The sequence below is a fragment of the Macrosteles quadrilineatus genome, unplaced genomic scaffold (assembly GCF_028750875.1).
Source record: "Macrosteles quadrilineatus isolate MER2022 unplaced genomic scaffold, UCM_ALF_1.0 Scaffold_5__1_contigs__length_97177068, whole genome shotgun sequence".
Lineage (NCBI taxonomy): Eukaryota > Metazoa > Arthropoda > Insecta > Hemiptera > Cicadellidae > Macrosteles > Macrosteles quadrilineatus.
In genome coordinates, this window is record NW_026542598.1 from 73,804,082 (window position 1) to 73,948,260 (window position 144,179).

The window sequence follows — 144,179 nt, forward strand, 5'->3', positions numbered from 1 at the left end:
TTTTGGGAAGAATTTTTCAATAAGTTTAGGTTAGAAGAATACTTGCAATAAAAGGCTGTTTATTATTCGCAGAAATTTAACATTTTTACAATTTTACTCATCATACAAACTTTAGCAAAACCAAGGCCACACAAAAAAAACAGGCTTTAATGCTCATCAAGCATGACGTCACGATAGAAGACGGCAATGACGTAATGTTTGCCGTTTGTGATCAGCTGCTTGTGTTAATCTTTCCTTGGAAAATAAATAAATAAATACCTAAATCATTGCCGTCTTCTATCGTGACTTCTTTGGGCTGAATGGGGTCGCCACCAGATGATTTAAACAAAAATCTACTCATTGATTTGGCTTCTTTTTTGTATCTTCCTCTTCCAAATTCGCCTTACGCTTTCTATAATAAGTGCCAGACGGTTTCTTTTTTTCTGCCATTGTTTTCTTAGTATCGGCTCGCAAGATGTTTTACTCATTCATTCAGTTTATACTTTCTTCTTATTTAATGCGCTAATTATAAATTAAACTTAAACCACTCGTAATCATATACTTATCAACAATCATGAATCATCAAAACAATGCCAATACGATACCGATACGGTATACGTATATAACTTTAAAAGAGTGCAATACTAACGTAATGCTCTGCTCTAGGATCAGAGCCAGAGGCAGAAGGGAGGGAAGGGAAGTTTCATGTTGTGTCAAGTGGCGGTGGGGCACACGGGAGGGACGATGGCTTAACATAGTGTCAGCCAGCGTTCGCCGCTAGAACCGCTAAGTCGAAAAATTTAAATTAATTTTATAATTTTTAGTAATAAAATTAACTTTTTAATTATAAAATTAAACTGTCAGAACCTAACCTAACCAACCAAACTTGCTGATAATATAAAAAAGATATAAGATAAAAATCAAATAAAGTAAAATCTTTGAAAAAAAGTCAGCCTCTCGACGGGTCTTGAAACTCGAGACCTCCTGATCACTAGTCCGATGCGCTATCAATTATGCCACGAACGCCACTGGAATCACATTGTCCCGTTACGGTATTCATGTCGCCTCAAGAGAAGACATTATAGCCACTAGAGATATGACGTCACCACACCTTTAGCCATCGACCCTCCCGTATGCCGTCACGTGTTTATATCCGTGACAAGTGGCGCTGCGCGCTTGCTTATCTCGAGCATGAGCGAGTCGTGAAATGAAACCCACTGGCGCCGCGCTGTACGCTGCTGACTGCCGAGCGTCAGCTCACTACAAATCGAAACTGCAAATGGCATTGAGTCATTCAGTTGTAGTGCTGTACAAATATACACATTTTTCAAGTGCTGTTGGTACAAACAGAATAAATGTCTTTATTGTGGTGCTTTGAATACTTGAACTCTGAGCAAAAATAAACAAAATTACGTTGTTCACGTAAAAAAAATTGTTCCGTTGGCGCCACGGCGCCACTTTTTCGTGGCGCCATATGCGGCCGCGTAGTTTGCGTATGGGTTAAACCGGCCCTGCCAAAAAAGCTCTTCAACCTCTCTGGTAATTATTCCGTATGTCTACAAACGTCACACGACTACATTGGGATAGGATGAAAAAGAAAACACTGCAAGTAAACATATAAAATTGACAACCTAATCCCAATGTAGCGACATACTGAATAATTACTACGTTGTTGTATTAATAGTCAAAGTTACTACTCTAAACAATAAAAAATAATATGTTAGTTGATATTTTAAGCTGGTATAATTTAGAAAAAATGGTGATAATGACGAAAAGAATTCATGGATAAAATATATAAAAATAGTATATTTTATTATACTAGATGTATAATAAAATGTGCAATACATAATCAATGACCTATTACTCATTAATTAAAATATAAAAGAACTTTTGACAAAGTGTAATTATTACTATGAATATTTCTAAATTATACAAGCTTAAAATATCAACTTGGGTATTAAAGCTCACGCAGCAAGAGACGGACAAATCAAAACTTTTGTATCGACTACAAAAGGGAGGGCATGCGCAGAATCGCTCCAGCGCTCTCCTGCGACAAATAACGGAAGCATCTATCCCAGAGTTCACTGCGAGTTCGAGAAGCAAGCGTTCGGTTCCGTCACTCTCTCTCTTCTGCAAATGGCGGCTAGGCTTGCGTCTAACGGTAATCAGTCTGGTTTAGAAAACAATAGTGATCAAGGTAAATTGGAAGATATCCAAATGAAGAGTGAACCGGTCGACATGGAAACGAATCAAGCTGATAGCGTAAAAGCGGGCGAATATGTGCGCGAACTACTTAAAGAAAAAATGGCTTTGGATCCGGCGCAGTACCCCAATGCAATGCGGCTTGTTGACCAAGGTAAGCTTAGTCACACCGGTCTTGCTATATTTTTGAATTTTACCTTCATTATTTGATAACATTAGTCATTAGTACTTGAGTATACACTATGGATGTAAGACCCTTAATTTGAGCATTACATAGGCCTATGCCTAGTGGTTGTAACATTTTTATATAATAAGTTAGTCAACGTGGTTTGACTTCGTTTTCATTTGACAATTCAAGGTTATAATATCTTCTTCTCCTTTGTTCGGGATGTAGATCTATAATGCTTTGCTGTTTTATAAGCAACGCCCATTAACTTAAGTGCGTCGATTAATCAACTCGCCTACCTTTAACTTAAGTTAGGTAACTTACATAATTCAGAAGTTAACTTACTTCTTAACTTGTTAAGCCTAAACTTACTTGCGATTATTTAGGCTAGCCTAGGCTATTTTAACTTTCAATGTTGTGGCATAATAACCGGTCAAAATAGGCTACGTACGTGTCCAAGTTTTTCTTTTTCCAATTAGCCTAAGTTACATACTAGGTAGGCCTACACTTCTAACTTAGGCTATACTAAACTTTTAACTTATTTTTACGCAGAGGATTAGTTTCGCGCTCGGTAAGTTAACTGGACGTGGATTAACTTAGGCGTCCGATAGTTACTGTCATAACCTAACCTAACCAACCAAACTTGCTTAGTGAAAAAATTGAATGAAGGATAAATTCTGTTCTTAAAATATGAAATTATAAATGACAACAATTCTAACAAGAGATGTAAAATAAGTTTTAACTTAAAGAAGAAATTGCATTCAAAGCAAAATCTTTGACAAAAAGTTACAGTTATCGATGGGATATGAACCAGGGACCTCTTGCATATCAGCCGAGCACTCTATCCACTACACCACAAACACCGATGTCTGAACATCGTATCGTTGGATAATGGCGTTCCGGGCCCCCACAACCCGGTGACGCCACTGCTGGACGCCTAAACCGGACGCGTATCCTATGTGTTATTTTTAACTTATCGAAACCTTTTGTAACAAATAATGAAAAATACAGTAAGTTAGGTAGCTGGGTACAGTTTCTTAACTGGGCTAAATATGCTAAATAGGCCTATCGATTGAAACTATCGAATTGAAAATATTGATAAGACTATTAATCGATAGTTAGCCTAAACTAACCAAACTTGCTTGCTGATAGCTTAACCCTCCGAGTGTCCCTTGTTTTGGCCTTAATGTCTGCCTATTTTTTGCTCATTTGCAAGGTTTTAATTATTAAAACGGATCTGAGAAGCTTGAAAACAATGTTAATTATAGGCTACTGTTCTATGTACCATTTTGTTTGAAAAATCATGGGCTTCAATATTATACATAAAACATAAGGAACATTTGTTTCAAAAAAAATTTTTTGGTAAAAAAAAATATTTTGGAAAATTTTCAAAAAAAAAAGTTTGCGCTCAATGAAATTGTATAAATTATAGGCCTATAAATATTTGAAAATAGCCACTTTGTTCTAAATTTTATGAGGATTACAAATATATAATAATAAGGAAGTAGATTTGCAAATAAATAAGTTATGGGCAAAAAACAGATTTCAGTACATAGCGTTTAGCTAAGAATGCATAGCCTAACCATAGCTAGGAATCTGGCTGATAATTTACATCAATAAGTTATCACTACCTACTTCTTCAGGATCATCAACCAGCCCTTCAAAATCACTTAAATCTTCTTATAATGCACCACGTGTATCACTACTTTTGATTTTTAACACTAAAACAATGATAAACGTGATAAAACACATCAGTCATCGGTGCGAGGTTAACCAAGCTGTTTACAAATTCGCACATCAGCTGTCTGCTACAATATTTTTGGAACTAAAATGAAAAGCGCTTAGAGACAGACCTGTGGAGAAAGCTTCTGAATCTGACAAATAGGGTAAAACGATACCTAACTCGATCTATTTCAATCCGATTTTGTCAGTCATATAGAGCCTTCGCCGTAAACAGTGTTTGTGAGTCGATGCAGCGACACAAAACACTACACAAAATGTGTCGCTGCAGCGACAAATAACACTCGGAGGGTTAAGTTAAAGAAAAAATCAATTCACACGTTTTTGATCACACGCTAAGCTCAAGTTAAGTTACCCGAAATTGGAGAAAGCATACAAAATAACTTAGTCACGTGCTTACTGTCTCACCTAATATTGCTGGGATCTTGGGTTCCATCTTGCCTCTTTGTTTAGGTCCTATACAGTAGGTCTGGAATGAAAATAGGGGTATGGTACAAAGAGTAAAAATGTCAAAGGGAAATTAGAATTTTTATAGAATTTCACTCGAAGTTAAAAATTAATTTGTCATTTGCTTTGTATCCTTCTTATGGGCTTATAAATTAACTTATATTACTTAATATTTTTAATGGTAGGTATAGCGTTTACTAGCCTATACACAGAATTCGGTGTACTGGTATATTATTCGTTGTATAGTCAATGGCTATAGTAAGTTGTGTTATATGATGTTTTTTCTATTATAACATATGTCTTAGTAGCTTGAGAACTCCAGACTAGTCCAAGTGTTGCCTGGCTAATATTTGCATGATTTGTTAGAGGAAATATGCTCTCTAATTTCCCCATGGGAAAAATATTAAGCTTTAAGTAATTTAAATAAGTATTTTGATAAAATTACTTTAATCACCATACCACTACAAAATTACAAAAACCTAGGCACCACTTTAACGTTGTACGGTAAAACTTTTATGGCGTTAGGTAGGCTACAGTACGGTAACTTAGTTTTTGTTTTTTCAAAAGAACATACAGTTGAATCACAGAGTGTGCTGCTGTCAAAATTCAACTCGTTTATTTTTAGTTAAGTATCTACCTATATTTTAAATGTTACCCAGTTTTCTATTAGTTATCTTTTCAATTTGGCTTTGTAGGCCTACCAGCCAGAAATTAGTAGACCTAATTGATATCCAGTGTATCAATGACTAATTTTGTTGCATGTCTAAATTTGACGCAGGGTGTCCACATTCTGGAAAGTCAGGGATAGTCATGGAAAGTCATGGAAAAAAATTATAGTCATTGAAAGTCGTGGAAATCCCCAATGATGGATGGATTTCAGGGGACCTTTCAATGCTCTAGTCGGCCGTAACCGCGACTATTTTAGCATTTTCTCGAATTTTTCACAAATGTACGACAATTTCAATTTATACAGTTGTCTTAGTTTATGGGTTTTGAGTTTGTATTAGTTCATTGTACCTATTGTACTCCATTGTTGTCTGTTAATACATATTTCAATATTTTCTGTGAAATAACTTGTCTAGGCAGTATTATTCGGGTGTGTACGGTATATTATAATTTTTGAGTTAAGTTCGTGAGTCATGGAAATCAATGGTTAATGGTCATGGATAGTCATGGAAAGTCAGGGAAATTGATGACAAAATTTCTGTGGACACCCTGTGACGTCAAATTTTATTTTGGAAACCTACAAACAAACTAGCTGCAACATGCTAATTATGCGCTCTTTACTCGATAGTTGAAGCTGATTAGGATATTTAACAAGTTGTAATAACTGTAACTTAACATCCGTGAAACTAAATGGAATTTTCACAAACCCTTGCAGTGAGTAATACACAAATGCTCTAAGAGCACTGATGAGCATCGTTTGATAATGACACCAGGGATGATGCAGCTTGTCACGTAGACGTGACCTGGTCCTGCATGTTGATTAAGCTGCTTTCATGTCCATGATCATTTTCTCAACCTTAGCCTACCGCTAACCGTCTAAAGACCTTTAGATTCTGATTAAAAGCCGTAATAGACATATTTTATAGGCTGCAGGATGGAGGAAATTAAACATTTTAGCCCCACAATGTGCCAAGATATGAATCAATTATGGATTTTCAGCTACATGATGCTCATATTAAGTAAGATTGTCTGTTAAAAGTTTGTCTCAGGCAAAGTATATAAACAGCCATTCTACAGAATGACTCTAAGGCATCCTATAAATGACCTAAAATGAACCGGCAAATAATGAAATGGAGCTTATAAAAATGATGATATACTTTGCGCAGTCATTCTAAACAATGCCCTTTGGCACTGCAGGCTAAGTAAAAATATGCTGATGTAGGACTTTTTAGACTTTTGTAACCTTGTTTAGCATTAATTTTGGCTGGAGTCTAAAATATAATAACCAACCTAACCTAACTATATAGAAAAGTATTTTATTATTTTAAAATATTAGGCCTATATACTTTTGATTCTTTTTTTGGCTCTACCCAATCTAACCTTAATCAACCAACCTAGCAAGCATAGACAAAACACAATAAATTACTGTTAAGTGAATGGGTTTTTAAACAAATATCATTAATTTTTACTTTGTCTGACACGTCCATGGGCATTTAATACAATTAATGCCTATTCAATGTGTACAAAATGTTTTTACGGAAAGTAAATAAAAGAAACGTCTTATAACACTTAAAACATATATTTACGCTTATACTGTTACTCACAAGACGGTAAATATACAAAAAAGGTGGTAAGTGGTGATCGATTTCGAGAATGACAAAATGTTTTTGCGCCATTTCCTACTTTGCTGGTAACATGTAGGCTATGTTCATAATTGCCTAAATTGGAAGCAGCATCTAAATATGTATCTAATGCAGACCTAGACATAGGACCCTTTGGCCCAGCAAAAACAGCATTAATTCAGTAGGCCTATTAGTATTGATAGAATTATTTTACTAGTTCGCTAATGATCAGGCTGGCAGTGATATTGTATCGTCAATAGGATTAACTTACCACATTATGTTTACAAAACAAGAAGTAAAATTAGTTTGCAATTTGTTCAACATTGTTTGGAAAGTTAATTTAATTAGCTTTTGTGGGTAGTCGTTGATGGTCGAACAAGTTTTTACACTGAGAAATAAAATGGCTAATGTTAGGCAACTACATGCATTTAAAATATGTTGCTCGTTTGTTTTTGACTTTGCACTTAAAATGTCAAAATTACATTACCATCTAAATTGCATGTTGGTAGATATGATGGTTTGATACTTAGATTGGTACATCATGGGACAGGTTTAAATATCAAAGTTGAAAACAAATCAACTTGACAAAAGAGAACGGTTAAGGATAAAGAGAGATAGCATTCGGAAAAGAGTTGAGTCAGAAATTCATTGTTTTGCCCGTGTGTGCTGCTTTGGACAGTTGCCCGGTTGAAACTTGTAGCTGTCAGTGGCAGGGTGTCGAGTCTCGGCTGTGTTTGTTATCCAGCATTTACCACCTCTGTGCCCAAGATAGCGTTCAGCCAATGTAGTGGCTTTGGTTCTTGTTTATTAGATATAGGTATAGGTAAAGTGTTGTAAAAAATGTCTATGTCGATTCTTTAGGATCATCCGTAAATGAGAATAATCAGGTTAAACATACATCACATAATGCATTTAATTGGTCATCAATATGAAAAAGTAAACGATTACAAAGTACTCTGATTATCTCCGTGTCACACTAGATGAGCTCTTAACATAATGTAGGTGTAAACAACTTTCCTCGACTGATGATTTGGTCAAAATTTATCCGATTAAATTGTGTGGCTGTATGTTAGTTGTACGGACATTACCAAATTGTTCATTGTGAAATTTCAAGAAATTGTTCTGCATGTGTTTCTGTTTCCCCCGATTAAAACCCCTTTAAGCCCTTGGGCTTTTAAAGCTACCATATTTAACAAGTGAGAACTATTTTACTGATTGGGGTTTCCATTGCAATAACAAGAGTAGGCTATCTAACTAGGCAAAACTATTTAAAATGACAAATTTCTACTAAACTCCATAGTTGATCAAAGCAAACCAAATACATTGGTTGTATTTTATTCCAGTTTACAGTGATGTAATGCCGTTGATTAGGAAAAAAGCTATGTCCTAACAAGTCTCATTGTTGATAGGTAAAACCATTGACTATATACATACACCTTTAGGTACCTATATACCTGTAGGTATATAGTCAATGGTAAAACTCTGAATTACCCAGTGGCAAAGATATGCCTACACGGTACTACTCTTGTGAAATTGTAAAATACATTACATTTTGGTAAAATCTCACAATTACGACAACTTACAAACAACTATTAAACTAGCCAAGTCTTTATTTAAATCATCTTTACGAGGAAAATGCTTAATATTGATTCAAATCAATAGTCAGCAAGACAAACTTCTCTACCTACCAAAAGAGACCACCTTCCTTTTATGTTCTGAACTTTTTTTTGCTGATCATCTAAATGAGCATAGTTCCATGAAAGCTTAAACTTTGGCATACGCTTCGGTTATTTTCAGACAGCTAGAGGCTCTAGCTACTAATTAATGTTACTCATGAATATAAAGGGAATTTTGGGATGTGGTTAATTAATAGCCTCCATTAAATATGTTAAGGTTGGTCTGTGTTTTGGCAATGAGAGGTGACTTATTTTGAGATTTCTTGTGATACCGTAGTAATAATGCAGTCACAGTGGTTTTATGTTTGAATTCAATCCAAGACTTAGTAAAAGATAATGGTAATTTTTATTAGGTACACTTCGAGGAATCCTAAGTTTGAAATGTTCAGTGGTACAAGTTAAACAACACATTAATTTTCCTTAATGATTTATGTAGTACCGTAGCCTACTTTTTGATACTTTTTGATGGCGCCCAGTGTCCTCCATAATAATGCTTTCAAAAAAATATCCTAAAAGATTTCAGTTTTCTGAGTCTGTAAAAAAGTGTTAAGTAATTAATTATAAAATGATCTATTATATTCCAATTATTGTACTAAACAGAATAAACAAACCCCCTTTTAGACCTAATTGCCTACCTATGGCTCAGCTGAAAACTATTAAAAAAAACATTGTAGGGCTATAAACAGGTGTTTTGAGGTTTACCAAAATGTATTGTTACTTCACCTTAAAAACTATTTTAACAAAATATAACAATCCATAAGTATTTATTTAGTGTTATAACCATAGAGGTATAGCACACAATGTTACATTTACCCGAAACATTTAGTAGTCAATCTCAGCTCACTCAATGGTAACTCCGATGTAGAATGTCAAAACAGGGTTTCGAGTTTGCATTAGACACAAAAAGTCTACAAGTGATACCCAAAGTCAACGATATTCAAGCTACAAACAGCACTGTTGCCTACTTGCTTCACTAAGTTACACACAAAATGTTGAGGGCCAGTGGCCTGTTCCTTGTCTCGTCTTGTTTATTGCTGCAAGCGAACGCTATTCCGAGAACAAGTCTCTTGTCTTGTGCATTGTCTGAGCTTTTGTGTTTTCTTCCTAAATAATAACTGTTCTGTTCTCTTGAACAATTTAATCCTGTCCAAACTGCTTCACTGTTGTGTGAAATATTTAAACTAGGCCTTCATTGTATTACTCAGTAAACGTAAGTGGACAAACTTTGTAAATTTAGTAGCTAGGCTATACAAGTAAAACTAGAATTTTACAATAATTTTCACATTTCATGAAATTTTTTTTGGAGGTGTAGCTATTTTAATTTGCCCATGAATCTTTAACCCTAGGAGAGCTAAGCTTAGTTTTCTTCATGTTTTCTTAAGGTTTAGACTTCAAACTTAGCACTAAATGAGCGCTGCCAATTTTACTACACTATTATGTCGTTACACTCTATTGCAATTATCACATGAAAGTTATATAAGTAAAGATCGTACACAACCATTTCAACCGGTCACACCAGTTTTCTTCCGGTTACATTTTAACACCAGTGCATGTTTTTATAGAAGTTGTCAAGTAATTTTAAATGATGGCTGCGTTAAAAAGGAGGAGGATTCTAATACTATGCAAATGTAATAAGCAGCTCGACTAGTTTGCCAACTTTACTTGATTGCAGAAGTATTATCAAAGACACAACACAAGATATCCATCTAATATGTAGTTGAAGCTCTATGCTCTTATTTCTAAACTACATTTTTGATTTGCAGCTTTTAATTGTATTGTCAAATTATGTAGGCTATTTAGTTTCATTTTAAATATATAGACAATATTGTTATAAAATTAAACTTCTAGCCATATCACAAAACTTTTTGTTTAAACGTTGTTGTCTGAAGAGAGAGTAAAAAAAATATGCGTTTAATGCTTCTATAAATTAGGAAACATCTGAATTATTCCACTCCAACATAAATATAGTAGGTGTAGGCCTACCCATGTTAAAGATTTTTGATTTTTCACACAAGTCTTTTAGTTCTTTGTTGACTTTGAATCTGATTGGATTGAGTTTTATGAATATCACTCTAAATTACCTAAATTACCTGTCGTCTTCTTAGCCTGAGACCAGTAACACACTGGATAAGCTGCGTCCAAAAGTGTTAATGTTATAGTTAATGATAAGCTGTGTCTCTGTTAATGTTACCAGCTTGCATGCATCAAATTGTTATTCTACTGTAACACAAAATCGGCAACCCTGATTTCATGTTGAAAATATGTAGGCCCTAATGAAAAATAAGTAAACCTCTTTCAGTATCTTACTATTGTAGTTTTACCAAAGTTAAAATAAATAGTTTTAGGTATCAATCTGTCATCAACCGCAATGTAATTCGACCATTGCAGCTCTAGCGCTGATTAAGGGACATTCAATATTCACTTGTCATTGGACCCGTCAAAGCTTCGTTGACAAATGGCTGTTGTGGACAAGCTGGAAAGCTCGGTTCTCTGCAATAGTCATTAGTTGGATTTAGATCCACAAGCAAGTTACGCCCTGCACCACAACAAATCATCCAACTTTCCCGTTGTAATAGTCATGGGCCACAGTTATCAGGTTTATATTAGTGGTTTGGTCTTCGGTCAGTTTCTAATGTATTCTTCAGTTTTTTTTAACCTTCAGTTATGAACCACAGTTTATAAGGTATATGTTTAGTCTATTCATTGTGGTTGGATTTTAACCTGTAACTGAACTTTTCCTTTTTAATAGTCAGGGAATTTATCAGTGTCAGCCAGTCTCAAGTTAGCAATCTATTGAATAAGTATGTTTTGGACCACACTTTTATCAGCTTTCTTGTTGGCCCTCAGCCTGTTATTAACATTTATTTTTATTTAACAAACTTTCCTGCCTCAAGCATCATGAATCACAGGTCATCAGATTTGTTTACGTTAAGTGGTTTAAAAACAGTCTGCTAAATATCCAGGTTCCTGTTTGACCAATTTTAGAAATCGATTGACTACAGTTTATCTGGTTTGTGCATCTGTTAGTTTAGGTTGATTTCTAATTTTTGTGTGCAATTTTGAGTGAAAATTGTTGAGTTGCCCTTGTTCAGAATTGTATAGTTAGGAACCTAGCAATATTATGTAGATTCAAATACTGGTAGTGAGTGTGTAACTGAATTTAATTACTGTTAATTAAATATGAATGTTGGTTTAACTGAATTTTTATTTTACAGGTGAGTTCTCTTTTCCCTGATGTACTGTCTTCTTAGTAAGTAGGTACACTTGTTTTCCATTAGCTCTATACAGTACTGTAATCATTAGCCTATGATACAATATTTTTAACCGTGAATTAATTATGTAAACAATAATAATATATTTTATATATAAAATCTTAAGCATTCTATTAAAACTAAAGGAAGATAATTAGATGTTAAGAGTACAAGTTTGAAGGGAATGTGAATGAATATCAAGTGAAAAAATATATCTAGTGCATTTTGTAGACTCGTTTCTTAGTTGTGTGCCGTTGAGAAACAGAATGGTAAAGCAATGTGGTGTAAATTTAATAATCTCAAGCTAACTTAATATTTCAAATTATTTAGGACGTATTGTAATGTGAGTTTATAACCCTACTTTGTCAAATATATTGACTGCCCAGGTGATACTAGCAGTTAAAAGTAACAAATAGTAGCCTAAGTTGTTAAATTATCGCTGCTAAAATTTATTAACGCCAAAAATGTTGAGACCATGATTTTGAAGTTTTGATACTCAACGTTATTCTGTAATCTCAATTGAGTTATTTCTCTCATCTTTCATTTATTTGATATAAAGGGGAACTTTTGTTCATAGTAGGCTCTATTGACAATATTCTCATTGTAAATGTTGGATGAAGCTAGTATTGTCTAGTTTGAACAATCATGGGCAAGTACACAGATACCTAGAATGATGTGTACATTAGGATAGTGCTGTACAGAATAAAACAACAGCTGGGTAACAACACTGGTAGTGATGTATGGAGCCATTTATCAGCAGATTCATTAGTGTTTTGATGGATCGGAGCTGTTGTTATCCTTTGTGACCCTCCGTACATCAATTATGCTCACTGCTTTTAATCCTTCCCCATTATCTCAGTCTGATACGTTCTATTGTCAAGTTTACTCAATTAGGACGATACATTGCGATGCGCTTTGGCGAATTTGAGAGGCTCGAAATCTAAAGCGGAAATGAATGTGACGATAAATTTTGGGTTGATTGTAAGATTGATGGTGTATTGAAATTACTTTTACCCTATCTGTTGGCAGCTTTGTTTACAAAGTTTCCCTTTGTAAGACTTTTTTTTATTAATTCTGGAACAATTCCCAAAATAAGCCTACGGTGAGACAATGGTTAGGATCTGTTACGCTTTGTCCATAAATAAATCATCATGACCCTGTGTAATTTGAAAGATGAACCTGGACTGGGTCCAAATCATGACACAGAGTAATTAAGAAGTGTTCTTGCCAAAAAACATTTATCCGTGTCTGAAAGATTTCTTTTAACGTGGCTGCACATGGGGGAAGTCAGTGTAAGCCTAGTGGAATAATTTAATTTAAAGCTTCCTTTTGGTTTGTTCATTAAATTTACAGCCCAACTCAAATCTCTAAATAATTGTGGGTTGAATAAATACAAGATTTATTTAATTGATTGCAATAGGCCTAACATCAAACACTTGCTTATCAAAGGCGTACTTGCAAAACAAAAGCTAGCTAGGCCTATAGGATTAGGATATGAAATACAAATGATATGAAATAAACCTTCTGGATTCTAATGGCTAAGATTTGAATCTACTGCAATTTTATCATAAACAATTATTATATATTCATAAATATGACGAATTGGAAAAAAATGTATCAATCATGCAAATGGATCTATGATCGTTACCATCAAATCATTAACTTCTCACTTAATTTGTAATAAAATCAGCCCTTTTTGTTCCAAAGCTAGATGATTGTAGAACATAAAGCATCAGCGATTTAATCAGTCCCCCACTAATGAGGGGCTGGTCGGGGATTGAGCAATTATAGACAAGTAGATCCTCCATCAAGTAGAACCAGCGAGTTGTGGCAGTTGGATTGATTGTTGTCTTATTGCTTTGGATCGGCCTTCCATGCCAATCTATCACCCATCACTCTCTGAACAATAGTTAATCCATTAACTATTACTTCAGATATTGGTGCGTAATTTGAAGGACTGGGAGATAGTTTGAACTTTTTAAAATTCATTTCTGAGATATAGACTATTGTACCTATATAATTTTCTCCTCAAAAGTTTTAGATTTTTTTGCAATAGCCTATAAAAAGCTTCTTTCGTCACTAAGTAAAGTGCTTACTCACTAAATTTCAAATGCCTCTCCTGGTTTGTCTAGTTCCTCTATGGCCCTTCTCCCCTTCACTTTATTTTCAACAAACTCTTCTACAGAGAAGTAATGAAACTTGCTTATGGGACCACCGTGCGCTTTCAGCTCTGTTATGCTGTGCCATAAGCTACTTGTGACAAGCAAGGAAGAGCCCAAACAGTGTGCACTGAGCACAAGTTCCTATAGCACTGGCCACAGGGTCTTCCTTCACCATGAGTTGTTGGAGAGGGGTGTGGTAATGGACCTTGCCCTAGACACTAGCACTAGTGCTAGACACCACTTGTGGACCATGGACTCTTCTAGATCATTTTTCCTTAAGCATTCCGAGGTCGTACAACTCTCTCTAACTAGCTGAGATTGATTCCAGGACTTCTTTTGAAAAACGTTTGCATTATTCTTTTTTTTTTAAGTGAGTCCCATCCATTGTCATTTATTTTTTATTTGAACCTCTGTTGATTCAGAGCTTTGAAGCTTCCTCCCAGTTTTATCAAAGGACTGTTAAAATTTATTGTTGTGATTTTAAAACCTTTATAAATAACTGTTGAACACTTGTCATGTTAAAAGAAGCGTGCAAAATTCACTGCAATGATCTGGTCTCACCTGGGTTCATCAAATATTGAATGCTTTGAAACATTCAGGGTCAGTATTCAGCCAGCCTGTTGAGATCTGGAGGGGGAGGAATGTAATAAAAAAGGATTTATCTGGAAAGAAGACGGGTCGTTTTATGATCTCACATCTGATCCACCATCAAGTGCCACGGGTTTCTTTTACGCAAGTCTCTCTCTTCCTCACCCTCTCGTCTATCTATTTGTGGCTTTTTACCCTTTGCAGTAAAAGGAAATGTCTCCTCTCAGTATTGATATTTGCCATAGGCTTAAGTGAAATACAACAAAGCTGTTGTACAGTGGTTATGCATAAATGTAGGCTAAATCACGTAAAAAAAGGGTAGGGTATGGTTTGATTTGATTATATTTAAGTTAGTTCACTTTTAAAGAATATTCATATTGTAATATTCTTATCTTAAAGAATATTTTATTGTAGTTTAATTTGTCTAGGTACCATTTTGGTACAGGGGCTAAATATTTAAAATTTTACTCTTAAAGCCATATTTATCAACCCTTCTCATAGGTCTATATGTAGACCTATATTGAGCCATACAAGTTTGTTCACAAAATCCTTCTTGGCACCTTTGGTATTTTTAAACAATAGTATAATATCCCATAATATCTTTAACTATGTTGAAATGTTAGTTGAAGGAATTCAACAGGGATATTAAAAGAATTTGAATTTTTAACTTTTAATAGGAAGCCTACCTTAGCTAAAAAGCAAATAAGTTACCTCTCTAAGATTAGTCTACCATGTAATAAATAAGTTTCTCTTTCTTACACAAATTTGGTTTTCGCAAATACACACACACAGTTAGTTAGGCCTAGCACAATTGGATCTAAGGTAACATCGGCATCCATGCAGAATTTTACTTAATTTCTCTTTTGTTGTGGACAGAAAAATACAATGAACTGATGCTTTAGTGCTAGAACCATAAGGTTTTACATTTTTTCACCCTGTGCCATTTAAAATGTGAAATAATTTTAAAATCTGTCATTTTAAATTAATTGCCATATCTATTTTGAATTTGATGCGTGTTTCACATTCATGCTAGGTACAGTTTCAGAATTATAACCTTAGCTAGTCTTTACTTGTCCCGCGTTAGTAAGTGTCGCCAGCTGTAACCGAAGCTGAAAAGTTGAGACAGCTGGGAGTGGCTTTATGGGAGCTATTTTTAACCTTGTTTGCATTAGGCCTACCGAGTGATTTGTACCCTCTCAGGTTCTGACATTCAACACCACACTCAAATTTATTCCAACTATCTGTCATTGGTGGTTTGTGATGTTTCGTTTATAATGAGGACGTTGCACCGCAGGCCTCGGTCGCATGATTTGACCACTGCAGTGTGTACATTAGCAGTGCGGCTGATTAAGGCACATCAATATTCTCTCATCAGTGGACCGTTGAGTCCGCAGCAGTCCGAGTGACAAATGTGCGTTGTGGGTCACATTTAACGTTTATATACGAGCTCAACCTCCCACAACTCTCGTTGTTTTGAAGCTCGGAGGTTTTGCATCCCAACCCGGCCTGGGAATCTCGGTGACAAATTATCCAGCCTTCAACTCTTGAGGATGGATGGAAACAAGCTTGTCTGGGGATTGGATTTATTTAAGCCATGCGATTCTACAGCGGGAATAACACAAGGGCGGCTTTTTTATTTATTTCCCTAGAGGTGCAGGCCATCGGTTTGATCTTAAAAGTAGTCGTGCACAAAAAATCTATTGTTAGCAATAATAATATACTAAAAGAAGATTGGGTCCCTGCATTTTTAGTATATAGCCTACATTTAAAGGCAATTTAATTACAGTAGAACCTCTTTAATCCGAACCCCCGTAATCCGAACGTCCACTAATCCGAATGCCTCATTGCTGTACTCTATACACAGAACAGTAGTTATTCATTGGATACTGTATTTATTGGTATACGCACCATAATTGTTTCTGTTGTAATGTACCGTAATGTTTATTCCCTATGTCTACTACTGTATTAAATAAACACTGTATTTTACTTTAAAAAGCAATTTTCTCTTTTCCCTAGCAATTGTTATGTAAAAACAACAATATGTTCTGTAATCCGAACTATTCAATAGTCCGAACTACTCCCGGTCCCAATTAGTTCGGATTAAAGAGGTTCTACTGTATATAAAAAATTCCAAACTTGGTATACTGTATCAATTACTTGATACAACCAAAAAGCATTATGAAATAATGTTTATAAAGTGATATGATAAATTGATAAAAAAAAATACTTGTGCTGTAGTTATATGAATTGTCTGTACCCTACCTGATGTATAGCCATGTTGTATTGCTGTGTGCGTTGGTTTGGGTCCCACCTAAATTTTAGTTTCTACTGTCAAGAAAGAAATAATTGATTTCTTAGTCGAGAACTTCCTCCTTCTAAGAGAACTCACTGATTGCATAACATATTATGTTGTTTTTGCGTAAATCCTTAACTAAGACAATATTAGATTGAATTATCTTGCGTAATATATTACAATTTATGATCTTTGTTTAAGAAACTCTGAACAATACCTCAGATTAATACTAGACATCTGTTTCACTTGGGAGATTTATTTTGTGACCCGAAAATTAGCATTGCGTTGACTTTTATGTTGCATGGGTATTTAACTTCGCAATAGGCCTACTGTGTATTGGTTAAACTTTATATCTCATCAAATTATAGAGTTCAGCATATGGATAGAACAAATTTTCTCGAGAAAGTTTTCATGTGATTTAGGCTACTTATTGTAAATTGTGATAAACAAGCGCTGTGTTGGACATAATCTTAGTTAACTTTTATTTACCATCTAGAGAGCAACTAAAGGCATTCAGGTGTAGGAAACAATTTTCTCAAGAATCCTCTCATATGAGATGATGAAAGGAACGGCGTGGGGAGATTTGTCCCGGATGAAAGTGAGAAGGGCTAAGCGACTTTGCGCCAAGCTGTCTCAGTCTCACCTTTCATCTTGTAAGCTTATTTCTTAGCGTGTAGCAATTTACCTTGGCTCGCTTCTTATTTACTTTTTCATCTCTTAAAGAATTCTGTAGCATAATAATTCTTGCCCCAGTTTTGAATTAAAACCGGTATACAATTGAAGAAATTCACCCTTGCGGTGGGAGGTTGCAGTCTAATTAGTTTATTTTTCCACTTTATTTTACTGAGAGAATGAAAAGTGGAATGAAAACTTGTCTGATCTTAGTTTTATATTTGTTTGTTTAAATTTGCATTAGGCCTATATTGTTTTCATGTTGTTTAGAACGATAGCCTGGTAATTTGAATCAGCCCTAGCATGTGTTAATTTTTTTTATTATCGAAACTCTATCATTAAGAGAGGAATTTTTATCGAATTTGTCATTGAGGATGATATGTATTATTACCAGGTAATATTATTTATGGATATTACTGTCAATTGCAGGCTGTTTGAGCATTGTTGTCATATTAATTCCTCTTTTTTTACGGTAGTTAATTATGCTTCACTTTTTAAAACACTGGTGTACATGGAAAATATTTTAAATTTTAATGAGTTATAAAAAAAAAAACTATCAATTCAAAATCTAGTGTTGACACAAGTTTGTTGTTATAATTGATTTGACTCATTTTATGGAAATGTTTTAATATCCAAGCTAGTTTTTTCATACTTCATGAAACTTGTTTTACATTACAGCTAGAAGATAATTCCCATTTGAAAACTTTTCAATGAGTTTAGGGATTACACAGGGATGAATTAGGGATCAATGACAAATCATTAAATTAATTAACATTAAATTTTTTTTACAAATGAGCTTGACCAACATTAGTTTTCAAACTCTATTTTGTGAAGTTGTATAATATAGTAAAAATGTAATTTATATTGAAATAGGAAAGAAGCAACTAGGCCTATACGTAAAATATATTCAGGCAGAAATCTCGAAAAGGAGACATTTGGTGTGGTATAATTTTACGAGGAATATTCCCGGAGTGTGGTTTCACCCTCCGCTCGTTAGTTGCTTCGATCTCAGAGGGGAGGTTTTATAGCAGCCGCCCTCGTCCATTAATCATCGGTCTAGCTGTGTTGAAATATGTGGCCTTTTTAATAACAATTTCACCCTCGGTTGGATTGCTTTCTTGCTTAAACGTTAAAATGTGTAAACAGAAACTGAATGGCTATTGATAAAAAAACATTTGAGTTCCCGGAAAGGTTGTCGAAGTGTGAAAGTTTGTCAGAACACAAAACCTTTCAGAGACTAACTATTATTAAATTTTAATTTTTTTGGACACTTTAGAAATTTATGGGTTGTGGTGATTGGATTGGGTTATGGTGATTGGATTGATAGAGTAGAGTTAGTAGATATTAACTTGCCTACTATTAAATACTAATATGCCGGTCAATGATAAACTAGCATTTTTTTGTTAAAAGTAAGTGTATAAATTCATTTTGTGTGGTCTTGTTGTTTTACACTAAGAATATTGAGGTTTGCATATATATTTGATAGGCCCTATTCAAATTTTTATGGATAATTATTTCAATTGTACATTTAATCTTTTTTTTTCGATGTTTAGTATTTTATGTTGCCCAATATAATTTAGTCATGAACTCAGTGTTAAGTCTGGAGAAAATATTTGATAAGTGAGATCAGATAACTTTTGTAACCCAAGTAGTATCACAATATTTTTTTAAAACCCACACGTTATATCATTGACCTAAGAACTCAAGGTAAGGTGCTTTCATTAGGCCTACTGAAAACACCGATAAATCGACTTCAAAATAAGATTTAGGGCCTAGTTTAAATTACAAAATCTTCCAAACCTAACCTAACATAGAGGTTTTATTTGACCAATTACAAAAGTAACCAAGGTTCTAATTATGTAATTGATTTTAGTTATATATTTTTTAACATCCAGTTAGGCCTACATAAAAAATTTGCTGTGTCAGTCCCACATAAAAGAGGAAAATTGGACTAAACAATAAAAGAAGAGATGAGTTTTTAGAATCCTTTTGTTGAACAACAGAACATTTGTTCTTTTACTGTTGAGGATTCGGGAATGGGGCTATTATTGCGATCTTTTATTTCCTCTGTCGAGTCCAGTTCTTGTATCATTTTAGTTCAGAGACTCATTTTGTAGGGGATCAACATTTGACAACCTTCATTACAGTTTGTAGTTTTTGTGCCTTACAGTTTGATCAGTAGAGTAAAAACTGTTGAAATGGATTAATCACAATTAAATAGTTTTCCAAATATTTGTAATTTCAACCGAGGATTAAAAGGACTTTTCATAAAAAAGTGACATGATGAAAAAAAAACAAGTTTAAAATTTTACACCTAGTAGTATTGTGATAGGCTGTCTAATTTAGTCTAGTATGGATGGCCCATAAGGGTAGCTCAGGCCTGGTGCTTGGAGGTCTTGGTTCAAATCTCGCCAAGCCCTCAACTTGATGGTTTTGTGTTTATCTTAAACTGTATGACTACCTGAATACCGGTCTAGAAAAAAAAGGATGGGCCTTTTAAGGGAGGAAATTTTCCTCTGTCATGAACACACGTTTAAAAAAAATCATTTAGTCTTCAAATTTACAGTCTCGATAATCAAGATTTATATTTGTGGTTTTTACTCTGTCAGAAAGGATCATCTTTAAAAATCCACATTTACCGATAAACAAATACCTTGATTTTAACTTTACCAATAAATTGAGGTAAAGTTCAGGACTTTTGGTGAACTTGATTAAAGGAATGGGAGAAACTTGAAACCAAAGTTCAATATTGGAAATCTGAAGATAATTTAATCTTGTTTGTTCTTGCCATTGCTTTGGCGAAGAACCTTCATTAAATACCTGGTAAATTTATGGAATTAGTTTTCCAAGTAACCTTAATCATGCCATTTACATCTGCGTGGCTTCTAGGTATTACAATAGACCACTGTGAAATGCTGTACATTTTTAATGTTTTGTAACTTGGCAGTAAAATGTTGATCATAGTTAGCTTTTAATGGTAAGAAACCATAGAAAACCCAAGAAACATATCAGGCGTAATTTTACCTTGTTAGTTTGTATATTTTAAGTTTGTTCTCAACATATAACTGACTAGCTGTACCCGCGGGCTTTGCCCCGTTTAACTTCTTAATTTTCAAGATGAGCTCGTTCGCATGGCTCAATCACTCTTTCTAAAACTCATTTCCAAGTTTTCAGGTTTGAACAAACTAGATTTCTCAATATGCACTAATTCATTACTAATTGGCAGTAAATAATTAAATTTATATTGAAGATTTAATTTTGAATTTCAGTCAGATTTTTTTGGATGCCTGGAATCACACGCATCCTACAATTAACTACTTGTGCTTTTTCTGCAATAACGTCATCTAGGTCTAATAGTATACAAAAACATGCATTTAGTTGTTGAGGAAACATTTTGTTTAAATATTTTTGCGGACTAACATAGAAACCAAAAAGTGTGGGAAAATAATTTTTCATGCTAATTAAAATTAAGGTTTAAAAAGGTCAAAAAAGGGTTTAAGGGGTTAAAGGGTTTAATTAAGGTCATTAGGTTTAAAATTATAGTCTTGATTTCTTCATAATTTTCAACTATTAAAATTCAATTAAATAATTCACATTTCATCTACACTGTGTTTTACTTTAATTTGCCAACAGTATCTGCGAGGTAATGTCCAGAACACAATAGAAGTTGGCAGTGTAAAGAACTGAAAGATCTTTGGGCCTATTGTGGCGGAGGCTGGGTCCCTACAATTGATTGATTACTCTTTTCTACCCCTCTGCCAACCCTTCCCCTCTCCTGTGCTCTCCTAAAACGCTCTCTAACTAAATTAAGTGGCTTCAATGCATTTGTGGACTCAGTCTCAATTGAATGGCTGAGCAATTGATTCTGCCATTTTCTTTCTGCTGGAAATTAGTGGCCGTCGTTCCTGATTGGGCGTTCTATTAATGAAAAGCTCCCGTACTAATCCATCTTGTGAAAGGCTGTGTTTTAAGGGAGGATCAATTGTTTATTTTTATATAATTGTAGAGGTTTATCATAGCCTAATTATTCTGTATAAAGTTATTAGGTACTTTTCAATAAAAAATTTTTGAGCATAACTCAATATTAGTTTTATCAAATTAAATTGTTATTTGCCTTAAAAAAATATGAAAATAGTTGAAACAACATGTTAATTGTTGATTTTTAATAAAATTCATAGTCAATTACATTTTTGTTACATTTTGTACATATAGGCCTACAATTGTACAAATTAGCACCACATTGGTCTGTGTAATTGAGAAGTTATTTTCATTTCTTACATAATAAAAATGGCTTAATGGTCAAAGTGCAACCCACTGTAAGCTATGTGTTTCTTTAGCATTCATCACATGGTAAAATAATACTACGGTAACTAATAAATGATTAACAAACCAAATTGGTTCGAGTGAGTACAATACCAAAAGAGTGAGCTTAAGTTACTTTTAACCTCCCTAGGCTACACAAATTGAAAAATGTCAACAAAAATTGAGAACTTGAATTGTATAGGTAATCAATAACTAAAACCTAGAGATAATCCTAGGCCTAAGAGTTACCTAGAGTTAGGCCTAATTAATATTATATTAATTAGGCCTAACACATTCGTACAAAAATGCACCTTTAACAACACTTAAAAACCTAATAAATTAATCAAAAAGTGAAAATCTTAGATGTGTAAAAACATGAAACAAACAACAACCAAGCTTTCGACTCAAATTAAAAGATTAATTCTCAGTTTTTACGTGAAATATGTGTATTAGCCTACTTGGCAAAGCAGCGTTAAGAACTGAAATAAATCCTAAGGTTTTCTCCTCCGAAATGTTTTGTCGCTCGTGATTAAGATATGTTACCGGTACAGTTATTGTCAGTTGGGAAATCAAGTAACTGGAAACGGCATTGTTGTGTCGTAGACTACATTAAGTATTGATCAAGTCAGACGTGCAAGCATGTTTGTCATTAGAGTTTGACAGAGAAGGGCGTTAACGTAGAACTTGTCTTGACGAAGTTTGATGTGGGTTCACAAGTTTAATATATAGTTAGTTTCATCTCACTAATTAGGGACCTAGCGTTGTGTGTTTGTTCTGTTATTAGTTTAGGATTTACAGAACTTGAACATATTGTAAATTTAATTACATTAAATGTGATGTAAGTCTACTATTTAATTTCCGTTTGAACAATAGTTACTTAGGTTTTTTTTTTGTTTTTTAGTCATGTCTTTTTTATCTTATTCTGTTGAACTTTTACAATCTTACTTTCTAGGCCAACATGAGAAATCATGACGAATTGCTAAGAAAAAAAGTCTCCTTGCAGTGAAATTTGATTGTATCCAAAGCAGAAGTGTTCTACAACACGACTTAATGAAAGTTGCAATTTACAGTTAGCATAACTTGGGTGAAAATGCTTAGGCGACAAGTTACTAATAATAGTTTTTGATATCTACTGAGCAAAAGATTCCGAGGTATTGTAAGTGTAACTGTGAGCTTATACTACTATTTGTTTTTGTTTTTTTAACCTTCACATTTTAGAACCTTAGGTTCTATCCAGGAACTGTTTTACACATTACTTCAGATTAGTCCCAGACAATTGCGGCATTATCACACATAAATAAAATATGATACATACAAACAAAGATAAACCTGTGATTGATGGGATTCAAACCCGTGACTTGGGCTACGATGCCCCAAACTCTACCAATAGACCACTTAGATCCTAAAATAAAATATGTAATATTTAGTGTAGCCAATATTAATTTGTTAAAACATAAAGACATGAGATGTAAATCCCTCACTTATTCCTTAAAATATAGTCAGTATTTTACCTCAGCACAAACATACGAGTAAAGGAGTTTAATTACTAAAGCAAAGTGTTTTAACCCCAGTAAAACATAATCATTGAAGACGTAAACAGCCGTGTTTGCTGCAGTAAAGGAAGGTGGGGTTGAAAGTTTGCAGCCTCATATGGCAAGGGTGGGATCATAATGAACGTGAGCTTAGCAGTAATGCTTTTAATGGAACAACGTGGCCCGCTTTCTTTTACTGTTAACGATACTGTTACAGTAATGAACTGAGAACGGGACATGCTGTGATACACAAACTGTTGCTTTGTCTCTTCACCTTATACTTGACGTTTTTGTTCCCGTTCCGTTTATGTTTGACATTAACTTACCTTATACTTTACGTTTCTATTCAGTACACTTCTGACATTCCACCGAGGTGCGTATTTTAAACCCAAATATGAGTGAAGGATGATCGAAGAATGTTGCGAGGTTATCTGTGTAGCTTTGTTACTGACTAATATTGAAGTGTCCATTCAAATCAACGATAAATTAAATTATTGTTGCTAAGTTTTTATTGGGAGCCAATGTCTCTCTAATAAGAACTAGACATGTGCTGTGATACATTCACACATTTTGTGAACATGAGTTCTCCACATAATCATTTAATCGTGTTTTTATCTGAGGTAATGTACATGGTTATTTTAATTCTGCCAAACTATTTGTATACAAAACTTGGTAACTGGTGTAAAAGGCTGTCTAAGCTTAGTAGCGGAGTTAATAAAATAGTGATCAACACAGCCAGACACTCACGGGTTCAATCCTGAGAAATGTTTTTTTTTTCTTTATCATTAGTATGTGACATGACTAATTTGCTAAGCCCTAAGTCGTTGTGATATGTATTAATAACAGTTTATTTCTATAGTTCTGACATAGCTGGGTAGTTCAGTGGTTTTAGTGCTCGCCTAGCAATCAAAAGGTCGCCGGTTCGATCCTGAAAAAATTTTATAGCTTTTCGATGGCTCGAAACTGAACCCAGCTGTCCTTGATAATGAAATAGTCAGTAACAAAGCTACACAAGGCATCCCACTCCATTCAACACTCGTCCTTCACACATATTTGGGTTAAAATACACACAAAGGTGGCGTCCCCATCTCAAATTGATTTTTTGGTCCTAGGACGCTAGGCACAAGCCTGAGATTGTTCACATTACTTCACGCTAAACCTAGGGGTTGCGACATTATCGCTTAGTCAAAATCCATTGGTGATTTGGGGGATATGAACTCGGGACCGAAGTCCCGCGCTCTTAACCTCTAGCTTGCTCCCCCGCCATCTCAAATGGTAATAGTAATCTAGGCTAACTTACCCTTTTCTTATAAGCAAACGTTTTGTTTTTTAATGTCCTTTTAACAGAGTACCACCATAAAAGCCATTTATACACGTCGAACCAAGCTTAAATCCTTATTTAAACAATGACAATGTCCATGACTGATTAGCTCGTTGCACAGGTAGATTGAATGCAACTCATGCCATAACAATCTGTTTGATTGGTCGCATGTTTGAATAGTGGACTAATAACGCATAACAAAGCTTGTATAATGCCCCGCTGCAGTCGGACTTGTTAGATGGTATTGTCCCTGTGATGGCTACGCCAGGTGCTCACGAACAATGGTGCTGGCTGTGGTTAAATCGTTCCGAGCTGTCTTGACTCAATAATCAAGAATATTTTATGTCCAGTGACATAGGTGCGATTGTTTAACCTTAGGGATTTATTGGTATGGATCGGTTGATTGAATGTTGAAATTTGAGTATGATTGGTTTTTATGGTATGTAGTTTTAATATTTGATTTGATCCTATTGAATTAATGTGTAGTGTCAAACATATGTTTCTATTACCACTAGGGACAGTTTTCGTATGCATAGATAGTTGGGTAAACCTTGTTATTGAACAACTTCTTGATTTAGTATATTACGTGTTGGTGAAATTGCCTTTTGGTGAAACACCTTCTCATACTTCTTGAAACCGCCTCAGATTAAATGTATTAATTGATAGCACTGTGTTGGACATACAAAAAATTCTCAGTATGATGTCTACATATCAACTCATGTAACTATGTAAGTATGGGATTCTCTGTGGCTAACCTCTTCAAGTTTAACAGATAAGGTATCTTATCTCTCAGACAAATTTGATTGCTTTCTTAACTTGTAAACATGCTAGAGGCTAGTTGAAAATAACTGTCAATAATACCAACATTAGTCATCCTAATAATTTGTTTAAACAGTATACCAAAATCAGAAATTGTACTAGTAAATTAGGCCTGTTATATATTTTTACCACATGAATTCCACGAGCATTTGAATTTTGCCTGGACTTAAAAAACCTTTACTGATAAACATTTTCTAGCGTAAATATTTTGTGGCTTTCAGAAATGTTTCATTAATCATTTTAGCCCTAACGTTCTACAGTGTAAATGAAAGAAATACATGCCTCATTCTTCAGTTAACTCCCAATTTACTTGTTTCAATGTGAATAATTTAGATGCAGAGATACAACAAAGTGGATGTTGTTACTGGCTTGTTTGTTGAAGTGGTACAGTCGAGTTGTTGTCTCTAGTGGATTGTTTTACATCTTGTTCTGCAATAGCAACTTGCATGCAATTTGAGATGCCACTAATGCTTACTCAAACTGTCATATCGATAATTACAGCAGAGATAATATTGACCTAGCAGCTGATATGATATTTCCTCATTGATGTTTGTAGATGCAACTATCCAATGTCCTATTTCCCCGTATGGTTTATTGCTCAGTAATTGCATTTGGTTTTCCGTGTTTTCATTATGTGTCTACTTATGTGTTGGAAAGTGAAGTGATTTTAAATAACCTTGTCTATTTTTTTTGTTTACTGTTTTTGTAGTCATGTTCAACTTGCTCTTTATTACACAGTTTATGATATGCATTTTGTAAATATCGATGCAATTATGATTCGATTTTGGCATCACTTCAATGTACTGTACTCGTATGAGAAAATAAATTCCTTTCATACATTTAGGCTTACGTCTACCTTTCACACTAGGTTCAGTTCTGGACTAGAACCTAGCGTCCTAGGATGTGAAGGTGGAAAAAAGTCCCACCCTAGACAGATATGCCTAGTCTGCTGCAATATCAAATAACAACACTGGTTAACCATGTCTTGGTCTAGTTATAAACTTGACTCCCACATTTCAGCTTGTGTCAGCCTCATTTTGGCAGTTTTCTTTTAGCTAATCGTACACAGTTGTAGGTAGAAGTTTGATTATGCTACTCTTTTAGTAGTAGTAGTAGTAGTAATAATAAAACTTGGTTTTCCATGTGTCAAGATATCTCATCAACAATGTTTTAAGACAGAGTAGGCTACAACTGCCAGGTCACACACAGGTCCGATGTATTAGCATTTGGCGTTTGAAGGGTAAAATGTGTGATTAAAAATAAGCATTACTCAAAGCACAATTGATTAAGAGACAAACACAATTTCATATAATAGTGGAACTGCATTGAAACATGTTCATTTAGAAACACGAAGGTACTGGTAACAGTAAGTTGACATAATATTACTGCTTATAGTCCCCATCTACCCAGTTTCTAACTGGTGTATACATATTGCAAGGTAAATGGGCACCAGGTACTCAGCTGTGTATATATTGTTCCCCCCCCCCTCCCCCGCTTCCTTCCCTCGTCTGCTATTAGCTGTATTTAGCGTCGATTAGTTGCTGTTTCAACGTTGTGGGTTGAATTTACCAACTAATTAACTACCGTACACTAAGGAGACATCATTTGTACACCAACGGTTCTTGTGGTTAAAGAGGTTGTCAATTTAGTTTTGGGGAATGTTTGTGCGGTTGTGAGATAAGTGTAAAAAAAGAATATAATGTTCTTAGGTGACAACTGAAGCAAATGACCTTCCCGGTATTAATTTGTTTAAAAAATGAAATTGTACTTACAGTGGTCAAATTTCTAAACGTTCTACATTTTGGCTTATTCTTGAGTATCTAACTTGCACTGTATTTTTAGTAAAACAAGTTTAACTTACATGTACTTGAATTTATCCCAATGACTCTAGTCTGTTGGCCCTCTGGATCTTTTCCGAGGTTTTGACTTTTTCTTCTTATTTCTTTTAGCACAAACAAACCAACAAAACCTTATCCATATGTGTACCTATCTGAGTTTATCCATTCTGCTTCCACCAGGGTTCCACTCCATTGCCTCCTTGCCACATATTCATATCCCTTCCGCAAAGTCTGCCCTATCCATCTCCATTTTTTTTCACAAGGTATCGTGCCTTATAAATCCATCTTCATTTTTCTTCCTCTAGGTGTGCCCTACCCATCCCCATTTCCCTTCCGCAAGTAGTGCTCCATCTCCATTTTCTTATATTCATCTGCACTTCAATCAACTCCTGATTGAAGTGCTACACTTCTTCATTTGACATTGTTTCAGGCCATCTAATCCAAAGAAAATGGGTTTAGATTACTAGAAAAATATTAATTCACTATATTGCACTTATTTAAAAAAAGAATACCTGCTCTTGTTTTGGCATATTAACTCATATAAATCAATGGAGTACAAGGGAATTTTAAAGAATCAATGTATGCTACTAAAGTTTAAAATCATATTTTATAGGCTCAAGTATTGCCTCATTCAATTAAATTTATTCCTATGGATTGAATTAAAACAATTAATGCCCCAATGCAATCCCATCATGGAAATAGAGATTCTCTGACCATTGCCAATTTTGATTGTGCTATGTTCCTAGTCCAAGCTGTAGCGTAATGTTTCGTCCCTCACCATGCATTAGGGTATAACGTTGATTGGCCATTGGTGCTAGATCGGATTAGGTGGCCATAAACGATCAGGTCAATACAATAGGACGCAAGTTTATAGCATAGCCAATCAACTCTTGCAGCAGGTCTTGCCTGTAAAAGGTTTAATCTCCCTTCATCACCTAACTCTCTAAATGACAACACGCCTCAACATATTAGCTGTTTATTTTGATAATAAAATATAGCAAGATGAGTGATTAAAGCTTGGAAAATTAAGTTTTATTCCAAATACAAGTATGCCTATTCTGCATTATAACACACCACTTGATTCAATTGACAATATCTTAAGTTTAATAATTTATTAAGTTCAGTACTGTAAAATCTATCTCTGAAGAACTTTTTACTATTTGGATTTTAGCAAATTTCCCTATAGGGAAGTAGCTATTACCGTAGGTCTCATGGTAAGACCTAAGCCCGGGACCGATTTACTTTTTCATTTTGATGTCCCCAGAGGCCAAAAACACCATTCGTTCAAAATTTTATATATCTATATATAGATATATATATATATATATATATGTGTCCATCCGCACGATAACTTGAGTAATTTTTGTCCGATTTTGATAAAATTTGGTTTGAAGGTGTAAGGCGGGATAAACTTGAATGAGTTCGCGAACCAGCATGATCGGACTATGGGAACGGGGGTTTATGGGGGGTTTTATGGGGTAAAAATAGGTTTTTCCCATTTTTGCCCCTAAAAACACAAAATTTCACAATTTCTTTTTAAACCATTTTGTAGAGCTTAAAAAAACAAATAATTTAGTATATTGAAGCGTTATTATGCGCCTAATTGTTACGGAGAAAATTAAAAAAAATTGTAGGCCTAATTTTAAAATTCCCATGTTATTCTTATGGAGAATAAGTCGACTGTTGCAGTTTGCTTGTTTATGAACATATTTTGATCGATTTTGGAAAATACTTTTATTTCTTACTAAACTATTATCATTTTATAAAAAAATCTTTTTTACCCTCCCTGTTGCAGCAAACCTAAGGTACTTGTAAAACTAATTCTATTTAAATAGGAAATAAATGTGCTATTTTTATGGAGGCATTTTAGTGTAAATCCAATCAGGTCAATGGAAATTCGCTTAGTCTGCAGGTTTGCTGCGGCGGGGGTATTTTTTTTAAAGGTCTCGTCTGTTTGATCCCCCCAATGTCCCAATCCAAAATCAACCCAATTCCTATTGCACCAACATTTATGATTAATCACTAGCCTACATAATTAACTGTTAGCCTAATTAAAGTAGAGAAGAAGTTTTAACCAAAATGTTGAGGTTACGGTACTCTGTAGGCCTATAGTGTGTAGAACAAAATCCATCTTACTTACCGCTTCTTACTACAGGGCGTACTATAATGAACCCAAAATGTCAGTACCTACTACTGTAAAAAAGATTTTTTTGTGATGAAAAACGATTCACTTGATAGACATGTTTATCACATATTATAAGATCACTCGTGTATAAAAATTGTAAATCACCCAATTAAAAAAACCTTAGAACTAGCTTGACATTTCCTTAACAAATGCCTTACCCTTTTTACAAGAAAATTAAACCATAAAAAAATTCAAATAATTCATCCAATGTTATTTAAATAAAGTGATTTGAAACGTGACTTAAATGGAATCGTTTGGTAAAAGTAAGAATAAGGTGAGAAAAGTGGTGTGGAGCAGCAGTAAGGGGGTGCTGATAAAGGCTGCAAATCAGCGATTCACGACCAGCCCCGGCAATTACGGACCCCGGGGGGGACTTACTTTATTGTTGCAGCGTTTGCTGACCATTCTCTTGCTCTAGCCCTCGTGGAAATTTGATAAGATCTGGGCACCAGGTTATGTCCACACCAAGTATAAAAGTTTAATTCTTTTTGGATGTGTGTGAGGTGGTTTTAAACTGAATGTAATGTTATGTATGTTACTGAAAGTGTAGAATTAGGATTCCTATTTAAAGCCTAAAATGGTCCAGGCAAAGTGTGTGTGAATGCCCCTTGGCACTACAAGTACAACACTTCATCAGAGAAAAAACTTGCACTAAAGGTCTTATGTATGTATAAATGTAGTCTGAATTAAAATTGCTCTGCTTACCTCAGCTTTTCTTAATTTAATCACAATTTATACTTACCCTAATCATTGCATTTGTAAACTTCTATGGAACCAGGAAGTTCCAGAAAATTTCTAAAACAGAAAATTGCTATTTCAGAAAATTCAATGAACATTAGAATATCTATATATTAATATGCAAACATGTTTCTTGAAAACCTTTTTTTCTCAGCTCTTCTGCATTGTAGGAAAATTCTTAGCATATTGTTAGAAAGATATTTGCCTGTAGATGTGCATAATGAATTCAATTTACAATAGGCTAAAAAATAAGCACAACAAATTAATTTAAAATAAAAAAAATCTGGTTTGCCCCATGCTGGTTGGTGACGAAATAACAACAAAATGTAAACATAAAATATAGAAGTTTACACAATTCATATTTTTGGTCGTGTTTTCGACCACGAGGCGACCACCTACTACCTAAATAACTAGTATACCGAAATAAATTGATATAACCATTTATCATTATCGAACTTAATAGCAATTACAATAATAATATATATATATACATATATAAACAATTCACCATATTGAAATAAAGTACCTCCTATTTTATATAAAGTTATCCAACCGAAACTCAGAGGTAATTTTTATTTTAACATTGAAATTCAATGAATAACCAAATGTTGAGGCGTAGCTGCAGAAGTGGCTGAGGGTATGCTAACAGTATCCATGAGGCCTGTTTATCTGGTGTTAATGAAAGAGTTGAGAGAGCTCAAGTGGTTTCACTGCCGCTACAGATTCTTCCTTTTTCATTTCCTCTCCAAATATGTTAAAAATGTTAACAATTTTTTATTCTTTTTTGGTGATGTTCAATGATTTTTTTGCAGTTCTGATAATGTTGTTGTCAATCAAGCAATTGTATAAATTATTTAAGATGGGGACACCACTATGTGCATATTTTAACCCAAATATGAGTGAAGGATGAGTGTAGGATGACTGGCACGATCTTGTAGTCTTGTTAGTGATTAAGGTCGACATATATTCCTTAGACGCAGCTAATGGCAACTAAGGGACCTACAGTTTATAGTGGAATCAGAACCACATTCTTGCCTTGGTACTAACAAATTGGTCTAATTATCAGTACAGTACTGCGGATAGTCTAGTACTCACTAGTGCAGACGTTAATCCACACCAGGGAGTATCGCATCCGCAGTGCATCCTCTATAAATATCCACAATTTGTGACCTCCTAGTAGCTGGATTACAGGACGTGGTCTAGGTCTTAAAAATCATAAATTAGTTTTGTTAAAACTGTTACTTTATTTTAGAAAACTATTGTACTTGAACTAATAGGCTATAGGCCTAGTTATTCATTGTATAATACAATTTCCAACAATATAATGTAATTTGTTTAGTATGTCCAATAAAACCTAGTTGATAAAAATATTTTTGTGCCCCTACCGAAAAATCATCATTTTTAAAATATGAAATATAAACTCAGTTAACATTAGCTGGCATAAAAACAATATTTCAATCCATTGCCCAACAACTTGTTGAATATGCAACAATCTTTTGTTTAAGAAAAAGAAACATTTTACAACAGGAAGGCAAAACATTTTTCATATAAAAATTAGACTTTGATGAACTCTGTACAAGTGTAAATTATGCCTTAGCAGGAAAGAAAATAATATATTTTTAATTCACAATTCTAAAAGTCTTAGTAAAGTTTTACATTTTCCACACATAAAAGTCAGCTCTTGATTCTGTAAAAATTCACTTTTTCTCCCTGTCACTTCTATTCTAAATTCCAAATTGACTTAAAACAAACTTTATAATATTATAATTTTAGGTACTTGAACTCAGCGCTGTGTAAATAAAATGACTGCTTTATAAGAAAGACATTTTTGTATCTTACAAAAAGTTGCAAAAGTTGTAAAAAGCAAATTAAGTCCTGTTGGTTTTGTGGAAATGTTTGTAAAGACATTCATGGAGCGAAAGTAGATGTGAAGTAAAGTAGGCAAAATGTTGAACAGCAGTAATTTGGTGCGTTGCCTTGTTAAACTCGGACAGTCCGGTGAAAAAGGGTCTGACCGCATTAAAGGAGTTTGTTCAGCTTTTTGCCGACGTAACTTACCTCTGTATTTATTTAACAACAAGATCTAAAGAAGTGGTCTTCACAAATGAGGACGTTTTGACATAGGCCCTAATTAGCTCTTTGGGTGTTTATAAATTTATGTTTCTTTGCAGGAGTTGAATCTTGTTCAAATACCTTTAAATTTAGTTTTTATTTAAATATAGGGATTGTAAAATATAAACTGATTAATGTGTTTATTCTTTTTAAATTCTTTGATGAAGATGAGGTACAGCGACCACTCAGATTTTTTAAATCATACAATTTATAGATTTCAACATAAACATTTAAAACTTGGTAGACCCCCAGGCCCCAAGTTAAGGTCAATTTTTTTGTTTTAATTCCATATATGTTTGTCTTGTAATTTATATTTATTTAACCTTATTATTGTGGAAATTTCTGCATGTAAATTAAGATAGCTATTTGCTTATGATCAATTGTGACGTTAAAAACTTAATTTGTTTATTTGGGCCAAAAATTTTAATTTAATCTTTGATTATTTTAAAATTATTCAAAAAGCAAACTTGGGTTTTAGTAAATATTTTAAAAAGCAAACATTGCCCCAAGTTGCTAGTGGGGATAAATCAACCCTCACATTTCAAAGCCAATTTGCTAAGTGGGTTATTTATGCAGAAAGTTCACCACCTGAGCCTTGATCAGGGATCAGAGGTTGACTTGGATTACTTGTGAATGAGACAAGACCAGGATTATCTTGACTGACACACCCCAGTTGAAAGATTCATCCCCCTAGACTGACATGTAATGAAGTTTGCATCTAGGCTAGAATACACCCTTGTAGGCATATGTTTATTTTATACAATCTTGGTGGAATTTCTTGTGAACACTGGCAAAAAAATAAAAATGAAATAGGCCTAAGCTGCACATGGTTTATTTTAACCCGTTTCGTATCTAGATTAAATTTGTTTATCAATTCTATCAGTACACAAATTCAGTACCTAATCTAACAAAAAAATAGTAATACATACGTTTTAAATCCTAGTATAAATTAGGCTATCTCAAATGTAATTAAAAAGCCAATTGATTTATTCTAGCAGGAGTTTTGACCTTTAAAATAAAAAAAGAAATATTTTAAATAGCGCATACATTATTTTTATTCACTTTTTAAAACCCCACAATTTCTTACATAGGCTATATGCAATACTTTACTTTAACTTATGTTACTGGATAAAAAGCTTGCTAGACTCACTTTAAAGTGCTTTTCTTTCTACAAAGTCCACATATGGTTTAAAGGTATAACAATATGACTCAGACTTTCATGAAAGATGTGATTGTAGGGAAAGAGTTTAGGCTTGGCTTGGTCCCAGAAATGTAGACTGGGTGGCTAGAAACTAGTACAATCCCAGATTCTGAAACAGCCAGGAAATGGTATATTATAGTTGAAGATAACAAGATATTTATTTTGAATTTTGTAGTTTGTATGAATATATCAAGAGTATTTAACTTTGGTACTAAAATGTATCTTTGTTCACAGGTTGGTGCCCGTTCTTAATGAGATTGAAGTAGCGTAGATCTATCTGTAAGTATTTAGAATGGTTTTAACCCTGTTGAACTATTGCAACTATTATAAGATTGCTTCGGCAATGGAAATGGTTTTAAATTTTTTTTTTCTAGGTAGGCTTTAAACATGGTTATTCATGCTGGAATTATCATACAAATGCTATTAAATATATAGCCTCTATATACACTTACACCTTCAACATTTAGCAAATCAAAATTCCTCTAACATTCTTAACAAAAACTTCCACTGAATCTCCTAACACGGTAAAATCAATCAATGAAGTCCTAATCTTTTGCTACAGTATCACAATAATATGACGTTTTGTGGTGGGATGGTTAAAGTAAATTAAATGCTCCTATAAATGTAAATAGTTTCTACATTAAAATCTGTTGTGTAAAAAAAAAACTATTATTCAAGAAGAGTAAATTTTGTTGGTCTTAATATTGCTCTCAAAAGATTTGGTTGTGCAGTAGTACTCTCTTTTCACGTTAAAAAGTGGTATCGTATTGCAATAAATTATGAGTTTTGAGATTTCAAAATTTAAAAAAATTAATGCTGGTTAAAGCTAAATCCATCTTAAATTAAAAAAAAAAACCATTAACTTGTGATTACTAATTATATAATAAAAGAGACAAGTAGTGATTAAGTCTTTATTTTGCTCTTAACAAATTCGGTTAAAGAAAAACAAACGGCAGGATGAGTTGTCGACTGCCTCATTAAACTTTCCCCAGACATCTGACGTTAGAGGGCTGAATCACATCAGAGTTCAGCTTTCATCTCATCTCTTAATCTTCTCCTGTATGTGTGTGTTTTGTTTCTAAATTTCAAGCCAACTTCCCTAATTGAACGTTGTCTTCAGAGACAAACTTTGCTGTCATCTAACTTAACCTGACGTTTTGTTATTGTTTTTTTTATATTTTTTACCTCGTTTCTCAGGGTTTAAATAATATAATTAGTATACTTAGGTTTTATTTTAAAATTATTTTTAAATTGATAAAAGAGTAATGTTTTAATTAGGGTGGATACTTTTTTAAATTACAGTAGATTTTTAATAACATCAAGTAGGTATTTTTTTTATGCTAAATGCATGATACCGATCATTTACGATCTTCATCCGTGGGTGCATTTATAAGGCACACTAGATTTTCTATCATGGAATTTTATCACAAGTCATCTATTGGATTCGTCAGAAACTCTGAACAGGGAATATTCCTGAGCTGTCAAAGACTTAAGAATTTGGCGGAAGAGAATATGTGATGGTCTATCCAGGTTTTAGTTTAGGACATTTAATTACAATGAATCATTATTGTAATAGGTAAGTTATTACTCTATGGAAAGCGTACATGGGTCAATGTCACATAATGGGTGATTTTGAAGTCCTCTGGGCACAAATGCAAAATAAAAATACTATTTTAAGTAATAATGTGTTGTTATTATTATCCAACCCCTTACCTTTCCAGCAAACATAGTTTTAGATCCTAATAATAATTTATTCAACAAGAAAAGCAGGACTGTTTATCATAATTTGCCAGTCGTTCACTGTCCCCAGCCTAATGCCGTAATGTTCACTCAAAAAATAAATACTTCATAACCTCACAATTTTGCAATATAATGGAACTATAAACATCGGGAGATCGTCTGCTCTCAATAACAAGCAGTAATAAAATGCTAAATACTATGGGGACCTTTTTTTTTAATTGTCTAAAGGCAGTCCCCAAGGTACAGCATGTCAAAGACGTTTCGACGAAATGGGTTCTAGACGAAACGGGGCGATGCGTAATTTGGCGGCAAAACACATTTTAGTGCTTGTGATGAGTTTGCGCAGTAGCCACATCTGAACAATTTTGTGAATTTTAAGAAGATTTTTGGAAATGAACTGATAAACAGGTAAGAAATGCAGCAGTACCTTAATTAAGATTCAAGTCGTTCACTTTAATAACTCACAAACTTTGCAACTTACAATAAAAAGGATTGCATATTCTGACAATGTTTCTAGGCCTAGAACCTAACCTCAAATTGGATGCCAACGCAGTAAATGTAGCTTTTCATAGACTAGATTTTAGATCAGATTTGCCAGTCGTTCACGCTCCAGTCGTTCACGTGAACGATGTTGAATATCGTGAACGATTGGCGCAATACTGGCTGTACTTTAAATGTCGTTGCTCTTTTACAACTATAAGGTTTAGGGTATAATATTTTATTGCTAATTTATGTTGTATTCTTTAATTTTCATGGTAAATTAATTATTTTGGTGATTTTACTCTAACTTTGTATTAATAAATATATGCCGCCTGGTAGCAATTCCAACGTATTGGCTTTGATTTTACCGTTTATATATCAAGTAATCGTGCTTTTTTTATTGTTTTAGTTCTTGTGAGTATGTGTTTATTAAAACCCATCTTAATTAATATAATTTAAGGGTAAATAAGGATTTTTTTTCCAGTTAGTTCCTTTGAAGATGGTTCGGCAAAAGAATCTTTCGGAAAAACAGAAATATGAACGGCAAAAGGAGCTGGCCAGAAACCGCAAAAAGAGACAGTTGGAGAGGATGACAGATGAGCAGAAAGAAGCCAAGAAAAAATACGATAGGGAAAGGATGGCCAAATTAAGAGAAGAGAAAAAGGTGAAGAGAATAGGTGACATGACTCCTAGAGAACAACGAAAGATGCGAAAGTATTGGAGAGAAAGGCACCGTGTACAAAAAATAAAGAAACAATCTCTAGAAAATATGCTTGAGGATACTCCACCAAATTCTCCTGAGACCAGAGTTGAAAATGAATCTGCACAGAGGAAAAGGGGCAGAAAACAAGTTAGAAAAGATAAAGCCAAAGTATATCGAACCGTAAAAAAACAGAATGAGCGCATACATGAATTGGAGAAAAAAATTGAGAAGTATAAGAAGAGATTACATAGAGAGAAGAAAAAGGTAAAAGTCATGTCTACCCCATCCCCGAGAAGACAGGTTAAAGAAATAGTAGGAAAAGAAAAAATATCTCCTAACATAAAGAAACAATTATTTCTAGGACTGACGTTAAAAAAACAACTTGAAACACAGTTTAAAAAAGTGTCCAAATCCAAGAAAAATAAACAAATCATACGTAAAGTTGTTGGAAAAGACGTTTTTCAAAAGTACAGAGTTCAGAAATATTTCAAGAACTTGATTCCTACCAAAAAGAATCTTGCTTCGAATGAGGCCTCTTTTGACTACTCTAGAAACAAGAGAAAATGTATCCAACACAAACTATCTGCCGAGCTAGTCAAGTTTTTTGAGGATGACAGAGTGAGTAGGATGTGTCCTGGCAAGAAGGATTTCGTCAAGAAGGGTAACACAAAAAAACAACGTAGAGTGCTGCTAGACACAATTGAAAATCTGCACAAGAAGTTTTTAGCAGAAAATACTGATTCAAAAATATCACGCTCTACGTTTTTCCGAGCACGGCCCTTTTGGGTCACGTTTCCGAAAATGTCGGATAGAGAGACCTGTGCATGTATTAAGCACTCCAACATGCAGTTATTAGTGAGTGCTTTGAAGAACACAAATGTTATTCAAGAACGCAATCCCAATGAATTAATTAAATCTGTCGTGTGCTCAACAGAAAATGAAAGGTGCATGTTGGGACAGTGCAAAGATTGTAAAAACAAAACAATTGAGCTAAAATCCCATGACGACTTCACGGTCAAATTTTTTAAATGGGTAACTGTTGAAGAAAAGAGAAAAATAAAAGACAAAGTAAGATTAATCAAAAAAACAATAAAATCTACAGAGAGAAAGAGAATTACACAAATGAAATCTTACCTGAAAAAGGAACTTGACGCTTTTAAAAAACATACTTATTATGATAAACACCAATCCTCAACACTAAGAACAGTTATTGACTCCATTAAAACCGGAACACTCGTATTTAGGATTGATTTTTCCGAAAATTATGTGGCAAAGTTTGCGTCTGAGGTACAATCTGTACATTTTGGAGCTTCCAAAAAACAGATATCTCTTCATACTGGCGTCCGATATGCATCAGTTGACAACAGCAAGGTTGATCCACTTTGTTTTGCTACAGCTTCAGACAATCTGGACCACCAGGCCCACGCAGTATGGGCTCACATGAGACCAGTATTGGAAAGATCGGCCAATGAATTCCCAAACACACACACTGTCCACATATTTTCGGACAGCCCGTCGAGCCAATACCGAAACAGGAACAATATGTATTTAATGAATAACATGATGCCTGAGTTTTTCCCCAAATTAAAAGTTCTTACATGGAATTTCAGTGAGGCCGGACACGGCAAGGGTCCCATGGATGGAGTGGGCGGGACCCTTAAAAGAGGTGCAGACCAAAAAGTGCTTTGTGGCAATGACATAACATGTGCTGCAGAATTTTTGATAGCTCTAAAAGACTTTAATATTCTCATGTTTGAAATTCCTGTTGCAGACATAGAACGACTGAAAACCGTGTTGACTGATGTAAAAGTTCCCCCCATTAAAGGTGTGATGCAGGTCCACCAAGTGACATGGTATGGTGGTTCTATGTACACCCGCACCTTGTCTTGCTTCGACTGCCCCGCTAGCGAAAAATGTGACCACTATCACTTTAGCAAAATTAATCTTGTTGTTGACGTGGTGTCTAGCAAAATTCAAGGAGATATCCACCCCCCTCCTAAAACTAAACTGTCAGTGGAAGATGTTTATAGTTCTTCTGATGAGGATGATGATGTACGATCTCAAGCTTCACCTGATTTAACTTCAGGCCCTCAAGACCTTGTTAGTATGTATGCTGGAAACGTCTGTGGTCCCATACTTAAAAACGAACTGGTTTCGGATGTTCATGTTATTGTGGAGTACCCAGTCAAGAAAGGGAAGAAGTTTGAGAATAAACAATACCTTGGGATCTGTCAAGGCGGGGTAATAAACAATGAAGTGGAAGTTTTATTCCTGAAAAACTGCGAAAAAGAAAACACTTTGTTTTTTGCTAACGACAAAGATCAACCGTCTGTGCCGGTATCACAAATAAAAGCAATTGTTCCCACACCAACCATGATCCTTAAGGGAGACAGAGTTTTTTATAAATTTAAAAAAGTTGTTTAGAACACCAACAAAGTAACATTGAAGACAAGGGACTTATTGTTAGCTTAAAAAAAATGTTATTTTTACCTTATTGATTAGTAGGCCTAGTTAAGTTTTTATTTTCTCAATGGTAGATGTTCCTTCTATATATATTAGGCCTACAATGTTTACCTGCTATGTTATTGCTATGTTGTTGCTGTTATGTTATTGTTATGCGTTACCTGTAAAAAACTACCCTACTAAATTACGTTTTGTGATAGTAACAAATGTATAAAATGGAACTGACGAAGACTATCCAAAATTATGTTGATGGCAAGGGACTTCTTTTGTTTGCTTTAAAACATGTTATTTTTACCTTATAGATTAGTAGTTAAGTTTTGTTTTCTCAATGGTAGTTGTTCCTTCATTATATATTACAAAGTTTAAATGTGTTACCTGTAAGAAACTACCAAAAATTAGGTTTTGTGATAGTAACAACAAATGTGTATAATGGAACTGACGAAGACTATCCAACATTTTGTTGATGAGAGGGGACTTCTGTTTGCTAAAAAAAAATGTTTTTTTACCTTAAAAAGATTTAGATTAGTTGTTAAAAAGTTGTTAAATATTCTCAATGGTAGTTGTTCTTTCATTATAACATCAAATTCGAAACAAAATGAATCTTTCACAAACGACCAAAGAATGTTAGGCTATGTTTGTAATTTCATAAAAAAAAGATTTCATTAAAATATTGTTGAAACATTACATTTTGGGTTTACATTTCTTAAAATTATATCCATTACTCTGTGTGTTTTTCAGTAACTTACTCCAGTTATACGTTGTTCAATGCCATCAATGCCAGTAGTTCACGGTCAGCGCCAGTAGTTCACGGTCAACGCCAGTAGTTCACGCTTACCAAAACAAATATATTTCACTAACTGCTTATCCTATATTATGATGTTTATGTGTTTTCTGATACATGCCATACTGGCAATCATATTTCAGTACAAACAACAATTTACTGTTGAAATATTTGTCATTCATACTAAAGTTTCGTCTGCAAAGTAGAGCCAATTCATTTTAGGTTAGCTAAAATTGTCAAAATTTCCACAAATTGAAGGAAATTAAATATTTTGGTTTCGTTTATTTGAATTTTGAAGGGTATAAGTAACATTTATGATGAAATTTTTAATTTAATATCATTTTTACTATTTTATTTTTGCCAATTCATCAGCGTGACCGACTGGCATTTTTTGTGTGACCTTCAAGATAAAAATAGAGTTATAAATTAAGGTAAGTAAAATTCAGCTCTGCTGATTAGTATACATTATTCCTTGGTAAATACTGATTGTAATAGGCTAGTAGTATATCGATTTTAAAAGTAAAAAATAATTTTTTTTACTTTCCTGAAAATTCATCATTATGTGACATTGACCCACATAGTAAAGAATAGCTGAAAGTAAAAGACAATTATATAGTATTCTCTATTATAAGCAACTCATAATGTTGTTTAAACCAGTTTATGATTTCTGATTTGGTTCATAATGCCATTTAGGATAGGCTACTGAAGTAAACATCCCCTCAATATGGACCAGCTGTGTCCAATTTTGTCTAAAAAAAAAACATACAATAGTTGAGTTAGCCAGTCACAGATTGTGCTGGTGTCCAAAATTCAATTTTCTACCTTACTTATGTTACATACTGAGATATTTGATGTGACATAATATATGCTAAAGCTTTTAAATAAGTCGTTCTATCAGTTGGACTTGGTTAAAGTCCTTATGTTTGACAGAAAACAGTAATTTACGTCAGACCAATCTGTCAGTGGATCACTTCTACTACATCCACTTTGATAAAAAATTAGTGACAACTTTAAAATAGTGTTCGAACGTCAGTTCTATAAATATTCAAAGTTAATGCATCCAATTAAACTAGTATTGAGGCACCAGTTATTTTTGACAAGGAGCGGTTTTCATCTGAAGACTTTTTAACGATGCTAAAACTGTTTGAGATGGTAATCAAGCAGACCAAATGTATTCAGTGAGGGTAGCGCAGACAATGGTACAAATTCCTTCTTGTTATTCCCTTTGTAGGAGACTTGTGTTGTTTATGCAAGCTGTATTGCCCATGTTAAAAATTTATTCACATCCCCCATCGTGTCTTCGTGTTTGCAATCTTGTTATAATAATTAGCTTTTTTATGGTTTCTGTTTCTCTATTATCTACCCAAATGAGTTTTTGAAACCTTTTGCAAAAATTTCTTCAGCCTTGAGAAGCTTAGCTAAGATGTAGTTTAGTCTTTATTAAAATATTTGCTATTTTCCTTACTTGTGGGATGGCTTGTAACCATACTGGCGCATTACCATAAAAGTACGAGAATTTGAATTTTGTATGTGTATTTTTAGAATCTTGGAGACTCGAGAGTTTATTATAATAATTGTATCAATACATTGAGGCAGGAATAGTGGTGCTTATTTTAACTTAATCAAGCAAATGAATGTAGATTAGAATGAGATTTTGTTTAAAGCCTTGACATTAGCTGAAACCGAATATTTATTTTAGCCAGGAAAATTCATTTATTAAAATTACAGTACATTGATTAACCTAAGTACAGGAGTACAGTTCTGAACCTCAAAATAGTTCCTGACTAAGATTAAACGTCACACCTTATCACCTGACGAGCACCATAACCAATCAGCTACCCATTATTATTTTCTATATAGGCCTACCTTAATGCTCACTGTTAACATATTTCTCTTTGTACATTAAACATTTCATATTAGCGAATTTCCCTATTGGGAAGTAGCTATTACCGTAGGTCTCATGGTAAGACTTAGGCCCGGGGCCGATTTACTTTTTCATTTTGATGTCCCCAGAGGCCAAAAACACCATTCGTTCAAATTTTTATATATGTATATATATATAGATATAGATTTGTGTCCGTGAACACGATAATTTGAGTAATTTTTATCCGATTTTGATGAAATTTGGTTAGAAGGTGTAAGGCGGGATAAACTTAAAGAGTTCGCGATCCAGCATGATCGGACCATGGGAACAGGGTTTTATGGGGTAAAAATTGGTTTTTCTCACTTTTGACCCTCAAAACACAAAATTTCCCAATTTTTCTCTAAATCTTAAAGAGCTTAAAAAACAAACAATTCAGTATATCAAAGTCTTTTTGTATGGTTATTGGTTACCGTACGGAGAAAACTAAAAAAATGGTAAATTTAAAATTCCTATGTTATTCTTATGGAGAATATTGTAAAATGTTGTAGTTTGCTTGTTTATGGATATATTTTGATCAAACATGGCAAATTTATTTATTTTATAGTAAGCTATCAATATTTTACTAAAAACACACTACTTTATTAGTTTCCTTGTAGCAGCAAACCTAGTTACTCGTTAAACCTAATGTTATTTAAATAGATCAATTGAAAATCAATTCAGCCAAATGGAAATTCGCTTAGACGGCAGGTTTGCTGCGGTGGGGGTATTTATATTATTCCTTTACACACTTTAAATTAGACCAATAAGCAAAAAATATAAGGATGTTGTCTTTTATTAATTAATCTGTTTAAATTTTAAAACAGTTTCTTGATTTGTTCAATATACAAGCAGGTATACAACAATATGAAGGTTAACAGTAAAATTGGTTAAAACAAACAAAAAAATATCAGAAAAAGTCGGAACATTTAGGTATGTTTGACCTTTTTAGTAAAAGATGTAAGCAGAGGCCAGCTGTTACTAAAAGCCTCTATCACTCAGTGAGATTTTGTTTTAACCACACTTTGCTGAGAAAATTGCCACCTTTGTTTGAAGCTTGAGTATGTAATGACAGCACTTACCCTTCACGTTTCCTTCCCTCATGCCACTTTACTTTCCCACTGTTGGTGTTTTACCTGAAATAAATGCCTAATAGGTGTGGGCCCGTCGTACGTGTGGGATAAAGTAGTAAAAAATGTTTTAAATTCAGATCAGACAGTTTGCAAGTAAGCATTTCTCAAGATGTGCATCTAAAACATCATCATATACAAAGTAACCTCCTTACTGGATAATTCTGACGGTTTTAATATAAAAATACTCCCGCCGCAGAAGACCTGCAGACTAAGCAAATTTAGATTGCATTATTGCATTTTCACACAAATATTTCCTTAAGAGTTATTGTGCTAACGTATGAGTTTCAACGTTGTGTTTGGGCTTAGGGGACTGTGGTAATAACTTATTTCTTGAATGGGAATTTTGCTAATAAAAACACTCTGTTAAAAAATTTCACATGGATATTTTTTATCTGATATATGCATTTAAAATCATGATTTTGATAATGAGAAGTTATCTTAACTCCTCATGGATATGATGGGTATTCAAACCAACTAACTAATCAGCTGATAATAAATGAGGTCATCATCAGTTGGTGAGGTACACAAAGAAATTGCTATCAACAATACATGTTGGTCTATTCATTTACGAGTGTTTTCGTTAGATAAATTATTAAAGTAAAAATATGTTTTAGAATATTTATAAAAAAAAATTTGCTAAATTATCTGATAGAATTTTTGCAGCTGTAAACAAAGTGGGCCTGATATTTGATTTGATAATAATAACACCTATTTTAAATTCAAATTAATTGTCATATCAGTTTAGTTACTCCCAACAAGTATATCATATTTATTGTACAAAGTTTGAAGTGAGAAGTGTCAAAAGTATAACAAATTACCAATATAACTTGATAGGATTGAACCCCTGACAAGTAGTGACAATACTACAGTTATGAGATGGAATTCCGGACGTGATTTTGATCATCCACCAGTGAGTGTCGTCCTTTGATATTGAATTTCAATAAAATGGTTAAATTCCCTCTCTCACAGCCCTCCCCGTGCTCACCCCTCGCAATTTCTATGTGTGTTGATTAAACTTTCTTATTAGGTTTACTGAATTACAAATCATTATAATTACAACATCCAGGATTAGACAACTTTTGTATTGGAAATATAATGTTATCAACAATTTGTTTTTAAAATTGCAATGATAGTTAAAAGCACGATCCATCAGAATTAACCATACTTTTAGCATTGGTCTTGTTATTTAATCTGGTGATTTCTACATGTTCAGTTGTTCACTTCTACATTTTTTCATCAACTGAGATAATAAGTTTTTACTGAACTCACATTTTCACAAACATTGTAAAGAACGTTTGAAGAATATATTTCCAAAAAAATTTCAAACCTTAAATGATATAGTTTTCTAGGGATATAGGTCCGAAACCATCTGAATCGCTACACTGCATTTCGCTTCATATTAATTTGCCTTTTGAAAAAAAAAACCTTAATTAATTGTTGCCTTATATTTAACCATCGCCCAAAGTTTTACATCGTATAACACCTACAATATGACGAGTAACTTAAAAAAAACTAAACAAACCATTAAAAATCTGATCATTCAATTGAAATTGTTTAGCACAATTTTACCTTCTTTATTGTCTTGCATTCCCGTTCTAAAATTTTAACTTTTTATATTTTTATATCAAGCCTAAAATATTTCAAATTAATCACAATTTACTGAATCGAGCGGACGTAACCAAACACCACATATTTACCTCGTAGAACACTTTATTGAAGTTTGCCAAACAGAAGTGTTTAATACAATGTAGAGGGGTAGGAGGGTTGCCTCAGGTCGTATATCCTAGTATCGCAGTAACCAAGTGACACATACATTTGTTGGGCATTCCCAGGGGAATAGAGATGTTAAAGCGAGGCCGACTGTGGCAAACGCCACTTCAAACTTGTAAAACAAGATGTGATAGTCTACACAAGTGGTCCGAACCTCTCTACCACTACAACTCAACAATCTGACTTCTGGTTTTAGCTTTGTATTTCCATTTGTTGTATATTTGATAGATACTGGTGAGTTTCCTTTTTTAGGTCTTAGAATTTTTAGATCAAATAATTGTTTTTGGTTTGTGTTCTATGAATATAATTTAAATAAGTCTTCAAAAAATTGTTATCTTCCCTTACACTATAAAAATGTGTTCAAAATGAAAAATATTTTAAAAAATGTCCCTTTACTTTTGATTTTGGGCAGTTACACCTGTCATAAGTTGTGATCGGAAACTTTTTGTGTGGGTTTGCAGTACAATTTTATATACACTGAAACTTGTCCGACCAGACATATTTTGTTATATGTTAACGTTAAAACTTAAACTGTCAATCAAGAATATGTAGGCTATTTTATGTTTTGTGATGATTGGACTGGTTAAGTTTACCAACTTAGGCTATGATAAACATCCCCTTTAAAATATGCTTCCTTAAAAAATGTGTCAATTAAAAATAGCAGTTAAATAAAATTTCTTGTTGTATTACATTTGATCTTTTTCTGATTATTTTCTAAGCTAAACAAATTGAATGGTGCAGGATGTTGACGATAATTCTAGTGGTGACAATTTGCTCTTGATTGATTGACTTGTTTGTTTACCTACAGCTGACAAACAAAACAGTTTTGCAAAGTCAGACTAAATTTATATTAGAGATAGAAAATTGGGATTTAGCATAGTGAAGGGTATTGATTCTTTTAGCATTGTATACAATTAACGTAAATTAATATGTGTTAACTACTCAGTGAGAATTATAAACGTTTGTTAAACAGCAGTGTTTGATTTTAAATAAACCATTCAACTAAAAACAGTTCATGATTTATTTAACCGACCAAGAGTATAACATTGTGTGTATATCATGGATTGGTTACATTGTAATTACAATTTGTCTTGATAAAAGTTAATTTAGTTGCATAACACATCCATCACTGACTAGTTTTACTATCAGTTGTTACTGTTATCTGGCACTTGAGCTGCTGGCTGCTAGTGATATCAGAGTGACTCATTGCTTAGTGTTGTTGGTATCAATGCCTTATATTGTTTGTGAAATGAGCAACCTCCTTTCAGGAAATTTCCCTATCATACAAAACTTTCGTTACTCTGATCATGGTCAAGCCTAATTTGAATTTGGTTTGGGAAAGATTCTAACTGTTATCTTTTAAATTAAATTACAAAAAAATCTTGAAATGTAGGCCTACTTAAAAAATTGGTTTTTAACTTGTCTACTTTGAAAAAACTGTTAGAAGAGTAATTATACTATCATACAATTTGTCTTAGCCCCGTATGATTATTATCTTGGAAATACCATTATTTTGACTCACACAAATGCGCACATCAAAAGTAATTTCACTAATAGTTATCATTTACTTTGAAAGTTAATGTATAATTCTATTATGCGCATAAATGTTTTTGGTCATGTAGGCCTACTATGGATGTTCATGCAAAATACAATTATTCATTTAGTTCCATAAAATGTCCCTTGAGAACAAAATTACAGTAAATATGAACAATTTAGCTAAAAGGGCTGTAATGTAATATTAGTAAATTGTATTTCAATTACGTGTCAGAATGTCACTCAATGTAGGGGCTGAACAGTAACATGTGCCAGGAGATTACACTAGGGGATGATCCCAAGGGTAATTGGTTTACAATGCAAGGGCTTTATTTCAAAATCGGGTTTTGATGATATTTAGAAATCAAATAAAATAGCTCGCATACAATAAATGTTTGAAAAAAAGTGTTAAATATGTTTTGATTGATTGAATTAATGTCTAACAAAAAATAGCCTAGTATATAAGTTTCCAAAATTTACTGATCTCTTAAATAGAAAATATAATTATAAAAAAAAATGTTTGTCCGTCTCTTAAATAAAATATTTGTTCTAAATTCAGATAAGTTTGAGGTGTGTCACTAAATCTAGCATATTTTCCTAGAGTCCTAGCCCTAGAGATTGTGTTGCATTTCAGAATGTATCAATAAAGTTGTAATCTCTCAGGGAAGTTCATATCAGGTGCATAGGTTTAAACATACCTACCATACATGCTTATTTAAGCATGTTTTGTCATCTTCACTAGTAGCAATTTTATAGTGTAGTTACAAATCTAGAGCATAACAATAACAGAAATCATTTTCACTTTAAATATAGATTAGCCTACCTGAGGACTGATATGCCACGAGTGTGTGTTCACAAGTGTTAAGTTACACTATGTATTAGGCTAATCTCAAGAGTAATTGGTTAGTGATGTGAGGATGTTATGTCAAAAGGTATAGAGTTGTTGTATCCTTGTATGTCCTTGTATCAGTTGTGTTGTAGTCAGTTGTTGTAAGGATAATCTCAAGAGTGATTGGTTTGTGTTGGGAGGGTGTTATGTCAGAAGGAGTTATGTAAGTCCTTGTATCAGTTGTACAGTATAGTAATCAGTTGGTGTAAGGATAATCTCAAGAGTGATTAGTTTGTGTTGCCAGGATTGTTATGTCAGAAGGTATTATGTAAGTCCTTGCACCAGTTGTATAGTAATCAGTTGGTATAAGGATAATATCAAGAGTGATTAGTTTGTATCGCCAGGATTGTTATGTCAGAAGGTATTATGTGAGCTCTTGTATCAATTGTATAGTAATCAGTTAGTGTAAGGATAATGTCAAGAGTAATTAGTTGTGTTGTGAGTGTTGTTATGTCAGAATGTAAGTCCTTGTATCAGTTGTGTAGTAGGTTATCAGTTGGTGTAAGGATAATCTCAACAGTAATTAGTTTATGTTGCCAGGTTGTTATGTCAGAAGGTATTATGTAAGTCCTTGTATCAGTTGTATAGTAATCAGTTGGTGTAAGGATAATCTCAAAAGTGATTAGTTTGTGTTGCCAGGATTGTTATGTCAGAAGGAGTTATGTAAGTCCTTGCACCAGTTGTATAGTAATCAGTTGGTGTAAGGATAATATCAAGAGTGATTAGTTTGTATCGCAAGGATTGTTATGTCAGAAGGTATTATGTCAGTCCTTGTATTAGTTGTATAGTAATCAGTTGGTGTAAGGATAATATCAAGAGTGATTAGTTTGTATCGCAAGGATTGTTATGTCAGAAGGTATTATGTCAGTCCTTGTATTAGTTGTATAGTAATCAGTTGGTATAAGGATAATATCAAGAGTGATTAGTTTGTATCGCAAGGATTGTTATGTCAGAAGGTATTATGTCAGTCCTTGTATTAGTTGTATAGTAATCAGTTGGTGTAAGGATAATATCAAGAGTGATTAGTTTGTATCGCAAGGATTGTTATGTCAGAAGGTATTATGTCAGTCCTTGTATTAGTTGTATAGTAATCAGTTGGTGTCAGTTGTATAGTAATCAGTTGGTGTAAGGATAATCTCAACAGTAATTAGTTTATGTTGCCAGGTTGTTATGTCAGAAGGTATTATGTAAGTCCTTGTATCAGTTGTATAGTAATCAGTTGGTGTCAGTTGTATAGTAATCAGTTGGTGTAAGGATAATCTCAAAAGTGATTAGTTTGTGTTGCCAGGATTGTTATGTCAGAAGGAGTTATGTAAGTCCTTGCACCAGTTGTATAGTAATCAGTTGGTGTAAGGATAATATCAAGAGTGATTAGTTTGTATCGCAAGGATTGTTATGTCAGAAGGTATTATGTGAGCTCTTGTATCAATTGTATAGTAATCAGTTAGTGTAAGGATAATGTCAAGAGTAATTAGTTGTGTTGTGAGTGTTGTTATGTCAGAATGTAAGTCCTTGTATCAGTTGTGTAGTAGGTTATCAGTTGGTGTAAGGATAATCTCAACAGTAATTAGTTTATGTTGCCAGGTTGTTATGTCAGAAGGTATTATGTAAGTCCTTGTATCAGTTGTATAGTAATCAGTTGGTGTAAGGATAATCTCAAAAGTGATTAGTTTGTGTTGCCAGGATTGTTATGTCAGAAGGAGTTATGTAAGTCCTTGCACCAGTTGTATAGTAATCAGTTGGTGTAAGGATAATATCAAGAGTGATTAGTTTGTATCGCAAGGATTGTTATGTCAGAAGGTATTATGTCAGTCCTTGTATTAGTTGTATAGTAATCAGTTGGTGTAAGGATAATATCAAGAGTGATTAGTTTGTATCGCAAGGATTGTTATGTCAGAAGGTATTATGTCAGTCCTTGTATTAGTTGTATAGTAATCAGTTGGTATAAGGATAATATCAAGAGTGATTAGTTTGTATCGCAAGGATTGTTATGTCAGAAGGTATTATGTCAGTCCTTGTATTAGTTGTATAGTAATCAGTTGGTGTAAGGATAATATCAAGAGTGATTAGTTTGTATCGCAAGGATTGTTATGTCAGAAGGTATTATGTCAGTCCTTGTATTAGTTGTATAGTAATCAGTTGGTATAAGGATAATCTCAAGAGTGATTGGTTTATGTTAAGAGGGTGTTATGTCAGAAGGTATTATGTTAGTCCTTGTATCAGTTGTATAGTAATCAGTTGGTATAAATGATAATCTCAAGAGTGATAGGTTTGTGTTGCCAGGATTGTTATGTCAGAAGGTATTATGTTAGTCCTTGTATCAGTTGTATAGTAATCAGTTGGTATAAGGATAATCTCAAGAGTGATAGGTTTGTGTTGAGAGGGGATGTTATGTCAGAAGGTATTATGTTAGTCCTTGTATCAGTTGTATAGTAATCAGTTGGTGTAAGGATAATCTCAAGAGTGATTAGTTTGTATTGCCAGGATTGTTATGTCAGAAGGTGTTATGTAAGTCCTTGTATCAGTTGTATAGTAATCAGTTGGTGTAAGGATAATCTCAAGAGTGATAGGTTTGTGTTGAGGGGATGTTATGTCAGAAGGTATTATGTCTGTCCTTGTATCAGTTGTATAGTAATCAGTTGGTGTAAGGATAATCTCAAGAGTGATAGGTTTGTGTTGAGGGGATGTTATGTCAGAAGGTATTATGTCTGTCCTTGTATCAGTTGTATAGTAATCAATTGGCGTAAAGAATAATCTTTGGAGTGATTAGGCCTAGTTTGTGTTGAGGGGATGTTATTTCAGAGGATGTTACGTTACGGGAGTTTTGTTTTGTGAGTCTTCATAGTAATTAATTGGCGTAAGGATAATCTAAAGAGTGATATGTTTTTATGTGAGGATGTTAACTGAGAGGGATTTATGTCAATAAATGACACAGTCACACACTTCTACGTAGCTTAAATCATATCATCGATACGATAATTACAACAGTATTAAGTATCTGTTACTGGACAATGTTAACCAGGTCATGAGCCAGGATTATTTGATCGTAATTTATAATGCCTCGGTTGACAATAACATGTACCTTTTTGCAAGGACTTAGTATATTCACTGCGCTTAAATATTTTTGTCTATGGTGATTTAAGCTTGTATGACATTTTCTTGTAAGTGTCTTGTAATTACTGCAATTCAGTGTCAATATCAATAGAAGGGAAAGTCTAGTACATTGGAACGATTGTTTGTCATGGTTACTGTACTGTGCTGTCATCTTTAAGCCTAACATTTTTTTGAACCATTGTACTCCTGGTGCACCACACATCGTTTAACTGGGGTTTCGGATCCAATTTTTTTATCCATGGGCAAATTTATGTTCCCATTTGTAATCAAATAATTATCTTATGTATTCTTTATTTCAATAATCCTAAAGAGAACAGATGGCTCAGAAGTCACTAAGGCATAATGATGATTTTAACTTTGTGAAATCTAAATAGGGGATTTTCTAAAATCCTGTGACCTCAATATACAGGTAGGGAATATCCAATAAAGTTCGCCTGCATTATATATGAACATATAAAAACTGGACATGAGCAGTGCTGATGGCAGTTGTCTGACAGTTTTATCAAGTCCCAGTTGACGGCCCTACAGCCTCCGGCAGCCTTTGATAATGGCACAGCCGTGTTCATGCATGGAGATTTCATATCTCTGGTCCGCTTGGTTTTTGTCAACCATTTGAAAAATATGTCCTCCGGGGACAGGATAGATTTGTGACTGTCTGCGTTAATATTGCAGTTTTAGCAACATGCTCAGGGAAAACTGTCAATGTTATATTATGAACTATAACATTGTGTAATGATGCATGATTTGTATTTTTTACAACCATTGTTAGTTTACACATGTGTATATAATACTTGGTAAAATGTTTTGGATTTTTACAATTAGTATCTTGGACAATTAGGTATCGCAATACAGTAGCACCTCGATTGCAAGTCATGGGGATGTTCAAATTATACTCATCAATGTAGAATTCTTATTGAGGTTTTCAATGACATGTGGTTATTAGTAATGCAAAATTAAGGGCTTTTGAAAACTACAATGTTACAAGGGTGACTTGCTTGAGGCTCTTCTTATTAGGGTTCCACTTTTTATGGCCAACGATATGACTGATAAAAGAGGTAGGTTACCCTTGGTGGTTATCCTAGCTTACAAGCATAGCATTTAGTTCAATAACCAAATAAAAAATGGAATTGCTATATATTAACATTGGGTTGATTCTGAAGGGTTTCTTTAAACTGGCTTGGACGCAAACTGTTGAATATAAAATTTTTGAATGTATTGATCTCTAAACTACTCCTACTCCAGCACTTAAACTAATTCTTTATTATGTTGAACCTTGGAGATTAGGCTTTTTCATAATCCAATAACATATATTATATAATCATAAAAATTAATTATGATAGAGTGTTGTTTACATTTTTATGATAAGTAACTAGACCACTTATTAGGCCTACTAAATATCTCAAACGCCTAATTCTAGAAGTGAATCCTCATTTTTTCAAGCACTTATGAGTGGGACACTTAAAAAAATCACTGTATTGAAGATAACTGTTAAGATTGTTCAAATGCAGTTGAAATGTAAAGTGGAAGCAGTGTATTTGTAATGTCACCTTATAAGAGAGCATTAGTTTCTCAACACGGTTCATTGTTTACCTCATCAGTGTTTCATGTTACGACCAACGACACTTGGGATTTAAATGTTAAATGCTGTTTGAGCAAAGTGACAATCAGACTGATTCCTTTACTACATCTTCCAGATTGAGTTCAATTTTCTCTCTATTGTTGGCCAAAACCTTTTTAAAATTAAATTTATCTGCTGCAGATTGGACATAGTATATTATTTACCCTATGATAAAAAATTTTTATAAAATTAAAGCATCTATATAAATAAAACCAGTGTTTTTCGCCTTCGTTTAAAATTATCTACTATTACCCTTATGTACAGACAATCAATTTGAACTGTAATCATACTTATGAAACACAATTGATTTAAATATTAAGATAACCCACACTCTTCATGGAAAAGAAATGTGTATAATTTAGTGCAGAAGTGTTGTGGTAGGCCTAAATTTTTAATCCATTAATGAAGGCACAAAATGAAAGGAAAGCAAACAAAAGAACTAGAATTATTTTGCTAAAGGAAACTATAATTTTGAGTGGAGGTAAAGAAGAGCAATACAACAAAAGATGAGTGCAATAATTTATGGGAGAGGTGAGAGTGGATGGGGTGAGTTGGAGGGTGGCATCGTGTGTGATGTTAAAGTAATGGTGGCGGGGTGGTGATGATGTGCCACCTGTGCCCGGTATATCTCTCCTCTCGTATTGTATCTCACTCAACTGTGGCATCGTGTTAAAATAACAAGGCTGTGTCCAGTGATGGTGTGCCACCTGTGCCCGGTATATCTCTCCTCTCGTATTGTATCTCACTCAACTGTGGCATCGTGTTAAAATAACAAGGCTGTGTCCAGTGATGGTGTGCCACCTGTGCCCGGTATATCTCTCCTCTCGTATTGTATCTCACTCAACTGTGCCATCATGTTAAAATAACAAGGCTGGGTCCAGTGATGATATGCCACCTGTGCCCGGTATATCTCCTCTCGTATTGTATCTTACTCAACTGTGGCATTGTGTTAAAATAACTAGGCTGGGTCCAGTGATGATATGCCACCTGTGCCCGGTATATCTCTCCTCTCGTATTGTATCCCACTCAACTGTGCCATCATGTTAAAATAACAAGGCTGGGTCCAGTGATGATATGCCACCTGTGCCCGGTATATCTCTCCTCTCGTATTGTATCCCACTCAACTGTGCCATCATGTTAAAATAACAAGGCTGGGTCCAGTGATGATATGCCACCTGTGCCCGGTATATCTCTCCTCTCGTATTGTATCTCACTAAACTGTGGCATCGTGTTAAAATAACGAGGCTGGGTCCAGCGATGGTGCGCCACCTGTGCCCTGTATATCTCACCTCTCGTATTGTATCTCACTAAACTGTGGCATCGTGTTAAAATAACGAGGCTGGGTCCAGCGATGGTGCGCCACCTGTGCCCGGTATATCTCACCTCTCGTATTGTATCCCACTCAACTGTGCCATCATGTTAAAATAACAAGGCTGGGTCCAGTGATGTTGCGCCAACTGTGCCCGGTATATCACACCTCTCGTATTGTATCTCACTCAACTGTGGGATCGTGTTAAAATAACAAGGCTGGGTCCAGTGATGATATGCCAACTGTGCCCGGTATATCACACCTCTCGTATTGTATCTCACTCAACTGTGGGATCGTGTTAAAATAACAAGGCTGGGTCTAGCGATGGTGCGCCAACTGTGCCCGGTATATCACACCTCTCGTATTGTATCTCACTCAACTGTGGGATCGTGTTAAAATAACAAGGCTGGGTCCAGTGATGGTGTGCCACCTGTGATATATGATGTTAAACGAACAATGCTGGGTGGTGATGATGTGCCACCTGTGCCCGTTATATCTCACCCTTTGTATTTCATTTAACTATTAAGTGAACATCATGTGTGTTAGAACTTTGCCAGTAATTTTTAACCAACCATTAGTAATTAATTGGAATGGCCAAGTTATCGTGATGATAAACACATTTTTTACTGCTTGTATCTATAAATGTGCAATGTGAAAAAACCCTGTTAAAAAGCATGCCCAAAACAAGTTGCCATATAAATGGAGCAGCAGCAATGCCAGCAAAAGGTTCAGAAATGCAAAGTCGTCGTTTCGTCAGGTAACGTTAGCGTTGCCGAGCCACAAGTCCAGATATGCTGTTAACATACGGCCCACGTCCGCCTGCCGGTCTCTTTTGTGAAAAGGACTCGATAATTCTGTTTAACCTTCTGTTTCTCTCCAGCCACCAAGTCGTAACTGAGTTTTTAACTTCAGAAGCATTTTAAAGAACTTTTTATTTTATATAAACTTAGTTAATTTATTTTAAAAGGCAATTGTTTCTAAACAAAGCATATGTGTGGTAATTTTTTAATTCTGAGAAAATGTTTGCAGGTTTGTAATTTGTTTGTGTTTTATTAGTTATTTTGATGACATCCTTAGCAAATGATCTTATCTTGGTGATAAGTATGGCAAAAAATATTATATAAAAGTTATGGCAGTAATTACAAAACTATAAATCATTGTTATTTATTTGTTTAGTTAAGTTTGACATTATCAGGTATTTCCAATAGTTTTTCCACATCTATGAATTCTTGTCATCCAGTATTTACCAGTTTTACTATTTTTATTGTTTACACACTAGTAATAATAAAGGAAAATACTGTATTCCAGGTCGAACATTATGACCTAAGACTACTTTTTTACGAGCTAATTAACAATCTCCAAAAGTTTTTGTGTCCTCAGATTTAACTTTTTTTTTATTTGTACAAATTTTAAATGTACTAGTCCTGGGCTCTCTTTAAATTATAATACTTTAACATATATAAAATTGTGTACAACAAAAAAGTATTTAACTAGGCCTTCTTTGCCTCAATACTCGTTAGAAACTTTAAACCAATCTAACTGCGAAAGGGTAGTGTGCGACAGCGGTGGGTTGTGTGTATTCACGTTTATTCAGAGTTTGCAATTTAAATCGACAAAGAAAACTGAGGGGAAGGGTTGGAGGGATTAATGCTGGGGCAAACATCGACGGACCTAACGGCGCGAGGTTATAACGAATGGACTGGGGTGAAATAAATCAATACCTCTCCTCGTCACAACAACACACAGTTAAGGGTTACCGAGACTACCCTCGCTCTGAGTGTATCGTAAAACAATATTCACACCCTGAGCGGAAGAATTATTAATTTGAATTTAAAAAAATTTTAAATGCATAGAGTTCATGTTCATGTTCAGTAAACTGTGGATTATAACATTTCATTTACACAAGTTGTGGGCTAGAGAAAAATAATTACTGGAGTGAATGACAAACTAAGGTTCTCGTTGATTTTGAAAAAAAAATTGTCTCGATTATTAATAGTTAGTTATATAATTTTGTTAGTAATTGGTGTGTTTATCATAGTGTTAAGTTTTTCATATCATCACAATATACTAATTTGCATGGTTTATTAAATTAAGGGATTTTTTTGTGCTTAAGTGGTTACATTTATTTTAGCGTAGTAACCCTAATTAATCAACTAACAAAGTAACCTGCTTGTATTTAGCAAACCTTAAGGGAAACTGGAGATCATATCAAAGAGCCACTTTTCAAGCTTTAGTGAAATAAACTATTTAATTAAAGTGAAATAAAAGTACTTTTTCGACTTGTGGGACATAATTTAATAAGTGAAGAAACATTAACAACCACTCAGTCATGTTCATTTAAACAGATTATGTAGGCCTAGATGTTCGAACAAAACATCTTACTTGTTTTTGTGTGCTAAATTTTAAGTATTGTACACATATTGGACAAATCAAAATTGGTTATTGGTTATTATTATTATTTTTTTATTTGTATATTTTTTTGCTGCGTGTTAGTTTATTGTCATTAATTTATAATGGTTTTAATCGATTTTTGTAATAATTGTGAACAACAAACGTGCTGCAATGAATTAGTTTCTTTCTCGTCAAAACATGTTCACATTTGTTACATCAAATACTATATTAACTAGACAAAAAAAATAAATTTTCCATTTCACGTTATTGTTTTTGTACCTTGACGGGCCATATTTTTTAGCAGTACAGTAGAGTCCCGCAAACTCGGTACTCGATAACCTGGCAGTCTGGATAACTCGGTTATCACCTGGCTCACAAAATTAGTGATTTTTGAGTACGAGTTAAACATGGGCTCAAGTCAAATCATTCGCAACTCGTACCAAGGATTTATTGTACTATATCTGATGACTTAATACTGACTTGTAATATAAATATAAATAAATAAGACAGCTAAAAGGATTAAAAATTGTATTGTTATTTTTAACCCTAGTTCCCAATAACCCGACATTTCACAAACTCACAAACATTACGCCGAGTTTTTGGGACTACTGTATTTTCATATTTTTATGTTCGTAATAAATAGATCTAATAAGTAAGATCTCTAAATTATTTATGTGTACATATGTTTTATGTTTTTTTTTTTACCTCTCGGACAGATTGATCGCCTACGAGGACGGTGAACCGTTAGCACTACTTCCATTATAATAAAACAAATTAAAACTTTTGGAAATCTGAAGTTTAAGTTTGATAACTTTCTCAATAACGAGGCATTGAGTTAATATGATTTCTGAGATTTTTATCAATGTTTTAAGAATGCGTCTTTTCTTGCGACATTTATAAGTTTGATTGAGTACTACTGAAAGTTAAATTCTATTTATTTTATCTGTCGATCTTATTTAAAAAAATATATATTGAATATGTTACTTTGTCTGACCGGCAGTAATCTTTTGTACATTTATTTTTATTTGAGAGAGTTTCTCACAATAATAGTCCACGCTCGTCGGTCCCTTTATTGTTCTTTTCCAACAACAGCGAGTCAGCAGAATGCACGTCGCATGCTTAGAGCCGATATTGCTGCAGAACATTTCAATATGTCGCACGAAACGTGTCATAACAGTCTTTTGCATGCGACCTAGGCTGCATGTCTCGCCTGTTTATTATATTACATTTATAGCGCTCCTTTTGTTTACTTGTTGTTTGTCTACGTCAAATTTGTTTATTATGCAATGCAGTAGGCTATATACAATCAGAATAGAAAAATAGGGTTACAATCTATGCCAATAAATATTTCCTTGGTTATTTGTAGTAAGTTTCGATATGTTGAATGTTAACACTATTTTGACTAGTTGAGTTCTGAAAAGTTTTTGTTACTGTATGCCAAATTAATAACTCTGTGCGTTTAATCTGCGTTTAATCTAAAGAATTTTTGGTTGTCTGTCGGCTCGTCATGTTTTGTCTACAGAAAATAGATGTGAATTCTGAGAGGGGATGGGAGAGTGGTTATTTATGGCATTGAGTCCCAAAACGAATTAAAAGTATAAATATAGCTGCTATTTGGTCATGGGTTTAAATTTTTTAAATTAATCGATTCAGGTCATAATTAATTAATTAATTCAAGATTTAAAAACTTAATAACTGACAAAAAGTAGTTTTGTTTTAATATAAAAAAATATATATAAAAAACTAGATACAGCTCACATCACGTTATAATTATGAAAGAAATATTAACCATCAATTTGGGTCTAAATGATAAATTTCATGAAATACAGATTTTAAGAAAATGTGAGTGGTGGTTATTAGGATATAATTATTGGATACCTAATTAACACATCAATGTGATCGTTGCGGAATAGAACAGATGACTTTTGTAAAATACTAAACTTTATTAGGGAACCCACCCAACCGCATGAAACTTTAAAACCACGAATGAGTCATGTATGTTGTTAACCTGTGGCGTGATATGGTAAATTTTCTATCGTGCATATTTGTATCCCACTGATTTGGATCTTGAAAAAATGTGGATAATACTGTATTAAAATTCTGCCAGTAAATAGGAATCTTGCATGGAAAGTACATGCGTGTAGGTGATACGCATGTCTTTAATCGTTTTTGTTTCTGCGTTACGTGTAACATGTGAGCGTGAGTGTTAAACTTAATGTAGTCTGACGATGGTGGTGGCCGTTGTAATTAACTGCCGAAACATTTGTAGCAAGTCTGGTACTTATTTTGGTGGTCTCAAATAAGTTACGATATCATTCATCATGTTGAAAAAAAACTTAATACTAGGGTATTACTAGTAAGCAAATGTAAAATAAACTTAATGCAAGTTAACTTTGCGAGTAATAGAGTATTGCAGATTAAACAATCTAGCCATTAGTAAATGTGCGGTTACTCTGCTCTGGGATGAGTGTTCGCATTAGCGATCAGTTTTAGTCCTAAACGGATATTGGTCTGCTTTGATGTCAATTAGTGGAGATATATGACGGGACGAGGGGCCATTGAAGCGATATCAGGTGTGACGGACGACGCTATTGGACATGGATCCATGTATATTGTCCCGACATAGCAGCTGGCATCGTGGTACAATACTACATTGCTACAATCCACGCCACAAGCGTCGTCCGTGTTCAATAAATGTCCGCCGGTCCTGCGGGAATTGATTGTACAGAAATGCTGTTTTGTCATTTGTGTTTTACATAGAACGTTTTGTTGGACAGGTTGTTAAGACTGTTATATACAGTTTTTTTATTCAAATGGATTTTTTACGAGAGAATTCAGTTTGACATGGAATGTTGATGCAAAAATATTCATAGTTAAAACATTTGTGTAAAACCAGAATATTTTCGTAGTCAAGTTTTAACTAAATTCTTTATCTAACCTAAAGTAAGTGTGAAAATGTATGTGTAATAAACCGTGTGATATAAATTCCACAATTACCTATAGTCTTGTGTCTTATGTTTTGTGTTATTAATTTTAATTTTTACAATCATCAACCAGTGGTAGAAGAAACATGTTATGGGCAGACCTATTTTCTAACATTTCCCCCTCTATTGCAATACAATTGGAAATATTTTACACGTTCAATCATAAATAGTGAAAATATTTGTGCAGTAATCAGATTGATACTATGTTTCTTGTGATTTTCAAAATTGTTTTCAAGCACCAAAAATAGTATTTTATGTGAAGGGCAATTTTAATTTTATGGTTCAAAGTAGCCAATCACAAAATCAAAAGTAAGTTGTTATACAGTAATCATTTAAACTAGGCATACTTATTATATTAAATGTCAACCTTACATTTTAGTGGTTGGGTAAAGTTAGCTAAATTGCTCTATTTCTAAACCATCAGTTATTATGGCAAATAAAATCTCATCCGTAACATTTCTTTTTTTAAACCATGCTTTGGCTTAGGATCCAATCCTCTGTGCCACTCAAGTTAATGAAGCATTCAACTGACAATTATCAAATTAAACCATTTTATTTTGTCATTCCTGAAAGTAGGTTAGAGGTTGTGAGCACTTTGGTGATAAAAGTCATTACTTGATTGCACTGAGATATGATGTGAAAGGGGGTTTCGCTAGTGAATGCGCAAAAAGGTCTTCAGTAGTAAGGTGAAGCTTTGAGTGAAAAATGAAATGGCGACTGAATGTAAGCCTTTTGAGCGACAGAGACATGGCACTACAAAGACACCATTCAGCTTGATGAACTTCTTCCCCTTCCAAAAACACATTTGGGTCACTTCCATTTTCCTTCCTTGTTCTGTCATTTAGTTTCCTCCTTTCACGAGTAAATAATTACGGCGAGTTTGCTGGGTTGTAATCACAAACCATCTGTTGTATACTTTGGCTTTTGGTTTGAAATAATTTAATAGGGCATGAAAAAGAATAATGTAATTTTAAATTTGGTTTAACAGTTTAAATTTTGCAAATAATTTAGAGGTTTCTGATTACAAATAAATTTACTATTAATTAAACATCCAAACGTCAGTTATTTTAGCACAATATTAGTTATTAGCATGCACAACAAGCTTCGGTTGACGTGCTTGGACCATGAGTCCACCCTCTTACAATCAATCAGTTATTTTAGTGAAGTGACGTATTTGGTTGTGAAAAATAGACATATTTATTTTGTTAGCTTTCTCTCTTAATGCAAAGAACATTTATTTTTACTTTTGAAAAGTTATACAACATCAAAGACATTTAACAAATAAACAGCATAATTGTACATGCATTGAGATTTAAATAAACCATAATAATTATAATATTTAAGATGGATGATATTATAATTGAATTTTTAAGAATGGATCACTCATAGTACTAACTGTTTCTATTTGTTTTAAAAATTTGTGAACATTAAAATTTTTATGACAACCAATTTCTTGGTTCAATTTAAAAAATGAAAGCCTATTATGTTAAAGCTCTTGTAGATAAGCCCGAATAGTGAATTTTGTTGTAACCAACAAATAGGCTCATCGAAATAAAAGTGTAATTTTTTTTATTAAAATATGCTTTCAGTATTGCAGTTAAAATGTGGCATCAAGTCATCCTAAATAACCAAAACGTATTTATTTCTTGGAGAGGAAATAAGTTTTGAAATAATGTTATTTCCTCAATTGTATCCAGTGTAATATTAGAATATCTGATGTTAAAATATGCACAGTTTATACATAGACACGACCAAAGAGCCAGCATTAAGGTGAAGGAATATAAATACTTTGCAGCATAATATTATACAACCACCTTAACGTTACAGAGTGTTTTGAAAGCTTATAAGTTATAACAGTGTTAGGTGTGTGCCGTACAGTGTGATGCTTTGTTAGGCACCAGTCTTGTTAAGATAACAGGGTTACACTAGGGCCCTCCTGCTCAAGGACATGCCTGAGGGTTGAGATAATTATGTTACGGGTTAGTCTGCCAGCCATAATTACATACTGGCTACTTTTCCTCGTTACAAGTATTAACTTTGTTATGAAAACCTGATTGAAACAGTAATATAAAAAACCAATCTGAAACTACGCTATTTAAAAAGTTGTTGTATACAATTTCTAATTTGTTAACTCATACATGATCATACAAACTAAGCTTTTATTTTAACGTGAATTACTTAATTTAGATTTTATAGTTAGTTATGATCATAAACTGTGATCGTTAGTTTAAGAATATAAGGAGTCAGGGAGATTTGATGAAAACAAGGGGCAATCAATAATGTTATTTAGGTTTTTCAAGGGCTAGACATTTCGACAGAGAAAAAGTATTTTCAAATATTTTTTAACAAATTTTACCTATAATTAAAAAAAGTATCCATCTAGGTTGTGATGAATCTGTGTAATTTGATTTTTTACATAGCCTACTGTAGGCTATACAGAAAATTTATATTTTATGCTTTTTCATTGTCAAGTATCAGAAAATAAGTTACATCTTTTTTTTTATATCTGGATGATATTGATTTTTTGAATTTGGTTAAAAAAAACAGGCTCTTTGAGCTAATATACTTTTTAAATAGCTACTGACTAAACTTAAGCTACAGTAAATTAACACTGGGAATCACATAATATCGCACATTCAGGGGAGCGAGCTCACCTAGTTGTAGAGCGTAGCACTTTGGTTCCCGAGGTCCCGGGTTAGATTCCCACCAATAACCAATACATTTGATCTATAATGGAAAACCTCCAGCCAATATACAGTTTTACAATCCCGCAAACCAAGGGCGTAAAGGTGGGATATTGTACATATTTATTGCTTAAACTATTTTTACTTACCTTCATTATATTGATACTCATTTTTGTTCATCATCAATTAACACTTCTCTTATTACCGCACATATTTATTGAACAATATTTACCCGTGTTACTGGGTTGCATTGAATGGAAGACAAAGCGTGAATCGGCGTCACATCCCTAGTGATGTACCACAAAGGAGACGCGCCTACAGCTATGTCGGTGTTTACAGTCAGTCCTCCTTGTGTGCGGATGTTGGCTCATACAACATTCACTGCCACTGTGCTCCGGGCTTTGCCATCTCATCTCTCACCCTTAGCTACAACTAACACTGCCTTACCTTCGACAAGCCAATATGTTACGATGCGGTGGTAGTCTGTAAGTGGGTTTATAGCTTCACTAATAATGCATATCAATTCTAATTTATGCATTTATCCCATTTGTGTTCTTTATATTTTGCACTACAACAATGGAACCTCGATAACAAGTCGTCCTTGATAACTGGTGTTATTTGGCACTGCAGTGGAACCTCAATAACAAGTCATCCTTGATAACAAGTATTTTTTCAAATCCCTTTGAATTTATTTTACCCCTAGTGACATGTTTTGAAAACCTCGATAAAAAGTCAACCTTGACAACAAGTCTTATTCTTATTATCCCCAAGAGTCTTGTTATCAATGTTTTACTGTAAAGCTGACCGACAGTTGTCCGATCGTATACCGACGTAGGCTAATATGTTATATTACTTTGTTTTCTCATCTTCATCTTATATTTATATTATACAGCTTTTTTGTTCATATACAGCTTACACATATTAGAGTACAATCATTCGCATTTCAATATTTTTAAACAATTCCACACACACTCAGAGTCCCGAGGGGTTTTTGGTACTGTGCTATACTTTATATGCCCAATATCATACCACGTCACGTACCTCGTCCAGAAATACACACGAGCCGATATATATCTTGTATTCAGATCCTTGCTTGAATGGAGGACGGAAGCGGTGGTGGAGCGGCAGAACCCAAATTAGCTGTCTCCCCCATATTTCACTCGGTAGGGGTTCAGATTTGAGCATCGAAGATCGGGCTTGCAAAATATTGCCTGTGTAAATTCTGGCGCTCTCAAGATATTACCTGTGTAAATTCTTGCATGAAATATTACCTGCTTAGTAAAAGTATTGCATGTTTAAAAGAAATTATTCAGAAAATAATTTCATTTTTGAATCTATTAACTTTTGTTAAAATAATTAACTGTTGTTATAAGAGTCGATTAGTGTACTGGGGTTAATCTTTATAATCATTTACTACAGTTTGATCAATATAAACAATTGATGCTTAGCATGCTAAAAACAAATCATCATTGAAGCACTTATTTAGTTAGCATGGTTTCAATATAATGTGCCATGTTTTCATCATCAAACAGGAATATTGTTCATATTTGTCCAGTGAACATTGCTAAACAACACTCAAAACAAACATATAATTACATTTACTGTTCACTGACCAGTGCTGAATTATTTCCACCATTTTGGGTAGTGAACAATATTTGTGTTTGGAATTTGTATTTCATGTTACCGTTAGTTATTTTGTTATGTTCACAAAGAAAACATGCGAAGAAATTTATAGTTTGACGGTGTGTCCATGTGTTGAAACCATAGTAAACAATAAGTTAGCGTACAGAATGTTGATGAGATAAGGATTTGTTTTTAGTTATTCACAAATCAGGAGAAATTGTCTTATAATACTCATTTATTTTATATGTATAATTGTGTAAAACAATTGTTATTATGCTTAATTAAGTAATTCCTATATTAAGATAGCGATAAACCTATCTAAACCTGTGAACTAAAAATGCCAATTAATGTGTGTTAGACTACACACTCAACAGTTACCAATTAACCATGTATGTTTTCAAAGTAACATTAGTGTTCAATGTGTATGTTGAATATAGCCAATGGGGCTCTGGTGTAACAGAGTATAACATTTATTGTAGTTGGTTTATTGTTGCTGCCACTTTGTCTGATTGGCTACAACTCAAGTGTCCTCCGACAGTCTGCCCAATGTGTCCAGCAAATGTAGTGTTACAATTGCCTACTGCACATAATGTAGGTATAGTGTAGATTTCGACTTGCCATAGTGGTGTGTAAATAATGATGCTATGTGGACTGTAGTGATGGAGCTTCCTCAAGCTTTTTTGATCCATCGATAGATGAATGAAGCCTCTAGGATGTTATCATTATCTAATTGCAAAAAGCCATTCGAGATTGGTAGGACTGAGGATTACACCTCTAGAAATAAGCCTCTCACTCTTACTGGAAAAAAATTAATATAATTTAAGGTAAACTGCGTTTGAATTTACGTCTTTTAAACACATTTTAGTACTGCATTATTTTATTGTGTTTAATCATACTGTAACACACTCCACTTTGAGGTTAACATTGCACAATAATTTGATTCTAACCAATTTCAAATGTAATAATGGTTAAGTAAATCTCCCATTTAATCCGGACTAATTGAAGTTTCAAATCATCCAAATTAATTAAATTCTGATTACATGAAATTATTGAAATATGAATAAAGACATGCTTATGCAGTAACGGTTATTGTAGTCCTTCAATATAATAAAACTATTACTGTTAGATTAAAGTGTAGTCTACTCTACGAAGGTGAACTGTACTGATAAAATGTTTGCGGCAGTGACCAGGTTCCGAACCCAGGACATCGCTGCCTTGGGCCCAAGTTATGTGCTAAAAGACTTGCAGTTGTTTCTACAGTTACTTAGGCTGCATAAAATTGATTTTATGATGTTAATTGATTGTGCGGATTAATCTAAGTCAAGATTAATAGAGTATAGGTTTATAAGGTTAATTATGTTTTATGATATTAAAATAATGACTTTAGTTATGTAAAATTGCTTATTTAGTTCTTGTTATTTTGTGTTCAAATGTGCTCCATAAAGGTAGCCTTGTAAAATGAACTTTTGATAAATTTGTGCTTGAGTGTAGGATGAAAAATGAGCAGCACTTACGCAGATGCCGAGGTTTGGTGTGTGAAATATAAACCCTTTTGAAGCAATCGGTCCGAGAAGCATTTGTTATTTCTTTCCGTATTCTCTTCTCGCTTTTTCATACCCTTTCCATTATAAAACATCTGCAGTAATCGTAATTTACTCTTTCATATGTATACATGGTTTTCTGTAACCTGCTTTAAGAATTTATTAGGTCAATTTCATAAAGTATCTCTAGCTATAGCTAAATTTTTTTACTTTAAAAGGTCGGATTCAATATTTATGTTAAGTCTGTATTTTATTACAAAGTAAGGTTCTGTTGAGAGGTTTTCCAATTTGATTACAAACGTTGCATTGATTAGTTTTAATCCACAACAACTTAAGTTAAGGAAAGTTGTTTTAGATATTATTTTGAAAGTTTTGAAATGTTTAAAATGCATTTTAAAAGATTTTTTTGATATTGTTACTACTGTTATCTTAGTAACAATGTTGATCAAGAAGACATAGGCCTATTATTGTTGTAAAATATTAACAATGTTATTTTTGTTTGTTTCAGGTGAACTATATTTACTCTTCTCCACAATTATGTAAGTTTGGAATATTGATTATAAATATTGCAAGACTAGGCAAAATTGTTGAGCAGTTGTTTTCTCTTGATAAAAGCAAATATAAAAGTTTTAATGAGAAAAGCCCAAATTAATTGGTTGCTTCTACTAATGCGAAGGGTCATCACGGCCTCGTCTAACGAAGCTTATTACTGTAAAGTGTTTCTCCCAAGTAACTCTTCATTTCTGAAAAGAACTTGTTATTAAATGACCCTAATTAATAGCAAGATCCAGAATGTGATGTTTTAAGTGGTGCATTTAAATTCTAAAATGTCTTGTCAACTTCTATTACTTTAAACGAGGTTTTAGGTAAATATTTGTTCCCAAGGATTAGTTAACATCTTTTTTAGTGATATGTGGAAATTCCTTAATTCCCTTAAAGTAAACATAAGGTTGAATTTCAGGCGTAGTTAATACAAATTTCATGGAATGCAGATCGAATAGACATGTAGATAGACAATCATGCGTTTCACACAATATGCTGCTTTAAAATGTTGTCCAAACAAGGCACCCTTTCTTATAATTTTAACTGTTTAAGGGCTTTATTAAAAAGCTTTTTTTTCTGCTGTCTTTAATTTAGGCCTACCTATATATCATTATGAAAGTAGTTCATAAGGTACTCAATTCTTAAATTGCTGTAGAACAATCTGTAATTTACAAAATTCTAAATTAGCACCTATTGGATAATAAAATGAAAATGCAAACCAAATACATTTTTTGTTTAAAGTTATCTTTTACTCTACATAAAATTATAAATTAAATGTGTCATATCTGAAACCTCTTAATTCATTATACAATCTAAATTTGGCATTTTAGTATAGAAAATATCCGTCTAGTTTTAAAGAGAATTGGTGTTAAAATATGTTTCAAAATCATTTAACATATTATTTATTTTGATCCATCTGCATTAATCTGTGATCCTTAGTGACAACCGTTTACAAGTATCATAGATGCAATACTTACTCTGAAATCATTAAATAGCATGAAATCTAGGTATAATTATTAATAATGGTTTACAAGATTAGAAATAGCCACACCTTTGTGAGAATAAACTATATTTGTAGCAATTAGTCTGGCTGTTACTGTTATCGAGCTGGGACACAAAAGATTGACAAGCGAATATTTCAGCCTGCTATCCCAGTGACAGTTTTCTTTGTTTAACTGCCTTGCAACCCTGAATTGTATTCTGACAGTTTCAAATTGGATGCAATATATATCTCCCGCTAAGCTGCTGTCAGACGTTTTTATTTCTAGTAGCGTGTATTGATCAAACATTTGAAGATATAAAATGTCTGGAGCAATAATTTAATGACCTCTTTTTCTTTAGTTAGGTGTGAATATTTTTTTGTACAATAAGTTAGATATGATTATTTTGTAACGCATACATGAATAAAGTTTTGTGTCTGTACTGCTTTCCTTTTGTATTGCATCGCCCGACTGTAAAGCTGGTCGCTCGCCATAAAATTGGGGAATTTGTTCCATACTTGCATGGGAAGGTTTCTGACTTATTCCAGCCTTCATGTAGGCTTAACGCTCTGTTTCCCAAGGGTGTCTAAGTTATGAGGACTATTCTGTTGGTTAAATTTCTCAGAAAAAAAGGAACGTGCGTGGAACAAGCAACATATTACCTGGTAATCTTTCACTTCCGGAGACCAGCACCATACTTTGGGAATCGACTAAATACATGTAAAAGAGTGAAAATCAGCCGGGAGGCAAGCTTTAAAATAATTAGATCACGGACAGTGACGTCATCAAAATGGCCGCTCAGCCAATAATAATAATGTCGCATATCTCGGAAACCGCGTAACCGATTTTGACGCATGACATCTTATTTGAAAGGTCTAATTATTATCTATGAAAAAGGTTATTACACCTTTAGCGGTTAAACCAACGGTTTCTTTGTATTTTAGAAAATATTAATTTTTTACGCCCCACAAAATGGGTTTTTTGGATTTATCATTTGGAAAAATTAAAATAATCAAAATTTACTTTCCACCGTTGAATCCAGCTTTAAAAGATGAACAATTTAGTATTTTGAATCATCGCTCTATGTATATTGGTTACCGAGATATTGAAAGTAGTAAACACAGAACACTCTGTCCCCCATGTTATCCTTATGGGAAAAATAACATTCTATATCTCAGTTATTTTTTAACGTATCTTAATACGACTTGGTATGTGGTTTCACCTAGTTGAGCTACTTGATAATGACTATAAAATATTTATATTTTACATTTACATGGCTGCAAACCTACATACTCATTTCCCATGTTATTCATATGGCGAATTTATGCAAGATTATTTATGAACATTGTACTGTACTTTCTCAGCTTATGTCGACAAAACTTGACGTAGCTTAATTATAATTAATTATCTAAGCATTTGAAATTCACTGAGTATGCAGGTCAACTGCAACGGGGGTTTTATAAATATTAGTATTTTTTTGGGGGGAAATTTTTTTCCTGGATTGGTCAGACTAAGAGATCTGATGGCAATTTGTCGCAATTGTTGAACAAGAAACGTGATAAAATCCTTATTAACGTGATGTTTTTGTTTCTTTTGAGTTTACATTTTTCTAGTAATTTTCATATAGGGTTTGACGTCTTTTGTGCTTCTTAAAACATAGTTATTGATCGTTTAGATTTTTAAAGTGGTTACCTAAAGAATATAATATTTATAGTATTTTTTTTTGTAAAAATCTTTTGGGCTTTTCAAAACATAGTTATGGATTTTTTTTTTTGTGGCCACAAAAAAAAAAATCCATAACTATGTTTTGAAAAGCCCAGAAAAGGGTACCCTACCTGAAGAGTAGTATGCATTTCAGGCTTTGGACTGTGGATTCCTCACTTAAACATATTATTACATAGCATTAGACTGTTTATTTAATCTTTGTATTTAACTGAAGAATAGTATGGCTTGGCGTCTCTGTTATTTCCCTTTAACAAATTAAAAAAATGTATTATATATTTATTGTATATAATACGCGAAGCCGTTTTTGTTAACACTACTCCAGGGAGGCAATACAAATAAGGGATATTTGTGGGCCAATTTCAACGTTTGAGGTCTCAAAAGATTCGTCTCAATTTCTAAGAAAAAAACCACGCCTTGATATTATACGCTTGGATGAGAATCTCCCCCAGACAAATTCCGAAATAATTCAGACGGATGCAGGAACTATTTCAAGACAAGATTAAGTTGCACTCCATTTGATATAAAATCCACCCTTCAAAATACTAAAAACTTGCATACTCAGGGAATTTAAAATACTTCGATAATTAATTAAAATTACGCTTAACGTCAAGTTTTGACAGCATATGTTGTAATGAAGTGTTGAGGAAGGCCAAGGTTGGGTAATGTAATATGGGCTAAAACACCAAAGCACCGAGGAATGGTGCTCAGTGACCCGAGGGAAAAGTACTGAGGGAAAGTGATTAGGGAAAAGTGCCCAGTACTTTCGGCCAGGGGTGGATACTGGGTACTTACCCCCACTCACCAAGCATCTTACGAGTTGCGACCCTATATAAGGAGCATTCTTGGAGGACTTCGACATGTTGGGCCTCCGGGCCCGACACCGTCGGTAGGCGCCACCGGTGGGGTATGCACTAGAAGCGTGTTGAGCCCCACCACCCCCGCACTAGAGGTGTGCTGATCCCGGTACACCCCAGTACTAGAGGCGTGCTGAGCCCGGTACACCCCAGTACGAGAAGCGTGTTGAGCCCCGCCACCCCCGCACTAGAGGTGTGCTGATCCCGGTACACCCCAGTACTAGAGGCGTGCTGAGCCCGGTACACCCCAGTACGAGAAGCGTGTTGAGCCCCGCCACCCCCGCACTAGAGGTGTGCTGATCCCGGTACACCCCAGTACTAGAGGCGTGCTGAGCCCGGTACACCCCAGTACGAGAAGCGTGTTGAGCCCCGGCACCCCAGTACTATAGGTTCTCGCCACCCTAAGTTGAGGCAGCCCAAACTGACCGGGAGGGTCATTACCGGCTGGTCCCGCACGACCCTTTTTTAATCCGATTAGCGACACTTCCGTGAACGCTCTAGTTCAATAATTATCATTACCAAATTTTTAATCTGATGTATAAATTTAGTCATTTACATTAATAACTTTGATTTAACAAACATTTCCGTTTTTGTCCCATCAAAAACGGACAATGTTTACGGTTTGTGAGCTATAAACAAAAAACCAAGTAGTGTTTTTGTATATAGCTCACAAGCCGTAAACATTGTCCGTTTTTGATGGGACGAGGCGTGCTGAGCCCGGTACATCTCGCACTAGAGGCGTGTTGAGCTCGGTGCTTTCCGTCCCTGTACTAGAGGCGTGTTGAGCCCGGCACACCCTGCACTAGAAGCGTCTTGAGCCCGGTGCAGCTGTTTGGCGGGTTGAGCCCCGGCATCTGTTTTATTTCAGTTTAAGTCCCCGGTGGCCAAAAAAGCTGCCTCCCGGGACCATGGATCCGTCTGGAGGGGGATGAAGAGGCCCACCTCCACTATTTAAGAAGAGAAAGAGTTGTCTGGGAGAGACGGCAGTCTGCATCTGCCAACGGAACGGGTAACACCGACGGTAGCTGCTGCATTTAGGATAGTAACCCACTCAGCATTTTCCGAGACGGAGCCAGTTGGAGGACTGCAGGAGCCGTGTCGATAGGATCTCTGTGAGTCGCTACGACAGGACAGCGTCAGGAAGGAGAACCAACGTGGGGAACCCAGGACAGCAAAACGGGACAGAGGGGTCTCGAGCCGATCGACCAAGACGTCAAGGGACCGCCTAATAGATTGCCTTGGTCTATGGGGTTTCGAAGTAGAAGTAATTTGTCAATAGTTTTTGTAATCAGCTCTGAGAATAATAAATGTATCATAATTCCTACAAGTGCTCAGTCAATCTGTGTCCTGAAAACTCCCGAAAAGGTCTAAAGCTGTAAAGTAAGGAAAAGCTGAGAAAGTACAGTACAGTGTTCATAAATAATCATGCATAAATTTGCCATATGAATAACATAGGAAATGAGTATGTAGGTTTGCTGCCATGTAAATGTAAAATATAAATATTTTATAGTCATTATCAAGTAGCTCAACTAGGTGAAACCACATACCAAGTCGTATTAAGATACGTTAAAAAATAACTGAGATATAGAATGTTATTTTTCCCATAAGGATAACATGGGGGACAGAGTGTTCTGTGTTTATTACTTTCAATATCTCGGTAACCAATATACATAGAGCGATGATTCAAAATACTAAATTGTTCATCTTTTAAAGCTGGATTCAACGGTGGAAAGTAAATTTTGATTATTTTAATTTTTCCAAATGATAAATCCAAAAAACCCATTTTGTGGGGCGTAAAAAATTAATATTTTCTAAAATACAAAGAAACCGTTGGTTTAACCGCTAAAGGTGTAATAACCTTTTTCATAGATAATAATTAGACCTTTCAAATAAGATGTCATGCGTCAAAATCGGTTACGCGGTTTCCGAGATATGCGACATTATTATTATTGGCTGAGCGGCCATTTTGATGACGTCACTGTCCGTGACCTAATTATTTTAAAGCTTGCTTCCCGGCTGATTTTCACTCTTTTACATGTATTTAGTCGATTCCCAAAGTATGGTGCTGGTCTCCGGAAGTGAAAGATTTTTACACTTGTTCCACGCACTATATAGGAAACATACTACTGTTGTTCTCGTGGTAGTAGCTGTAAAGAAGTATTTTTATTTACAATTCAAAATCCGTTGAGAGTCAGAGGTAAAGAAAGTCAGAAATCAGAAAATCTTTGCAACATCTTAAGTTAAGATGCTTGAGATCTTGTAATAATTAAACTAAAATTATAGTTAGGTCAATGAACTTTATTAAGAGTAGTTAAGAGCTCAACAGTTGAAAACTTAAGTTTGATTTAATTTACTATAGTTTGCTTTAAGACATTTTCACCCCCTACTTGCATAACATTGCATGGTTCCTTGAAAATATTTTTACTTCAGACCCCTAAAATTCTAGGAACTATTTTGTCCAATATTTTAAGTTGCCTTTTGGAGGTTCGTCTTAAAATTTATTTTTAAATTGATGTGATATTGCTAAATCATATTGCAATATCCAGCCAGACAAGGCTGTCTAGTTTGGTATATGGCGCCCTTATGAATATTTATGTGTCGGGAGACTGAAGCAAGCCAGTTGCCGGGTGACATTTATCGGGTGGAGACGGTGATAATAGAAACGTTTCCTGGCGGAGCTTACTTCCTCCCTCCGCCATGATACAATCTCGATCTCATTTAAAAGTGTCAATTTAAATTGCTTATCTGAATATTATTATCATTGTTTGAGTAAATTGATTTTTCAGTTAATTACTTTTTAGAATCTTATTTCTAGGTTAGGTCATCCAAATTATTACAAAGGTATTTAACCAATGGGCTGGGGATTTGAATTTTTTAATCTATAAATTTGGAAAAAATTGAAATTTTGTCTGGTAAATCAATCTTAAATAAATACAATAGACATGATCATCATTAAACATTGGTGTGGTCCCCGACACAACCGAAAAATATTTGAATGGTTTGGCTTGCTTTCCTTTTAAAGTCTATTATAACCTCACTTACGAATTGTTACTCGAATTAAAACAAACTTAAAGAATAAATATATTATTTTTAATGTAAAAAAAGAAAAAAGGCCAATAAGGTATCAATAATACTTCCACTATTTAGAAAATACATGTCACAAATATAGGTATTGTTTTATATATGATTATTTTAGGATGTGTGATATTTTGTTATACAACTAAACTTATGTTTCGGCAATGTTGAAATCATCTGGGACTAGCTTGAATTACAGCTACACAGGTCCAATTTGCCCCTGTCCTGTTTGGACAGAGCCAGATGAGTCTTGAGAAAGCATTTATCCACGTCTCCGAAAAGGAACAGGACAGTACTGGGCAGAATTCTAAGTGTTGCCATGTCCTTCATTAATTCTGGAACGCTATTTCTAGTGACACCTTTTATAATACATAAGATTATTTCACTTTTTCTCTGGAAAATGTTAAATATTAAGTTAGTTGATAATATTTACCAACTCCCCTCAAATGGTATTTTGGTTTGGAATTTTTACAAAAACTTGATTTTTTGAGGTTGATAATACTATTGGCTTTTTCTCATTCCTTATACTTTGAAAATTATACGTGAAGTTAATGCAAACTTTAGTATTTTATTGTGAAATAGTCACATCATCTTTAAGCCAATTTCACAATCAAAGTTTGGTTAAATAGAATCTTAATGACATACACTTACATTAATGACATACTTAGGCATTACATACTGTAGTTGCTAAAGATTTTTTGTATTCAAAACTTAATTTGACTTATCTAATGTGGAAAGGAAGGGAAAGCAGTTAACAACATTTAAAATACTTTCTAATACTTAAACAAAAAGCTATAGTTAATATGGATTTGAACAATATAGGCCACCTCCTATCCACTTTGGGGAATTGAACTCACGCTCTTGTATGACTTGTGTAACTAGTTCCGCTCCAGGGCCTGATGGATTGTTATCCATTGTTGGGAATGAGTGACAAAAGGAGTTCGATGATGGAGGGAGGGTGGCACAAGTTATGCAATAATGTGACAGAGATTGATGGAAATAGACACTTCCAACTCAACTCAAATCCAATACTGTCCCGAAGTCAAATTATTGTTGATTAATTGTGAGTTGTAGTATTTCACATTATGTTGTACATTGTTCACTCTAACATACACTGTGTGATTGGTTTAATGATGATTTTGGATTTCAGTTTTGTGAGAAAAGAATAACAAAAGTTGTGCCTTTTGAAACAAATACATTTTTTTATAAACATTGTTTTTTGGGTAACATTATAATTTTAAAACTAGAAATAAATTTAAATAAGTGCAAATTACATAAATCAAATTTTATATGCAATTAAACACATGTGTGGTGTACCTTGGTTTTAAATAGTTTTTAGCACTTCATTCACTAGTGTAATGTAGGCTTTTCGGTAATTCGGCAAATTTTTTGCGTAATATTTACCAGCTTACGTGTTAGCAAGGATCTTTCATTGATTTTATGCAGTGATTTTGAGTGATTCCTCTCCTAGTACAGGGAATTGAGTGAAAGAATACTAGTTATAAAAATGCACTTGTGCTATGTGTCATTTTAATTTTGCATTAAAATTTAAGGTTTTAGTTATTTTTATACGTAAAAGGTCGGAACTCAGTTAGCACTATGATAAAATGTTTTTTCTGCAAAAGGTTGAAAATAAAGTTAATAATTTATAGTTATTAAAAAAACGGAGGCATGTTATAGAATTACCAAATCAATCGAGTTGAAAAATAATTTCTATTCCAACTTTTTATTAGGACTTAATGTTCAAAGAAATATTTTAGAAAAAGTAATCACAGGAATGGCTTTCAATTTTGAACCTCTGATATTGACTATATTTCAATTTTAAACTTGCATATTTATTTGGATTCTAATCCCCTTTTTAATTTAGTATACCAATTGACCAAATAAATCCTTTTATTCAATAAGCTTTCTACCTAATGAGATATCTTTCTTTTAATTTAGTTACATTTCATCAGAAAAATAAATTAAGTTTAGGAAAGAAAGTCCTTCAAAGTGAATGGGTTTGATCAGTTCAAAGCAAACATCAAAAGGATTAAATTCAATAAAAACAAGCCTTGCTTCAGGTCATCAGTAATTGGTTCTTTTCTCATGTTTTGCTTGAATTTAAAATATTTCTCGTGAAATGATTTTATTTCTCTGTTCAAAATAATAATTTGTTTGATGTTATGACATTAAATCGTCAGAAATTGTATTGACCCCATTCTATTAGTAACTTCTCTGTTCAAAATAATAATTTGTTTGACATTAAATCGTCAGATTTTGTATTTTCAATCACATTCTATTGCTAACTTCTATATTCAAAATAATAATTTTGTTGATGCATTACGGTATTAAATGTGCAAAAGTATATTCCGTTCACTCAAATATTTTTTGTTTCATATGTAGCAATTGCATTAAATGTATCGAAACTATAATTAAAATATAATATAGCCTAATACTAACTTCTCTGTTGAATGATCATTTGTTTTATCGCAATGATATTAATAGTGCATAAATTGCATTGGTACCTATTTAATTGTTATTACTTTACTAGTTAGTACTTTACTAGAGTCCTTAGAGTTTGGGTATTGTTTAACAACCGCATTGTATACACATACAGCATACAATTTAACGGAACCATCCAAACCATTCAAATGAATGTTGCATATTATTATCTTTTGACGTGTCGTAGCTAACATCATGACATGCATTTTGTTGAAACAATTTCTTGAAAAAACAAAATCTTCTTAAACATCCATGCTAAAAAAATATTTTGATATAGGCCTAGGCCTAAAGGAGTAGACTTATGTACAATAGGCCTATAACTGTATTATGAGTTGAGATTTTAAACTCTTGAAATCAACTGATAAAATTCTTGACATCTTTTATTAAGATGTTGAAAATAATGTATTCTGTTTCTTCTTCTGTAATAATGGTTGATTTTGTTGAAATAATGTTGACATTTCACATAAGAGCAATCACAGGGGTAGTTAGGCTGCATCTCTAATCTAAAAATATGTTTCCTCTGAGCTGACTGGGGCTGTTGGCAAATATTTATGGGCCATAAAATGTGCTTTGCCTGTTCCAGGGGAATATCAACGAGCTGCTTAATGTGCTCTGAATCCAAATATTTCCGCTTTTTCACTCTACTTTTTGATAATAGTGAATTATTTTCTTTGATCAGTTGTTTAAGATTGTAAACATACATAGACAACGTATACACGACATAACATATACACGTAGGCTATACGACAAACGTATAAAACAAAATTACAACCAAAATATTTAATGGACAATTTCTAAAACGGGTTTTGAATGTGTATTGCAATTGCTTTTTGTTTCTAACAATTATTAAAAACTTGAGTTCAATCAATTGATTATAGTTCTGGGGCTATTCATTTCTGTGTCATGATTTTAAGTTATCTTAAAAATTGTGTACAAAGTTTGAGACAAAAAAATAGTTAGCTCAATTCGTGTCAAAGTAATAAGTGATTTAAATCTAAAGCCTGGAGGCATTGCAAAGACATTTATAGACATTTGAGCCAAAATAATAACTCAGAAATTATTTGCTCTGAAAGTGAGGCTTAGTTGAAGATCCCCAGCCTTGGGCTCGAAACTTGTGATGATTCTACTTTGAATTATAAAACTAAGTAATAAACCTTTTTTTTTCTTCTAAAGGCACTTTTTATTGCTTCACAATCCAAGACTAGACAGGAACTAAACTATTATGCTTTTATTAAGTATAAAAGCCTATGCCTATCACTTTCAAGTGCAATTGTAATGTAAACACCTTAAAAACACCCTTTCAAAATCCACCACAAAGTATGTGACAGTGCTGTCTCAAAAATAAAATTTAATTTATAATATTACCTAAGCTCTAAAATTACTCTTATATGAGGATACAGAAAATTGTATAGCCTAAGCATGCTCGGTAGTAAAAATATTTTTGTCTCCCAAATCATTATAGGCCTTCTGTTACTTGAAATTTAAACACTAATAGCATTTGAACAATGGAACCAAAGCAATAATTATAGTCTGTTGTTTTCCTTTTTAGTAGTCATAGAGACTAGTTTAAACCATTATAAAGTCATCAAAACTTGTGTCAAAGAGTATATAAGTGATTTGAATCTAATATCATCATTGTATGTATGTCTAGTCTATACTATGAATTCCTGGGGTATATGAAAACCATTTTAAGTCTTGTATATACTTAAGGGGTTTTTTTTGTTAAGTAGGCCTACCTATTTATAATTTTCATCTATTGCCATATTCTGAAGGACATCAATTTATGACCAATATTGTTTGAAAACTATTATACCTTTTGATATGTCATCCACTGTTGTAGGCTTACACTTTTACTGGATCTTGCAAAATGAATAGTTGTAACACCTAGTGTAGTAACATGATGCATCATTTTAATCATTCATAGTATTGATTGTTAGTTGGGCGGGCTCTCATCGGTTGTATTGCTTCGAAGCATCTTTCATTGTTGAATTACTGTCGAGACATTGTTTTTATTTGTCTTGGAACTATCGATCCACTCTAGTTGTCTAAAAGGATTGGATCGGCCATTCAATCTTATTAAGACTTGTGCACTTCTTTTCAAATTGAAAGACTTTTTGCTGTCATAGCAAATCATTTCAAATGTAAGTTTTTTTTGTTGATTAAAAATTACATTGACAGATATAGGGTCAATAAAATATATAGGCCCTAAACTAGAAAAAAAGCAATTGCTGTAATTAATGCTTGCTCTGCGTCTGCCAATTCCCGACATAGGAAATCACCACAAATGACTGCCATATTTAATAAAATAAGATTAATTAACAGTAACACCATTTTTACCTTATTAAAATGTAAATTAAAAAATCTCTTTTTTAATTTTCTTTTTATTATATCTATGTCATCCATATAGGTCTATGATAAATAATCAGTACCGAACTTTATACAATAACTTTAAATGTTTAAGTTGGTCAATCATCTTGTTTCTTTGCTATTTAAAGATAAAAAACAAAAACATAGTCTAATCATGTAAAATGCATTAATTGAACAATGTTATTGTATTAAATAAGTGACAATTGGTGTGGTTTGTTATTATTAGCCTGTTATTAACACAAGTAGTGGTTTGGGATTAAAATTTATTAATCACATAAAAAGAGCGGGAAGTAGATTTAACTGTTACAAAACATAACCATTAGTCAGTGTCCAGTTTGGTCGGGGAGACCAAAGAAGTTGATTCATAAGTAATGGACTCTTTTTGAGTTTGCCTCTCTCCGCCCTATCTCGTATCGTCTTTAAATAAATATTACTTGTACAGTATAACATTTCCTTATGGACACCCTAGTTTTGCCCACCAAATTATTTAAGAGGATTATAGTCCTACTGCATTTTTTATCATCAGATAATCTAAATTACCTATTTGTCAAATTAAAACTTATCTTTTCTACATAACACAATTTTTTTATATATATTGTTATTTTATAAGTAACAATATAAAAATTGCGGTACTGTTCGCGTATTATAGGAGACTGTCACAGTAAGTGGTCTACCCAGTGGTTGGCAGTTCAAAATATTAACAACAGTATGCTTAGTATTATTTATACCTGAGTTAAAACAGGCATCATTAACTGGCTCTTCATGTTTGGAGACCTCCCAATAACTCAAAATGTTGTTGATGGTTCTGTCTAACCCTGGCCCTTCTTTTGTTTGTAGTTTGGCAAAACATACATTATCATAACAGAGTGTATATGTGTGTCAGTATCTTTTTTTACACCAAAAACCATGCAAATTAACCAAAAATTTAAAGCATAATATTTCCAAATTAAACTACTCAAAGATGATCCTCCATATGTGCTTATTCCATTTTCATCAAACTAAGCATAAACGTAATATTAACGTTTTGTATTAGAGTTATTGTTACAACTTGACTAACACATTTTAAATCCACATATAATTTGCTCTCCACAATGCTGTCTGTGTATGGCTAAATGTAGAGGTAGAAAACATTTCTTAATTTTAAATAAAAGTTGTAAACCTTCCCCTCGGGACGAGAGTGAAAGAGGGAATACAGTGTAATTCAAGTATTTTTAAAGTGAGCAAAATGAACACAATATTCATTATGTTCACGGAGGGAGATAAACATTCATTACTGGCAACAAAGTGTTGCCAAGCCTTTTGTCTTCTCACCAAACAAGAAGCGAAAATTAATATTTCAGCTTTGTCTCAAGGTTTTCAAACATTTAATTAATGATGTGGTATTTTACTAACATTTCAGAGCCATTTAAAAGTTACCGACTGAAGAAAAAGTAAAGTTTGATGGTTCGGAACTTTTTTAATCCGTGATTAAGTGTTTTGTACTTTCCGATCCTATCGGATTTTGCCAATTCCGAGTTCTTTTATCATGAAAGTAATTGCGAAGGAGTAGGCCTATTCAATTTTTATTTATAGGCATAATTAATTTGTGATCGTACAGTGATATAGTGTAAGTATTTAAAGAGGTTTTTACGTGTTATAGGCTACGCCTCAAAGCTATCATCAACAAATCTACTGGAAATTTAATTTTCTGGTATTTTAAAATCACATTCACCCTTGTTAGAAATTTTATGTTACCTTGATATATTATAATGTGTGATTTCTTTATTTATGTATTTATGTTTGGAATCTTGAGAATTGTGAATGGGCAATTTCTTATCCTTGTATAACTGATAAGAGCATATGCTAATTTGTTTTGTTTTTTCATTCATTTTTGCAAATAAATTTTAAATCCAATTTTTGGAAACATCTTAAACACTGTCTCTGATGCAGACATTATGTCGGAGCTTATAGTACAGTAGTGCTATTTACAGGCGGACCCTAGGTCATATTTTATCTCAACCATCTTATCAGGTCAGGAGGTGAACACACTCCCTATGGGGGTGGTTACAAGCTCTTTTCCAGTTATTGAAGATGGAATGAGGTAAAACTTGTCAATAGAGTTTGCGAATGGTTCAACCTATATTGTGTACACATTTCGCCAGTTGTAATATCAGTTTGGTTGACATTGGTCTGATGTGTGTGAGCAAGCAAACACTCCTGAAAATTGCTTTTCCGGTTACGGTCGTCGCGATCCATAGAAAAAATAGTTCTATAAAAAAAACTACTTTGTAGAAACGAGTACTTAATTTGGCTGCAAAGGGAAGGTAGTAGGGATTAGGTAGGTGTGCTTTTAGTTGAATGTTAAATGGATCAAGTAAAATTGTCAAATTTGATTAGAATATGAAATTAACATTGAGAGCAAACTACATTACTTTTACTTATTCTTCATAAGAATAGGATAAGAATTTGAATCAATAGTTTTATGGAATTTTCTTTGTAACTCTTTTAAGCGCACAACAACACTTCAAATATACCAACTATATGATTTTAAGCTCTAAAAAGAGACTTAAAAAAAGTAAAGCGATCTAGGTCTTACAGTGAAAGCTAAGGTAATAACTTATTCCCTATAAGGGAAATTCGCTCACAATTATGTAAATATCTCTTTTGTTAGGATGAAGAGCATCAAATTTTTTGAAAAGGTAAAAAATAAGATGTCTACTACGGTACCCAGTTTAAAAGAAGGGGATTAAATCACTGGCCATTGTTTTTTACGATGCACTTTATAAATTACAATTGCTCTTTATATTGCTGCAGCTTTTGGCACCACTACTAAGGATCCTACACTTATGTTAGTAGGTCATGTTGTAAAGAGCAAAATAATCTGTTGTAAATCACTGCTAAATGAATGCACACCACACACCAAGTCTTGTTATAAAACTAATGAGGTAGTTAGTGGTTAAACTGTTTGATGTGACAAATTAAAGGTCACTTGATCTTTAATAGTACATTTTACATTTGGCAATAGGTTCTATCATATTTAGGGGTTATCTCAGGTCAAAAGTTATGATACAAAAGTCCCCTTGTCGACGGTTATATTCCTGATATTTTAGTTGTGTTTCTGGTGCAAGGACAGTAATTTATTCTCTTCCATCAATGTACAATACTACTAGGGACTAAGGAGTATACATCTATGGTTTCTTCCTGCTTCTCTTTATTGGTAATGTCTTGTTTGAAATTGTATAAATTGTTGTGAAATGTTAGCAAAACTTGCTAAAATTAGGGTATTTTATTTAAATTGTATAAATATTCAAAATAAATACAAAATATATTGTTGGAGTACCGGTACCTCATTATTTTCAATTATTAAACTTAGTTTTAAATATGGCAACTTTTCTAATCCGTATAGAAGTAATGTTCTAATTTAGCTCTAGAGCTAGCTAGTCTTTTTAACCAATGCATTTGTGTTGTTCTGGGTGGATTTTTTTACAATCCCCTCTCCCAACCCTTTTCAGTAGTAGGAATGATTACAAACAATTATTGTTATCTAGTTCTAGTTTAATAACACTTTTGTTCTTCTTGTGTTGCAGAAGTACAAAAAGCTCAAGTGCAGGGGGCCAAACTTCCCAGAGAAAATCGCTATGTTGATATCTACAGAGAAAAGCCCATCAGGGTCGCAGTTAAAGTTCTTGTACCTGTCAAAGAACACCCTAAGGTAAGGAAAAAGCTATACAAATAAATATATAGGTATGTTCAAACATTATATGTTGTGAAAATGTGATTGATAAAACCATAGACTAACCAACACTTCTCATCTCATTATAAATTTTGAAGCTCATTTTTCGTGTCTAGTTCATGTCCCACTGACTGCTAGTGTAGACAAAATTTTGTTTCTATTATAATTTCATGGGGTTATATAACTAGGGGACGAGTTATTGTTTATGATTATAGTTTTATTTTATTTAACAAGATTTTAACCAACTGAAATAACAAGAAACAAATTGTAAACAAAACACGACCTCTGCAGTGTACTGGGCAGAACTAACAAAATTTTTCAGCTTTTCCATAAGGATGGGAAATCTACTCAAGGGAGTACGTTTTACCTATGATAAAACTACACCTTAATGCCAAGTGCATTCTTTTCACAAGAATGTTTAGCATTAGGTACCTATAAAAAATATAATAGTTTTTATTGTTTTATACCATCGTTGGTTTTTAGTCGATAATCAATGGGGACCTAGAGTTCTATATGCCATAAATATAGAATCAACTTGTGTTAGTCATAGAAAAGACTATTTTCGTGCAAAACTAATGTTATGTATTCGTCTTCCCCTTAAATATCACTATTGTCACGTTTGCTTTCTTTTACAGCAGCATTAATAATTTCCTAGCTAAAATTACTAGTATATTAGTATTTCAAAAAAATTAATATATATTAATTTATTACGATTTAGGTTCGCAAATAGGTAACCTCCTTAAATAGCTGTTGTACGCACTTGCCTGTATTATATATATATTGACTTGAGATGATGCCAAGTTTTCTTATAACTTGTTGAACTGAATATTTAGGTTGCTAATTATAAACTGTATATTTTGTATGCGTTTACCGTGCTTTGTTTGACTCAATTGTTTTGCTACAGTTCAATTTTGTTGGGAAACTCTTGGGACCCAAAGGAAACTCACTCAAACGACTCCAAGAAGACACCATGACAAAAATGGCCATTTTGGGCAGAGGCTCAATGAGGGACAAGCAAAAGGTAAAAACTATAAGTACAAATTAACTGATTGCGTAAGTTATAACATTTATCTCAAGTAATGTCAAAAGCATTAATCTATTACTGAAATGGGTTTTTTTCTTATAGTTGACTGAGTCCTTAAACAAGTCAAATAGCCCTTGCAATAACCCAGTCTGGATGCCTGCCAAAGTTTGCCTCCTTTCGTAAATCTTCATTCAGCAAAAAAGGCCATAAAACTCTCGGGAACTTGTCCAGTTAAAGCTCCAGAGATTAAACATTAGTGATGCAGTAACTTATTTAACTGTCCTGTATTAAAATCTAGACTTTTTATTCTAAAACATGATAGTCCATTTTTTTTAACGTCATGTAGACTTTTTTATCGTTTTGTGTAAAATGAATGGTTTTTTTTAGTTTGTTATACATTTTGATAACTAGCCTATACAAAATTATAAAGTTTGTTTGAAATTAATTCAGCGCTGCGTGAGGGAAGATGTTTCTAAAGGTTAACAAAGGGGAAGTAGACAGGGAGCTTTTAACAAGTTCAACGGCTTGTGAAGAGTTAACAGCTTTGGGTGGAATAATGTGAGCCTTTGATCATCCTTTCTTGTCCTAACTGGGTTAAATTTCATTTAATACTTCAGTGAACTTCCGTTATTGAGAGGAAAAACTTACAAATCTCAGCTAGATCCTTTTCATAACATGGGGGGGAAATCACTCACATCCCTTATGACATAATAGAAAATTTGGCAATGAAAATAACTTGTTGCGGATTTGTTATTCCTAAATTTGTGTTTCACAAAGGTATATTCTTCAATTTTGCAACTAATACTGGCCATTTTGTTCTTTAATTTATACAAGAATGTAATAAATCTTTATTGCTCCACAAGCAATAGAGTCATTTATCAAAGTTAACAATACTGGTACATCAAGAAATAACACTTTTGAACATATAGAACTTCTTGTCAAAATGTGGTTTATTTGTTGGATGTACTGTATTGGTGAAAATTATACTATTACTACTAAAATAAAACCATATTTACAAGTTTTATTTCCTTCCACAAAATATCTAACTAATTTATTTTCTGATTTTCTACACCATATAAATAACCAACTCCAGGGAATCAGATTGAGATAGAAATAAAGGTTGTCAAGCTTTAAGAATAATTAGACTTTATTACAAAGCATTTACATGCTTAATGATGGGTCAAAATGAGAAGCCATACTTGGAGTTTTAATGTCTTCTAAAAGCTTGATTAGTCTAATTGCATTTTGCACCATTAGGCCAGTTTTATAGTTTTTTTGTTAAAATTGCCCTTCTTTCAGTAGAAATCTCAAGATAAGAGTTTTTTTAAGTGATAATGAACAGATGAGTGGAAGACATCCAGTCTAGCCAGTTTTATAATACAAACATTTTCTAGTGCCAAATAGTATTCTTGCCAAACACATCAAGCAAACCTATCACCATATTATCTTGTTTTACCATGATATGCCAAATGACCCAATTAAATAGTTATTTTTTAATGCAATTAATTCCTTTAAAATATAAAATGAGTATAAATTGAATTTGTTAAATTAGTACGGGTTATTCTTGGGCTGTTATTGATATGGTGTTAGAAGAGTACAATGAAAAAAATTGTTTCTAACCAATTGTGTAAATAGGTACATACACTAAACCAAAAATGTAAATAGCTTTATTTAAAGAAATTCAATACCTAATGTGCTAACAGCTCCGATAAAAGTGCCCAATATTTTTAGTTCAGTCCCAGATGTCCCCAAAAACCCACTGAATAATAAGAAAACTTATCCCTTATGTTTATAACTTGTTACATTTTTTACTAATGGAGATACAAGATGTCAGAACTACTAGATATTTGTATGCTGATTCATGTGAAAGTTCTTTTTGTCGATGATAAAAATTTTATATCCTTGGTTTTGAGTTAAAGCGTGATCAATACAAATTGTTAGTATGGTAAAAAGTAAATATTTCTTTAAACGTTCCTAAATCTGTTTCAATAGCATATAAATATTGCATTACAACATAACTTTTTTTACAGAATATCCCAAAACATTGTTTGGTAAGGTCCCCCAAATATCACCACAAACTCTTTGGTAGTTGCTGTAGCTACCTTGTATACTGTAAGATTGGATACATAATGTGAGAAGGAAGTGATCCACAGCTAAATTATTTAAGAAAAGAGTTCCAGGCAGTTGAAAGCACACAAAAGGTTCACAACCCAATTGATTATCTTGACACTTTGCCCCCACAACGGGGCTTCTTCAGAAAGAAGTAGAATGACAGTTACAAAACTCTGGCTCACTGCCTGGAACTTCCTTTTGGTAAGTTAGTTGTATATACATTCCTTCTTCGGTATTCCTGAGCCATGAAATTTACTTCCAAAAAACTAACCTGTAAGATTACCGGTACCTTGAAATAATACAACATTTTAGAGTTTTTCTTTGTTAACAGGAAGAAGAGTTCCGACAAGCCCTGGACCCCAAGTACGCTCACCTCAGTGACGACCTACATGTAGAGATAGCAGCACTGGCCCCACCGGCGGAGGCACACGCTAGGATCGCATACGCTCTAGCTGAGATCCGCAAGTACCTAGTCCCCGACAGCAACGACGAAATCAGGCAGGAGCAGATGCGCGAGATCCAAGCGTACTCAGGTCCCCCACCAGTGGAGCGAGGGGGTGCGCCGGTGAGAGGACGGGGCAGAGTACCACCTCCACCACCACCAGGCCCCCGTGGCGGACCTCCCATGGGTCTGAGGATGGCTGCCCCCCGCCCCGCACCCCCACTGCTACCCAGGCCACTGCCAGCCAAGACCAAGGTTCTGAGTATACTGGACCGGGCGAGACAGGCTATGGAGGAAAGCTACGGTGGCTACGATGACATGGGCCCTGACATGGGCGGCCCTGCATCAGGCTTCTACGACTCTCCTTCACCTGGCTTCAACTCAGGACCCGGGTAAGTCTTACTCTTGTGTGCTTTAAATCTAGGCTATACTCCAGTTCTCACTGTTCAGTAGGGAGCCTCTGTAAGATGTGTGTTTTAAATGGGAATATTTGCAATAAGACATAATACAGAAGGTTTGTCATGGTGTCCACTGTCTGTGAGTTTTGGGAAAACCGAGAATCCTACAGGTATACCTTGAAATATCTTGCAAAACTTAAGGAATCAAACCAATCCTCCAAAAAATAGGACAAAAAAACTAACACATTCATAAAAAAATTGTGATTAAAAATACCCATATTTAGTCATACAAAAATCACCTTTAAATCAATTTATTGTTGTTCGTTTGAATAGAAACTAAATTAAAAAATAAATAAAGCTCCCATTACATTGAACAAACATGAGACACGGGCAAACCACAGATGTTTTTATTTACGTTTCATTTGGTATTGTAATCTTGGAACAACTTACATACATACAAAGATGATGACACCATAACCAACCCCTGTCACTGGAAACCAATAGACAGTGAATTTCTATTTGCCTGATTGTATTTTAAATTAATCAATTTAAATAACATTCCATTTAACAAGTATTTAGCTTTGCTGCTACAGTGAGAGTAAACTAATCTCATGATTAGGAGTGTGCGATGCATCGAAATTACAATTTGATTTTATGCATCGAATCGCAATTCGATTCATTGGTGATCAAAAAACTTTTCGATTCATGAGGGAGTCAGTATCAATATACAAAAAACTCCTACAGAAAGTCAACGCAATACCCGCATTACAGGAGCGTGCTGTTGTTGCGTTTTCTTTTTGGAGGCGTTTTTATTTAATTAATTCTTTGCATGTAGGCTAAATATTGCTTTAATTGTTTGATATTTTTTTATTTGACATTGCAAATGATGAGAGGTTTTGTTAAGTGTAAGCAGTGTGAGACATGTTTTACTACTGCAAACATAGCCAAAAAAAGTGACCCCAAAATCATTCAAAAAAATTACACAAGTCTGAAAATTTGTTACTTACAGTAGTAAGATTGATGTTTTTGACTGATGAATTTTGTATTTTTGTAGGTCTGCTTCTATCCTCTCATTTTAATAATGTAAACCATTTGAAAGTTTTAGTATAAATCGGTTAGTATTAGCTTTGACTATTAATACAACAACGTATTAGTACACATTTTGTTTGCACAAAAACATATCTTTAATTGTAAAATCAATATTATAAAAAAGGTAACATGCTTAACAATATGATTCTGCTAGTAAAAATCATGAAATAGGCAAGTAAAGCAGCTCACTGACATTTCCAGCAATACAGGTTTTTCTAATAAATGATAAAAAATTAATATTCATATAATGTTATGTATGAATATGTTAGGCCTAATAACACATCAACAAAAATTTACATTGCACAAATGTTGTAAATTTTAATTATTGTCAATTGACAAGTGCGAACAAAAAAATGCCGAATTGCTTAGAATCGAGTTGCATCGAATCGAAAATCTTTTGGATCGAATCGTTGCTTCAAATCAAAAACTTTTTGCTGCATCACACACCCCTACTCATGATGGAATGATATTCTTGTTTGATGATGTTTGACATGTTTTCAGTTACGGTGGTGACTACAATGGAGGCTCTGCAGGAGATTATTATGACACAGCCAACTACACTGGTGAGTCATATGTTTGAGACATCACAGTCATGAATCTAACAGTCTGTGTTAGGACATTGCTTGCATGTACTACATACAACACTTTCATATTGTATTCAGATAATGCTAAACTTTGGCGTTGGAAATCAGATTAAAGTATTCTTTAATTATTTATTTAATGAAACGTGCATTGAATTAAGTGAATAATGTCTGTTCAAACTACTTACAAAAATAACCATACTAATGATAAATTCATTGGAATCGATTGGAATTCAGTACATCGCAAAACGTCTTTTATGTTACATTTACCACTTGTTTTTTAATAATCAAGGGAATGCCTTTTACATGTTGAATTTGTAATGTTTATTTAAGAGTTTGAAAACTCAGTATATGTTTCTAATTAAATTTAATAATTAAATTGGAAAGAGAACAGTAGTTTTCAGCCAATTTATATAAGTTTGTTTTTTGGTTGCCACATAAAATGTATTTTGTATCTCTGATTTAAATTTAGAATAGCATGATACATTTTAAAGCCAAACTATTATAGTTTGTTCTGATCTTTTTTAATTTAAAATTAGTTTCAAGCCAACTAAACATTATAGATAAAATAATAAATGTATTTTCATAGTTAAAATAAACACAAAATAAACATAATTTAAAATAAACATTTTCTGTCAACGGCATTATTAATATTTTTAAATGTAGGTCTACTCTAAATTATATTGTTTGTTTGAAAAATACAAACCCTAATTTCAAACTATATGTAAATAAAACATTAACTTCAGAACATTTAATTTGATTTGTTTAATGTTGACGTTTCTAAATTTTGTAATGGTAAGAGAAATACATTATTTATAAATTGGCCTCTACTACTTGTTCATAATTTAGTTAAGACAAAAATGAAATTTTGACAAATAAAGTGTTGTATGTAGTAGTTTTTTTTACATTTTTTTCTTTATTTTGTTTGCTTAAATACTGTGCTCAAATCCCTCACACGGCTCAACAGTGGGTGAGTATATTGATTGTTATTTACTATTTTAACAGTTATGTATAGCCTACTAGTCAAGTGCTTGTTTGATATACATAAAAGAACATTATCTTAACAAACTTTTTACCAATGACTATCTGGTTTTCAATGAGTAATTTATGTAAGCTCAAACTAAAGCTGAACTTTCTTACGCATGGTTGGTTTCCAAAAGAGGTACTACCATTTTCCCATTAACCTACAACGTAGAGCATAGAGCATTCTTGTTCCTGGTCTTTGAACGTAGAATGGTTTTACTAGGGCTCATTACAAAAAGCTGACTTTGCGGTACACACTGTCGTCAATTAGTGGTGACACCCTTTCAAACGGTTCTCTTTATATTCACCCCTCGCAGAAAATGAACTGCCTTTCAAGCCAAGTGTCAGCAATAAATATTAATGACGAATGTTTTAAGATGGATTCATTTATGTCTTTGAAGAACCAGGATTACATAGAAAGCCTTCCTTAATGATTCTGACTTATCGCGGTTTTTAATCATCTCAAATATGAAAGTTTGCAAAAACTCAGTAGCCTAAAGTAACTTCTAAGTAGTTGATAGGTTGTGTATACGGTATGAGTTTTTTAGTTTAACTGCCAAAGCAAATAATCTATAGATTAATAATAATTTATAAATAAAAAACCTTTTTAAATCAAAACGTTTTTAAACGCACTAAAAAGTAGAAAATAATTTATAAATATGTGGAGAGTATAAATACTTGTAAGATTTAATACGAAAAACATGGGGTGCATGCAATTGATGATTATACATTAGTTCAAATAGGTGAAGGTAATTGTAAATTATCTATTTTCTCTGTTTATTCTCGAGGATTTCTCTATAGCAAGTATCTATGCGGACAGGGTACAATAGATATAGTATCCGTATGGGACTGACTCAGCAGGTAATTGCTCCGTATTTTTTGAATACCACGCTGATTCATTGATGTTTGTCAATGTTTAGCCATTGCCTAACAACTTTAACTTTTTATTTATATTTGATTCATCTTTAGAGATAATAATCTATTTAACATGCCTGTTTAGTTTCTTTACTGAAGTAAATTTTAAATGTATTAAACTCTTCTGTTTAACTCTCCTCCCTGTTTATTTGAGAGGCTTTCTGTATGGAAAGTATCTAGATGCGGACAGGGTACAATAAATGAAGAACCCGTGCAGGACTGACTATGCAGATTACCGCTCCGTATTCTTTAAACATAAAAAACTATTGATGATTGATCGCCATTGAGTGGCTTCTCATTTTATTTCATCTTATGTTTTTTCCAAGTCTGTTTATACATAGGAAAATTTACTTAGCCTATGTCATTCCTTTACCGTTACTCGGTATTATTGTATGCGTTTTTCAACAACTGTAATACAGTAAATAAAATTAACTCTCCTCCCTGTTTATTTGAGAGGCTTTCTTATTGGAAAGTATCTAGATGCGGATAGGGTACAATAAATTAAGAACCCGTGCGGTACTGACTATGCAGATTACCGCTCCGTATTCTTTAAACATTACAAAATATACTGATGTTTATTGCCATTGAGTGGGTCTTCATTTTAATTTATCTGTTATGTTTGTTGAAGCCTGTTTAGGAATAGGGAAATTATTTTCAATTTATTAACCTATATCTTTACTGCTACTCGGTATTATTGTATATTTTTTCCAACAATTATATTATGATAAATTAACTCTCCTCCCTGTTTATTTGAGAGGCTTTCTGTGTGGAAAGTATCTAGATGCGGACAGGGTACATTAAATAAAGAACCCGTGCGGAACTGACTATGCAGATTACCGCTCCGTATTCTTTAAACATTACAAAATATATTAAAGTTTGATTGCCATTGAGTGGGTCTTCATTTTAATTTATCTGTTATGTTCCTTCAAGCCTGTTTAGAAATAGGGAAATTTTTTTAAATTTATTTACCTATATCTTTACTGCTACTCGGTATTATTGTATATTTTTTTCCAACAATTATATTATGATAAATTAACTCTCCTCCCTGTTTATTTGAGAGGCTTTCTGTATGGAAAGTATCTAGATGCGGACAGGGTACATTAAATAAAGAACCCGTGCGGGACTGACTATGCAGATTACCGCTCCGTATTCTTAATACACACTTTACGATATATTTGTAGAATAATTCATTTAAAGAAAAAACTTTGTTTTTATAAAAACTTAGCGATCCCTTAAAATAACAGAGCGAACTTCCTGGTAACTAGTTCAAAAGTCATCTAGTAAATCATCAATCTCAAAACACATGTTTCACATGTAGGCTACAGAGAAAAGACACAATCAACATACAATTTAACTTTTCCCAACTTGCTTTTCCCAATATGCTAAATCCAGCTAATCATATTACTTATATCTTTAAGTTCACCCTCTATTAAGTGTCTGTTCCAAAACAGTGAATATCAAATGAGAAGTGAGTGTTTGTTGACAATCTCTCTAGTGTAAAAGCCTCTAATGTGCATTTGTAGCTGTTAACTTGAGGTAAGTAAAACAAGCCCTTGTAACACTGTTACTGCGTAAGGAGGTAAGTTGTCTCATCCAGGTAAGTGCATGAAGTGTGCCTGGTTGTCTTAGAGAGCTTAAACATCCAAATAACATCTTTCTTAAAACTTACCATAAAGTAAATGTTTGTTTACTCAAAATGCCATAAATACTTTGAAACAACAAACTAAACAATTAACAACTAATATTGATGGTTAAATATTGTAAATTTATCTGTCACAGACATAAAACACAAAATGAAAAACATCTTCTCGTTTATTTTATTTTTATTTTTATTTTGTTTTAGAACTGTTTAAATGTACTAATATGAGTATTAGCTTACACCCTAAATGATAAATATTCAAACAATAAAAGGCAAAAATGGTCTTTTAATATTCAAATTAAAACACGTCTAGCTAAAATCGGCCACCCCCAAAATAAACATAGAAGATGTTGTTCATAGTTGTTTTCAAGCAGGGTTGCTACAATTGGGGGTAGATTTAAATTTAATCTTTGATTTTTGTCCAGAAATATATTTTGAAGTAAAAAAATTATGTGTTACCGATTAACTTATAGAGGCTTTTAACAATCATACAGAGTATTGCAGTTCCTCTTTACATTAATTAAAATGTTTAACCAAAAAGATTTTTTTTAACCTTGTAGGGAAGGGATTAATACAGGCGAGGAGTAAATATATTTTTCACCACCCTTAGTTATGGCAACCAGTTGCACAGGCTATGGGGCTAGAACTTGCCATTCGTTTATAGAGAACTTTTTTGTCACTGTTCTGACTTCACCAACCAATTAAAAAGTTGTTCTCACACCACTTAACTAACTGTCATAAATAATGATTCTCTTATTATTATTGTACCTTCTCCTGTTGGAAATGGGCTGATCATAAGTAATTCTATTTTTTTTCTTTTTTTATAAAAATGATTTATAATGGTGGTTTTTTGACTTGGGGAAATAAAAGTTTTTATGTCAAATAAGAAATGGTTGGCAAACTTGAAAATCAGGCATGGAATAGTTTCTTGTGTAGGGAGTCTAAGGGTGGTGGAGGTAGTAGCAACCCTGAGATTAACTGGTGTTAGAAAAATGTTCCCATGGAAAGTTACGCTCACAAAAAATCACATTCTAAGGAGGGTAGGTGTTAAGGTTAAAGTATAAGGAGATTGACTAAGCTCTGTGAACACCTCTTCAAAACATATTTTTCTTCTGTTTCAACTTACAGATTGTTACAGTTATAATTCAGAATGTTTTCAACCTATGGATTTAAAGATCTTACTTTAAATTACATAAATTTTTACGTTAGACACCTTTACCGTAACCTATACCATTGTATGCTTGGTTAGGATAGGATTATTGCACAGATTTTTTTTTTATATTAATATTAGCTTATATATATTGAACTTAACAGAAATATGGGAATAGTTTGGATATTCATTAAACTCATCAATATTTGACTCTCTTTAGGATACTTTAGTTTACAGTTTGGAAACAAAAGAAATCATAATTTTAAGACAATGCTGTTGTTGTAGCTCTCTGGGAACTGAAACAGGAGAAAATTTGTTTTTTATGAGTCGATCACAAAGTGTAGTTCCTCTCGCTCCTTTCTGCCACACTCCTCTATGAGCACATTTTGTTCTATGAGCATAACTTTTTGTGAGCACATCTTTTCTGACCTCGCTAAAATGAGCTGGCAGCTGAGGACTGATGGGGTGGTGTTGGTCTGTTGATAGATAGCAGCGCCGGGCGCTGGAAGGGCTTCAAGGCTCCCGTAGGCAGTGGGGGCGCGCAGGGCCGCTTTGGGGGACCTAGACCCTCCCCGTACGCCCGCCCTCAAAAATAAACCCTCACACATGTGAGCGCGACACGCCACTACAAGAGGATGTCTGCGTGAGTGGAACATTTTATCCCTTCGGTTGTGTCTGTGCAGTCATCATTTTATACTTTCAATGTGCTGTTCATCATTTACTTTAGTTGTATCCTCTCTCTACACTACACGCTTGTACTGGCTACAAGGAAATGTTTTTTTTTCATTTTGTCGGGAAAATGTGTGTTTTACCGAGGTCACTAAACATTCCGGCAGTCCCGACCCTAACTTACAGACTGCATTTTCCTCTCAAAATCACCGTTGGTGTGTTAAACTTTAACGGATAAAGTTTTAATAATTGTTGTTACAATAAATATGTAATACAAAGACACTTTTAATATCACTCGTCCGGATGATGGAATTGTAAATCATAAACTCGTTTCAAATACATCAGATAATTCTGTCAAAAGTGTGTTGTTTCTGTAGACCTCCCTCCTGACAGTGTATACGAGATGAGAGCCCAACATCCGTCCTGCTTTGATAGGTACATTGGACAGGCAGGTTTACACTAAAACAAATGTTAGCCAGATTACTCTAAGTGTGTAAAAATTATTGTCAAATAAAAATAGATTATTTACTTACTCAGCGGTTGACAAACGAGTTAGGTTAACTTATTTTACAGACAATCAAATTTTAGTTGACAATTTAAATAACTCTAAATTATAGCTTTAGACGTAATTTTGTTTATATAATTTAAAGATTGTATAATTATAAAGGAAAAAGACAAAAGAGGCTTTTAGTATTAATAATTATATAAAAAGTTAGTTCTATCGATGTACAACAGATATTTTGATAAAGTTAGAACCAAAACACCCAGAGTAGTGAGCACTGTAACTTTCGGCCTAAAGCTAAATTATACCTTTGGTTAACCTAATTTAGATTTGTGTTATGCTCTATGTTAATGAGGGATCATGTAAGCTAGGCTAAGTAGTCTCGAGTTATAGATGTAATTTTTAATAAAAATTTCAATTTTTTGTGTTCGAGCTTTTAATACTAGGATAGTATAAACTAAGTTGATTACCTTAAATTTGCTTTTTTTAAATAACTACTATATTCACCCATCAGGGTTAAATATGTATTATCGATTGTTTGTAGGATGTAATAAAATAAATTGCTGTTTAAATATCAAAATTATTGTTTATAATTTTCAACCTAAATCCTCCAATTCTCAGCCAAAGTCAAAACTTGATCAAGTAAATTAAGTAACCTTAAACAATTTGTTAGTAAGAACAACTTCCTTGTTAAATGGTAGGAATGACACTAATCGGATGTACAGTATTGACAATAAGCCATATTTTTGTTGAAATTGAGTAAATAAAATATTTATTCATTCCAATTTAAATATATCTTTTGTAGGTTAAACCTGTAAAGTTAATAGTTTTTAAATCTAGATTACTGGTACATCAAATAGCAACAGAAATAAATACCCAATTACGTACATTAAACAACAAATATAATATTTGATGACACCTTAACGGAACAAGATGATTGCGTATTATATCTACCTGTCAAATTTGTGTATAACCCAGTTTTAAGTGTCACCAAAAATGATTTTTGTGTTCAATCACAGCTCATGATCATAAAAATGTTTGTTGATTGCACAAAACTGCACATTGTCTTATGGACCACCTTTTACTAACAATATAAAATATTATGTTCTATAAAAATAGGCTGTTTTATAGTTTTTATCAAGTAAATGTTTAAGAATTTATGTCTAAAGTGTGCTTGCAAACTGTATTTGTTTAAATATATAGTTTTAGTACATTGAAATGTAGGTAAATTAGACAAATAAAACTATAACAATGGGCTGAATAAGATTTTTTTATATTTTAATATTTTTTCTCGTAATATAATATTAAAATAAAAATTGTGATACAAGTGAAAATAAAGTAATTAATGAAAGTCTTTGTATTATTATGAAAAATACTTTTCAAATATTTGGGTTTAAGAGTTGCTAAAACTATCTTATACTTGCTCTCATGTAAATTTAAGGTACGCTACTTTAAATGTTAAAAAGAACCTAAGCAAATAATAAATTGCAGAAGCTACCAAATTTTTAATTAGGCCTACTTAAGTTAAAAATATCTTTTATAATTTCGTTTCTCTCAGTTTTTGTAATGTTTTATATGTAAACTTTGACTTTGAACAAGTTTAAGAAAAATTTAAATAATAAGCCTACAACAAAAAATATATTATATGAAATAAAATGCCATAATTATGTATCTTGAATGATGATATCCATGAAAAGGCATAGTTTGTATCATCATTTAACATTTATTTTAAATAATTGTTCACAATGAAAATAAAAAAAATATGTTTTTGTGTCTATTATAACTACTACTCTGTTGTATAAAGTTAGAATATGTCTAATGATCTTAACATGGTCACAAATATGTTTCTATAAAATAATTTACCTAATTGAATAGCAGAAACATTAATATGTAAAAAATTTGTTAAATACATGTTACAACAAAAACTTGTAATTGGTAATTAGTACAAGATCACTAAACAAGCACCAGGTTTGAAACATAATGGTTTGGAACGGAACTAACTAAACCAAAACCTGATAATCTTGCAGTTAAGTAGCAGACCTGTGCTTTGTGGGAATCCACTAAACCAAACAAGATGACAAACAGCAAATGTTCAACAGTGAATATGGTTAAAACATGCGTTCTTCCAGGATAAATCATAATAATAGTGATATAACTAAAGAGAACCCCACAAATAAGTGGTCTAAATCTTTGAAGACATCGTGATAAAAAGCTGAAAGAAGAAACTGGCCCAGGAAAGACAAATCATTTTAAGGTAAACATCATTCAATATTGCTACTGATAAAATAAACTTCAAATCTTTTAGTTTATTTCGATGTGTGTCAATTAAACTCCGTTAGAATCTGTCGTCAATGCTAATTATAAATTCCCTAAATTGTACATAAAAATAACTAAACACACCTAATAATAACTAAAGCAATACATAAAGGACAGCTTAAATTACAACGCTAAGTTATTGCTAAGAATTTATAGTTAGCATTATTTATACATGTTTTTTTCTCGCTTGTTTCTTTTATTTCTGCATGATGGAAAGTTCTTGTACTAGGATTATAAATGTCCCGATAAAGAGTTGAGTTGTCCATTATATTTTCTTGGTTTGCTTTGTGTTGCTCGTGCTTAAATTACAAGCTGTGTATATCAGCCAGCATGCTGTGTTTTTTTATGCCTTGTTTTTTTGTTTTGCAAGTGTTTTCAGAAGGGCAATATGCTGATTTAATTTTACCAATGGCAAAATTATGTTTATCGTTATTGTGTGGATGGATTCATGACTAATACAATATTTTTTCAGATGCTGGTTTCATTTGCTGTGTATTGAGTACAATAACTAATTTACACATCGTCTAGGTTTAGTAGACCTCTGCTAATCTGAGTATATAAATTTTCAGGCAATATAGCATTGGGTAACATTTTAATCTAGTTTCATCCAGTGAAAAAATACATTAGTGGTCTTTTCTAATAATGTATGTAAAGTATCTATAATTTAAGTGAATCATCTGTAAAAATAAATTTACTTCAATTCTTCCAATCTGATGGATAATAACAATAACCAATTTTGGTGAACTTAAGCTCAATTGGTATTCAGGTAAGCAAAGTTCTACTGATGGAAGATGGCTTTTATGGCTGTCATAAATTTCATAGCTCTATTATTTGCCTTAACCTTTAGATTTGAAACATAATTCTTCTTTTTTCGTGATATACAGGCTATCTTGAAAAAGATTTACATGCAGTACTCAAATGCAAATTTTGGCATCAATCAGCAGAAACACCAAGAAGATCATAAAAGCTCTGATTAGACGATCTATACAAATGTTTGGAAAACAGTTTGTCATTGTTTTGCTGGATCATACAAGAACCCTTGTTGTTGTGTCTAGATAATTTGAGAGTTGACACTTCTGAATTGTAGAAAACGGAGGAGAGCAGCTAGCTTACCTTGAAAGTGTAGGTAGACCATAGAACATGTAGAAAATACACTGTACACACAATATTTCGTCCCCTGTGGGACTTTGAGAGTTGACACTGTTTAAATGCTGTTTGGTTTTCTTTTAGCTGGGTAAAGAGATAATCTCCAGCTAATTGTGTTACTAAATTAAATCCTCTGGAAGTAGGTTATAATACTTAATGATTTTTATTAACATTAGCCCATATTTAATCTCTATATGAGACCAAGCGAAGGAAATAAAAGAAAAGGCATGTCCTGAATCAAAACTGTCTTTAACCATAACTGAAAAGGGGTACACTGAAAGGAGTACCGTATAGATAATTTCAAGCATTAATAAATACTAAATAGTTATTCTTTAGGAGTACCCTTCCCTTTTCCATTAAAAATCACAATAAATTATGTTTTACACAATTAAAAACCTTCCCTCACTAATTATATGACTTCCAATAGTTGTGTTTAAAGAATAGGAATAAAATTTAATAATGAAATATTACCAAAGCTTATCCAGTTGCAATAAAGTTTAATTAGAATGGTAGCTGAGCCGACACAGTAATCCAATATGGACAGCCGGGCTGACTCCGTAACTCAATTATTGTGTTTGCTCGGATCTCATCTCAATCCAGTATATATTACCAGTAATGGGTAGTTATTCTCCCTGCGCAAAGAGAAGTGATTAAAAATGTTTACATGTTCGATGATTAATGCCACAGATTGTTTACAGTGTATTGTATTTAACTGTGCTTTTTCAACAAATTGTTTAAGTATTATTTGACATTGTAATTGTGTTTTTGGGTGGCTAACTGTAATTGTAATTGTAATGATACTGAGAATTTTAAGGGAAATACATTGAGGTAAACTGAAATTCTTTAAATCCTTGTCACAAATCGTAATCATGTCAACTCTGCTTGATGAATAAAACTTTTAATTTCTGTTGTAAAAACCCTGAACCTTTGATATATGTTAATAATGACAAAAATGATAATGATAATAATAATGTGGACAAAAATCTGTTAAAACTTTGAATTCACAGTCGTGCACATAATTTGTTAATTACTATACCCATTCCACTTTATCACTTTGATCCCAAATTTTCCTCAACCTCTCATTTGAGATCAGTAAAGTTATGTTTCCTTTTAGTATTTCAGAACTATGCTTGCTCATTCGTTTGCAGTAAACTAAATCTTGAATAAGCTGCCATTTTATGTTTTTAATGCTAATTTTTAAATTTCAATTGTGTGACATCGCTTTATATATAGATGTTGCATCCATTTTAAAACATTGTTAAAAGAAGAATAGAGAATGTGTTCTTTCAGGTTCAAGACAATGTCTGTGTTGCAGCATTAAAATGTTATTCATTTATGATTTAAATTAAAATTGCAATTCTTAAATTATATACGGATCTCTTGTTTGAATCAAAATAAGTAGATTAATCTTCAAGATAATCAAAATCTAGCCACTGGGTTCCAAAACTTTTAAACAGGCCACTTTGTTTTTCCTCTTTCAAAACTTTAACCAATACAGGGAAATCTTAATATCCTCTTTTTAGAGTTGGGACTGTTGAAAGTTTGAAAGTTTCTCAGCTGTTTGTGACTGCTCGGTGAGGGGAGTTGTCAACTTTGCCGCAATGTTCCTTCTTTAACGGAAAACTTTGTCATTTCTATTATGTTTTTAACCTTTACTTTCCTTCCGTAAAGTGGGTTTTAGCAACATCAAAATGTTATTTCTTACTTTGGGTAATTACAGTAGAACCTCGGTAACAAGGCTCTCATGGGTTAAATAAGACTTTTTATCAAGGTTGACTTCTTACCTAAGGGGTAAAATAAATTCAAGTGTTTTTAAAATAACACTTGCTATGTAGGGTGACGTGTTATCGAGGTTCCACTGTTGTTATTTTACAGCATGACCAATAAATGCTGTTCATTTGAACAGTCCCTTGGAATTATTATTCACATAATGTTTCAATTCTATTGTAGCATCATCATGGATAGCAAAAATGAAAAATATAATCTGTTCGCCCGAGTTGGAGTCACCAGTAACAATAAAAAAATTTAATACAAGCAGTGATAGGCTATAAATGTTCTTGGCCTACGGATGTTAGAAGAATATTTTTAACTTGTTTAATTTTTTGCAGGTTTTGAACTGTTGTTTGCAGGTGAAATGGATAAAAATGTTGTTGACTGGATAAAAATGGTCTGGCTAACTTCTGCTCATCTTGTACAATACTTTTTTTGTTTTCAGGTTCTGCCGTTTAAAAATTGTTCTTGCTAAATCACGTTTAAAATTTAAAATAAGTTAGTTGGTAATTGTTGAAAATCTAACAAAAGTCAGCATTTCATTTGCTTTGGATGCGCAACACGTACAATTTTTACAAATGAACTTAACTAATTTATATTTTAATTTTACAAAAAAACTAAATAATTACGTTGGTTCAAAGATTTTTATTCTTTTATTAATAACAATTTAAACTTTAATTAATTTATATAACACAACAAGTTTATTGATTATTGTTCCCTCTATAATAGAACATGTTTGAGCTTGTAGAATATTCAAGTTGTCTGCAGGGACTATCACATGTTGCGTGAACACTCACAATAGGGGCATGTTTTGCCTCTATAGAGTTTTCTTTATTGTATCATGTAGAATTTTCATCAATAATGCCGAGAAGTAACCCAATAATTTTTTTTTTTTTCGGCTTTATTTTATTTTGCAAATACCATCCTTAGTAAAGTAAGAAGTAAATTAATTATTTTAAACTTAAAATCTGGGAATTAAAATAAAAAATCTAATTAAAAAAATCATACAAACGCATAATTTTAACCAATAACCCAATACACTTAATTTAAAACAATTGATTTTTTTCTTATTAAATTTTTTGTAGTTTCTTTTGGTTTGATACTATCAGACATGGTTAGTCATTTTCCCCACATGCTTTAAAAGATTTTAAAGTTCAACAAATAAATCAAAATCCAACAAACCATTCAAATTTCTCCCATAAATTATTCTAATGTGTTGAAAATCAAAAAATTTTCATCAGGAGTAAATTTTGCAGAATATACACCAGGAGTAATAACGGGTGTAAAAGGTGTACATAATGTTATTTCAGCACCATCCAATTCTTTTATTGGCACATTTTCATAAGTTGAAACCCTGTTTGCTTTTGCAGATGATATCGGACTAGACTCTTTCTGGGAGAATCGGTATTTGTGAAATAAGAAGAACCCGAGAGCATCTCTAATGAGGAGGGGCTGTGTCTTGGGGTAAGATGGTTTATCGTTATAAAATTCTTAATCTTATTTTATCATAACCTAAAACGCGAAAACCAGTTCATCAAAATCACAGACTATATTAGATCGTTATTAGCTTTGTTTCACTATCCGTCCTATTGTCAGTGAATGTAAAGTTAACAATGAATGACAATTTATTTTGATCATTCAACATTTTTATCACTCAAATTATTTGAATTTTTATCCTATAATCTGAAACATACTAATATGGTGTTGGGACAAACTTTTTTCGTCCAAAAATGTTTGATTTTTTGTTTATCATGAAGTTTTTGGCCACGAGAAATAGATAGGAGTTGGTCGCAAGGCTGGGGAAAATCCAGTTTTCGCCCTACAGCTCTTTAAAGTGTCCATGTTATCGTCAATACCTTTTTGAGGCATGCACTTAATAAAACGACTGACACAGGTATTCATATTCTTTATTCATATTTTTGTACAAAGGGGGTACAATGAATAGCGTCAATAAAAATAAATACAATTACAATGATATTAGTAAATATTAACAAGTACTGTAAAATAATAACAACAAGTCTTTAGTTAGTTAAGAATGAAATACAAAATTAAAATAACTTAATGCTACCTATGTCAGGGAGGTGGAGAACTCTTCCATAGAATAAATAGCTAAATTTAATATATAATCTTTGAGTAATTTTTTAAACTTATTAAAATCTGTTTCTTTTTTTATATTTTTGGGGATAAATTTTAAAAATCTTTGGCCTGCATTGGACGGTTTTTTTCATAAAACTTGAGCCTGTGAGGTTCAACAACCCCACTTTTTTTCTAAGCTTACACATATATAAGGTAGTAATCTATACATATAAAAGAATAATTATAAAGGTGTATTAAACTGTTTTCTTTGTATCGTTTTAAATTTGTTCAGTAATCTACTATTTAGTAAAAGTAAAAAGGTGTATTGCAACATAAAATCTTTTTATATACAAGAATATTTGTCAATTTAAATCATACCCAACAACAAAAATATATATTTATTTTGATGAATCACTAACATAGTATTTGGTTTTTGTTTTCTCTCTCAAGTATAAAGTTAAATTTAGATTAACTTTTAAGTTTAAAGATTGCATGTTTTAACTCAACATATTTTTTTACAGTCTTTAGGCATCAATAGTAATTTCTTAGAAATGAAGTAATTTAAAATTGAAATATACCCTCTATGTTTAGGTTATCCATTGTTTCACTGTCCAAAATCAAAGATAACACAGTGCAATTTGGCTGCAGTTGATACTCTTTTATTACTATGATACATTGAAGTTACTTTTAGATTAACAAATTTTTTACATTCACGTGGGGTGCTTTAGTGCCATTATTACCCATAACATTACTTAATTATCTATTAATCATCCTAAGTACTTAACTGCAAAGTGCTACCCCCTAAAGAGCATTTAATAATGATAATGTCGGTTCTTTGGTATATTTGAAAGTTGCGGCTACGTGAGTTATTGTGGGAAGTTTGAACAGCCAAAGCCGGGTAGTTATTGGAAGTAATATCAGCTGTGTTACAACTTGGGCCGTTTCACCGAGGTTCGCCAGTAAATCCGAGGCTGTATTCAACGGCGCAACTTGTGCCATAAGTCAGACATTATTGTTACCTGGAGTTGGACTCGCCAACTTGCCCAGTTAATTTACCATCAGATTACTAACTAATTGCCCTCACATCTGAAATGTTAGTTGTTATTGTTTGAACATTATTGAAAGTTTTTTTTTTTTTTTTTAGGAAAAAAAGGATGTTTTGTAATGTTTGGTTAAGCTAGTAGTCATCCAAGCAGTATTAATATACTTGTGACTAAATCCCTAAGTTAGTATTTTGTCATGTGGTTACAAATAAAAATTAATTATTGAAATTATTGCTATAGGCTAATCTTTTTTTTATAAGGTTGTAGATATTGAAAAGTCTTAGCTCATCCTCCCAGCATAGTTTGTTCCACAAATAAACTGTAAAGTGTGTTCTGTCGGTAACAGATTTGAAAGATGTTTGTACTTTTTATTGGGACAAATTATATGTAAATAAAAAACTCTATTTTTAGTCACCATCACCAAAAATTAACATTAATTTTGAAATATAATTTTTATATTCATTATTTGTCTTAATATCTGTTGTAGGTGTTCTATGGAGCTCAGACAGAGGTGCTATCATCTCAACCTGTTCAAGTAAACCAACCAACCATCACTTTTAAATCATGCTTAACATTTCAATAGTGTTTATAACTTTAAATGTATCCTAGGTGCCAAATGAATGTTGGTGAAGTGGTCAGACATTTTGGTAATAATTTGACAACGAATTAGATGTAATTGTTCCTTAGTACAGTAAAAGCTCATCTGGGTCCAAATTTGGAACAATAAATACGTTTGGTCGAGCCTCGTTTTGTTTACATTTAATTGTAAGCTGTACAATTGATAAAAGAATTACCGAAGTACACTGTTGAAATTTTATTGAAAAGAATTTTCAACATACAATTTTTTTATCTATTTTATCACTTACATTTCTTTGCAATAGTTCTTCAACTCTAAAATCTACACTTCTGCAATCTGAAAAATAATTGATAATGCCTCTGGTGTTAGTATTGTTAGACAAAAGGCCTTCTGTTAAGCAATGTCAGTACTGAGCTTTAAGCATTGTATAACATCTGTTTTATGTTGAATGTGCTATTAATTAAGTGTATTGTAGATGGGAGCTCCAGTCATTGTTACATTGAGTCCAGAGCTTAACATAACTTGCTCTACTAAATCCACTATTTCCTATTAGTTTGTGTTCCAATCAATGTGGCGTATCCTATCTAAAACTGTTTAGATAAATCCATTCAGTATGCTGCCTTGAAACACTTGCTTCTTAAAAACCAAACAAAATGTCTGTCCACTAAAAAATTTCAATAGTAAATGTTAAAGTTCAATTAAAGTTTAAACTATTAATGTTGACCCCCAAAATAAGTGTTAGGTACTTTCATAACTTTTTTATCATAATCATTACGATATAATCTTTTTTATATGACAGGTTATTTCTTCTTTGCGAAAATCGATTTTTCAGATGTAAGAGGGAAATTTGTTGTTTTATATTTTTATTGAAAACTCCTTTCAATGGGCAAAAGTTTTTGACTTGTCTATATGCTGCTTGCGAAATATATTTTCTTGTTGTAATGTTCTGTTAAACATTTAGGATTTGTTTATATGTTGTTGTGTATTGATAGTTTTTAAATTATAAAGTATACAATTGTGGTGATATACATAAAAGATGTTAATCCACTTTGCTTTACGTAACAACTTTCAATAATTTTAAGGTATATAATATACTAGACCCTTTTTGTTGTCAGTTTCTTTAGTCAAGGAAATTTGTTAGCGTGTGATAAAATTTTTATAGTATGTTAAATATTTACATTTTCTAGTCTTTAAAAATATAAGCTGTTTAAGTATAACTTTATGAGTGTTTCCTAAAGGATAGAAATAACACTTGTTTTCCAGTTATACAATTTAATTGTAGGATTAATTAAGTTAGATCTTTGTGATTCTACTGTGATACTACAGTGTTTATTTTTATTGTCACACCTAAACATATAGTGTAATTTTGTTAAAATTTTTACTGTTTTTTTATTTATTTTTCCCTAAATACAGTATTAATTAAAGTTTTTGGTGTGAATGTTGACATTTTCTCTGTAGCTTTTATATGTGCATGCAAGCACACGGTCTTACTAAATGCACAAAGTAACTTAAATCCCAGTATTGTGTATATGATATTTATATAAAATCGGAATAATTTTATTCATAGATGTAGTGTAGTAAGTTATTTTCAATGCTTCAAATCATAAAATATCAGTATTATATGTGCCAATTTTACCATAAAATACTTTCAAACTTATGAAATACATTGTATACATCGCTATACGTTAACTAGTGCATAGCATTATGCTTTTGTTTCACAAAAAGTTGTTACCTATATTTTTTATCAATTTTTGTCTTTGTTTTAGTCCTTATTGTTTTCATCCCGTTTTGTGGGACTAGCGACTGAAAGTAAAGAATGCATTTCATTCTTCTGAGACTTATTTATTTCTAAGGAAGAAGCAAAGAAGAAATAATGGTAAATGTAACCAAACCAAACCACCAATGAAGGATGTATATAGTAAACGACCAAGAGGGACCATGGCTAAAGAGGTTCTAAAGTAAACAATGTAAATCTAGCACCTGATGCTCTCTTCCATTTATTCGTGTTTTCTAAGGCCTACTTTGTTAGTGACTTTTATCAATAAAATATTGTGTTTGCAAAATCAGTTTTGTCATTTTCCCTATTACTTTTCTTGCAAAAATATTGATATTATATTTCTGTGAGTATAAAAGGGTAAAGTATACCAACTGTGGAACAACTTTCCTAACTTAAATAAAGCTATTGACAAACTTTCAATTTGATGACAAAATAAATTGCCTTGAAAGAATTTTGTTTTGTCATGAAATTTAACGTTGGTAAAAAGTATAATATGTACCAAAACTTCAATAGGTGCTAATTCATCACTTGTATAGTGTATTTTTCTATGTCATTTTTTTTTACATGTAGTAAAATTAACTTTTAATCCTTTGGGACTTGGCATAAATTTCTTACCGAAAACCTGTGGTTCTTGAAGAGAAGTTTTGTAAATTTTGTAATGTTCAATGTATAAACCATTTTTTGGGTTTTACAAATGAGCAATTGAAATTAATGTATCTTTCCTGAACAGAAACTTATTGTACAAACAAGCCATAATATATCATTTTCATTCATTTATATTTCAAAATTGAGAAGAACTGAGGAAAACAGTTAATCCATCAAAAACAAAATATCTAGAAGGAAACTAGGATAATATTTTCTGAAACAAACAAAACCTTTGTTCAGGAAACGTTCCCAGCTTTAGGTCTGTCAACATGTTTGTTAGAGATAATCAATTTTAAGTTTATTTGTAACCAATAAAGAATTTTTCCCCAATGTGTCTCATTGTTAAGAACATGTTTAAAGAAAGCATAATGTATGATTTTTCTTTTGTATTATTTTATCAAAACTCATTTTTGCACATATTCACGGAATCAAATTAAAAGAAATTTATGCTTTTATCTGCATATGCCTTTCTTCACATTAAATTTGATATGGAAAGCAAAAAATAACATAAAAATCATAAAAATCACATTTCAGAAAAGGGACCGCCTGTTATGTTATTTCTCTCTAACACAAAGAAGTGTGATCCTATTAATCCATTAAACTTAAAGTAGTGTGTTGTTTCTCCATAAAACTCTTGTCGGGACCGCAACATTGGTGAGATATTTTGTTCTTCGTAGACTAAACTTTGTTGTACCGTAGTTCTTTAAGTTTCCACTAGAATGCAGGACAATTCATTTTTTGGACTAAAGTCTGTTTGTAAAGTGAATATTAGAAATGGGACCTCTTGTCGTTATGGGAAAATAACATTGAGCGACAAGAGGTACCTTTTCTCAGACCGTGCAGAGGGTAACAAAATCATTTTTTTGACCTTTTGCATCTTTGATTCGATATTTAAACCGATACCGTCTGGTTCTATGTTAAATGAAGTATAACAATCAATTTAAAAACCCAAATTTCAGTATTTTCGACCTTAACCAAAACTGCCAAACACTCAAATACTCATAACTAAATTGTCTCTTAACTAAATTGACTCAAACTTTCAGGGGACCTTAATGAGCATTAAAACCAGCTAAAATTAACTTGTTTCGCAAGGACAAGGAAACATAATTGAATTTAAAAACATTTGACTGGGTAACATAAACTGAAAATTTTACAAGACAAAACAAGCACATTTTTTACGGGAGACAAAACAAACTATAGCTACGGAAGGTAGAAGCCTATCCAGAACTTGAAGCTTAAAATCTTGATTCTTCGACACACATGGTCACGTCAGAGTTTAAAATCGAACACGATTCAATTTTAGACTAGGTTAAATAAAGGCAGTAAGGAATTATGTTAAAAAGCAATGTTAATGTTTAAGGAGATTTTATCCGCTAGTAAGTTCAAAGAACGGTTTGTTTGGATTTTTGGTGGCTCCATGTGTGGAAATATTCGTAGACGTTTCTAGCTCTTTTGTGCCAAAATCATGATTTACTAGTCTAGTCAACCACACAAATTCACTTTTTTTGGTTCCATCTATCAGTTAAGCATGAGGGCTGTTACACAAACAAGGATTCAAACCCCTTTGCCATCCTGGTTCTCTTTTCTCCTTGATTTACGTCACCCTGGACAAACCAACCGTCCTAGAAGAGAATGCATTCGTCTCCTTCAATCCACCTGATGGAACTTTCCTTTCAGGCACATCTAAATTGAAATGTTTTTTTAATTTGTGAAGAAGAAGAGCGACGAGTACAAAACCACAAAAACAAATAGTCACAAACTTTGTTTCTGACTCTTATCTTTTTGTTTGTCATCCTTTATTTTGGTTTCCATACATTTACTAACTAAACTAAATCGTTAAATTGTGCATTGATAATAACTCTCGAGAGTATAAGGCCGTTTTTACTTAATCTCGAATTGATGTGAACAGTTTTGATATAGAACAGCAATCGTCTAAAAGAGGTTACGAGTAAAGCACGGTTTAAGGTTTACCTTCACATCCGGTAATGCTTCCTGTAACCATTTCCACTGTATTACAGAAACGTTAGGTACCAGATGCTACCTCAATATTGTGTCTGAGTTATGAAACTGCTAGTATTTTTGATAGTTTCATCTTTCGCTCATCAATATTTTTACATTTTAATGATTTTTAAAACTGGTAGGACATTGTGTTGAATATGCTTACAGCCAATGTAAAGGATAATAAAAAAAAATTAAAATAAAGAGAGCATTTTTTTTAACTTCTCTATCATAAAACAATACCATGTGCTATATAACTCTATAGTAATTTAAACGATTTGTATGATACCTACTATAGTTTTAAGCCAATTTATTTCTTACCTTTATAGCCATAACCCAGATAAATATAATGACATTGCTCCTATGACTTTTTTACATTTTTGGGTACAATATTTTTAAAACCACTGAAACAAGTCCCTTAACTGTTGTTGCATGGTTATTGTTCTAGACCTGTTTATAGTAAGCTGTATTAATTCAGTCCTCTTACTTGCTTATAATGCATTCCCGGAATTGCAGAATAAGATGTGATTGGTCACTAACTAAACTTCCTACGTAATGGCGACCGGTGTAAATCTGAAACTTGTGGTAGTTAAGTGCGAAATCACCATTCGAGAATCAATCGACAACTTTATGTTCATAGCAGAACTGAGTTAAATTATTCATCAGCAAACTTTGACCTCGCTAGAGGGTGCTTTGTAAATATGTAGCATCAATTATTGTAAGATTCAACCACCAACGGAATCCATTAAAAATGTTAACTGAACATGTTTGTGCATGTATAATACTTTCCAACAATAGGTACTTACGGTGAATTGCAAACGTTTGCAGGAATAAGAGAGAGATTCCTGTGGACTTATCATTCTTTTTAGATGTTTTCCGTTCTAGAAAGGTTTAAAGCAAACAGGTACAGTAAACATACCCCCTGCTGCAGCAATCTCTGGCAAAATAAGCGAATTTCCTAGTTGGATTTACACTCAAATGTTTCCTTAAAATTGTAATTTTTATGTTCTGTTTTAATTTATGACTACTTAGGTTAGCTGCTATTTGCTATAGGGAAGGCAATAAAGTGTTGGCCTATTTTTGAATGAAATGTTACTAGCTTTAGTATACTGTAAATAAATTAGTTTACCAAATTTGATAGAAAAATATCCGTAACAAAATACAACATTTTATTTATCTTCAATCATTTATATTAATTTATCCGTTTAAAAATCATGGGAAACCAATTAGTATAAAACAAAAAAGTAAAGCGGTCCCGGGTCTAGGTCTTACCCAAAAGACCTATGGTAATACCTCATTCCCTATATTGGAAATTTGAAAGGAATTTGGTATACTGATTCATTAAACAAAAAGGAATATTTTTACATGGTCATAAATGTTGTAAAACGTTGTTGATACAGAGTTAGCCTAATTTTCCTACTAGTGGATATTAAGGATTTAAAATATTTAAATAATAAAATAAACTGTTACCTTGTTCAATATCCTCTTTTCTTCTCGCGACGACCAGTTTCCTGACAACAGTCACATCATCAGTTGTTGATACACTGTTTTTAAAATTCGATGACAGATAAGGCCATAAAAAAGCTTTACTCTTAAACTAAATAAACATGTGGATTGACGTTGCTTTTTCGCTTGCTTTGTAACCAGTCCGTGTCACTGACAAGTCCAGACTCAAATCAAACAAGGCTTTGATCTCGTCATAGTGATCATTAAGAGACTTCCAAAACTGTTAGTCGATGTCGATCCGTTTTGTTTATCTTTGAATTCATAAATACTACTCAATATATGGGTTTTAACACGGTTACTAGTATTTTTCTAGTATTCGTGGGTTTTAATAAAACTATAAAGTAATGTAGCGTGTCTTGCAACCATATGAACAAAGTTTGTCACATTATTTAGCATGTCAAAAAAAGCCAAAATTAAATATAACATGTGTCCTCCCTCCGTGTTTGGTCTATCCGTCTGTATGTTTTTTTTTTTTTTTTACAAAATCATGCATACATCCTTGATGGTTTGAGTTACAGTGTTTAAATTCTGCAAAAATGGTTATCTTATTGGCACTATCATTGTGCAAATATGAATAAACCCTCTTTTAAAAGTAGTTTTTTAATATTGTTTAAATGGAGAAAACTGTTGGTATAGCAAGAAAAACGTTATATTTTCAGTTATTATTTGTCTAAACTAAGGTTATAAGATATCGTTGAAATCTGCATAAAATTGTCTACGTTTTTGTAAAAAAAACACATACATACAGATACCGAAAACTGAATGAGACTGGACACATGTTACATTATTACATTATAATATGTTATAATATTAGATTATTTTGTTTCTTTTGACAATGACATGCTGAATAACGTGACAAAGTTTGTTCATATGGTTGCAAAACGTATAGTAAAACTGTACTTATTTACCGAAATTCCATCTTAACTTAACATATATTATTGGTCAAGTTGTATTTTTATCTAGGGGAAAACGTGAGCGTAGTTAGTTTAACCTCAGAGTAATAAAACAAAAGTTTTTGTTTTATTACTCTGAGGTTTAACTTGAATTTTAAAATACATCTTAAAATTAGATCTATTAATTACCTGATCAATACAATCATATAAACCGGGTGTTCAAAAAGTCCCGGATCGGCTTCGTATTTGATGCAATATCAATTTTTAATTATTTCCCCAAAAACAAGTTTCTCGCACAACTTCACGTTACTCTCTTTCCAATGACACCAAAAACATGTCAATCGGTTCAGTAGTTTCGGAGGAGTAATTGTCACGAAAAACCTGCCTGCGTATTAAATAAGTAACCAGAGATGTAATATTGACCTTCCAAACTTAGAACACGTTTCTTGCTCACCAAAATTTTAATAGATATTCAGTGACCCCCTAATGGTATTGTCAATGTATGTTGACAAAACATTCAATTCCTCAAACAATACACCGTTGCTTTATCATTTGTTTATCAAGACGTTCACAATGTAAGTAAGACATTGTTTACCTGTAATCTCAGTGTTTCGCGTTAGCGTCGCCGAGTAATTTACAACTGTAATATGTCACTACTGTAGCGAGAATGTTCTAAAAGGTTTACTGCTGCGAGAGAAATTGATGTTACTGATGGTTCCTTCATATCTGTAATTTTTACTTACGAAAGATCAGCTTGTAGTTCTTCTATCTGATTATTGATAGAACTGGACTATCCATCCCTATGTTTAAGTTTTTGCCAGTTTTAAATCAAAATGGACGTAGCCCTTTGGATTACACCACACAAAGTTCTATAGTTTATGATTTCTGTCAAATATGTGGACTTTTTAACCGAATCAAACTAAAATTACTTTAAGTTATTGCATCTTTTGTCACTTCAAATATATCCCAGTAACGAAAAATAGGATATGTAATATTGGCAACGGCTGTCAATATGGATGAGATGTATAGCCTTCTTCAGTACCCAAAAGATAATATTGTAGTAATAGGCCTACGTAAAACATCCACGAACATAAAATTTAACTTCCGAAATGTTGTAAAATTCCCATATCGCGTGATAACCATTGGTCTACCTACCTAGAATGGATTGTGTTTCTCAGGTTAGTAGAATTTTACTTTTATTCGATACTTTTTCCTGTTAAATATTAGGACGTTTACCTTAATAAAATTTAGAATGTTTCACCCTAAAGTCTTAACGTTGGTCTATGTGTATCCAAAATGTATGGAGTAAAAGTTTTACTTTTACTCTATACAGCTTGATATGTAGGCTACACGAGTTTTGTGGCTATTACACCCGAGTTTCTTCAGCAGAAACTAGGGTGTAATAGCCACAAAACTCGTTACATAAACCGAATGGTCATACAATGAAATAACTGTCCATTCAACGACTGTTAAAATACAGCAACGAGCGATAACTGGGCCTAACTGCCTTCGCTAAGCGTTTTATTTTCAAATTTTTAACCATACATAATTGTTTGTAAGAACAATGGATTGCTTAATAAATGTTTTTTTTATTTATGATTTAAATATTAAAACAATATGTATGTACCATATCAAATATGTATTGTGTAATACGTTTAATTGCCTCTATATACAGTTACACACGCTTGTCTATTCAAACTTGTTCAACTCAAAGTCTTTGAGTTATTTTTATTTTTACCTGTAGAAAATAATTGGATAATTTGGTTATACTAGTGTCCCTGTTGCTCGAATTCGAGCAATTGCTAAGTATTGCAGGCGTTATTTTAAAACGAACAACAGTCATAATTTCTGATGACTTTAAACGATTCGACTCAAAGATTATGGAAATACCCAAGATGTACATAACAGATTGTATAATCAACATTTCGTGTAAATAACTTAAGTATCATTTTTCAAAAGGTCTTGTTTTTTAGTGCTTTCTACAAATAGCTTTACATACTCATAGCCGCATTTGGTTGTCTATAATAACTATTATAAATTTAAATAAACATTATTTTTATCTGTTCTCCTTGGTGGTATTCTATGACTTTCCTGTTTCCATAGTCTGCAAATCACCTCTTTCAATGGTTACTAAGAAATGCAGCACAGTGTTAATTCAGTCAGTAAATGTTTGTAGCAAACTGTTAATTTTTTTTTTTTATTTATTTACTTTACAATCTGTTCTATTATACATTGAACAATAAGTAAATGCTATGTAATACGAAAAATTGACTTTGGAACATTAAAAATAGCTTTTAAGCATTCTCAACAAAAGATTTTTCAATAAAAACACTTTACAAAAATCTGAAGGGTAGGTCCAGAATTGATGGCCTCTTAAGTCTGTAAATTGTATCCATGTTGTTTAATAAGTTAAGAGCTAAATGATTTTGATGAGATTCCAATTTCGTAATATATCGTTCACTTATGGTCATGATTTCGTCCTTAACTGTAGGCATCTTAAGGTCTTGATGTAGTGTTCTATTGCTGACATACCATGGTGCATTTGTTATCTTCCTCAGCATTGTCGATTGGTATCTTTGGAGAATTTCTATATTATAAGTACTCGCCGAGCCCCATAGTTGCACTCCATATGTCCAGATCGGTAAGTCAGTAACTGTTTGTAGAAAACTGTTAAATTAGCAAACTTATTGACTATTTACAATTAGCATATGTTCTTCTTCTCACTTTAAATTTCTGACAACAGCTGGAGTTTCATAACAATTTTTGTTTCCCTTGTTAATCTTATGGAGAAATACGAAACTTTAAAGAGCCCAAGGGCCACTCTCTAATTATTTCCCTAAAAAGAAAGTTTTCTGCACAACTTCACGTTACGCTCTTTTCAATGACACCAAAAACATGTCAATCGGTTCAGTAGTTTCGGAGGAGAAATTGTCACAAAAAACCTGCTTGCGTATTAAATAAGTATAGATTAAAAAAAAATGTATATTTAAATCATTTTTATATTATATTGTGTAAAATGTATACAAATTAGTTCATTAATTTACAGTAAAGCTTCGGATTTGAACACAACACAATGTAGCATGAAGACTCCTAAAAAAAATTAACAGATATGTCTTATCACATTATTTGGAAAAAACGCCCATGAAATTTTGTTTCTTGAACTTTATTTTTCAAACATTAAAGAGCACAATTTTTTAACCTAAAACACGTAATACAGTTAGACATGTTAGTTATGTTGGCAGCTGCGGGGAGGGGGAGGCAATGTGAACAACTTAACATCTGTGTAATGATGCAGCCTACAACTCGCATACTTTATCTGAAGCCATGGTGTTTGCATATTATTGCAAACATTAAACTGCATGCTTGCATCCTACTAATATTATAAATGAGAAAGTTTGGATGTATGGATGTATGTTTGTGAAAAGTAAATGCGAAAAATACTGGTAGGATTGGGCTGAAATTCGGTATGATGATAGCTCACATTCCCGATTAACATATAGACGCATTCTTATCTCAAAAGTCCTTTCGAGCTCCGCCCCAGTGGCTCTGGAGTTTCCCATGTTAACCTTATGAGTAATCATATTTAAAAGAAATAAAATAATTTTGTCAGCTGTTTCAACTATCCAAGATGGTTCTATGATATTGAATAGCATTAAAAAGTTACAAGGTTTACCAACAGGGTGCAGTACTATTATTTTTTTTACATTTATGACAACATATATTACAATCCTATAAAGGCCATAAAGGTTAAATTTTGTTTTAAAAGGCAACTATTGTATAAACAGATGTAAAGATCAAAATGTTTCTATTTCGTGTTCTCTTCCCGTTGCAAAGCACGGGTACAACAGCTAAAGGTCGGCCGCTTAGAAAACGACCTCCTCCAGCATTGGTTTAGCATTAGCGCGCAGGTCGTTTTCTAAGCGGCCGAACTATAGTTAAATAATAACGGCATTCCAGCTGCAGATTACAGATTACAGATTACTAAACTATGTAAGTTCATTCCATATGTTTATTCCAAATGCTAATATAGGTATTCCATATTACAACGTAATTTCTTTTAGTTAGTCTGAGCTGATCCATTACTGATTAGTTTCCATATGAGCTTAATCTGAAATATGTTAGAGTTATTTACATGGTTACACATTTTCTTTACCTGTTTTTATTTTACTCGTAGTTTTAGAGAAACGATTTTATTTATTTAAAACAATTTCTTAATAATTTAAACCGTATAAGGCCTTCGTTGTTTTACCTTAAGGATCAAAAATTAATCGAGTTTAAACATAAGTTTTGGTATATTTTATTGGTCCGTGATGTTATCGACCTCTAAAATGTGAACAAGTTGTAGGAGAAGTGTGCTAAATCTAATATTCACGACCTAAAATAAAAGCATTAAATTATTTTTTATACTAGAAGTATTAACGCATCCAATAAAGACTAAAGTGAAACAAATTGAAGCTCTAGTTTATATTTTATATCATCATTACAGAAAAAAGTACTAGCCTATTTTTGGAAATGTAAATTATTTGATTACCGACACATAATAAAAGTTACAACACAATTTATTGAAATCTAGAATCTTTGCGTCCATCGCACAATCAATGTAAATTTGTACTTCGAGTACAGTTGGTTATTTCCAACAAACAGGTCATGTAGCCGTTGTGATTAGGTACTTTTAGTCATCGTTATTTAACTTTATTTTATAATTTGCTATTTTCATAATAATTTGCCTTAGTGTGCAAATAGAAGGCACTGCTTAGGTACGGTACTACATAAATATTATAAGTTTTTAAGCCCTAAAAGAAATCACAAGGGCAAAGTAATGCGTGTGATGTACTACCGCAAAATTACTAACGCTGTTCTTTCTTTGCAGTTCAGTGGTTAAAGTATTAGGCTAAGTAGTTAAGGTTTGGGCTTGTTTTAAGCGTCGATATATCGTCAGAAACATTTTTCAGACATTCCTAGTCTAATGAATGGGATGAGGAAATAAAATGCCATTTAAGTAACACGAAATATGTTTTACTTAAAAGTTTGGAATGGAACTGCCATCAGGTTAAACGATATGCCACCGAGAAATCCGTGTCTTGTTGCCCTATACAGAACTTAAAGCTGGTAAGATCACAAATAAAAGGTACATTTCGTTAATTTGTGGTTGTCATATTTTTAAAATTCTTTATCGGAGTTTTAAATGTTATTTAGGCCAACTGGTAGTCACACTCACACTTTGAAAATGATTATAGAATACCTTTTTATAGGTAAAAATTTTAAGTAAACTCTGAAAATGCGTGGTACTTGCAAATACTGCTTTATAGTTGAGGTTATATTAACTATATAAAATACTAAAATTAAATACAGTGGATAACAGTAAATATCCTATTATAGCACAAAATGGGCTTAAAAGAAGATTACTGCACCTCAGTTGAATATAATATACAAATGTAGAACTTTATGGCTCTGTTTTTAATATTTCACACACCATTATGTACGGTACAAAAAAAATAAAACTGCTTAAACTCAACACCCAAAGTGAAAGCTAAATTTTGACTCAAAATAGTTTAGTAGAGTTCGAACTTGTTAGCTATGGCTAAAGATTGTTTTTCTATAGAAAGTAAATCTCTCAAACTATAGGTAAAGTTTTACTTGAAAGATTATTATTAACACAGATTGATTACAATATTTACTTGATTGATTAATTAAAGTATTTGTTTGATTTATTAGCAAGAAAGTTTTGGTGGAAAAGTGTCTCAAAGTTTGGCTGAACAATTGCTGGTACATCCAGAATGGAGCTTTAAACTTTTTTATAGCTCCTCAAGATTTAAGTGAAAGCTCTTTTAGAAGTTGAGTCAATGTAACGTTTATTTTATAAGTTTGCTTATATATGGCTATCCGATTCTATACCAAAAGGCACGTTTTGCACTTCAGTAAAAATTGAGAATGATTTAGTTTAGTTGATATATTGTTAAGTGTGTTATACTAGGAAGATGTATTTCCTCAAAAATTCATAGAAATTTATGTAAGGTTATCCAAGGCAACCAAAAAGAAAGAATGTTATGGTTTGATTTGAAATTCCCTTGAAGGAGATTTAAAAGACGATATCCACCTTTTCCTCGATAATTGTAAGATGCAATTACCTTAAACCTCACATAATCATAAGTATATATAACTCAAAAGAAAAACAAGCAGTAGACATTGTAAATTGAGTTATAGAGGTTATTTTTATTGCAAAAACTGAGTGACCTAAAAAAAATTTGCGAGAAAATTAAAGTTAGAACTAAGATAATTAAGTTAGTAAGGAATTGTGTAAAAGAGCACTTACGTTAGTAAAATATACATTTTTATCTGTTAGTATGATAAAAAGGTTATTTTGGTAATTTATCTGTTCATGATTGTCCTACCTTTTTAGCTCTTATGATACGAGAACTTACCAACCTAACCCTAAACATTATATTGTTTTTCTGAGAGGTGAAAAAAATACATAATTGCACCAGTACAGAAATATTTGTGGTAAGTGCATTATCATACTAGTAGACCTTAAGTTAGTTAACTATTTTCATTTAAAGAATAACATTTGCTAAAATTTTATCTCCCCATGTATTTAACACAACATTCATATTTGATTTTTTACTTACACCAATCCCAAATTGACTTTTTTCAGGTTTACTAAAAGTGCGAGAGCTCTTCCAGAAATTAGGATTTAAAACACATCGCAGTCCTGATTCCCTTTTCTCCTTGATTTACGTTGGTGATTTGTCAACCTGGACAAACCAACCGTCCTATCAAAGAATACATTTCTCTCCTTCAATCCACTTGATGGAACCTTTCTTTCTCCTTATTCCCTAGCCTATTTAATCTTTATTTTATCCATGAAGAAAAATAGTGTATGTAGACTACTAAAACTTATTTCCTCTACATTCACTTCATCTAGTATTATCATTTGAAATAGGGTATTTTAACCCAAATATGAATGTGTGTGAGTGCAGAATGGAGTGTGATGTCCTTGTGTAGCTTTGTAACTGACTAAAAACAGCTGATTCATTAATCAGGACCATTTATTAACAGCACAATGATCCAGGACGGCTGGGCCCAGTTTTAAACCATTAGAAAGCTAGCTTTTGATGACTAGGTGAGCACTATAACCACTCAGCTACCCAGCTATTAAGGCCTTGTAAAAATGTACTTAAAAACAAATTATTTAGGTTTACACAGATCACAAATCTTGAAATTTGAGCAATGTTTATAAATCTAAATTTTGAATTTATGTAAACATTATCCTTTGATGTAGAACGCCAATCATCAAAAAGAGGTTAGTAAAGTACAGTTTGAGGTTTGCACTTACATACGCTAATGCTTTCTGCCATTTACACTTTATTACAGAAACGTAAGGTTCCAGATGCTAACTCAATACTGCTCCCGAGTTATTAACGTTTAGAGTACCTTTGCTAATTGCTAGTTACATCTCTAGCTCACGGAATTATAATCTTACTATTAGGCTAATGATTGTGTGTTTTAATAATACGACGTTATTAATATGCGTTGCTTTCAACTGTTGTATTGGTTTTACAACCGCTGTTGTCAAAAACTAAATGAATTAAGAAGTAAGTACCTGGGGACCGAGCTTTGCTCGGGGAAAATTATTACTTTACTCTGAAAAGTATTGCAGATACATTAATCCACTCCCAATCTCCACACTCCTAACCTTCACTACTTACTTCACCACTCCCTACGTCGTGGACCTGTTTGCCCTCCTTCCCTATACCATTTTAGAATTGCAGATACATAAATGCCACAGACAGTTCCCACACTCTGCACTGCTAGCATTACTACTTCCTACACCATTTCCTACGTCATGGACCTGTTTTCCTCTCCTCCCTTCTCGTAGCATTTTAGGATTGTAGATACCTTAATGTAGTTCCCATAAACAGTTCCCAGGCTCCAGACTGCTCGCCTTTACTACTTCCTTCACCACTTCCTACGTCGCGGACCTGTTTCTCCCCCTTCCAATGGCATTTTAGGATTGCAGATACCCTAATCTAATCGTCATTAACAGTTCCAACACTCCGGGCTGCTTGCCTTTACTACTTCCTTCACCTCTTCCTACGTCGCAGACCTGTTTCCCTCCATTCCCATAGCATTTTAGGATTGTAGATACCTTAATCTAATCGTCATAAACATTTCCCACACACCTGGCTGCTCACCTTTACTACTTCCTTCACCACTTCCTATGTCGCAGACCTCTTTCCATCCCTTCCAATAGGATTATAGGATTGTTGATTCTTTAATCTAATCGTCATAAACAGTTTCCACACTCCAGACTGCTCGCCTTTACTACTTCCTTCACCACTTCCTACGTCGCGGACATGATTCCCTCCCGTCCCATAGAATTTTAGGATTGTAGATAACTTGATCTAATCGTTATTAACAGTTCCCACACTCCGGACTGCTCACATTTACTACTTCCTTCACCACTTCCTACGTCGTGAACCTGTTTCCCTCCCTTCCCATAGCATTTTAGGATTGCAGATTCCTTAATCTAATCGTCATAAACAGTTTCCACACTCCAGACTGCTCGCCTTTACTACTTCCTTCACCACTTCCTACGTCGCGGACCTGTTTCCCTCCATTCCCATTGCATTTTAGGATTGTAGATTCCTTAATCTAATCGTTTTAAACAGTTTCCACACTCCAGACTGCTCGCCTTTACTACTTCCTTCACCACTTCCTACGTCGCGGACCTGTTTCCCTCCCGTCCCATAGCATTTTAGGATTGTAGATACCTTAATCTAATCGTCATAAACATTTCCCACACTCCTGGCTGCTCACCTTTACTACTTCCTTCACCACTTCCTATGTCGCAGACCTCTTTCCATCCCTTCCAATAGGATTTTAGGATTGTTGATTCTTTAATCTAATCGTCATAAACAGTTTCCACACTCCAGACTGCTCGCCTTTACTACTTCCTTCACCACTTCCTACGTCGCGGACATGATTCCCTCCCGTCCCATAGCATTTTAGGATTGTAGATAACTTGATCTAATCGTTATTAACAGTTCCCACACTCCGGACTGCTCACATTTACTACTTCCTTCACCACTTCCTACGTCGTGAACCTGTTTCCCTCCCTTCCCATAGCATTTTAGGATTGCAGATTCCTTAATCTAATCGTCATAAACAGTTTCCACACTCCAGACTGCTCGCCTTTACTACTTCCTTCACCACTTCCTACGTCGCGGACCTCTTTCCATCCCTTCCCATAGGATTTTAGGATTGCAGATTCCTTATTCTAATCGTCTTAAACAGTTTCCACACTCCAGACTGCTCGCCTTTACTACTTCCTTCACCACTTCCTACGTCGCGGACCTCTTTCCCTCCCTTCCCATAGCATTTTAGGATTGCAGATTCCTTAATCTAATCGTTATAAAAAGTTTCCACACTCCAGACTGATCGCCTTTACTACTTCCTTCACCACTTCCTACGTCGCGGACCTGTTTCCCTCCATTCCCATAGCATTTTAGGATTGTAGATTCCTTAATCTAATCGTCATAAACAGTTTTCACACTCCAGACTGCTCGCCTTTACTACTTCCTTCACCACTTCCTACGTCGCGGACCTCTTTCCATCCCTTCCCATAGGATTTTAGGATTGCAGATTCCTTATACTAATCGTCTTAAACAGTTTCCACACTCCAGACTGCTCGCCTTTACTACTTCCTTCACCACTTCCTACGTCGCGGACCTCTTTCCCTCCATTCCCATAGCATTTTAGGATTGTAGATTCCTTAATCTAATCGTCATAAACAGTTTTCACACTCCAGACTGCTCGCCTTTACTACTTCCTTCACCACTTCCTACGTCGCGGACATGATTCCCTCCCGTCCCATAGCATTTTAGGATTGTAGATAACTTGATCTAATCGTTATTAACAGTTCCCACACTCCGGACTGCTCACATTTACTACTTCTTTCACCACTTCCTACGTCGTGAACCTGTTTCCCTCCATTCCCATAGCATTTAGGATTGCAGATTCCTTAATCTAATCGTCATAAACAGTTTCCACACTCCAGACTGCTCGCCTTTACTACTTCCTTCACCACTTCCTACGTCGCGGACCTCTTTCCATCCCTTCCCATAGGATTTTAGGATTGCAGATTCCTTAATCTAATCGTCATAAACAGTTTCCACACTCCAGACTGCTCGCCTTTACTACTTCCTTCACCACTTCCTACGTCGCGGACCTCTTTCCATCCCTTCCCATAGGATTTTAGGATTGCAGATTCCTTATTCTAATCGTCTTAAACAGTTTCCACACTCCAGACTGATCGCCTTTACTACTTCCTTCACCACTTCCTACGTCGCGGACCTCTTTCCCTCCCTTCCCATAGCATTTTAGGATTGCAGATTCCTTAATCTAATCGTTATAAACAGTTTCCACACTCCAGACTGATCGCCTTTACTACTTCCTTCACCACTTCCTACGTCGCGGACCTGTTTCCCTCCATTCCCATAGCATTTTAGGATTGTAGATTCCTTAATCTAATCGTCATAAACAGTTTTCACACTCCAGACTGCTCGCCTTTACTACTTCCTTCACCACTTCCTACGTCGCGGACCTCTTTCCATCCCTTCCCATAGGATTTTAGGATTGCAGATTCCTTATACTAATCGTCCTAAACAGTTTCCACACTCCAGACTGCTCGCCTTTACTACTTCCTTCACCACTTCCTACGTCGCGGACCTGTTTCCCTCCATTCCCATTGCATTTTAGGATTGTAGATTCCTTAATCTAATCGTCATAAACAGTTTTCACACTCCAGACTGCTCGCCTTTACTACTTCCTTCACCACTTCCTACGTCGCGGACCTCTTTCCATCCCCTCCCATTACATTTTAGGATTGCAGATACCTTAATTTAATCGTCATAAACAGTTCCCACACTCCAGACTGCTCGCTTTTACTACTTCCTTCACCACTTCCTATGTCGTGGACCTGTTTTCCTCCCTTTCCATAGCATTTAAGGATTGCAGATACCGTAATCTAATCGTCATAAACAGATCCCACACTCCACACTGCTACCCTTGACTATAGAATCTAGTAATCTTCTGTATAATCTTTGCTCAATAGTAACAACTGATGTTTTTCCTTTTGTACTGTATTTTGTTTTGCTAGTATACTGTGGATAGACAAATTACAAGCTACAAGTCTTTTGTTTACTTTTTCCCTGTTATTTAATTCAGCCAACATGGTTACCTAGCAACCCATAAGACTAATGTTAAAAAAATGTGATTTTCAATTTCATTTTTCTACGTAATTAGATTTTTGATGGCAGTTCTAATTGCAGTAAACTCGTTTTTAGGCCAGAAATAAACTATATACAACATTTGAAGAAAATCGTCGGAGCCGTTTTCGAGATCTTGGTGCAAGCATACATACATACATACATACATACATACATACATACATACATACATACAAGCAAACTTTGCTCGTATTAGAGTATAGGATATAACTAAAAATCTTTATGCTTTAATTACATTACTTGTAAATTTATTGTTTACAATACAAACAAAATATAGTGGTCACATTCAATAAACTCATAGATTTTACCTTTTATAAAAAAAGCCAATGGTCAAGTTAGTCTGCATCTGTACACACGACAGCTGTCTGTAAAACCGACAGCTAATAAAGTGTTCAATACCTTGGTTCTGGACAAACTGAAGATCTTTATCAAAGGCATAATCTCCTCAAATCAACATGGGTTTGTCTCCAAAAAATCTAAGATTTCGAATGTATTATTGCTTCAAGAGAAAGCTCTGTCCACCTTTAGAGCAGGTTGCCAGCTGGACGTTGCCTATATCAACTTCGCCAAAGCATTCGACGAAAAATACCACAAGATCCTCGTGTCGAAGCTTAGAGTACAGACAATGGCATTCTACAACCACTATTTGGCTGGCTGGAGGATTACTTGCTTGACTGACGACACGTTAACTGTCAGGCTTGGGCCTTCGCAATCGCAACAATTTCACCAGACCTCAGGAGTACCACAAGGACATTTGGGACCCTACCTATTTATAGTGTGTTCATCGATGATCTGGTGGCTTCAATCCAAGTTGGATCCCTCACGTTTGCTGATGATCTCAACGTTTTTGTCGAGGTTGAGGTGGAAGAGGGCTCGGTATTCTTTTAAATGTGTCTTGACAGTGTAAAGCCTGATGTCTTGACAGCCTGATGTAAAGTCAACCAGATTGAAGTCAATCCTGCGAAATGTCCAATATTAACCTTCCATAGTTCCCGGACTCCAGAGATCTTCATGTACAGTGGAGGAAAGTATTCCTAGAGTAACGTCCACGAAAGATTTGGGGTGGTAGGTGGTATTCTGCAGCGATCTGAGTTTCGACGAGCATAAAAACTCTGTGGTTAGCTAGGCTAACAGACTGCTCGGTTTCATCTCCCGTTCTACCAAAGGTATGAATAACCCAACTGCATTGAAAACTCTTTATTGTGCAATGGTGAGACAGTGTCTGGAGTATGTTTCCCCAATCTGGTCTCCATATACAGTGGGTGGACGCACTAGAGTAGTGGCGAACTACCGGTTTTACCCCACTTGGGGCACGTTTTCCCATAAGAAATAACATGGGATCATTTTTTGGCCACTAAAACCAAAAATCCTGATCTTTGCCTAAATATCCCTATATAATTGTCAAACCTTATTTTTTACTTATTCCCCATAAATATATTCGATATTAAGCTAAAAAAGCTATTTCTTATATTTATTGACCCTTACAAGTGTAAATGTAGAGTAGTGACAATAGGGCAAAGAGACGGCACTTGGGGCGTTTTTCCCCATAAGAATAACATGGTGAGCTTTTTTTGACCACTTTTTTAAAAATCCAGCTCTCGGCCTATACAAGCCTATATAAATGTTCAATACCATTGTACAACACTATTAAAATTTCAAATCCACATGCATTCACATGTATATTCTCAAAATCATCAACTTGACAGTGCGAGGTTTGTACGCGAACTCGGGCGCGCTCCCGGCTCATGGCGCGCTCCTAGTCGTGCTCCCGACCTACGGTCAGGCTTCTCGTCTTTACTGGTCTAGTCCTGGGTGGGTGAACTCCTGTTGAAGTAATTCTTAATTTCTAATCTAAATTTTTAAAATTTTAAAAATTTTGAAATTTTCGAAAATTCTATAAATAGAAGTGACATTCGGGTGTTATTTCATTCTGGACCATGAGGCCCACCTGTCAACACTGCTCCGTGTTGCTCTCCACCAAAAGTAACCTGATTCGCCACTACAAGGTAATTCATCAAATAAAGGTGAAACTGTGCAAGGTTTGCAATTTAATCTGTGATAATAATGTGGCTTTAAAATCACATATATTACAAAATCATAAGACTTGTAATTTCTGTAAAACGAATGTTGTTGGACATTTTAAAAGACACGCCAATTCTTGCATCAAATGTCCATATACAATGATTAAATTTGTTGGTGAATCGATTAGAGCTGACCTTAAAAATACTCTTCAGTCTTGTCCTCTTCCGATAAAATGGACGTTAGTTAGGAGAATCAAATTTATAAAATATTCAATGGATCAAAATGGAAAATTAGTCAATGAAAAAGAATGTATTGCAGATTTTAGAAGCCTTACTACCTTAACTATTGAGAAGAGAGATTTAAAGCCTCAAATTGAAAATGCACTTTTAAAGATTGACGCTTCCATACACAAATATCAAGCCCAAGGCAGTGGATGGATATATGACCATACTAAATATTGGCAGCTGCATGTTTACAAGTATAAGCCCCTAACTCCAAAGTCATATATCCCTACACCAAAGAGTATTCAATCAAAACATGCAGTTTTCAATATTAAAAATGCTGACAATAAATGCTTCCTTTGGTCGATTTTAGCAGCTTTACATCCAAGGAACTCTAATGAACATGCTGAAAGGGTTTCTAATTATGTACCCTATGAAAGTCAGTTGAATATGACAAACATAAAGTATCCTGTGAAAATATCTGATATAGATAAATTTGAAACACAGAATGATATAAGTATTAATGTATTTGGGGTTGAATATGATAAATTTATATATCCATTAAGAACAACCAAACTAAATAGTAATAATCATGTAGATCTATTGTTATTACAAGAAGGTCGTAAATCACATTACTGTTTAATTCGTGATTTTGATAAGTTAATGTTCCACTCTACAAAAGATGACCATAAAAAGCATTTTTGTAAGTTGTGTTTGCAACATTTTTATACTAATGATATATTAGAACGTCATGCAACATATTGTAAAAACTTTGATGCCCAACGAGTGGAAATGTCTAAACAAGATACATTACAATTTAAAAACTATAAATATCAACTTAAAGCCCCATTTGTGATTTATGCAGATTTTGAATGCTTTATAAACTCTAACAACCATACTCCATCTGGATTTGCATTTGTTGTAGTGAAAGAGTCTAAGATTATTTCTGAAGAGTTGTACAGTGGTGAAAATGTTATGGATGTGTTTTTTTAAAAGATTATTTGAGACTTATGATTATATTAAAAGTCAAATGGCGATATATATTCCCCTGGTAATGACTCCAGAGCAAGAGGCGTCTTTCCAAAACTCGACACATTGTCATATTTGTGAAAAGCCCCTATATTTTGATAGGGTGAGAGATCATTGCCATTCATCTGGCCAATACCGTGGAGCTGCCCACAATGATTGCAATTTAAACTATAAAGTAACAAAGAAAATCCCAGTATTCTTCCATAACTTGAAAAATTATGACGGACATTTAATAATGAAACACTTGGGAAAGTTTAATAAACGTAAATTAAATTGTATAGCCAAGGATATGGAAAAGTACATTTCATTCTCTATTGATGATTTAGTATTTTTAGATTCCTATAACTTTTTGTCCCTTCCATTATACAAATTAGCTTCCAATTTAAATACATTTAGATTTATAGACAATCCACTACTACAACGTAAAGGTGTATATCCCTATGAATATATAACGGGACCAGATAAGTTCGCAGAGTCTCTACCCCCAAAAGAAACATTTTACAGTACTCGAACTAAAGAACATATCTCTCCCAATGAATATGAACATGCTAAAAATGTCTGGACCCATTTTAATATAAATAATTTACAAGAATATCATGATTTATATCTTAAAACAGACGTATTGCTACTGGCTGATGTCTTTGAGACATTTAGAGACCTGTGTTTAAAAGATTATAAACTTGACCCCGTACATATGTATTCACTCCCTGGACTAACATGGGAGGCCTGTCTTAGAATGACCGGTATAAAATTACAATTATTTCAAGATATTGACATGCATTTGTTCATAGAAAGTGCAATCAGAGGAGGAGTCAGTATGATTTCCACACGTTATGCTAAAGCCAATAATAGATATATGGGCGAACACTATGACCCCAATCAAGAAAGTGTGTATTTAATATATTTAGATTGTAACTCGCTATACTCCACAGCAATGTGTGAGCCACTACCTGTGGATGGATTTCGTTGGACTAATGAGATAGACTACAAATACAATCAAAATGATGAGTTTGGATACATTTTAGAAGTTGATTTAAAATATGATAAAAGCTTACATGATTTACATAATGACTACCCATTAGCACCTGAGAAAATGAATGGCAAATTAATGCCAAATTTAAATGACAAAACTAAATATATTTTACATTATAAAGCATTACAAAAATATGAGGAATTGGGTTTGATTGTTACAAAATACCATAGAATTTTAAAATTTAGACAGTCTAAATAGCTTGCGCCCTATATTAATTTTAATATTGAAAAACGCAAATGTGCTAAAACTGATTTCGAAAAAGACTTTTATAAATTGTTAAATAATAGTCTCTTTGGTCGAACAATCATGAATCAACGCAAGTTTCGTGATATATATCTCAAGGATGAGTCACTATTAACAAAATATGTCACTAATCCAAGGTTTGACTGTAGCAAAAAGTTTGATAACAATTTACATGCTATACATTTAAATAAATTAGTTGTAAAGTTTAATAAACCAATATATTTGGGAATGACCATTTTGGATATTAGTAAAGTAATAATGTATGATTTCCACTATAATTATATGTCAAAATTTAAGAATAAAAGATTTCTAATGACAGATACAGATTCATTAATGTATGCTATAGTTACAGAGGACTTTTACAAGGAAATAGAATGTGACTTACACTATTTTGATACCTCTGGATATAGTAAAGACCATTTCTTATACTCTGATAAAAATAAAAAAGTCACTGGAAAGTTTAAAGATGAATTAGGTGGTCATATTATGTATGAATATTGTGGTTTAAGACCAAAGTTATATTCTTACATTCCTCTAAAATGGTTATATGAAGAAGACAAGCTAGCTTTAGAGGTGAAGAAAGCTAAAGGAGCTGATGGTGCCACTGTTAAACATCTCCTCAGACATCAACATTATTTGAACTGTCTTGCAACTGGGCAAGATTACTATGAGAATGTGACAAGAATTAAATCTACAAATCATCATCTTCAAACCTTGACCATGAACAAGAAAGTACTATCCTTTGACGATGACAAGAGGTTTATTCATGAAGATGGCATTAATACTCTTGCGCTTGGTCATTATAAAATTGATCAAACATGAATTGTATGTGTAGATATATAATAAATACAAATGTTAAAAAACTCCAGTCTTTTATTTATTTACCCTTACCATCCTCTTGATAGAATTGGTCAAACATAAATCTATATTTACCATTATTCTTTGACCTTTCTTTGTCTATTACGAAAAAGCCATATTTAGTTTTATCCCAACATTGATGACAGAGATTTTTAAATTGGTCAAATGAAAAGTCATTACCAACATGATTGTGATATACATGTTTTAAATTTAAATCATCTTGTTTGATTAATATTAGGAAATTTACATTATCACGTAAATGTTTGTGTACTTTGCTGTAAGATTGACACAAGTAAAAACAGTTAATATTTTTATGTCGACCCATTGAGAAAAATTGTGTAATATTTGGACTATTTATGTCATCAAATACAACAACTGACTGTGATTTTACATCATTTGGTGTGATTTCACAGTCAGTAAACGTGTGTAATTTCACTTCATCACACAAACTAAATATTTCAATTATTTTTTTATATTTTTCTTGTTCTAATGATTTAGATATTAAATATAAGTTTGTAAATTTTAATCCTTCCTTTCTTACAATTAAGTTATAAATTACAACCGTCTTCCCACTTCCACTTGGACCGCAAATAACACATAGAATATTGGTAGGAAATAGACCCAACTTCTTTGGTATATTTTCCTTAGTATGTACTATTTTAAATTTATGTTTTTGTTGAATAAAAGACATTTTTTATATAATAAAAATGGTAAAAAATGATAATAAGAAAACATGTAAAAAGGGCAAAGGTTTATTCCTAAAGCCTTACAGAGGTCGAGGGTTATTGAATACTCTTATAAATAACCTTCCATTTCCACTTCACATACCATCATATCGGTACTGTGGACCTGGAACGAATATACGTGAGAATCTAGCTAAAAATGTACCTCCAAAAAATAAACTAGGCTCTTATTGTAAAGAGCATGACATATTCTACATGAATAATCCCGATACCGCTGCTCGGAACAAAGCAGACATGAGATTAGCAGACTTAGCTTGGACTAGAGTAACGGCCAAGGACGCAAATCTTGCTGAAAGAGCAGCTGCTTATGCCGTGACAAATTTGATGAAGGCAAAAGCAAAAATGGGAATGGGATTAAAATTTAATAAAAAAGATGGACAACTACCAGCTGTTAGAGGCCGCAAAAGACGTGCCTCACTTCCGGGGAGTGTACCTAAAAAGCGAGCTAAAAAATCTAACACCAAGAGTAAAAGAGTGCGGAATAGTTAATTTAGATAGCTCATCTGGCACACATTGGACAGCATATCGTAAAAATAAAGATATTGTAATTTATTTTGACCCATTTGGAATCCAACCTCCAAAAGAAGTAATTAAATATTTTGAGGGATATAAAATCTACTATACAACCGATCAAATACAAGATTTAAATAGTTCTATTTGTGGAATTTTATGTTTATCATTCATAAAAAATTTTTGTTTATAAAAATGGATTCATTTAGTATAACATTTTCGGGTACAGGGCCAGAGCTAAAGTCAGTGTTCTTTCCTCCCATAGAATTAAATGATGATTATGTAATTGGATTAGTAGATTTTCAAAGTTATAATTCTATATTTAATGTTAAAAAACCTCTAAATACTTTAACATATTACAAAGTAGAGAAAAAAACATTACCAAAGGGAGAGATCTCAGTTGATGATTTAAACCAGTTATTAAATGGTAAACTTAAAGTTATAATAGATAAAAATGGAGAAACATTAATTAATACTAAATCCAAACTTTTATTCAAAGGGCTTATTCCAAAATTAAATCAACTTAAAGGCAACAAATTAACCATTGGAGAAGGTGATGATGTTTTCTATTATGATCACAATGCTCCAGTTACAATAGAAATTTCTGAAGGAACATATGAGGTGGTTGAGCTTGCAAAGGAAATTCAAAAGCTAATCCCAGACTTTTTCCTTACAGCTAATAATAAAACTATGAAAGCGACATTACTTTCTAGCCACGTGTTTGATTTTACAAAACCATGTTTAGGGTCTGTTTTATTGGGATTTAAAGGTATTTCTACTCCTGGTGTTCAGTTTGAATCTACAAATAAAATAAACATTAATAATGTAAATGTGATTAGAGTAAAATGTAATATTGCAAACGGGTCCTATTTAAACGGCAACAAATCACACACCATACATAGCTTTTATCCAGAAGCTCCTCCTGGCTACAAAATTATTGAAGTTCCAAGAAATATTATATATTTTCCTGTAAATAAGAGAAGTTTAGATGTTGTTAGTATTACATTTGCCGATCAACACGACAAGGCAATTGACTTTAACGGAGAAGAAACTACAATTACTTGTCATATAAAAAAGATATGAGAATTTATAACAATTTATCTATAAGTGTACAAAATGCTAGGTTCCTAAAATCAATAGGACTAAAGTTAAAATTTTCTATTAATAAAAATGGAAGATTTTCTAGACGTTACAGGGAAATCCCAATTCGACGATAGTGTGGTTAAAATTACAAATCACTCCTATGCTCCCCACAACACTTTAGCAATAAATAATTCTGATGAAATTCGAATATGTATTAATAATCAAGATTTGCTAACTCTCCCATGTAGAAGTTATCTGTATATTAAGGGAGAAATTGAGAATCATGATAAAGGTCATTTTATAAATAATGCATTTGCGTTCTTATTTGTTGAAATTAGATACGAAGTCGCAGGTAAAGAAATAGACATTGTAAGAAACCCAGGAATTTCTAGTCTTATGAAAATATTGAGCTCTTACAATAAAACAACTAAATTGTCAAATGTAGCATTTGATTCTGACACAAATTTAAAAGAGTTCCATAAAGGTGGAAAGTTTAGTACATGTTTGCCATTAGAGCTGTTAATGGGTGTATTCGAGGATTTTAATAAGGTATTAGTAAATGTCAAACAAGAATTGGTATTGAAAAGATCCAAAAATGATTTAAATTGTATATTAACAACCACTAGCGCTCCAGCCAGTGGCTCTGCTGATATGATTCCCAAAATTACACTTAACTCAATTCAATGGGTGATGCCACATGTAATACCATCAGATGGGGAGAAGTTACAATTACAAAAGATGTTATTGCTAAATAAAAATTTGCAAATTGCATTTAGAAGTTTAGAGCTGCATGAACTTCCATCATATCCCAATACCACAAGACATATGTGGTCAGTAAAGACATCTTCAAGTTTAGAGAAGCCTAGGTATATTATATTTGGTTTCCAAACAGCTAGAGATAATAGTGCACGAAAAAGAACTGATGAATTTGATCACTGTAAATTAAAAAATCTCAAAGTATTTCTAAACTCAGAATATTATCCTTATAGTGATTTAAATCTCGACTTTGAAAATGGAGATGTCTCTAAAGCTTATGAGATGTTTATGAGGTTTAGAGAGGCTTACTATAATACTATCCCAGATCCTATGATTAGTAGGGCTGAGTTTATGAAGAAATATCCTCTAATTGTAATAGACTGTTCTAGACAGAACGAAACAGTGAAGGAAGGAATTGTTGATATTAAATTAGAGATTGAAACTGCAGAAAATGTACCAGCAAATACATCTGCATATTGTTTGATAATACATGATAAAGTGTTTGAGTACAATCCTTTGTCAAATGAGATAAATAAAATGTAAATAAAAGATGAAAAACATTCAACAAGAATTGGTTGACTCTGCAAATCAAATACGAGAGAAATATAGAGCTTTAAAACGTGGCAAGTTTCTAGAGGCTGAAGAGAGGTTCCAAACATTCCAACCTTTAATAGAGCCATTACAAGAATTAAAGAAAATCACATCTATTGGTAAAACAGAGAGGCCTCAAATGGAGATACTCCCAATGACTCCATCTAGAATATCAATGATACCAAGATTACAACCATTACAACCATTACAGCAATCCACCCCACAGAAATTAGATTTTGGTCTTTTAGCATCAGACTATTTAGGAAATTACCTCAGTAAAAGTAGTATGACAGACACTACATATGGTATTAGACGAGAAGCAAATAATTTTTTTATTGGAAATAAGGAAGTTGATATTGCCAATGATGATGTTACAGTTGCAAATAAAACCTACAAGGGGACAAAAGGCTTGTGGCAGTTGTTAACTTTAAAAGAACCTGAGGATTATACTCAGGCTGATTTGCAAAATTATAAAGAGATTTTGGAAGCTACAAATGGACATTTGAAGAGTTACAAAGACGGTGCACCAATTTCAAGTAATAGACATACTAAATATCTTAATATAATTAAACCTCTATTTAAATCTGTTGGTGAAGGTTTGAGACAAGTGACTGGTAATAAAATAGACTATATTTATTGGGATGATCCTAATGAGCTTGTAGATAGGTTAAGACTTCTTTGGCTAAGTCGCCAAGCCGGTAACTCAGGAGTAGACAATGAAATAGATTCCATTATTGAGGAATTGAGAGAAAGTGGAATTATTTATTAAATAAAAATATGTTTATAGATAAATTTTATCGTTTATATAATCCATATAATAAGCCTGCAGAACCCAGGGCTAGTAGTGAACCTACTTTAAATTTACAAGACGATAGTTGGAATTGTTTAAACCGTAAAATTGGTAATGTTAAAGATGGGGAGTTTGTAGATGATGTATCAACTTTGGGTCAGACATTAACTAGAAAAGGTGATGTATTTTTACAAGGTAAAACTAAATATGAGTTTTTAGAATCTAAGAATAAAAATTGGAATGCTAAAAAACAGAAAATTACTAATGTGGAAAAGGGTGAAAGTTTAGATGATGTGCCCACTTTACAACAGACTTTAATACGTAAAGATGGTGGTACATTTGTACAAGACAATAATAATTTTGAATTTTTAGAATCAGAAAATGGTGTTTGGAATGCAAAGAAACGGAAAATTACTAATGTGGAAAAGGGTGAAAGTTTAGATGATGTGCCCACTTTACAACAGACTTTAATACGAAAAGAAGATGGTAAATTTGTACAAGACGATAATAATTATGAATTTTTAGAATCAGAGAATGGTGTTTGGAATGCTAAGAAACAGAAACTTAGCAATTTGATAGAAGGTACAGATAGTAAGGATGCTGTGAATGTTTCACAAGTTCCAAAAATGGAAGCAGGCTATTGGGATTTTAATAATAAAAGGTTAGTACGTGTTAAACCTGCCGTTGATGACACTGACTGTGTTACAAAAGAACAGACTATAACTTTTGATAAAAAAGAAAAATGTTGGGATGCCAAAAAACAATATATAAGAAATCTGCCAATGGGGGAATATTTAGATGATATTTGTTTAATGTCACAAGCTATGTATTATGATGGATCAAAATTTGTATATGGAGGAAGAAAATTTAATTTGATGGAATACAATCCTGATTTATTAGTTGCTGACCCCACATCTTTGAGTGGATTTAAGTATATAGATAATAGACCATATATACCATAAAACTATGTATTTAAAAGAATGGAAGATAATCTATTGATTGGGGCTAATGGTAATATATTTACAGTACAAGGAAAGAGTGATGTTATAAAAAATGAATGAAATTGCATACGAACTTCACAAGCCTGCAAGAAAGAATTTCATTAGAAGGTCTTTTAAAGTATTAGGTATAAACGAAACTGTACAAATAGATTTAATTGATATGCAAAACTATGCTAGAGAGAATTCTGGTAATAAATATATTTTAACTTTAATAGATACATTTTCTAAAAAAGCTTATGCTGCTCCACTAAAGAATAAGACAGGGCTGGTGGTTACAGAAGCCATTAAAACCATTCTACCAAAGAGGGTTAAAAACATTCAATCTGACAATGGAAAAGAATTTTTTAATCAATATTTTAGCAAACTAATGAAACAATTAAATATTAATCACTATCACACATTTTCTACAACTAAGGCTGCAATTGTGGAGAGGTTTCAGAGAACTTTAAAGAATTGGTTATATAGGGAATTTAGTGCTCAGGGGAGTTATAAATGGTTGGATTTACTTCCAAAGTTAATTCGAAAATATAATAATAAGGTGCATAGATCTATAGGAATGAAGCCTAACCAAGTGAATATTAAGAATAGTAAATATGTGCATGAGAGGTTGACTTCTAAAGTAATGCAAGTTAAAAAGCCAAGATATAAGGTAGGTGATAGTGTGAGAATTTCCAAGTATAAACATGTTTTTAGTAAAGGATATACCCCGAATTGGACAGGGGAGCTATTTACAATAGCAGAAGTAAAGAATACAAAGCCTGTGACTTATATCTTGAAAGATGAAAATGGTAATATAATCAGGGGAGGCTTCTATACAGAGGAATTGTTAAAGACCAAATATAAAGGCATGTATTTGATAGAAAAGGTTATTAGGAGAAAAGGTGATTTATTGTATGTCAAATGGCTTGGGTTCCCAAGTAGCCAGAATTCATGGATTTCCACTAAGGATGTCCAAGGGAGCACGCACGAGTTCGCGTACAAACCTCGCACTGTCAAGTTGATGATTTTGAGAATATACATGTGAATGCATGTGGATTTGAAATAGTAATGGAGTTGTACAATGGTATTGAACATTTATATAGGCTTGTATAGGCCGAGAGCTGGATTTTTAAAAAAGTGGTCAAAAAAAGCTCACCATGTTATTCTTATGGGGAAAAACGCCCCAAGTGCCGTCTCTTTGCCCTATTGTCACTACTCTACATTTACACTTGTAAGGGTCAATAAATATAAGAAATAGCTTTTTTAGCTTAATATCGAATATATTTATGGGGAATAAGTAAAAAATAAGGTTTGACAATTATATAGGGATATTTAGGCAAAGATCAGGATTTTTGGTTTTAGTGGCCAAAAAATGATCCCATGTTATTTCTTATGGGAAAACGTGCCCCAAGTGGGGTAAAACCGGTAGTTCGCCACTACTCACTAGTATAAAAGCGATCAAAAGAGGATTTTTGAGGCGGGTAGAAGTGCGTCAGGGATCTAGAGATCTCTAGCCCTGGTCAGGGATACCGCTATTGAGAGGTGCGAACGGATATTCTGGCTGAGGAACTGAAAATCCAGCCATTGTGCATGGAGCAGCGTTGCCGATGTTGGTTTCTTGTACAAGCTCCTAAGTGGTCATATATGCTGTCCCAGAGCTGCTATCAGAAATAGACATTAGAATCCCCTGCATAACAAGATCCACATCCAGGGACCTATTCGGCCGTCGTTTCAGAGGCACCACATGACTTTCACAGTCCTCTGGCAAGAATTCTCAGGCTGGGCAACAGAGTTAATCGTGATTTCTACTTCTTCACCGACAGGGGTAGCTGCAAACTGTCTATATAGCTCAACAACTGTCTATTAAGGAGGACAACAAAAGCAACCCTGGTGTAGAAATTCGACTAGCATAAACGCCTTCTATTGTTACACTATTCTTTGTCAAATTTGTTTATTGTTATATTTGATTTTTTTTACAGTATTTATATTCTTTGTTAACTTTATTCATTGTTGTATTATTTATTGTACTAGGTGAAACCCGTCGAAATCGACGGTTAATTTCAAGGCTTACGCTATTCTTCTAACTGCGATAAATTGAGTGAAATAATACAAATTTTGAGCATTTAGCATGATTTAATGAGTAATAAGTTTAAAATAATAATGACTATTGCGTTATTTACAAAATATGGTTGACCATTCAATGAATAAAATATTGACTGAACAGAATTGGCTGATACGTAAATAGTGAAGTTTACACGCATTGTTGTAATCAAAGGATGATGTGATCTAGTTTAAAAGTAACATGTCCTTTCTATAGTGACAGTCTCTGCTTAAATGGTAATTAGTATTTTTGCCATTTTTTACAGTCAAAGTGTATTGTTATTTTCAATAATCTCACCAACCCAGTGGGCCACGGTCCGTAATAGGCCACTGCAAATAATTTGTGAAGATAGGTACCATTTTGGGCAAGGTTTCTGTGTTAGGATGTTATTAGACACGATAAGAGCATAATGAACTTCTTCTGCAGATGAATAATCTGTTGGTTAAGAAAAATATAAGCCGAATTTTAAATGTCACAATCCGAGTTTGAGCATTTTGTAACTATCTGGATAAGTTAAATAGGTAGTATTTTTTTAGGCTGCTGTTCGGTGCACTTTGAGAATATATTTTTAGAGATAAATTAAATGGTTTTTGTTTGAATACATATCTACATTATGTTTTCTTTAAGCTGAATGAATACATCAAAGTAACCTCCCTTAAAAGTCTGCAGTATATTGCAGTTTTCCGGCTTGATGACTTTCTAAATCATCCACATATTTCTACATAAATATTGTAAAATGTTTTATCCAGTTGCTGTAAACTACTATTAGTTTAACAATATATGGACACGGCTCAAATTGGTGCCCTTCATCACTTGTATTATTTTGTATTGTATTACACAATCAAAGATTTTTCCAATGATGAAAACATGTATGACAATAATCTCATGAACCTATGATGATCTGTCTAGAATAATGATAAAATATAGGGAAAATGTGTGAAAAAGTACACCAACCCGTAAAATAGATAAGATAGTTCAATAAGAAATAATTGTAAGAGTTACTTTTTTTCTTTTTTTTTAGGGAGAGGAGGGAAAATGCTTTTACGCACACAGGTAGCCAGCCTGTAGTGTGAGACTCCTGAAAATTGTCAGACTACTCACTAAAAAACCCCCTCTACTCTGTTGGACACAGACCTGGAATTGTTTGTCACATTACTTCAAGTCAGGCCAACATGTGACCTAAGCCCTCAGGGCTCGCTCCGTTTCTGGCATTTCGATTCTTAATTACCTACAACCGCATCCCGGTCAAGGTCGATCTTCTTGGCGCGGAGAATACCCTGGATATAATGTGACACACAGGTCCAATTTTCCTCACCCTCCGTCATAATCGGTATGACCGTGTCCACCGACAGCAGTCCTATTAATTGTTGAGCCTCCAGGTGGGGCCTTTCCCAGCGCTGGCAGTGGAAAAATGTATGTTCCACGTCATCGAGAATGCCTGGGCAGTATATGCAGTCGGGTGACACGGCTTTGCCCATCCTGAACAGGTACGACCGGAAAAAGCCGTGTCCCGTCAGAAATTGGGTGAGGTAGAAGTCCACCTCTCCGTACCGCCGATCAACCCAAGGTTGGACTTGCTGTATCAGTCGCCTGGTCCAGAGTCCCCGTGTCTCCTGTTCCCAGCCCTCCTGCCACAGCTGGTAGGTGCGGGTGCGTTCCTCTGTTCGTGCCTCGTCCTCCCCACGGCGCCGGTAAATTGCATTTCTCTCCGCCGCCAAAAGTTTGACGGGGATGACTCCAGCAATCACCAGGATGGCGGGCTCGGACACTGTTCGGTAGGCAGATGCTACCCTCAGTGCTGCCTGACGCTGCACTCGGGCGAGCCGCATCCTGTATGCCTCCTTATTTAGTGCGTCTGCCCACACCTCCGCACCGTACAAGAGTACGGACTGGACCGAAGACATTAACAGCCTTCTACGACTGGACCGAGGCCCTCCGACATTGGCCATCAACCGGCTAAGAGAAGAAACCACCCTAGCGGCCTTGTCCGCTGTACGGAAGATCTGATCCCGCCAGCTAAGCTTGCTGTCTACCATGACCCCAAGATACTTGGCAGAACGAACAGTTTGAACCTCGACGGCTCCCACCCTCAACGGCACGATGGTGTCAATCCGTTTTTTTTGTCAAAATCACGATCTCGGTTTTGCTCAGAGCAAGCGAGAGACCGTGGTCTGCCATCCATGCGTTTATGGTACGCATAACTCGGTTTAGCTTTAGCTGAGCCAGCTCAACGCTACGTGCAGCTATCAAAGCTGCAACGTCGTCTGCGTACCCAACCAAGACTGTTTCCTCAGGCATTTCAGACCTCAGAAGGCTGTCATAAGCGACGTTCCAGAGGTCTGGACCGAGTATGGAACCTTGGGCAGCACCAGAAGTGACACTCATCGTCCGCGGGCCCTCCGCAGTGTCATACGTTAGGAGGCGAAACCGGAGATAATCCTCTATGATGCGCATGAGGTATGCCGGCACGTGGAAGGTGTTCTCCAGAGCATCCAGCATATCGCACCACCTCGCCGAATTAAATGCATTTCGCACATCGAGCGTTACGAGCAGCACAACCCTGCGAGAGTAGTGGGTAAAATCCTCAGCTCTCATCACGGCTTGCTTCACCTCCTCAATCGCATCAATCGTTGATCGCCCCATCCTGAATCCATTCTGACGAGGGGAGAGGTCCCCCGCAGCGACAACGGCTGAATTTAGCCGGGAACGGATCAATTTCTCGAGGACTTTGCCAGCCGTATCCAACATACACAGAGGTCTGTAAGAGGATGGCAGATCTGGGTCTCCCTTGCCCTTCCCAACAAGCATAAGCCTAGCTGTCTTCCAGCACAAAGGGAAAACCCCTTCAACCAGGCAGGCGTTATACATGCTCAAAAGGATCAAGGGGTTGGTAGTCAAAACCTTCTTGAGGACTTCACCGGGCACCCCATCGGGACCAGGAGCCTTGTTGTTCTTCAGGGATATGACGGCCGCCACCAGCTCTTCAGGGCTGAAAAGTGGGACGTCGTCCACCCTTCCATAATCCCGCAGTGGGCGCAACGCGTGAGCCGGGAAAAGGGACTCGACTATCCTCTCCATAGTGAACCTGTCCATGACGGAAGGTGGAGAGCGGGTTCCAAATTTCTTGGTTACAAGTTTGTAACCCAGGCCCCACGGGTTGGAATCAACATCATGTAAGAGTTACTGTGATAAAAGGATTTTCAACTGATTTCGTAATGGAACGTTATATTGCAAAACATGACATGATACGGAAGAAAATCAATTTTAAAATCAGAAAATAACATTGCAAATACTTCTTTTGGACAATTCAGTAGCTCCTGGATAAATGATGTGTGTTGTTTGAAATACAATTTTAAAATTAACAGCTGTTTCATTAAAAAATATTATCCACATGGCCAAAATGTAAACAAATCTGTGGAGGAATCTTTAAAGGCTTCTGGGGCAGAGCCCTGAGCGAATTTACTTCGTTTTTCTTTTGATAACTCATCTACAGGCCAAGACCTTTCTTTGGACACCTCTACCAAGTTTCTAAGCCCAGCCGTTCTCTCAAATTAGTGGAGACAAAGTTTCCAATTAAATATTAAGATTCCCCCATGTTAATCTTATGGGAGAAAACCCAACTTTGATGGAAGATACTGCCCAAACTAATAAAGATATCAAAAAACGAAAAAGACTTTGCAAAACTACAGATCAGGGCCATTTTTTGACACTTTAATCATCAAAATCGGTCCAAAAATGTGGGAGGAGTTCTGTTCACAAAAATCGGCTTAGCGTATTATATATAGATAGATAGATTCTATTAAGTATCGAATTTATTGTTCGGTTTTTTTATCTGTATTAGTTAAGCCGTTGTCATGAATAAATAAAATAAAATACTGTAATAGCATTACCCCAACGTTTCTTTTTATATTGTGGGCCTGCTTTTTACGCCTAAAAGTTTCTCAAGCCACTTATGGTTATGACGTGTTTGTTTTTAACCTGGTTGGCAGATGGCATCAATTCAAATAGTACGGAGTTGGAGAAAGCCAAGCGGCAGCTCTCTAGCTGAACCAAGTATTAGCGACGGATGTAAATCTGAAATTGTGAACTGTAGTTAAGTGCGAAATCACCGTTCGAGAATCAATCGACAGCTTTGTCGCGGCAGGTCAGAGCTAAATTATTATTCATCAGCAAACTTTGACCTCTATATGGCCTGATGGTGCTTTGTAAATATGTACCAACAAAAAAGTGTGATTTAACCTCCAAAGGAATCCGTTAAAAATGTTTAATTGAATAGTGTGATTTTAAATTGTGATTTCCAAGTATTCGATAGATTCGTGCACTAATCTGGTAATTTTTTTGGTACTTTTCCACCTGAGGATGGGATTAAATTTTAATACTTGAAACGTCAGACAAACCTTTGTTATTAATTGTGACGGAAAATGTCCACAATATTCCCGTAAATAATATTAATGCATTATTAATTAAAATTCATCAAACAATACACCTTGGCTTTATAATTTTTTTTTATCAAGACGTTCACAATGTAAGCAAGACATTGTTTGTTTACCTGTAACCTCACTGTTTCGCGTTAGTGTCGCCGAGTAATTTACGACTGTAATATGTCACTAGCGAGAATGTTTTGTATGTTTACTGCTGCGGGAGAAATTTATGATAATGATGGATCCGTCATATCTGTATTTTGACCTGAAACTTTACTGAGTGCGATGATCGGGGTTTGAAATATGTACGCAAAACATGTCAAAAGTGTTAGTAACTGTAATAACTACTGCAAAAATTGAACAATTTTCAAAGAACTGGTTTCAAAGCAACAACTCCCCAATTTCTCAAAATAAGAAAAATATTCATCTTCGCCGAACGTCAGTTTTCATTAGTAATTAATTGTTTTGATGGTAGCTTATTTATTGAATACCATGCTTAGGTTATGTTTTTACACCATTGTCCACGTTTATTCTGGAGTTTATTTATACTATTCCCAGCTTAAATATACATTTTAAGGGAAAAATAGAGTGTAGTATTGACGAAAACAATTGATAAAGTAAATCTAGGACAGTGCAACTTTGTATGAAAATACCCCCGCCGCAGCAAACCTGCAGACTAAGTAAATTTCCATTTGCCCGATTGGATTTTTTATTAAATATATTGAAATAACATTATGCCTAACAAGTACCTAGGCTTGCTGCTACAGGGAGTGTAATGAAGTGCGTTTGTAGTAAAATATCAATAGCTTATTATAAATTAAGTTGATTTTCCAAGTTTGATCAAAATATATCCGTAAACAAGCAAACTACAACAGCTTACTCTCCTTAAGAATAACATGGGAATTTTTAATTTTTTTAATTTTCTTCCTAACCAATAACCTTACAAAACACTTCATTATACTAAAATATTTGATCATTTAAGCTTTTTTAAATGGTTCAGAGAGAAATTAGAATTTTTTGTGTTTTGAGGATCAAAAATGATAAAATTCAATTTTTACCTCATAAGACCTGCCGTAAACACCCGTTCCCATGGTCTGACTATGCTGATTTTGCAACTCATTTAAGTTTATCCCACCTTTCACCTTCAAGCCAAATTTTATCAAAATCGGACCAAAATTACTCAAGTTATCGCGTTCAATGTGCGTTTAAATAAGTTGCACCCCCTCCCCCCCTTTTTTCTTTATACCGGAAGAAGCAAACAGGGGACGGTAGGGGACTTTTAGGATATGGTCAAGGATATCATTAAGAACATCTGTGCCAAAATTCAGCTTTATATCTCGCATTTCCGGGTTTGCATGATTTTTTACCTAGATTGACTGGGCTATATGTGTATCCAAGATGTATGGAGTAAAGTTTTACTTTTACTCTATACAGCTTGATATGTAGGATCATCAAGACTCTCTCTGTGTAAAGACTACACAACAACGCTATCTCTCAAAAAAGATATTTCTGATATGAAAAATAATAAACCATGCTCTAAGAAATATCGCTCTTTGGCTTTATTCATTGATGAAAATGATTTTGTCAGGGTGGGCGGTCGTTTGAAAAACGCTAACTTAACTTACTCTAGGAAACACCCCTTGCTGATACCCCGTTCATCACGCCTCGCGACCCTCATTTGTGATTATTATCACTCATTGGCTTTGCACTCAGGACCCCGCTTGACACAGTCCCTCATTAAAGAAAGGTTTTGGATTGTAGGAGTACGGCAATTATTAAGGGAGCGCATATTTCAATGCCAAAGATGCTATATGTTCCAAGCAAAACCTATAACGCCTAAAATGGCGGACCTACCATCAATCAGATTTGAAAGCATACGTGCGTTTCAAAATGTTGGACTAGACTACGCTGGTCCGTTTGAATTTAAAGAAAGTAATAGGAGAAAATCCCCACGCCAAAAGGGATATATTGTAATTTTTGTTTGTTTTTCTACAAAAGCTGTACACATTGAGTTTGCAACGAGTTTATCAACACCTTCATTCCTTGCTGCATTGGATCGTTTCGTTGCCAGAAGAGGTCTCTGCCAATTAATAACTACTGACTGCGCAACCAATTTCCAAGGAGCCGCAAACTATTTTTCTCAAATGCAGAAATTTCTAAAAGACAATAATCAAGACATAGCACATCACCTAGCTTCAAAAGAAATTAAATGGAATTTCATCCCCCCCGGCAGCACCCCATTTTGGAGGCCTTTGGGAGGCTGCAGTCAAATCAGCAAAACGTCACCTCATCCGACAAAACGAACCTTCAAAAGAAGGACAGCAGCCCTCTGGAATGGCCTATAGGAAGAGTGATTGAGACATACCCCGGACCAGATGCTACAGTTAGAGCCGCAAAGGTTAAGACACCTCACGGAACATATGTGAGACCTGTCGCTGGTACCCTTACCTCCTACCGATACCTATTCCTAGCTTAACGCTTGAATATTAGGTTTTTGCGATCAATTTTTATTGTGTGATTTTCCTCTTAGTGTACGATTTTGTAAATATGCATTTAGGTGGGCGGTATGTTTGGTTTTAGTTAAATATATTTGAATTTTCAACTAGTACCAGGATTTCCAACGATAGCTTATCTTATCTGACCTACTTTTCCAGTTTGCACTGTCCACTCTTGCATTAGTTAACCCAGAGTCAACATGTACTCCTTGCTCATTCTCTTGTATATAGTAGATTAGATTTTGACTGGTTTAAAGTGAACTAATAACGTTTAACATGTAATTATTAAAGTATGTGTTTTATAATATCCCCCCCTTCTAAATGTCAGAGAGTGCCTTTTAATTTGTAAAAATACCAAAGTGCTGTGACGGGAAGACCTCTAAATGATTTTGTGACCTTCTACCTTCTACGGATTCTACGGCTACGCAGAATCCCCTCATCTACCCGCTCCTGGAGAAGATTCACCCATTCAAAGACTGTCCGCCCCTGGTGATCTTCGCTCCCCGCTTCAGGGTGATCTTCGCTCCCCGCTTCAGTCTACCGTCAGGCATCTCTACAACCCAAGGACTCAAATCTCAAGTAACTGTGTATATACTCATTTAATTAATTGGTATTACTCTGACATGTTCCCATATTTAAGATATATTTTGTAAATTAAAGTTTGAATTTCTTTTTCGCTACTTAGTAAAATTTTCTTATTCTCTCCTTTGAACCCGCCCCCAACAGTCCCAAAAAGGAAACTTAGGTAAAAACATGGTTGTATATCCAAGTTTGGCTGTCCTCGATATAGGCCTAATTGCACTATTTTATTGACACTGACAAATAATAGGCTAGGCCTATAAGTTAATTGGGAGTTTATTTATTATCTAGTCCTAAACTTATAGCCATCTTAAGGGGACTGTGACCGTAAAAATTATCAACAATTGACATTTTTATTTGTTGGTCTTTTATTATTAATTAAAATCTTCTGATTACAACGGTATAATTATTTTTTTCCTAGCTTGACTGGAAGTTAGTAAAAAAAATAAAAGAAAATGTTTTTACCCGGTCTCATAGCAACAAAACATTGTTGAGTTATCTTGCACATGGGCCTACGTTTTCTGCGATTCCCGTAAGTTAGCTTTTTATAACTTTGATGTCACTTTTCTCAGCTATCTGTAGGACTAGAGTATCCAAATTTTTACCACATATTTTATACTTTATATACTAGTTCCTCCCAGAAGGATTTTAATTTATTACACCCACGAGTCGTAAAAAAAATTTTTTTGTACTAAATTTCTAGAAAAAAAATTGTAATTTTTTGAAAATTAAAAAAAAACACTTGGTGTAAATATATTTTTTAAATCTTCTAGAAGGAACTAGATAAACATATGGCCTTTAAAATAAAAAAATAATTAAGGCTCTACCTGTCATAGTTCTCTAGAAATGTAGCATATAGATAACATTATATAAGATAGGCAGTCACAGTCCCCTTAAGGCATACATAACTTACACCACAGAAAAAGTAATATAAACACTCATCCTCTGTAGGCCTAAAGCCACCTATTATTTGGGTTAGGATTAGTACTTTTTTAAGAGTTTCATTATGTACTGAACACACCTAGATATAGGGTATTAGTGATTCATGAAATTATCCATTTATAAAAAGCAACCTTACCGAGTTACCTAATGATGTACCCAGTGCCAGTACTTAAAACAAAAATTAGGGCTTAAGGCCTATGGATATTGGTTTCAAAACATAGCAGAATAAGGCATTTTTAATCTAGTAGCCATTGATTAGTGTGAATAAACAAAACATGGATGCACAACCAAGTCAAGCTGAGTTACTAATCCAGTTGTTCAGGCTAGGATAACCTGAAAGGATCCATCTCAACAAGACTTAAACTTTAGAACAAATCCTAGTGTTTGATCTATTTTAAATTTTATTTTTCCGAAATAGATAGCTATATTATCCAGTGCAATCATCCCACACTGCTAATTGCAACACTCTTAGTTAGTGCTAGTAGTAAGTTAGGTTACAATTAATTATTTTCCCTATGACCGAATCAGTGTAACATCAGTCAGAATCAGACGACATTATTGACAACGACACGACACGACAACCAACGAAAAGAGTAATTTAGTGATGACAATTATTATTAAAACCATTAAAAATATAAAAAAATTAAGATATATCGCTCGTTTATATTGGCAAAAGTATTAAATAAACAGTAATAAAGCTGAGGCTGAGGCTAATATAAGAATAGTTTTTTTCATGGATTAGAAACTCATTACTCTCTCAAGTTTTATAATATAATACAAATTCTTATACATCAAACGATTTAATGAACTGGAGCAAAGTCGAGTCTTTCTCTTTCTCTCTGTCACAAGTTGACAAAATTGCATGTCAGAAGAATCAATACACATCAGATTCAGAAGTAACAGTCACCTGGACCTCGGAAAGTGCTTCAAGAGCTTCCTGCGCATGCAAAGCTGAGGTGCCCGTGGGTACAGAACGTCACGTTATGTCTTAAAATATAAACAATACCCCCGCCGCAGCAAACCTGACGCCTAAGCGAATTTCTATTTGGCTGAATTGATTTTCAATTGATCTATTTAAATAACATTAGGTTTAACGAGTACCTAGGTTTGCTGCTACAAGGAAACTAATAAAGTGTGTGTTTAAAGTAAAATAATTATTGCTTAGTATAAAATGAATATATTTGCCAAGTTTGATCAAAAGATATCCATAAACAAGCAAACTACAACATTTTACAATATTCTCCATAAGAATAACATGGGAATTTTAAATTTGCCATTTTTTTAGTTTTCTCCGTAACCAGTATCCGTACAAAAACACTTTGATATACTTAATTGTTTGTTTTTTTAAGCTCTTTAAGAAGGTTTAGAGAAAAATTGGGAAATTTTGTGTTTTGCGGGTCAAAAGTGAGAAAAACCAATTTTCACCCCATAAAACCCTGTTCCCATGGTCCGATCATGCTGGATCGCGAACTCGTTCAAGTTTATCCCGCCTTCCACCTTCAAACCAAATTTCATCTAAATCGGATAAAACTTACTCAAGTTATCGTGTTCACGGACACACATATATATATATATATATATATATATATATATATATATATATATTATATATATTATATATATATTATATATATATATATATATATTATATATATATATATACATATATAAAAATTTGAACGAGTGGTGTTTTTGGCCTCTGGGGATATCAAAATGAAAAAGTAAATCGGTCCCGGGCCTAAGTCTTACCATGAGACCTACGGTAATAGCTACTTCCCTATAGGGAAATTCGCTATAATGACAATAATGGCGGAATGTTTTCTCATAAGGCCCATGTTAAATTTTCAAAAGTTTGTACTCATATTATGGCGAAAATAGATTTTTCCTGGCTATACCACTGGTCTAGAACTTATTTTTGACACAGAACTTAGTTATTCCGTAAATATAAACGTTTTTGTTTGGGCCGATTCCCAGATCGAGTTGACAAGTATTCAAACTTTACTCGTATTATATATAGGATTTCATATTTTGAACATTTTTAGTGTGTTCATCTTTTGTTCGTACATTTTAATACATTGCATCTTTACATAATTGTACCTTGCAACTGCTGCAGAGTTTTACTGAATTCAAACAATTTTATAAACATAGGAGAATGGTTTTAGTAAACAGTAGCCACAACCACTTTGCTAGGTTGTTTTAACTTGTAAAATACGTTGCAGATCTGATATAATTAAACAGTTACCCTAATTTATCAATGAACAAAATAAAATAAGAAGGACAAATCAATAGGTTTGATTATCAGTCTTTGCGAATAGAAAACTATTCGATTCTATTCTTCTTATTCTATTGTAAACTCACCAACCTAAATTTCCTTACCACTTTTCATTAAACTTTACCAACTAAACATGATTTCATTTCGAATACATTATTTTATGTAATGGCAAGGTTATGGACCAATGGAATTCCAAGAAATTTAAAATTTACAAACTTTAGTAATTTACTATGCGGTGTTAACTTAACTTAGATTTTCTTGGCCGAATCTCAACATCATCCATCCATCCTTTTTAAATCTCGACAAAATTACAATGTTTTACATGTTGTTTTTCCTCTTTTAGTTTAGGGTTTTTAAATTATTTATAAGTAGTAAAAGTGCAAAGTACACGGGTCGTTTCAGAAGACACCTTTAGTTCTACTTACACGCTATAGCTCACCTTATAGGCGTACGACAAACCCAAATTAACAGTATCATCAATGACACATACTTTCTCCCATTAGCTTGTCAACAACCTTATCATGGATGGGTAGGTAGCAGGGGATGTGGGAGTCACAAAAGATGCAGTAACTTTTGAACCATAATTGTGGAAGAAATAGGGTTTTTGTCATTTCGTTTAGATAAGGACCATAGTATACTAAATACCAACCAAAATCGGTCGAACATTTCTTGTTTCAAAAATCTGTTGTTTCCGTTATTTTGCTTTTTATATGGGAAAATCACATAAGCTGCAATAGCTTTTAAACCATGATTTGTACGTGGATGGGAATTATACTGATTTATTGGGGGATTGTTGGAAATATCCCCGGAGAAAATCTGTTTCTGAGTAAAATAATACAATAATAAGATGGCAAAATACTAAGCACTGTAGTCTAATGCAACTAATGTGTTTTTTATACAGAAAAATTAGAGTGGGTGGGGGTTTATTTCGGGGGGGGGGGGGGGTTGTAAATTGCATACACTTTTCTAAATTATTTGTTGGTTTTAAAACTAAGACTAGTATCTGTGAAAGATTTCAAATTTTTACAACGATGAAAGACAGTGGTTCGAGAACCGGTTGGGGGGGGGGGGTTTCAATAATTTGTTGAGGGTGTTACATACGAAAAATTCTAAATCCCTATAACACAGGGGGCTTATTGAAATGGGACTTTTTAAAATTGTAAGAGTTATTTTTTGGTAATGTTGTACACTATTTTAAAGTTTTAAATCTCTAGCACGATTCTAAATTTTTAGATCCGCATACCAAAGTCAGCCACTTTCAATGTTATTCCCCATAAGAATAACAATAGGGGGGGGGGTAATCTGATATTTCAGGGGCGAGTTTTAATATTGTGAAATGTCACTTTTCGAAAAAGGCGCAAGACCTACAGACGAGCCAAATTCCAGATCTCTAGCTAATCTAGAAGTGAGTAAACGTGATTAAGACCGAAACACCTATGGTGGCTATAGGCATTGACTATATATAGTCAATGCTGTAGGATAGATATCCCTCAGTGAGTCAATCACACAAGCAGCTGTATAGTTCTATAGATTTAGATTTTAGAGTTTAAATGTACCACAACATACTAAACTTTAATGTAAATCGTTCAAGTTGTTAACATTAAATTTGATTTTCCCGTTATTTTATGGTGTTTTATAGGGACATCTACACTCAAGCCAGGGGATATGATGCATACCTTACCATATCCTCACTGAAGTGACCCACATACAAAATTGCATAGGAACGGATGGTGTTTTTTGCCAATGGGGACGTCAAAACAAAAAAAGTAAATCGGTCCTTAGTCTTGCGATGGGACCTGCGGTAATATTAATAGCTTACTCACTATTCCACATAATTTAAAATGTATATGCTGTTAAATATAATATAAAAATAAAATGTTTGTTTAAGCCTGCCTATAATAGAAAAAGAACAGCTGTAATGAACTTATTAGAATAACATTATAACAATTAAATGGTGTAAAACAAACTATTAGTAAAATGTGTTTAAGAAAGTTGATTTAGTTTTGTGAATAATAATTTTGTT

At 33.7% G+C, this 144,179-nt stretch overlaps 1 protein-coding gene across 2 annotated transcripts; it reads left to right on the top strand.

The window, feature by feature from the left end:
- The first annotated feature begins 2,047 nt into the window (after window positions 1–2,047).
- On the top strand, window positions 2,048–102,443 carry LOC128995922 (KH domain-containing, RNA-binding, signal transduction-associated protein 2-like). Of its 2 annotated transcripts, XR_008490994.1 has the most exons (7): window positions 2,048–2,335; window positions 79,763–79,887; window positions 80,813–80,929; window positions 83,376–83,878; window positions 85,475–85,536; window positions 98,055–98,148; window positions 100,291–102,443. XR_008490994.1 is itself a non-coding variant. In XM_054420973.1 (6 exons), the coding sequence occupies exons 1-6, from the start codon at window positions 2,116–2,118 to the stop codon at window positions 90,875–90,877; spliced, it is 1,137 nt and encodes a 378-aa protein (XP_054276948.1). In that variant the 5' UTR covers window positions 2,048–2,115; the 3' UTR covers window positions 90,878–91,310. The 2 variants fall into 2 exon arrangements, 1 of the variants encoding a protein (XP_054276948.1); XM_054420973.1 differs by lacking the exons at window positions 98,055–98,148; window positions 100,291–102,443 and adding an exon at window positions 90,768–91,310.
- Window positions 102,444–144,179: the final 41,736 nt, after the last annotated feature.

Excerpts from the sequence above, each read along its gene's own strand:
- LOC128995922 (XM_054420973.1), top strand. The coding sequence starts at position 2,116 with ATGGCGGCTAGGCTTGCGTCTAACGGTAATCAGTCTGGTTTAGAAAAC. Across the intron at positions 79,888-80,812 it reads CTGTCAAAGAACACCCTAAG|TTCAATTTTGTTGGGAAACT; the intron begins GTAAGGAAAAAG and ends GTTTTGCTACAG. Across the intron at positions 85,537-90,767 it reads TGACACAGCCAACTACACTG|ATAGCAGCGCCGGGCGCTGG; the intron begins GTGAGTCATATG and ends GTCTGTTGATAG.